The 144,179-nt window shown below is 41.8% G+C and overlaps 3 protein-coding genes and 1 long non-coding RNA gene across 7 annotated transcripts; 2 read left to right on the top strand and 2 right to left on the bottom strand.

Moving 5' to 3' along the window:
* Positions 1-3,678: 3,678 nt before the first annotated feature.
* On the bottom strand, positions 3,679-15,535 carry LOC127024119 (uncharacterized). The gene is made up of 3 exons (XR_007767522.1): positions 15,243-15,535; positions 6,131-6,260; positions 3,679-3,882 (listed from the first exon to the last, which is right to left on the bottom strand). It is a non-coding gene; the product is annotated as an uncharacterized LOC127024119 (long non-coding RNA).
* Positions 15,536-22,727: 7,192 nt separating this feature from the next.
* Positions 22,728-58,196, bottom strand: HSF2BP (heat shock transcription factor 2 binding protein). 2 transcript variants are annotated; one of them, XM_050908544.1, is made up of 8 exons: positions 58,161-58,196; positions 55,517-55,667; positions 50,638-50,741; positions 46,354-46,503; positions 41,992-42,130; positions 39,735-39,852; positions 32,053-32,156; positions 22,728-23,443 (listed from the first exon to the last, which is right to left on the bottom strand). In XM_050908544.1, exons 1-8 carry the CDS (start codon positions 58,194-58,196, stop codon positions 23,235-23,237), a joined length of 1,011 nt encoding a protein of 336 aa, XP_050764501.1. In that variant the 3' UTR covers positions 22,728-23,234. The 2 variants fall into 2 exon arrangements, with proteins under 2 accessions (XP_050764501.1, XP_050764511.1); XM_050908554.1 differs by lacking the exon at positions 58,161-58,196 and adding an exon at positions 57,449-57,508.
* Positions 58,197-58,830: 634 nt separating this feature from the next.
* On the top strand, positions 58,831-84,020 carry RRP1B (ribosomal RNA processing 1B). 3 transcript variants are annotated; one of them, XM_050902930.1, is made up of 16 exons: positions 58,831-58,963; positions 64,105-64,187; positions 65,128-65,185; positions 65,902-65,987; positions 66,720-66,781; positions 69,028-69,157; positions 70,625-70,689; positions 71,248-71,411; positions 71,992-72,086; positions 72,930-73,027; positions 73,536-73,555; positions 73,972-74,097; positions 74,902-75,644; positions 78,598-78,744; positions 79,502-79,568; positions 80,682-84,020. In XM_050902930.1, the coding sequence occupies exons 1-16, from the start codon at positions 58,831-58,833 to the stop codon at positions 80,870-80,872; spliced, it is 2,268 nt and encodes a 755-aa protein (XP_050758887.1). In that variant the 3' UTR covers positions 80,873-84,020. The 3 variants fall into 3 exon arrangements, with proteins under 3 accessions (XP_050758887.1, XP_050758897.1, XP_050758906.1); XM_050902940.1 differs by lacking the exon at positions 79,502-79,568 and having other exon boundaries at positions 80,682-80,779; XM_050902949.1 differs by lacking the exons at positions 78,598-78,744; positions 79,502-79,568 and having other exon boundaries at positions 80,682-80,779.
* A 13,062-nt stretch (positions 84,021-97,082) lies between these two features.
* Positions 97,083-143,187, top strand: PDXK (pyridoxal kinase). Its single transcript, XM_050907927.1, has 11 exons — positions 97,083-97,199; positions 119,366-119,420; positions 127,910-128,014; positions 130,969-131,052; positions 132,993-133,039; positions 135,297-135,382; positions 136,201-136,246; positions 138,941-139,052; positions 141,043-141,179; positions 141,744-141,810; positions 142,559-143,187. The coding sequence occupies exons 1-11, from the start codon at positions 97,107-97,109 to the stop codon at positions 142,669-142,671; spliced, it is 945 nt and encodes a 314-aa protein (XP_050763884.1). The 5' UTR covers positions 97,083-97,106; the 3' UTR covers positions 142,672-143,187.
* The last annotated feature ends 992 nt before the right edge of the window (positions 143,188-144,179 follow it).

The following is a 144,179-nucleotide window of genomic DNA, read 5'->3' as shown; positions in this document are numbered from 1 at the left end:
GAAAATGAGAGGGAAATGTGGTATTTCCAGTACTGCCAGAGATTTCGTGTGACCTTGGAACAGTGGTTTAACCCCCACTTTGAACAATAACTTCTCCCTTCCTCCAAAGGCAGAGAGATGACAGGAACGCCTGCAGTTCCTCCCACTCTATAAGGGCATCACTAAGCCTAACATACCGGACAGGTAGGGATTTTAAGCAGATGAATTATTTGCTATAAACATTCTTTTCCACTTTGCTAATTATTTGCATACCTACTCGGACGGCTATAAATTTGTTTGTGATTATTAAACAAGAGAGGGATGCAGCTGTACTTCATCCTGTATGCAAACTCTTTGCACAACAAGGATGGAGTCAGCCCTTGTCCCACTGCAAGAGCTGTGTAGCTGCACAGCCACAGCCAGCTGCTGCTAGGGGAGCAAAAAGGGTCAGGATCTCTTAGCCAGCCTCACACAGGAGTAAAACAGGAGTGCAAACCACTCGGTTTTTTGCTGCCGTGGAGTTATTCAGTTGCACTTCCCAGTCCCATGGTACCTGATGGCCAAAGCCACAAAGAAATGCCAAACTAACCCTATGAACCCTTCCCAATATTGATATATTTGCATTTTACCTTCTTGAGAACAGTCTCAAAAAAACTTATGAACTCCTCAGGTAAGTGGAGTCTTCAATAGCTAGTAACTCACGGTTTCTAATGAAATTAAGGTTTCTGGGTCCTTTTGGGAAGAATTTAAACCGCTCTGCTCTTACAGTGATGCAGCTTATCTAGAGGGAAAGATACCGTATAAAACCACAGATGAGCTGGTTTCAAATCCCACGGCACCCTGGCTCTCCTCTGTGATTTCAGACAAACCGGGTAAGCGTTAACTACAGTTTCCATTTTCCACCAGAGGACATTCAAAGGACTGTTACACCAATGACTGAGAAGAGCTTGTAAACTACACAGATGAGATCTATAACCATTTGCAAAGGTGAGGCAGGAGACTTCAACATAACATGCTTATTTAACAGAGCGCCGTGTTTCCTCTCTTATAACAGGCAATAGTTGATACCTGAAGAACAGATTCTTGCATGAAGAATTTTGCTAAGTATATTCCATTTTCAGTGGCTGAGATTCTCCTTCGGAGTATAATTAAGTATGCAATATATGGTCTAAAACAGCCAGGAAAGAGATTGAAAATATAGAAAATTGAAAGGAAATTATTTCAAACTGGAGTGCTCTGACTCTGGAAACTAAGTTATAAATGCTTTTGAGAACCTGCATTTATTACTTGCAATAAATAACTTTTCTTCCAAACACGCCTTTGTGTGAGAGACAGATTAGCAGTGCAAGTGGAGCATATTTCTGCTGTGCAGAAGTTACTTATTTTAGAATAATGGACGTCACAAATTGGCCCTGCATAGCAACACTCATTGGAAAAAGATCACAGTTCCACTTCACACAAAAGTGCAATCTTGAAGCCCATTGAAACTGAAGTCTCTTCACAGGGCAAACACTGAAGTAGCTCCTCATTTGCGTAAAGCCGGACAATCGCTCCACTTCCATATACAAAAAATTGCTTAGATATCTGCTATGCATGGGGAAAGGCTCATTAATCACATTACAGCAAGTGAACATCCCAAGGTTAAATCCTGCTGCTGTGGAGTACTTCAGTGTTTTATAAAAAGTCATCTAAATGGGATTTATATCTGCAAATCTTCACGGTGCGGTGAAGATTTGGAGCTTACCTTTAAACTCCAGGCACTTCTTTTTCCCTGTAAGAAAAGCACAGCTCTTAAAAACAAATTTAGATACATAAGGTCTGATTCTCCACTACATTAAGCATGTTTTACAGCTGTGTCACTGCAGTGAAAATCAGTGGAGTGGCACTGGTGAAAAAAACCCAACATAATGATGAGAACTAGCCCAGGTTCTTTAAAAGGCTGTTCATGCAGCCATTCCCTCAGGTTTTCTTCAAGTCCATTTTGCTAGCTGCTACATGGCAGCAGGATGTAGGAAGAAAAGGCCATGAGATGGCAAACCTTTCCACCTTTGTTTGCTTGTTTTATGGCATTCCTGTCTTTCTGCCTTTGCATCATAACTCTGCTTTCCTTCAAGGAAAAGAAAACAATGAGACCTAGATTTATCCTCACTAAGCAAGCTGCCTTTCCTTACAGTTTTTTCTGTGAGAAGCAATTACACCTGAATTTGTTCCAGTGCTTCTTACTGCCTGGGAGGACGGCTGGGAGCACAGGCTGTAAGCCAGCATAGCTCTAAATGGGACCGAGGGAACGGTGCTGATTTACACCCACAGAGGATCTGTCTCATGAGGTTTGCTATCATCAGGCATGTTATTTCACTTCTGGAGTCTCCACTGGCAGACACCAAGTTTCCCCTCAGAAGCTGGCCAAAACTGCTCAAAACCTTGCAGACCGCTTCAAAGTGAACTTGAAATTGCTTGTGAGCAAAAAGGGGGCAGCTCCTCTGCTTGTCACCAGTCACATGCACCCTTCCCAGTGCCTGCTGCCTCCCACCCAGCCCACACCAGCTCTCATCCGCACTCCTCCAGGATGCTCCGCACAGGTACGGAACCAGCCTCACCACCGTGTCCCAGACAGAGCCAGCTGATAAGGCACATGTGCTGGGGTTTCTCCTCATTCATCATACCAAAAGCTGCTCTTAGGTGGCTGGGGCCCAGACAAAGGAAGTCTGAGTTGGTGTTTAAATTTGCTATGGACTCCCTGCATGAGATTAGGGAAGACAGTTGAGCCCTCTGCGTCTCAGTTGCCCGTCTCCGATGCCGACACCACAGCTTGTCCTCTCATCCACCCTCTGTCCGGTGCATCAGCTTTTGGGGACAGAGGTTTTTTTATGTATGTGGCCCACCCGGTAGGACCTGCCCCATCCCACTTCACTGCGTGAAACTCCATTCAGAGCTTAAAAAGCAAAGGTGGGTTGCACACCTGTGCCTGCATTCGCTTCCTCAGAGCAGACACTTTTCCAGAGTTTGGGTATAACGAGGCCAAGCGGCAGGAGAGCAGGCTGGGTGCTGGAACTCTGCTCAGTGTCAACAAGCCGAGTTGCTGGCTGCAGAGGAGGTTGGCACAAGACAGCTGGGAGCAAGGAATTATCCGAGTCAGGGGAGCATCTGAGCGAAAGAAGGTGTGTATGAGCACAAAGTTGCTTAAAAGAGGGGGCCACACCTGGGGCCATGGCTCTGGAGAACTGAGAAGGGAAAGGAGATAGGATGACGGAGCAAAATCGTGGGGAAGAGTCAAGAGCCATGTAGGCACAGAGCAGTGCAACACACCAGCTTGAATTTTTCACACGTCTCTGATTTAGCCAAGAAACGTTATTCCTCTTAAGCACTTTGTGTCACATGGCTGCAGTGTTCTTTTGCCCAGGACAAAGTGCTCTAAACCCAGATTTGCCACCTCCCGGACACATGGCCCCGCAGCTGAGGCTGTGCCCATGCTGGAGACAGCCCTAGGGAAGGGGGAGCAGGGATCCCTGCACAGCAGGGTGGCTCTCTGATCACATCTCCAATAGGTGCTGCTGCAGCTGCGATGTATACATGTGACTGGCAGAGCTAAATCACCCTTCGTTAGATTAACAACCGATTCAAAGGCCACGCAGCTGTCATATCATCCGTCCCATTCCTGGGGTCAGACTGTTTTAATTTTAGCAGCCCCACATACCTTCGCGGCTACTTAGAAGGTTAGAAATGGGGGGTTTCCAAGTGAAAGCCGTGGGTAGCCAGACCCACCCAGAGCTTCTTCATTCTGGAGATGATGCAGCTAACTGGACATCTATCATCTGCTCCACGAGCGTGGCTGTGAGTCATCTGCCTGGGGTTTCTGATTCGGTTTCCCTTTGTCTGGAGGTAAAAGTGAAGCGCCATGACTCCCTGTAAAATGACAAAGCACCAAGATGAACTGCAGGGATTCAGCCAGTGACAAAGTAATGAACAAGGTAGGGAGGAAACTCTGCCTGGAGGACTCTTCTGTTAATCTGCAGCTGGATGAATTACCCCTCATAATATGCACACATTGTCCACTGACAACAGGGTGGGCTTGAGATTTTCTGCAATGTCCAACAAAGTACAAGATTCAGCACTAGTTTGTGGGGACTTGGGGCCATATAAAGGAATGAGATGAGTAAGTAACATATCAGGAAAAAAACAAGGTAAAAAGTTAGCTTTGTCAGTGGTGTAGCCAGAAGGAAACACAGGTAAACACAGCTTACCCATTTCTAATTCAGACACTTCCTTCCTTCATCTATGAGGAAGAAGCCATACGAGTTTACCCACCTCCTTCCTTACCAGCTCCCACCAAGCTACACTGTATTATATTCAGTTGAACAGCCAGCTCCAGCACTGACTTTTAAAGCACTGTGCAATCCTTTGTAACCTCCCTGTAAATAAAAGAGCCTTCTATCGTAAGGACAGGCAGCTGGAGACACCCAGGCTATGTCCGTAGCAGTGTGTCAGACATGCCCAGGTCTGTCCTCTGGCACTAAGGCCAGCCAGCATGAGATACTCCACTTCCAGACTATTGAAGTTTCTTATCTGCCAAAACAAGGCAGTTTCATCTCAAATGTCTACCGAGAATAGTCTCCAAGCTGCACTGGCTTCCAAGCCATGCCTGGGAAACATCTGAAGGACCACAGACGTGCTTCGGACATCCTAACAATTTAACAGTATAGATGACTCAGTCTTAATGTCTGGGAATGTGCCCTGGCACCATTTAATTAAGTAGCAGAGAAGTAGCTTGAGGTGCTGAAGTACTGCAACTCCAGCTAAAACCGGAGGACAGTTTCAGGCAGCCACTGGCAGCTAGCTCTTCAGTGGTTTGAGCTGAGCACCAGCATCCAAGGCAACAAGAACAAAGCAGCTTTCTAAAGCCTCTTTGTTGTGATTGACTCACTCGAGTAACAGAAGATGTGCCAACATCACTGCCCCAGAGCATGTCTTGGATGTCTCTTATCTCCTACTAGAGAATGATGTGGGAGTGAAACATCCTTTCTCTCATCCCCATTGCACCCTAGTTCCCACAGAAAGGCAACCTGAGTGCACAAGCTGAGCGAGACCCATACCACAGCTTGTGGAAAATGTAGATACAGCTGCAGTGATCCAGAAGAACTGGGAAACATGCTCTTTAGAGCTCTACCTCTCCTCTGCCTTTTGCCCCAACTTTCTGGACAGTCGTCTTCTGTGGCTAGGTCATGGAATCAACCCTGAGCTTAACTGCACAAATGACAGCATGCAACTTGCTAATTAACGACAGACATGTCAGTCTGCTTGCATGGAGCTGCACACATGCCATGCATTTTTAACATCGCTTAGTAAACAGTGGTGATGAAATGTGATAAAGAATGCCAAATGTTTAGCACTGATACGATGCCCAGACAGGTTTGAGTGCCTTTGGCAGACAAGGGAGAGGGTGAGCTCCTTTTCTTTGCCATCACAATAACCCAGCAGTCTCACTAGAATCGTATCTGCAAGATCTCAGAACTAAGCAGGATGTCCTGTTCATAAATCAAATCCCAGCAGACCTCTCCCTCGATAGGCTTTTCCCTTCCTGGACTGGACTTTCTGGAAACTTAACATTTAAGATTCTAATCCTGCAAACATTTGTACACATGTTTTCCTACCTAGAGGCCCCATTATTGAAGTTAAATGTATGCACGAATGCTGACAGGACGGGCCCATACTTAGGAAGAGATTTTGTAATGTTTCTTTTCAGCAAGTTACCTGTTTCTAAACAAGCATCTGTATTTTTCCACATGACCTCATAACTCTGGGGCAAAAAGAGAACCGTATACGCCCACCGAATGACATTATAATCAGTTGTCCTAGCAGCCTTGCCCAACACCAGATTTGGGATGTGCCCTATGGAGTACCTCAGATATTGCTCAAGTAGGTTGCACTTCCCTCCCTATTATTTAGGCAATAATAGCTGATGGGGAGGGTATTTCCTGAGAGTCATCTGGAGAAAATGAGGTCTCTGCCTTAGGCCCATAATTCAGCGAGGAATGTACCGCCAGGAAGTAAGTCCCACCCTGTCCCCCTCCACTGTGCCCGTCGCTGTTACAGCAAGCCAGCAAGCGGCTGCTTGGTTTGGGGTTTTCAGGTGTAAAAAATACATCAGACCTACATTTGTGTTTTCTTCAGTGAGCTATTTCTCAGGTTTCCAGAGTGACTGGTGATTTTGGAGACACAGAAGGCTGCTTCACTTCCAAAGGGAGATTTTGCCCCAAAGGGTCAATGAATCATGGGATGTCAGGCTGCAGAAGGGGAGATATACAATAGAGAATATATGCAATATACAATAGACAAGATACACAATAAATATATGATTGCTGTCAGGTATTGATTGCTGCAGCCTTCACAGGACAGATAGAAAGGCTTCACAAGCAGCAGGGGGCTCCACTCTGCATTTGAAAAATCTCTGCTTTATATAGGGACAAATTTACTGATCCAACTACACACTCGGAGCCACTGCTCTGAGCCATAAGCTGCCATCCATAAGCTGGGTTTATGGCTATATTGAATTCCCGGAAAGCTGCACAGCAATCAGAGCACACAGAGGAATCTGCCGCAATTATTTTATACCAGCGTTTCTTTGACTGATGTGTTCTTTGCTTTTCATAGAACCTTTTCTTGCTTAAAATTGTTACAATTGCAGGAATTATTCTTCTCAGCAGTTATATACATATACATACATACATATGCATATACATATATAGGTATATATTTTGTCTTCCTAACAGAGAAATAAAAAAAATCCCAGGCATTTTAAAAACCTTGAATTCAAACCTGGGAAAATGCCAGTGGATATGCTGGGTTTTGTTAGCTTTATTAATGTGAACTGTGAGAAAGAGAAAATATTTTTTCAGATCTGTGCCTGTATGACTACAAAGACTGTAGCACAGGTCCGGCAGCCTGCAGAACTCATTGCCACGGGACAGCAACGCGTTCACAGGCGGGGTAGGATTGATGTGGAGTATTTGGAGCCATGGGATATTCTCTAAAATTACTTGTTGCTGATACAAATTAGCACACTTCTCCTAACTTTACCAGAGAGCTGTTGCCATCAGCTGAGGTTTTAGCTGCAAAGGTTCCTGTGGGCATAGTAACACCAGGACTAACAGGCTATGGTTTCACAATATAAAGCCATCAGTAGCAACACTGGCTCAGGCAATTAACATTGCCCTCTCTTCTTGTCCCCTCTGTCATTCCCTCACACTACCTAGCACCGCTGTCTGTGGGGCCAGGTTTTGAACTGGCTGAGGGAATGGATCCAGCAGAAAAGTAATTAAAAAAAAAACACAACAAAGATTCCTTGGGTTTTGACCCAGCTCAGGTGTCCCACCTGCTTGACAGCACTGGCCAAAAGCAGGTGGGCAGCACAACAGAAGGCAGGCGAGCCTCAGTGTGAGGCAGAGGTGAAGAGACGAGGGCGTCCACCACTGAAGTCAGCAGTGCTGCCAAAGACACTGCTCTCCATGAACAGGGCAACTGTATATGATGCCTCTCCTGAATGCCCTACAACCACTTGTGTTTCAGGGATTTCCTGAGCCAGCTGCAGTGTCTACAACCCTTCTGGTGGCGCTCAGTGGATTTTCCTTCACGAGCTTGTCCAACCTCCTCCTGGATCCACACAAGCTTCCTTAGCATCTACAATACCCCTGTAAGGGAGAGAGCTGGTCCACCACCAGGTCATGGGACGGAGCCACCCTGCCGTGTGATGGAGGAGGGCCCAGGCAGGGACCGTGTGCCTCCCAGCAGGACTCAGCAAGGCCCTGCTGAGGGCAATGCAGCACAAACCATGGGTCAGGCTGACCCCTCGCATCGGGCATGATGGTAGGGGGTGTTACAGGGCAGGAGAGATGCTGCAGTGCCTTCTGCTGCCAGAGCACAAGGCAGTGGCCAAGAACGCCCAAGGGGCCAGCTCATGCTTCAGAGTACAGATCAGAGCAAACAATGGGGTCAGGAAGAAGTGTCCCATCCCCCTCATCTTCCTAAGAAACATACCTATTCCCCAGATTTTCAGCATTTTCCTTGAGAGCATCTGGTGGTGTTTCCTGCTAGAGACGGGATTCTGGCTTATGGGTTGTGATTTTGCCTGATACAGCTGCCGCTCTCTTTGCACAGTCCCCACCACAGTGGAAACAACCTGCCTGCGGAAGACACAGTTTTTGCTGTTTCTTTAGTGCTGATCGACTGCACATTTTGGGCGGGAATGTCTGGATTACTGCTGATGTGAGTTATGGCAGAGTGTCAGGTCATTAAACATCCAGAAGGTTTCGACATCTTGCACCTGCCACTTGGACAGCAAATCCTGGCATTTCACATTTCCACCGGACAAAACTTTAAGCCCTTTAGAGAAGCTGAGTTTTCAAAGACACCAAATCCTCTAGCATGACAAAACATCTGACAGCATTTCTATATTCACTTCAGTTTGTCTCTCTTTATTTGAAAATGCATCTATACCCTAGCGTGGCTGAAACTCTGGATGTACAAATCAATTGAAACTGAGTCACTGGGCTTGATAAAAGCAAACAGACGTCATCATAACGGGAGTAAAGCCCCACTTCAAGCCTCTACTGCCCTGCTGAGTTACAAGATTAATTAAAGGAATGTATAAAAGTGTAACAAATGAAGCAACCATTAAACATGTGTTAATATTTAAAGAAACCTGGCCGAAAAGAAAAACTAGCTAGCGGACTAACGTTTACATTGTAGAATGTAAATTTACAGTGTTAACTTTCTCCAGAATGAACAAACAAATATTTTAAGCAAGCAAAAAAACCCGCACATACTTTCAGCAACATTGACATCTTCTTACATTGGGGAAATTCTTGTCATGCTTAACCGAAGTGTGACACAATGCCTTGTAATAATTATTCATTACTGAAGCTTATCTGGGCTTGCTGATAGCCTGGTGTTCCTGTAGCACATAAAGAAATGTGTATTTCACCCCATTTATCTTGGACACCAAGCTTATTTAATCCACCCGCTGCCTTAGGAGGTCCAACTGCCTGTATACTCAGCATAAACCAAGAAACACTTGCGTGCTTTCAATGACTCACTTGAGGCTACAGTCAGTCTTTGGAGAGCTGACAAACCTATCAACTCAGATGCCTAAAGTAGGGCAGTGTGAGTATTTACTAAATATCCACCTCAGGAGCTGAGGGTTTGGTCCCCCACTTTTAGTTTCACCAATGGGAAAGCCATTGTAAGTGACTTCCCTCAAATTTCAAAAAAATTACCCAGAAAGAAGTCAGGGTTTCTTTTAAATCTGTGAATCTGTGCTGCCCCATAAGCAGATGCTCTGGTACTGCTGGAGAGTGTATCCTGTGCTGAGAATGGAGGAGAGTAAGGGTAGATGGAGGACAGAGGAGGACGAAGCCTCTTATTCAGGGAATCGTAACACAATACCATGCCCTGCTTTCATGCACCCAGGGAAAAGCAGAAGAGGTCTTGACTAAGACCACCTTCACGGGCCATTAAGAGTGTGCCAGTGCTCCCAGCTGCTTTCACGGTGGTGACACACTGCCTTGTTGGAAGGGACCAATATGGGCCACAGGAGAAGGTTTTACTGGCAAAACCATGCTGTGCCCTGAAGCTGTGGTGACACCACTATTCTGATCTTCAGAGATCCTCTTCAGGGCAGCTGGAAGACCACCTGAAGGGAAGCTTTTTTCTAGACCAAATTAAAATGTATCAGTGACCACCAAATACTTGTGGCAAAGAGCCAGACAGATGCTGATGTTCCAGCAGCGATTGGGCTGGGTGGCCTCTCCCCATCACACTGCATAGTAAATGCACCCCACAAGGCAGAGCTGATGGGGACACAGGAGGGCAGGGGGCTTACAGTCCCCTTGCCCACATTCCTCTTGTTCCCCCCATCTAACCCCTAGCAAAGGGAATATCTATGTGCCTTTCTACTGATTTTCCTGCCCTAATGCCCATTTGTGGCCATGGGTTCAGGCTTGCCTCCACAAGCAAAACACTGCTAAACTTGGAAGTCAGTTTTAAGTGTAGTTATTGACAGAACAGACCTGATTCAAGTGATAAAGGTTTCACCTGTTTCTGCCTTTTTTGGCTGGGAAAGCATTTACATCAGGTTACATTAGTGGGCCTGTGTCTTTTCTACTGATGTGGAGAAGGGATAACTCTTCCCACTTACCCCAATTCCTTTTATTGGGAATAGCAGCTAAAAAGTATTACTTATCCTCAGAGCAAAAAACACTGTTATCAAAGCTCAGCAGCAGAACCTGAAGTTCTTTGGTTAGGCCTTTAGTGCTGGTCTGCAGTCCAAGAATTTAAAGATATTGGTGAGTAAAAAGTCAAACAAACAGATGTGTGCATGGGGAACAATGAGGAGATAGAGAACAGAGTAGAGAAGATAAACAACCATGTTGTACTCTTCTCACTTCCAACAGCCCCACATTTTCAAGCCACAGAATGTAATTTTCATGCTGTCTCTAGACATAAGGATAACTGCTCTTCAGGAGCTACTTTGTGTGTTAAACAAATATGACATTTACAGATTGTTTTCTCTCACTATTTATTTGCTATGTCCTGAGCTAATGACCTTAAAAATTGCTCTCTCTGATGGCATTAGTGTGAGACGATTTCCAAAAAGCATGAAATTGCAATAAACTGTCAAGTTTGCACAGGTGCATTAGAGATTAAGAGATCAGCCACAGAGCCATTAAGATCTATGGCAAAATGCCCAATGGGACCAAGATCAAACCTTCAGAGTGTTTTTAAAAATGTCATCATTAGTAGAGAGACGCCTTGCCTGGCAATCCCAAGAGTTCAACATAATGCTGGATTTTAACCATACCCTTCTGCAGTACTCCTCTGAGATGGCAGCTGCTGGAATTTCTTATTCATCTCAAAATAGATGAAGCAAATATTAATTCTGCTGGAGCAAAGATCAGTGGAACATCGCCACTGAGATATTGCTAGATACTACAGAAGCCTTCAAATCCTTCCTAACCTGCAGGAAGAGGGCATCTTACAGGTGCAAGAAGCCCATTTGCACTCATTGGACAGGGACATATTTTTACCTACGATGAAAAACACTAAGGAGCCAGCTCTTGTGAAAAATCACACTGGCCATCAAAAGGTGGTTTTATGATCAGTAACTGTCTTCTCTGCAGTCAGACAAGTTTCATTCTTACCCCACTACATTTCCACATGGAAAGACCCTGGCCCGGGAAACTTCTGCTAGCTGGTGTGGCCAAGGGCAAAGGTTATGTCCTGAGCTGCCTGTCTGCACAGAGGTGTGGAAAGAAAGCAATCAGTGTTCAAAATCTCCCACTGCTTTCCCTGATCTCTTCCTGGAAGGACAGACAAGTTTCCTTTTAACTGCCTGGGAAAGAGCTCTAGAGCATCTCAGCCCAAAGAGCCACGAGATGATACACTCCAGGCACACACGGGCAAATGCAGAAACATTGGTACTGCAGGAACGCAGGCAGAGACTTGCTTAGCAGTGCTCACACATGGGGTTGACTCTGCATACATGATAGGTAAGGAGCAGACCATTTGTAATGGCTTGGGAATGCCTTTCAGCGCTTCTCATCTGAAAAATGACATCATCAATGCTGAAGTTACATTTTGCTTCAGTTCCCTATTGGCAAATTCCCATTTCTGTCCTTTTGTACTGTTGCTTTTGCTCCGTATTGTCAGTCTTACCCCGCAAACGAAAACAAAGAGAGAAAGAATAAAAACTAATCCAACTTTTTTTTCAAACTTTCCATATTGCTTTTCTCAAGAGAAAACCCAGGATGTTCACAGAAACCCATACCCTGTATCACACTGTTGAGCACATACTTTCAGTTAGTTCTTCAAATATTTTTCTAAGATAGAAAAGTCAAGCAGGAGGCGGGAAATGACTAGATCTGAGGGAACACATGCTTAGCAAGCTGAGTCACCCCTGAATCCAGCCAGCTGCCTGCAGACAGCTCCTCTGCTGCTCAACTGCAAATTAGTTCTGGCCTTGTGCAGAAAATCTGTTAAACAATACATAATAGGTGCTACTTCTGTAACACTACATTGTTGCTGATGTTGTCCTCATTCCCTCCCACTGTGGCACAGGCACCTGAAGCCCTGCAGTTGATAGCATTATCTGCATGGTACTGAAGGTACTTTCTGCATGCTCGTTCACACAAGTCCAAATCAGACAAGCATCAGGTCTAATACTGCTGACAAGAGACAGCTATATCCCACTTGCTACAGCAGTTATCAGCCTTTTCCAATACAAAGGCCCATACGTGTTTTCTAGTGCTTAATGCCCAGGAGAGGAAAGAGGGCAGAACAGAGGAAGGTGCCTATCTTTGTGGCAAGGAGTGGAAAGGGCAAGAAATGGAAAAAAATTCCCATCGTCAGTCACAGACACCTAGGAGACCTTCTGCTCTGTCCCTGGTGTTGCATCCTTGGCCTTGGCTGCTATTCTGAATTCAAGGACAGTGAGATTTTCAAAGTAAAAAAACCAAAGCATCCCCTGCAGGGCAGAGGAAGGAAGGGAACCACAGCGAGCCCTTGGGAGAGGGTCAGGATAAACAGAAAGTCATGGCACCTACCTGTCTGCCTCCCTTCCTCTCTCTGCAGGTTGCGGCCATGGAGCAGACAGAAGGCGGCACCCTGCCGCAGCTGGGCAGCTCCTGGTGTCCTGGCTCAGTTGCTCAAGACAGGCCAGGTAACTTTACGCAGCACTCCGGTCACTGCTGCTGCTGTTTTCCCTTCTCAGTTCTGCTCTATCCCCTGCAGCAATCCCACGCTTATTGCTGATGCAGAGAAGGTGAAATATCAGCCTGCTTGGTTAAGACAGGATTTGCAGCCTCTCGTGGATAGCATCAGTGCAGCTACCCTGCTGTCAGCTTATTAGATACACTGTCCAAAGCTACCAGCAGGCTCAGCGGTATGGGGAGGTTGCTCTAAGACCTTATGAAATGAAGGAAGGAATTTTTTGAGACCTGACAGGGAGATGAGGGCTGCAGGGGCAGCACTAACACATGCTGCGCTTGGCGGAAGGTCTGGGAGATGTGCTGATCCACAGCCAGAACGGTGCCATAGACCCAACCAGCTTCTCCAGGCTCCCGCTAGCAGAAGGAACAAAACACGGGACATTTTCCAGTTTCCAAGACACACTCCAAGTCTTAGGTTGCTTGCTTCCCGACCATATCTTTTACTTTCCAAGGAAGTTGAGCTCTTCAAGAACGAACAGATTCAAGGGAAGCAAGCCAGGTCTGGCTGTACTGCGGCATGAATGCGTGCACACATGGGCCTCCTCAAAGCCTGACCCACGAACAGCAGCACACCAGTGCCACAGGCAATGCAGCCACAGATGGTGGTTTCTGCTTCTGGGAGACAAGCTCCCCAGGGAACAGACCTACCTTTTTGCCCTGCCCCAAAGGACAAGCTTTTGTTGGCGAGCTGCTTCTTCCTCCCCCACTCTAATTTCCTTTCTCACTTCCTCCGTAAACAGAATCTCCTTCTTTCTACGTCACTGTGCTTAAGGGTTGAATCCTTAGAAGCAAGTTTCTTTTTTCTCTTCCTCTTAGTGCCAGAATGCCCTTTGTCCTTTCGTCTTCCCTCAAAGTATCCAGAAAGGATTGCTTCATTCTCATTTAGGATCTTAGCATCTCATTTAGGATCTTAGCAGTCTCCCATCTAGAACGGCAGAGGAGCACAGGGCTGGAGTACTTCTCCCTCCCATAACCTATGGTGGTGAGAGCAGGAACACCAGTTTTAGCCCTCCTTGCAATACAGGAGCTGCTCCTCTTGGCACCCACATTCTGCTTTCACCGCATGAGCCCAAGAGAGCTCACACTGCCCAAGTTCAGACTGCTGTGTGCAAGCTGGGCTGCAGATAAGCAGAAGCAGCATGCCCAGGGCCTTCTTTTCCACTGAGTTCTCTGTAACCTGGCAGAAGCAACATCTCCTGAGCTGCAAAGGACTCATAGGACTTTGCAAAGATGGGTCCTCTTAGCAGCTTGCATGGGTCTCACTCATTACCCATGGGTAGACTATCAGATCAGCAGAGAAGCCATGCCACGGGTACGCAACCAACTGAGCCAGGAGCCAGCTGGAGGCTGGGAGCACTAGCCTGGGTATCCTCAACACCTCAAGCTCTCTCTTCTCCTTCCCTCTGCCACTCGTTACTTCGACTGCAGTACTAGCCAAGCAAGATGACAGCCCCCTTGTGTCTGCCAGACACTTCAGATACTTATCCCAAAGACTTTTGCAACCCAAATAAAAGTGGTCAGACTAAAGCAGAAAGGAGGGGAGTTACATGAAAAGAGAACCAAAGCAGAAATCTAATATGGAGGACCGGAACCCTCCACCATAGTCCCTCTGAAATCAGGAATGCTCCAACAGAAGCTCAGCCCCTCAGCAAATGCGGTCCACGTGGCTTACCTGGGCACACAGGAGGCCTGTGACTGCACGGGGAACCAAATCCATATCCCCCGAGTCCCAGATAAGCCCAGCAGCTACACCCTACCTCCTCCTGGAGGGCTGCATCTCAGGCCCCAGCAGGAACCACAGAGACAATATGTCCTGGCCACCAGTGGAGCACAAGCTGTAGGATTTTCTTGTGCCCAAAGAAACTGAAATGCAGGTCTAAGAAACTATAATTTTGTAGCAGCAGAGCACTTCAATGGAAATGCGCAGTTTGTGTAGTAACGTTTCATTCTTTGTAGCATTATAGCAGTGCCTTAGAAACATTTTCGAGTCCTTTCCTCTGTGCTCCTGTTGTGACAGCCCTATCAGTGAGAAGGCTGCCAGTGGGCCACTCCATGCTGTAGACAGCCTATACAGTAGAAACTACCTATTGCTACAGAATACTCCATTATATTTAAAAATTAATGGCAAATGCACTTTCTCCCTTTCTCTAGCCTGAAAAACGTGTATCGTTCTGGGGCCAAAGGCTTGTGGTATACCAAGCACTTTCCGTTACAGGCTCAGTACATCGCTCAAAAGCTGCCTCCTCTGTGGCAGCTTCCACATCAGTTTCACTATGCTCTCATGCTTGTAATCTGCCCTTGAAGCCTCCCCTCTCCCCAGGCCACTTACAGCAGCACTATTGTTTTTAGCAGCTCAGCTTTTCAGCGGACTTTAAGATCCCCAGACGCAGTCTCTTATTTTCTGTGTTCCAGGTTGCCATTGGTGCTCACGAAACGTCTCCCGCACCTTTTGGTCCCTTGCCATTTACAGCCAAGAGGGTACCTCCTTTCCCTTGGCTTACTTACCCGAGATCTGTCTGCTGCTAGATTAGCTGCCTGGGCACTGGAGACACTGGCTATGTCTGACAAGCAATCTCTGAAGGTTTCCGGGGCAGTATTACACACTGTCAGCATTGTTAAAGCTGAATAGGTCGGTGGCGGATCAGGGCTGCACAGGACATCATTGCTAGAGAGGCTTCCTGAAGGGGCTTCCTTACTGGAACGAGGGTGACTCACTCCTACTCAGCTGCTCTTGTTTCAGAGAGATTAAGCTTCTGCTGCAACAGGGTAGTAATGATGTTCATGAAAATCACTCTGCAGGAATAAACAGTTACTGGAATAAAAAGAAGACAAAGGATATGTTTGGGAAGAACAGCAATCACTATCGGTAGCTTCTTGCCGCTCAACAATTTCCGAGTGCGTGGAGAGCTCTGCACTTCTTTGTGTCAGGCACAGGAGGAAGAATTCACTGCATTTTCTAAAATGCAGCTGCACCCAGCCAAGCTGCGAAATGCAAAGAACAGTCACAAGAGCACGCCTATTTCTGTACGTGCATGCTGGGGATCTTGCAAGCACTACGGCAAGCCTACACATGCAAAGCAGAGGTAACTACCTGCCCATCCGCCGCACGGCTGTTGTGACTATGGGCCTATTATGCATTACAGATCCCCCAGAAGTCCCCCGTTTTCCCTGTGAGCAGCTCTGCCCGCATACCTCCAGTGCCAGCAAGGTCTGCCGGGGCGGGCCGGGGAGCTGCCAGGGGCTGGCTGGAGAGTCTTTGCTTGCCAGTGCTCGGGTTTACAGAGTCTGTCTGCCCTTCAGGACGGCCACCCCGTCCTTCGCCCCAGGTTCGTTACTCGGAAAAGGCATCCCGCATAATGCTAGCGCCACTTTCTGGCACGGGCAAGGCCCTGGTGCTTTCAGCCACCCCACCCCCCCCACCCCCCCAAGTAAGGCAGCTCAGGAAACTCACTCAGGATCGCGTGCGTCAGTGCCCCCCACCTGGGCAGAAACACGCCTGCCCCACTGCTGGGAGAAGAGCCCAGAGCATTGCTCAAATCCCAGGCATGTCTGCCTCCACCCTGCTCGGCCGCTCTGCCCTCCCCTGCCGGTCGCCTCCTCAGAGACTTCACTCCCTCTTATCGCGGGTGCCTGGCCCGCTTTCAAGCAGCAGGGTCCAGCCACAGCCTGGTATGGTGTCAGGAGCGTCTGGCTGCTGACTGTGGGCTTCCCGGGGCTCTGCTGGGCTGATTAAGGCTCATTTTAACCCTCTTTCACGGCCATTCATGCTGTGGAGGCAGGAGACGCTTGGCTTGAAAAGCTTCAGACAGCTCACCCGCACACGAGGTCGTCCTTTCGCCAGAAAACCTCCCTGATGTTTCCTCTCAGTGCCATCAACAGCAGCGTGGAGGAGCTGCCCTCGGTGCACCAAAGCCAGCTGACACCCGCTCAGCGCGGCCCCGGGGTGCCATCAGCCATGTTTAAAAGCGGCTGAGGAGGCAGACAGAGACGGAGCGAGGCCCAGTGGGTCCGCAGAGCCACGCGTGCCAGCTCCTCATCGACACGCCACAGCTCCCTCCCGGCCTGCTGCGGGGCTTCGGCAGCAGCTCAGCTCTGCTCCCCACCAGCAGGTCGGCTCTGTGGAAACCTCCCTTTCAGCAGAAGCTGCCTTCCACTCACCCACCCCCACAAAATCAGTCTCTTCCCCATTTACTGCACCCCTCGTGCCAGGCCACTGAAGCCCCACTGGGAGCTTTGCAGCCCCGTTGGCAGGAATGGCACTGCCTCGGGGGGGCTCCAGGCCACCCTGCCCTCAGCACCCCAGTGCTCTGCTCCTCGCTTAGACCAGCCTGAAGACCCGTCCCCCACGTCTCTCTTTCCTTGCCATCACCACGGCATCACCTCATAGATCTTCCACCTCTAATTAAATGTTCTGGCACATGCCTAGGAGTACTGACACAGATCCAGACTCCCATCACAGTGACTCGGAGGACTTCTTACCCTAGCAGAAGGCCCTGCCTCTCCTTGAGCTTTGAATGCCCACCACCCTCTTCCCCATGCCAGCAGCTCCCAGAAACCCACAGGCTGAGAAAATGGCAGAAGCCCTCCTGAAGACCTATCTTTGTGCTGCACCAAAGGCCCCAACGAGCCCCGCGACAGCGGTAAAAACATCAGGAACCATAGTACCAAGTCCTCTGGTAAAGCTGCAGTACGCTGGCAAGCAGCAAGGGGCTGGTTGCATTGATCAGCTTTCGCACATGCCATGGCTAAGCCAAAGTGCCCTTGAAATTGGTTCTGGACACCACAGATCCTGCTCAGGAGGAAGGGGTGCAGACCCAAGAACTGGGCCTTTTTTCCTACATTCTCCATTTTCTGTTTTGTGCTAGTAACAGGGTGACTGCTGCACTTTATTTGACCCTGGCAACGATACAGCTACAGAAGAAAGGAGGCATTTATCTCTCTGCAGAGAGCTTCAAATAGCTCACTTGCTTTCCTAACACCCAACCCATTCCGCTCCCTCAGTTCAAAGCAAGAGCCAGGTGGCACGAAAGCCACTTACGCAGCTCAGTCGGACCTGACCTTCCCCATCCACCTGGCCAGAACCACCTAGGTCACACAACATCTTGCCCTTCCCCAGCCCTTTCCGAGGCCCACACCAGCCTTGCCCTCAGTGATTACTGCCTCTCATGACTGCAGCCCAACAGCACAGAAAATGAAAAACATGTGCATTCAAAAACACTGAGCACCTGGCATCAGAAGTGCTTTAACTGCAGTCGCACCCACAGTAAAAATTATAGTCCTATAAATTACATGAGGAACTATAATTTGGTCAAAGTCTTTTTAAGGTTTCCGACCGAGCAAGTTATAGGTTGTAAAGGTCATGATAAAGCATGGGAGAAGTTAAAATCTGTATGACCTCAAGAGTTTTCTAATGACTTTTTATCCACTGTAACCTGTAACTCACATATAGAAGAAGCAACTAGCAGTTGCAAAAGTTCCTGCACACAAATCAGGAAAATTACCTACAGAACAACACAGCCACGGCCGGATGCAGCTGCAAATTAGATGCTATGAAGGGAAGAAAGGGGGCAACTGTGCTTTGCATATCCCTTAACTCGTAGCGCATGCATTGGGCAGCGATAACAGAGGAAACAGAGGTTCCTTATTCCCCAGTAAAACTCCTTTTTCCTCACCTCCAGCATCCTTGCAGGACTGGAAACAGTAGAGGAGATGAATCATACATTTGCAAGACTTGTAAAATCTTATCATCAATTGTGAAGTCCAATTTGTGCTAATCAGCACGTATCGCAAGTGCAAATGTTAACCCAAAGGAGCAGCTAAATGACTGGTGCAGCCAGCTGAAATTGAATCATCTGAAAGTTCACTCGTGGTCATATGACCAAATCGCCACCCTCTCCCATTCTTCCTCCTACTTACTTCCCTCTCTTAAACAAGCATAACGGGATGATGTGTCTTGAACTCTAGTTCACCGCGTTTGTCATGAGCTCCTGGGAGCGGGTCAGCGTCGGCATGCAACCAAACACTAGCTTCCCTCAGGAACTGGGCAGCTGGTTGCCATTCTCATCCAAGATCTCACAGTCTTCTTCAGAGATGTCAGGCCACTCATGCTGCCATGCCTGCCAGTCAGCACGGGGCACAGAGCCGCCGGAGAAGGTCTGCCTTCAGACTGGGCCTCACTTTCTTCTACTGAGGTTTTCCAGTTTCTTTTCAGCCAGCTCATAGTCTAGGCCAAACATCAACCTAAGATACCACACGAAGAACTGGTGGGGCAGTACATTACGTAGCTAAACTTCTTAAGTTACAGGAAATATGTTTAGGGGATCCTTATTTATTTTTCCTTTGCATCTAATTGATCATCAGCATCAAATATGAAAAGCCAGTATTTCCCAGGAGCGTCAGCAAACTGACATCATTTCAGCAGCTCTGTACGCTGTATGTAAAACTGAAAGGAGTAAAGTTCAATTTTAATTGTGCAGCTGATACTGTGAAGTAAACAGGTGCCGCCTTCTAAGGATTTTTAAAAAAGATTTTTCATCTTTTGAGACGGCTTAGCATGAGTCAAATTTTGCTTTCAGTTATATGGGTGTAAATCTGGAGTAACTCTGATAATCTCAAAGCAACACCAAACTCACGTTTTCTTCTTCACTGAAACTCTGAGATTGTCCAACAGAGGAAACGGCAATGACAGAGTAACTCCGGACTTTGAACAGGGCTAGTGAAACTAGTGCTTTGACTGTGTGAACTGCCTTTTCACCTGCAAGCTAGTAATGCAATTAATCAATTACTACACAGAAGAATCCTAAACTTTTCAAGAGGAACCAGAAAAAGCAACATTCTAAAGCCGGTGTTTTCCAAAGCATACACTGAACTCTTGATTTTAAACCAGTAAAACTTCCTAATGGCCCACAGTTTCAGACTGAAGCAAAACTTCACAGCAAAGTAAAACCAAAGATTGATAATGCATACGTTAACCAGTCTTTAACTGCAGCAGCACCTTACAGTGTCATATTGTGTTCTGTATATCACCCATTGTTCAACTTTGTAAATAAAGCTTTGACACACTCTAAGTTTTTGGAGCACAACCTGTTACTTAGAGACTTTCTTTTATTCATAAACTGTCAAAAAAGATATGTTTCAGGGGAGAGGGAGACTCAAAGGAGATCCACAGTTACTTAATAGCCTAATTTCTGGCACTAGCCACATAAAGACAAATTAAGACTTTAAATGCTCTTCTCCTCCAAAGAGGGATTTCTCAAGCTTATCAACAAACAAGATTCTAAAACACTGTCTGCAAACAGTAGGGTAACCTGAAAACTTGCTCTGTATCTATTATTGCAAAATAGACACGAAAGGGTAGGATCCATCTCACCTAATTTTAGCCATCTAAACTAAACAGTCAGCACCTCGTCTCAGCAAGTCACTGGAGCTTCCTCTACAGCCAATGGCATGAGACTCCCACCAATTTTAGCACGGAGAAAGAAACAATAAAGAAGGCATCGATGCCGCTGATTGGAGAGTACGGATTATTAGTTTATGATAGATGCCAAGGTCTGGGAGAATCCCACCATGACATCTCCAACAGTATGCATGGGGTATAGCAGACGCCTGTATGGAAAGCTGCAGGCTTCACTCCCACAGCAAAAAGCTGTGACAAATTGCAACACAGCCCTAGACCTGTAGAGGAGCAGGAGGAGGGGGCTGGTCCCTGGCTCCGTCAAATGGGGGACTGGGGAATAAAGGAACCTGAAAAACAGCAAAAAGATACAACAGCTCATAATGCAATCTGCAGCTAGTCATGTCCAACTGATTTTACTGAAATATTTAAGTATGAGAAACCTTAATTAAATTTCAAACACTCAGAAATGTTGAGGGGTCAGGCTTATCCCTGCCTTCTATCCGCTTGCCTTACTTCAGCACAATTTGACTCCAGCAACCCTTCTTTTTTTTTCCAGACCAAAAAGTATTACGATTTGCTTCCCTGTGATAACAAGTTCCCCTCAAATGTTGTCTTTTTCTTTTCCATAAGCCCAAATAAAGAATTAAAACTATAGCATTAATTGTAAACACCTAGACAAAGTAAATTTTGGGAAAACATGAAGACTTTCCTAGAGGCCTGTTTGTCACAGGTTCTCTCTGATGCTTCTGATATTTTTGCTTTCTGATATTTTTTAAGATACCCTGTGTTTCACAGATGGGGTGACTTTTTCTTATTTATCAATCTCGCATAATGAAACACTTAGTACAGAAGAGAGACTTTCTCAAGGTCAGTGGATCATTGATGGCTTGATTCGGAAGAAACAGTCCTGGTGAGCTACACCTGAAAATAAAGTCATCTGGGAGACATTCAAAGACTTGTCATCAGATCTGAGCGGCTTGCTGGGGAAAAACTGTAGTGTCTCGAATCACCTATTTTAGCATGGCTTTTAATTGCTTACCATGCCAGTGGACACACAATTAAAATGAACAGTCCTGAGTGTTTTGTTTGCTGATTTCATATGGAAATGAGGTGCAATTGCATTGCCAGTCCCTCTCGTAACATTGAATGTGTCAGTCAGCTCCCAGCAAACTTGACAGAGGGAGAAGACTTCTCAAAGATAATTAAGCTCCCTCAAGCTCCATGACCAGCTAGGGTAACAGCAGAAAAGACCTAAATTAAAACCTTCATGAGGGCAAAGCTGGCAGAGTGGCGTACACTTGGTGGCAGCTAACCAGCCCATCGCCACAGCTTACTAACCTGGCCATGAGCATCCGTGTCACCCTCGGCTCGTGCACCCCATGCTGCCCCTTGGGTGGACTTGGTTTCAGGGGGAAGGGCTGGGAAGGACAGGGAAATTTTCAAGAAATATCTCAAATCCACAGGACATGAGGCTTCACCGGCTCTTCTGCTCACAGAACTACTTTCTTCTTTTTCTGTTATTTACTGGCTTCCAAAAGTTTGATGAAAGACTTTCATGAGCAGATACCCATTAAATGGAAAGTGGATGCCCTTTAGTGTTTCTTAAAATCAAACACTTCCATGAGTTGATATTCCAGGAAATTACTGATTATCATTTTGAACCCTTTAGGATTAAACTCTAGGAGGTTTAACTAGGATAGCAAGATAAGAAAACAAATCCAAAGAAAGCATGCTTTAAAGAAGATTTAAAGCCTTCCAAAAATCTGCACTTGGTAAGTTCAATGTAGTGTTGAATCAGACACAGCAGAACCCCATGCAATCCTTTCATGTGTGTGAGATCTGTATCTTAATCTTCATTTTAGACAGTCCCAAATCAGACTGCTACCGTTTGTAGCATTTGAGCCAATTATTTCAAGTAATTTTAAGCTGATTTATTACATTTCTAACTCTGAACATTCATCATTCTGCAAACAGCCTAATGGGAGATGACCTATAACTTAACTTAGCCATTTTACAATGGTCTTCCTCTAAAACTGTCTGCCAATCACAATATTTGAATCCTATGAAATTTACTTCATGTTTTCTATACATTTGGATTAGAAGTCCACATTGTATTTTGTTAATACAATGGGTTCACAGCTGAGGCACCATAACTTTAGTATGGAAAAAGTTGCTACCACAGCATTGCATTTCTCATTTGCTATTCCCTTGAATAGCATCACCTAACTGGCTGTGTTTCTGTCATCACAGAAACAGATGCTGGGTTTTTTTCTAAAAAATGTGTAAATTCTACCAATACAAAGCACACAAATGTTTGTATTTACCACTGAGGTAAGCAAGCTGTACACAGAAGCTCTAACAAACGCCACAGTTGTGAGGGAATGCAATGCTGCTCATGACAGAAGCAGTTCATTTTAGCCTCTTCAGCACGCAACTAGGTACCACGGACAACAGTAATTAATTTCCTTTTTTCAGGGCTTTTGCAAAAACAATGGCTCAGTTTCTAGTATGCCTGGCAGCCACAGACTGGGTCAACTTGCAGTTCAAGTGAATCTGAATGCGAGTTTTGAAAGCAGAATCCATTACATGCTACAGAAGTTAAGCTTTCTTTTATTGGAATAGAAAAAGAGAGGTGAGAAATAACAACAGTAAAACTGGAACTTGGGATGCATTCTGACACAGAAGTTATGAAAAGCAACAAAGTTTTCCTCACAGTACAATAATTCTTAAAGATGGACCAAAAGGATTATTTACTACTGCAATAAACTATATATTATCAATGAATGAGATGACTACTTTACTCCCTATATATGGCAAATAGACAACATAACCTGGATCATTTTGGAAACCCATTATCAACAAAACCCTACTCAAAGAAATTAAGTCTGCCCCATCTCTGCCAGATCACTTAAGATTATATTTGGGCAGCTAAAACCCAACACGTTTTCCCAAGTATTATTTTAGTTGGGTTACCTAATTTCCGAAAAGGATTTTGTCAGAGGAACTTAGGCAGAGGTTTTTTTCAGGCAAGCCCATCTCCAACAACTCTTGCAGCATAAAAATATAGGAAAGACGTAAGCAGTTGGTGTCATAGAGCTCTTCTATGCTTCATACTCAAGTATTTTAAGATCTTCAAGTAGTTCTTTTGCAAGTGCTTGCAGATCTGCATTGCGGCTCTTTGACAGTGCAATGATACGCTGAAATGGCAAAGTATCACGCATCTCAGAGGCTGACTTGGCTAACACTTCTGGCTCCAGAATCACAGACTGGAGGAGCCGCAGAGCATGAAGACAAACTTCTGTATCCGGGTCTAAAAGTGGGGGAGGAAAAAATCCAGTACTTATTAGAAGCGAGCCCAAAAAAGTAGCATTAAAGCTCTACAGTGCCATTCCTTATGACCCACCAGGCAGACAGGGAATAACTGAAGTTTCATAATTCACAGCTGCCATTTGGTGCTGGCTGGCTGGCTCTAGAAGGAACCTCAGAACAACATCTTTGCCCTCCTCAGCAGCTTGTGCTCAGCAGTGTTTGGGAGGGAGAGATAAGCAGGAATCTTTCTTTTGTTTTGCAAATGTTGAAAACACTGTAAATCAGGGAATTTAGCAACTTGAATTTATCCAGTCAGTAGCCAAGATGTACTTTTGGATGCAATCTGATTTAAGAGCAGAACAAGCTATATCCCATGACTATTCAGACTTAAAAAACAAACAGACCAACTAAACAAATCTGCAGTAAATCACCAGGCTTTTCTTTAATTTCTTTTTATACAAGCCTTCAGATTTCTTCAAAGCTCAATAAAATATTAATCTTTATAAAACTTTCTGGTAACCATGTATCAACCTTCCAAGTGTTTAATTCAATCTACACAAAATTGAAATGGGTACTGAAGCTAAGCACTGCTGCTTAGGAATGCGTCAGAGAAATGTAGCAAAGACCTTTGACTGACTTAAGCTAGGAAGACATATAACTCCTCTACTGTTAAGAACACAGGATGCATTTTTAATTACTGAAACATTAGGAGCATTACATTTTAATCGTTCACAACAGTCCATTTGCATTTAGTTGTTTATAGCTTTATCAAAAGCATCTGGTAGAAAGCCTCATTTTTGCACTTCTCTATTCTGCATATTCCAAATGAAAATGTATAATATATTTTTATGGCTGAAGTAGTTATTTGTTCCACGTGCCATGCATTTTTTATGTGTTTGTCATTAGCATACCTAGTCTTCAGCAAGCTTTTGATAAAGCGTTGTGCAGAAATGTTGAGAAAAATTAATTCAGATCACTTTGCACACAAAATCACCACAGAGACCAAAATCTCACTGAAGGAGCATAAATGCAGTGCAGCGATAAATCACACTGTACTGAGTTTGAAGGAGGCATTTGGTGGGCTGAGGCAAGTTCTTTCCTTTCCTGGCTTATTTAATACCTAACACTGGTGACCTGAAAAAGGACTAAGGAGAATTATTCATTAAAGCATAAGGGGAAACGTTGAAAGCACACAGGGGACAAAACGGAATGTGATGGACAGTGAAGAAGACTACGGCTTTAAGCATGAAATGGACTGTTGAGATGGGAATTTTTAAGTAATTCCCACTAGCACATGGCTGAAGTACAATATTAAAGATTGTGACATCTGATCTACACCCACAAGCCAGGCACTATCTCTCTCTTCCTCCATTTTCCATCATAAATGAGATATGTAGGTCTTTTCTGCCATAGCTTCTTCCCTATTTGAAGTGTAAACCTCTTAAGAAAGGAATTCTACTTTCTCCTGGGAAACTAGCAGAGTGGGTTATAATCTGAGGACACAGGAATTGTCCAAAACCAAACAACAACATGCATTTTCTGATCTTCTGCGCAACAAGAATCTTAGCTATTGAGCATACTGGACAACTTTAGACATTCAAATCAGCATTTTAGAAAACCAATGATTAGTGCTGCACACCCCACAGAAGTGGCCATACCCATAGCACAGCCACTCCTATTGCTGCCACCTGGGCTGAAGGCTCTAAGGAGTCTCTTTCCATCATCGTCTCCAGCAGTACCTGCAGGCGCAGTTTTCTGAGTGATGAGCAGTCATAACTCATGGAGAAATGCTGCAACTCAGCCTCACAGACGGCAAGACTTTATGTCCAGTTTCTTGGGCAGCAACACTTCAGTGAATCCTTTTGAAAAAACCTGGGTGCAAGTTATGGTTTTCAGATTTATTCTGACCTAATCAAAATATGACTAAAAGCCTTGAATTCATCCTCCCATTCCTTCCATTTTTGTCTTCATGCCTGCCAGAGGTTTTTTTTAATTCCCATTTTTTTTGCCAGGTATAATGTTCAAACTCTGCACATATCACCTGCCCCCTTTCTCTGTACTTAGTATTATTCTACGCTTATTCACCGGAAATAGCAGCAACAAACCATAGCCCAAATAGGTAAGAAGAAAGAAGCTTTTGGGAGTGAAATCTATGTAGTTCATTACAATCTTCCTCCGTGTGACATTATTCCTCCATGAAATAAAGCCATTAATACTTTTAATGGCTTGCAGTACTGCTGGGAAGCTTCATATATGTAAGATATTTTAAATCCCTGGATGAAAAGTGCTTTGTTATTAATACTGTTACAGGCATCTATGTTACTATTATCTGCAAGTGTTTAAAGGCTGCAGAAAGTAAAGAATTGATCAGGGAAGAAGCGTTAGCAGGGGAACTAACACAATTAGGATCTGTAGGAGATCAGGAAATGATTTCCAGCTTGACAAGCAAGAAGATTTTCCAGTAAGAGCAAAGAGGTTCTAGGAAGAATCTTCAGCAGCAGCCAGGGAAGCTCAACGGCTTGAGTCACTCAAATGAAGAACAGATTAGGCACTCGGGCATACAGCAAAGAAGGAAATGATCCTGCACCAGAAGATGACTTAATACGCATTTAACCTCTGATTGCCATTGTTTTGCATGTATTCTGAGACGCTTCGAGTTAAATAAATACATATGCCTTAAAATATACTCCCTTAGGATTACATGAGGTTTTGAGAATACTACTTATTATGGATAATCATGTTTTCTAAGAGGATTAAAAAAAAAATACCCTAGAAGTCTTTTTCTTGTCTCTCCAATGTCATTACAGATTTTTTCTAAAAACCCTGTCTAAAGAATACTCAGAAGAAATGTAAGGAATCTTCATTATTCAGCATTGTATTTATTTTAATACCTTCCAGATTTAGTAATTTCTACACTAGCTGAGTAACATTTTGTTTGTACAAGATCAAAAAAATCCTTCAGCTGTAATCAAATCACTGCATCATATCCTCCCAACAACTAGCACACACATCTCTTCAACTAAAATTTCAAAACTACAATCACTATTTCTGAGGAATAGGGGAAGAAATCGAGCTGCTTGCCTCAGTCGGGGATGACAAGCATAGCGTAAGCCTACCACCATCATAAAATGCTGATGCAATTTTAACAAGGTGTTGAAACTGCTGGAGTTTGCTGACGTTCTGCTAGCTGCCAGCACTACCGTTTGATGTCACTGGCTTTCAGTCACTGACAAAAGCAACTGATAACATGGACAGATTTTAGTCACATCTGTCATTATCACCATGCTCTCAGATGAACCGTTCCCTACAGCAGGGTTTAAGTAATTGCATTACATCAATGCTAAACAGCTTATCTACAATTGGCTCCCAGTTGTGTGAACTCAATTTACACGTGCCCATACCATTCCCTGGCCACCTGAATGCAAGATTTATTACCAGCAAGCTGTTTACAGCTATGTCTATGTACAAGAGCAGTATTTTTAAAGCTTCCCACCACTGTCGTAAATGTCATTCAATTACTGTCTGATTCCAGCATGAAGGGGTGACCTGCCACTCCCCCTTTCCTTTTTACGAACCTGTCAGACTACCTACATTCACAGCATGTCTAACAGAGAGAGCCAGGGCCACAGCTTGCCCCACGTAAGATCTCTTTGCATTGCCAATGCTGGCGGAGCTGAGCCAGTATCTGCAGCAGCAGAGAGTTTTCCGGACATTTTTGTAATGCTGATAGGTCTGAGGAGACAAGAAGTGTTGCAATAGAGACACTATGTGGGGAAGGAGCAGGGAGAACACCATGGCAGAAGAAGACTGAGCTTTGCTGCTGCAATTCCTACGGACACAAATGCACTTTCTCTCTGCAACATATTTGCCCCAGCTCCTGTATAAGAGCTGGGTTTGCTTCAGTCTCCTCCCTCGCCAGGTGGCTGCTCTCGCATGGAGTTCAGCTAACCAGAATTCCCCACTCTGCTACAGACACACGCTTGTCATGCTTTTATCAGGGAAATCCTTGAGAAAGACTCCCAGGGTCCAGATTGAAGCAGCAATTCGGTCCCAATTTGCCTGACTGCTACTTAGGGCTGCGAGCGTAAAGGAGCTTGCACAGACGTCGCTCTGCAGCTGGCAGACTGGTGAGCTGTTAGATAAGTTGTCCAGCTCCCATCAATCCTAGCTTGGGCTTCCGAGGATTCCCACAGTAGCTACTGAACGAGAGTAACAATGTAAGAACAAACCAATGGTTTACAGTGACAGATGCATTTACCAGAGTTAAGGTTTCTTACATATATTCACAAAAGGAGAAACACTGTGCTCCTCAGGGGAACGTCAGTTTGCGTGAGTCTGCTGCTGGGCAGGGCGAGGACCTAGTCAAGAAACTCCTGCTCAGATGGCAAGGACAGCCACACCGCGCCCAGCCAGAGCTCCATCCGGGCAAGTATCGTTTGCAGCAGCTGCTTAGAGAAGAGTATGGAAAAGGGCAAGCGTTCAGTGAGACTTCCCCCCGGCCACTCTTCCAGCCTCTCAGCTAACTGTGGTTCAAGGACTTTCTGCGTCAGAGCTGACATCTTTGCATTTAAGAAAATGGATGTGGTCTTACAGGGCAAGAAGGGCAATCCTCTTTTTGAGACTAGTTTCATAGTCTGAAGAGTATGAAACTGTTGTGCACTTGAAAGTCTGCTAACTGAGGTTTGGATTCATGAACCAAAATTTCTTTTAATACAGACATCAGTTTATAAATAGGGGGGTTCTGTTTGTCCAGATGTCTTTTAAATAACAAGCTGCCATGCAAATAACCTGAATTTTCAAAAACTCTCACAGCCATAACCAATTCAAACAGAAAAGCAAGGCATTAAAAACCTTCAGGGTTAGTCATGAAAAGCAAATAGTGAAGGTTGCAGGCTGCATTAGCAAAATGAGAATGTGCTTCATATAGGCATTTATAATAGAGACCGTCATTTGCAAAGAATTTGGATAAACAAGGTTAGATTTCCATGTGGAACTGTGGCGGAGGAAACTGAAGGAAAAGATCTAAAATTAGTCATACTTCTCTTGTTGTCTTTTGTTTAAAGAAGTACCTGGAGCAATTTCCCAGCTATAGATGAAAAATGTCACTGACATAGTCTCTCTGAATTCCACGCTTTCTCATGTATCCAAGGACAGCAATTTTTTTAACTGCATTTAAAGAAAACAAAAGTGGGGAAAACCAAAATAAAGATACAGGATAGTGGAAAAAAAAAAAAAACAGAGAAGAGCCTAGACCCATTTTCTCCAGCACCCATTTGTTGGTAGATGTTCTGCATGATCAAAAATGAAAAACATAAATCTAGTCTTTATTATTAATACCTGAGCTGACTGCGTCTTCTTATTCTTCAAAAGATCCTTGGCAGAGAAAAGTCCCAGTCTACCTCTATAGGAATTACAGAATGAAAGCCTTATTGCGTCTATAGATGTAAAGCACCAGGAAAAATATTGACAAATCTCAGGTGCATATCTACCCAAAATTATGTAACTTCTTTTTCTATTGCTGAGGACAGGGTTTCTTTAAATCTGAAAGTTATGCGAAACCCTTAGCCAAGACATCAAAGGGACAGCAGCTGATGGAGAAAACTAAAGCTGCTGCCTATTTTCTGCAAGATGGGAACAGCTGCTCTGCAAACAAATGGTGCTCCACAAGAAGAGAACTCTACTGATCCCACAAGCTACTCCATAGCCAGAAATCTGAGTCATCATTCACGTGTTTTATGCTGGCACCAGGCTGGGAAGGTATACGTAGGCATAGCTGATGCCTACGCAAGAATACAACAGCTATGTAAGCTATCAGAGTATCTTCTTCAGTGTTCAGCATTGCTTATTAAAGGGTGCCCATCTTCTAGACAGTGTTTAAAAAGGTGGGAAAAAAAGAAAACAATAGCCCGCCTTATAAAGTGCTAAAACTACAGAGATCTGCATTACCTTCAAAAAGTGTGTCAAACATCTGTTTTTCTCCTATTATCAGTATAGCCCCAGCAGAAAGAGCTATTAAGAATTCTTGTTAGTGAGTGTGAAGTCATACTGGCTCATCCAAATTTTCTAAAGATAGTAGGACAGACGAACCCAGTTTACTGTTAACATTCTTACTCCACTAGAAATCTATTAGATTTTTCCTCCTTTCTCTTACCATCCATGTATTCAATGTCAAGGCAGATTTCTGTCTCGTCAAAAAGCCTGCTAGACAACCTGAACCAAATCCCTCTTTGCTTCAGATACGACAAAGGGGAGTAAAGAAAATCAAGATAATGATTTGCTCTCCTCACTTAATGGGAAGGACGTACTTCAGGGGATAAGACGACTGGGCAGAGACTGAGAATTCAGAGAAGGAATTTGAGGGATTTATCATCTGCGTACAAGCCAGTGGGAGAAAAATGGCCTTGATGTATACGCTGAGGTCACAGACACTTGTAGATTGACAACGGAAAAGCAAACAGGATGATTCTCTGAAAGTATAAAAAAAAAAAGTCAGAGGATGATTTTTGGGGCCTCTCTTAGTGGGAATGCTGATAAAAACTTACAGAACTGTGGAAAGCTGAATCATCTCATAAGCCTTAATCAAAACACGCTTTGAAAAAGCTTCCTGGAGGAAGGCAGCATATACAGGATACCCTGCCAGCAGAGTGTAGTGCTCTACTCTCCTGCATGGAAAAAACTGTAAGACCTTATGCTGTAGCAGCTCCAGGTGTTTATAAGCTGAATCACGGCTAGCAGAAGCTGAAGATGCTGGCCACAGAAACAGGAGAGGAGCAAAAGTGGGAGGAAGCTACTGAGTTTTGCAAGTTGAAACATTTAGAAATAGATTAAATATAGACAAAACTACAGCGATCTCATACAAAATGATGGGAACAAGATCGGGTCTTGGATCTGACCTCGCATCTGATATACAAACTAGTCAGCCATCCCCCCTGACAGTAAGCAGACTTCCTCTGAAGTCAGAAATCTGAACCAGCAGATGGGGTTTATCTGAGAATCTTCCTCCTTTGCTGTAACTGGAGAACTTTATTATCAAAAAGTGAAGGAATTAGCCATGCCCGTCCTTCCTTCTACAACCCAGCCATACACAATTAACACTTTCAAAATGCAGAGTAGCCTTTCCATTTCTTATTTCCATTAGCAGCTGCAAATTAATTATAACTGTGCCACATTTCATCCTCTTATGTGACCTAGGAGCCTTCTTCAAACAATAGACTGCATCAAACGATTAGCTGCTTTGTTTTATCACAACATTTAGAGGGGCACATTTGGGAACTCAGACAGGGTTTTTGAGGGTGTTTTGGGTTTGGTTTTTTTTTTTGCTAGAAAAACAGCTTATGTATGTATTAGCCAAACAAAGTAAAAGGAAAATCTGGACTAACATATGTTAAATTTCTAAGCACAGCAGAACAAAGGACCATGTATTCAGAGTTCTCTGAGAATACAATTTTTCTCAAACTGTACTAAAAAACCCCCATAAAACAGGTGTTTTCCAACAGTCTTACAAGGAGATCTCAGAAGAGCAAGCCTATGGCATTGCAAAGCAGTAAATTATTTGGTGAAAAGCACGAGTACCTACATTTTCTGTAAAATAGTTGAAGGAACTGTAAGCAATACAAATAGCTTCCAGTTTACCAGCCCAAATCAAAGCTTCAATATGAAATTAATTCCTTGAAAAAGCAGATGGAACCTCTCTCACTTCAGCTGCTGTTAGTATTCACTAGTTGTATTTTAGCAGGGTTTTGCATAGCAGCACAGAGTGCAGGGATGACTAACCTCCCCAGTCCTATGAACTGCAGACCAAAATCTTCTCACGGACAAGGCACAAAAACCTGAGAAAGCCAAGACAGAGCAACTCTAGGAGCAGTTCATAGGCAGGACAGCGTCATGGCTCTGTCCTTACTGCTGTCCTCACTGTCCCTTACAAGCTGTGCACACAGCTGCCAGCCAAGTCCAACCACACTGGCAACGTCAATCTCTGCTGGCTCCTACACGGGGACTTGAAGCCTCCGAAAGAGCAGAGCCTTGATGTCACTCATGTACCTGACAGTGGCAACAGAAGTCCTTGACATCCTTGAAGTCCTGCACTGGCCAAAGGCAAAGCTGGGAATAGTACTCAAGCCCTGCAAGCCCAAATCCTATTAGAGCACAAGGCCTCTCTTCAGCTGTAGAAGGGGTCACTTCCGTCATGGGTGAGCATAGTTACAGAGGTTGGCTTCTTCCCCCAAAATGTGTCAGAAGAGAGTTACATTTTCTTTTGTTAAATGGTAGCGAGCTGATACATAGTTTCCCCTCAGGGTTTATTTTAAAGTTGCTATGTGAAAATACAGGTGGCTTTTTTTAATCCACTTCATCAAATTTCTCCATTCCCTATTTTTAATTCTACCATCCATAAATTTTATGTTAATGGAATATTACATACAGTGCCAAAAATGTTGTGGGAAATGCGTATCTTCTCCCTCTAGCTATTTGCCCTTTTTGTTTACTTTTAATCTGACAAAAGCTACACATAATCAGGTTACAGATATAAATTTCTGTTTTGTTATTTGCAACACCTATTGCCAATCTACAATCCCCCAAGTCATAATTTACAAGGTTCTTAGAGCAACTTACCATTCAATAGCCACCAAAGCAAAGGAATAAAACCTGGACTTTCACTGATGTACTTCAAGCCTTTCAAGTTGATACTCACATTGTAAAGTGACATTAGCATTAGCCTAGAATTGAAAGAAAAAAAGATATTATGTCCTTTGATTTCTTTGCATGTTTTGGCATCTTTTCCTATTTATGCCAAGCATGTACTGATGCAGAAGCCTGTAATAACAATTTATATTTTGATAAAAGAGACAAGTCTCAAATTATATATAAGCAATGTTGTGCAAAACCTCGTCTCTAATGTTACGTCATCTATTTCAAACACATGGACAAACATCCCATGCAAGAATAAGAGTCTCGTCAAACTCCATGAGATTCATTAAATGAAATGTGCAAAACCAGGACTTGGCTTTATGTGACCACACAACCTATACAACAGAGCTTTCGTAGTGACAATCCCCACCAGGCAGACGATCATCTCGAGTAAGCTGTCTGCCCTGACAAATAAAAGGGCCACTAGGAAACACAGAAAGCGAGACTGTATACTGACTACTAGAAACAACGTCAAAGGAAGTCTCTGCTCCATCGGTTGTGCAACACCAGCCTTTCTGTACACTGACCCTCCAGTCAGCTGAAACACAGACACATTGCTTATGCCATCCTCTTTCAAGCATCCTCCTGTTCCTCGGGCCAACGGGAACAGATGCAATATATAGCCAGTGTACAGAAAACACCAGTGTAGGCTCTCTCTGCTGGCAGGGGAAGTTACTATGCCTACAGAAGCATTTGGAAGAAGGGGTCAGGCCTGAAGGAGGGAAAAGGAAGGTATTAGTAGTGCCAGCTCAGCTTAGCACACTCCCTCCTAAGCTAGACTCGTCCCTTCTGCTGTGGGTGCAAGGCAGAGAACTGGCTTGCTCTGCCTGCTCTCCAGCCCCTCGCAATCAGGCAGGGCCATATAATCTGGGCCATCAAGTGAGACCCTGCTGTGAGAAAAACAACTGCTTGTCTCTTAAAATGTCACCATGGACTTTCCTATTTACTCTGCCTTCAGGAATCCAGATTGATTATGTTCAGTGTACAAGTGGAATTTTTTTTTTTTTTTAAGTCAATAACACTGGAATTCAATTTGGCTGTGAACTGTGCTCTTGTCTTAGCATAGATCAACACCAGGATAACACAGGCCAAATGGTACTCTCACCCACACCTCTTCAAAACTGTTTCCAAATAACATTTGGGCCCACTCAAAGCCATAATTTCCCCCACCCCCCGAAGGTGATCTCTTTTGGTCTTTCATTATGGTCATTGATGTTGAAGGAGGACAGAACCCATAACCTGTCTTCCAGGTAACAGAGAAGGTCTATGGCCTGGCAGCTAGAAAACATTTCCTTAATTGAGGATTGAAAAAAACCTAAGATGGTATCTCTGACAAACCGAAACCAAGACTGTCCCTTGCATGTCCACGTGTAAACAACAAAATAAAAATACACGTAGTAAGTTGTCGTGCTTTAACCCCAGCTGGCAACTAAGCATCACGCAGCCGCTCACTCACTCCCCCCCACCCAGTGGGATGGAGGAGAGAATGGGGGGGGGGGGACAACAAAACCTACACCCCAACCAAAACTCGTGGGTTGAGATAAAGACAGTTTAATAGGACAGAAAGGAAGGAAAAATAATGATAATAATAATACTACTACTAAAAGAATTAGAATATACAAAACAAGTGATGCACAACACAATTGCTCACCACTCGCCGACGGATGCCCAGTTAGTTCCTGAGCAGCAATCTGCCCCTCCCAGCCAACTCCCCCCAGTTTATATACTGGGCATGATGTCATATGGTATGGAATATTGTTTATATACTGGGCATGACATCATATGGTATGGAATATTCCTTTGGCCAGTTTGGGTCAGCTGTCCTGGCTGTGTCCCCTCCCAACTTCTTGTGCCCCTCCAGCCTTCTTGCTGGCTGGGCATGAGAAGCTGAAAACTCCTTGACTTAGTATAAACACTACTTAGCAACAACTAAAAATACCAGTGTGTTATCAACATTATTCTCATACTAAATCCAAAACATAACACTGTACCAGCTACTAGAAAGAAAATTAACTCTATCCCAGCTGAAACCAGGACATGAGTATATGTTCATTTCAGCCACATTTTCAGAAGCTTCCAAAACCAGGATTTCCTAATTTATCAGCCTCCTAAAATAGGAATTTCATGAGCCATTTTGGGGCTGCATACATAACAGGTTATAAATTAAACCAAAGTCTCAACTTTTCTACAGAGAGAAAACCAGGTAGGCTGGAGAAGGCTCTGCATTTTAAAGGACTGCTCCAGCTTCCCGATCCCACCAGCTTCTCCCACGGCGGCTCACACTGAAGTTACTGTAAACATGAAAAGCTTCAGTATGATCAGTAACTTGCAAAATCTGATACCCATCAAGGAAAGTGGGTTTGACTGCAGGTACCCCCTCAGCCTTAGCCATGACAGGGCTGAGATAATGCTGTAAAGTACAGGAAGCTGCATGCAGAAATGGCAGCTCTGCCTCTTTATGCAGATAAAGCACCTGGGTCAAAATTTACTTTTAGCTGCTTTCGACTGCCAGACAAGTGTGGTAACTTGGGGCTCACAATGAGTCTCCCTTTCCAAAGCTATCCAGAACAATCGCTAATACGCAATGCAGAGCATTTTCTTGGGATTAAATCTTCTCCTGCAGCTTCCACTGAACTAAGTTCTGCTTCCAAACATTTGATGTTGATGTTGTTACGCCATCTTCCACATAGCTGATACAAGTTTTTTATGGTTTTGGTGGATAAAACGTTCTTTTTCAGCTAAGCAGAGTCTCACTGGGCTTAATGCAAATTATTTCAATTTCCCTCTAACTTCCAGTAGGAATGGGACCTGATACTCAAAAGCAGAAAGCATCCAGAAAAAATCCCACTGACATTAACAAGACAAACTAATGCTCAGCCTCTTTCAGAATCAGATCACTGCTGTACTATGAACTTCGAGCCAAGAGGGCCCTGACATTCCTGAAAAAAAGAGCCATACGCTGGAGTCAGAAGTTGTCTTACAAATTCTTTCACCCTTCCAGCGATGTTCTCCTGTCCTGCCTTTTACGCAGATCATCTTTACAGCTGTGGAGTAGCTGGGGGGACAGGGCATTAGTGCACTTTATCATGTGCTATGATGGATAGTATTACTTTTTATTTTATTTTTTTCCAAAGATGGTAACACGCAAGTCAATCTTCTGGACAACGAAAAGGGAAGATGAATGAGCAGGGCTCCTATAACATTTCTGGAACATGTCATCATACCCACTCACAGCTGGGTGCCGGCTCGCATACAAAACAATTACAGAGAAACAGGAACGGGCTGGAATGTTCTCCTCCGTTCTGGGCCAGCGTGGCGGCTGCTATCTCGCATGACTGTGATAAACCTGCACATCCCTGCACTGCCACCATTTCCAAACAAAAGGGAAATAATGCTATTCCAAATGGACTTCACACCTCACATCCTATTCTCAAATGAGTTCTCACGGCTTAAGCTACTATGCCGCCAGCAGACTTTCGGACACTCTCCGTGCTTACCTTCAGAAAGCAGGAAAGAAAGTAACCCATTGCAGGCTAAACTGAGTTGTAAGAGGCATAACTTACATTATGTGCTGCACCACTGTGAGTTTGATCAGCTAGGCTCTTAAGCAGTAGGAAGAAGAAACAGTAGATTATTAAATCTAGTGCATCAGTGGCCACTAACAAGCAGTGAGGGGTGCTGTGGAACCAAAATTGCAGCTTGTAAAGCCCATATGCTTCTTTTCATACAGCCTCTGCAGCTCTTACTTGGCTTCCAGAACCCAAGCCCTGACAAAGGAGCACAGCCGTAATTACCTATAATGAGCCAGAATGAAAATGATCAATAAAACAGTGTCTTATAATGGAAAGTGTTAACATTTCTTGACAAAGTCTTTCATCCTTAATCTGTTTGACATTTGCAGTTAGAAATAAAGTGACGTAAAAAGATACTGCTATGTTTGTATTTTTATTTCACTTGTTTGCTTTGTGCAGACAAAAGGGACTGGTGGTGGTGATCCAGGAAAGTGTTGTGATTTTGGAGTGTCAGAAGACGACATAACCCACCCCACAAGCCAATGTAGTAGTATATTATTAAACACACTCACCTGAGCACAACATAGAAGCATTTCCAGGCCCTTTATACCACCTTCACCTCTAGTACTTGCACATTCTAGTAAGTATTTTTTGTGATAATTATTGCAAAAGTGCTTATTGAAGCAAACCTGACACACATAATTACTGGATAAACAATACTTTCTGGGTTTTTTTTCATGTGGAGGGCTTTTTAATTATGCACTTCATAGTCTTCCTATTTAGGCAAGCCAAATTTAATTAACATCTTGTACTACTGTATCTGTCAATGCTTTCTTTAAAATCTAGAACTAAAGGCACAGCTAAAGTCCCTTCTTGTCTGCTTAATACATGGGATTAGTACATAAAATGTACTAATATGTACTAAAGTACGTATTTTTAGTGGCTACTTTCAACTGCTACATAAGCAAAGTTGAATATTCCTAACAATTTAATTATAGCTATGAAAAATTGTGTAAATGTTTATTGACTGCCTAACAATTACAAATGTTGAACAAACCCTATACCAATGAGAAGAAAACCTGAAGTCTTTCACACCAGTGCTATTTCAGAAAGGCAGACACCCATGAGATTTCAGTCCCAGCTCTCATGTAGATGCCTTGGATATATTTATTACATACTTATGGACTACAACAGATACTGTAGCAGTGCTGGAATAAATGACAGCTTTTTCCTGTAAATTTTTTATTTATATACCAGTACAAGTAAAACACAGGATTGCTAGAACTAGAAGAGGAAAGAGAACTCCTCTCTTTATCAGCTTACTTCGTTTGATACTGCTGTGTGTAGAATTAGACTCACAGTTTCCCCTGATTTGTCACACAGTAAAGAAAAATATTTTTGAAAATAAAAGCTAGAATTGTAAAACCTCAAAACTGAGCAAAGGACAAACATATCCTTGAAAATAATAAGCCAATTTTTTTCTTTAACTGATTAAATTTTGAGTTGATTATGTACTTCCATGTAATACCATGGTGATGTTTTGAGAAAAACACATTGCGTTTCCAAAATAATGTACATTTTCATCCATGAGGTATAGTTTTAAAAATGTGTCTGTCTGTATATGTACATAAGAGAGTGTGTGTGGGGGTAAACGTGATTTATGATGACTCCAGAGTCCGTATATACATAACTTTGAAATTTCACTACAATTTATGTTAACTATTGTATCCTTATCTCGCAAGTGTCTTTCATTTTGTACCGCCTTATGTTCCTTATGGTAGGGAGAAAAGGGAGTTCTTCTGACGCATCTGCTTATGAAAATGTTGATTATTTAAGATTAACAAGCAGCTAAAAACCTTACACGCAGAGAACAATTTAAAAAAAACCCAAACAACCAACCCCTAAACCCCTTCTTTGCTGGGCTGGGAGAGTGTAAAATCCCCCAAAAGGACAGGAAAGAGATCTAATGTTAGTAATGGGTTTTAAGAACTGAACAGTGACAAGACACATAGGGAGCTCGTAGACAAAAAGGAACCTGACCACAGACATGAAAGACAAACACAGGGGAAACGTTCTGCACTAAAACATTTGAGCAAATTAGGATCCGTTGTTCCATGACAACGTCATGAAGAAATCTCCTTTCTGGCATTTGCTCTAATGTCATAATACAGCAATTTTTTAATCAAATGGCAAGTTCAGAGTAAGAAAAAAAATTGTTGGTTCTGTGGAACATCAGAAAACATTATCACTGCACTGAATTCAAGCTATTGTAACATATGCTTAACGTTTCTCACTTATCAAATACCTTGTGCAACCTCTTTTTTAAGCTTCACTCCATTTGTTAGCCTAAGAGGCTGGCCCCTGTTGAATCCCTAGCCACTTCATGGGATTGTTTTATGTGTATTTTAACAGTATTGCTGTATGGCAGCCAAGTTTATATCACCATGTGTAATTCTCCTGCAAAGCACGCAGATTTTGAAATATAATTGAAAAACCACCCAAAACATCAATTCAAAAGGAAGGCCCTCAAATCCAATTACATTGTCCAACTACATTAATACAATCTGAAATGATCAAAAATAATTCATCTGGACCCATAGACACACAGTTGCTTGAAATTCAGAGTGTGTGTTTAGGAACAATTTCCTCTCCCTCCTCCTCTCAAAATAAAGTCGTCTCTTGTTATTTTTTTTTCTGTACAGATTTTGAAACAGTATAGGTCCTCTTTTCATGTTTTTTTTGTTATATATGTGAAGGCAGAAATTACCCTTTCTTTCTTAAGTTGAGATTCTCATACAAATCTTTTAGTTGGGGCTTTACAAAAAAAACCCCACTGTTGCAAGAGTTAACTACCCTGTTTTGAGTGCTGACCTTCAAGCCCAACACTTGGGAAACACAGTAAATGACTGACATCAAAGTATCTAACCACTACCTACAGCACAGGCTGTTCAGCTTCCCCCTCACTACCCAATGGAGAAAGGCAAGCACCTTCAGAGGGCAACTCGTTCCCCCTAACACGGGCTGAGCGAGCGATCATCTGACAGCACCATCTCCTTCCACTGACCGTGGGAAGGAGCCCAGACAGTTAGCAGATACCTGACATCTAGCTTTCTGAGAGCTGAGGCTAGGCAAGATAAAACCTATCCAAAGTTAAGACCGAGCCTGATTTCATGCCTATCGCATACAACCTGCCTAAATGTGTGCATGGAGGCAGTCAAGTTACTGTGGCTGACAGAGCTGCTGTTTGTCAGCTGAGCTGTGACAGCTGGCTTGGGTATGAATTCTTAGTGTGTGGTGTGTGTGTCTGTGTCCCATTTATGAAAAAACCCACCACACTGGCTTAAGCCACCTTCATGAACAAATTAACCAGGTGTACAGGGAAAGTGCCCACAGCTTAGCAGATGAGCAAGCAGTCATTAAGCCACGGTAATTTGCTCTGTCAAGGACATATATCCTCAGCTTGTAACAGCTCTGAGAAAAAGGCAAGACAATAGTTTATTTAATCCCTCAATCAGCTGGAAAGTACAACTTTTCCAGCATCTGAACTGAGTAACATGGCCTCTTCTTTACAATGCTGTATCACAAGGTCCCTTTACAGGCATTACCTTTTACAAACGTAAGTGCATGGTGCTTCCGCTACTAAGTAGCCTAAACTTAATTTTTGCTCTTAGCAGATACATAACTCACTTTTCTTCACTAAGCAGATGTAGCATTTTACAGTATTCATATTGGAAGGGCATAAATATGAGGCCACATTTCCCACATCCTCTCTGTTTTAAAACTTGACCTCACACGTTCCTTATCTGACCCTCAACTCACAAGCCCCTCCTAAGGTAGAGTGCATCCCTGCTCATCTCTACAATTTTATGGTGCTTAAGAGACTTCCGAAGAGACACAAAACCTGGATAAAGCTAGCCTTGTAGCCAAGCCTGGTATACCTGCAAGGAATGCTACTGTGAAAAGAGTTTCCAAAAATTATGTTTCCTCTCCTGGAAAGGAAATAATGGAAGAGTGGGAAAACTACTGTCATCACTGTGACCTACACTGCAAGATAATGCATTTCATTTTAAAGGAAAAAAAAAAAAGTCATCATACACTTTAAATTTGGTACAGAGTCCCGGCTTCATGTCTCCCAGGAGGTGCATCATTGTGTCTAGTAATTCACGACTTGAACTAACCAAGAACTCACGGCCACATGCCAGCGCAGCCACATCTGTGAGAGAACACAAAACATTACCATAAAAATCACGTTTCAAACAAAAGTTTATGCTAATTATCAGGACCACTAAAAAGATATGTCAGCTGTGAAGAATGAACTATGGCATCTATATAAACTTCCAACTATATTCATCTACATAGCAAATACTAAAGCAGCAAATTATACTGGTCAAACTCCTTCATAATTCTACTTTGGTAATTAAAATATTCATTCAGAGTGGCCAGTATCCTAATAGTAACACAGTGAATTATGAAACAAAAGGTTGGATTCATCCACAAATAATGTGGGACTGAAGCAAAGCTGACCATTATAGTCCCACTTTAAAGAAATAAGATTGCAGATTGTTCTACAATCACTCAATCCAATATACGTGGCACATTACACAACCAAAACTCTAGTGGTCATTTATTCAAAAGCTCTTTTCCTACCCCTCTGCAAGCACTGCATTATTCATGCACAAACCAAAAGGCAAAAATATTTCCGAAGACTACTGCTCCAAAACAGACCTTCCTTTAGTATTTTCCCTTACGCTTGCCCCATACTTTAAGGTGTCCTTATGTGCAAGAGGTATCTTCCAGCAACCTGACCTTCTTTGTACTGCGCAACTGGCCAAGCCTCCACCAAACGCGTGAAGCGCTGTGTATGTAACTAGTGACAGAACCTGGTTCCCTGGCCTCCCATTCAGGGCAAGTTTGGGGATCTGCTGCATGATACAGTTCCTCAACCTTCATGCAGCCTCAGGTTCTCTCTCCTCTGCACGTACATCACGATGTCTTTTTTAACCTCAGAATAAGCAGAGGTACTATGGGCACAGCATATAATTAAAGACTGTTACCGCAATGTTTGTGCACACTGGGCTGTGTTAAGACTGCACTGGGAACTTCTGTTCTGGTGTTTTCTAACTTCTGAATACTTGGCACTTCATGACCACCTCCTCAGTGTTCTTTTAATACCGCTTTCTAGTGTAATACTACTTTACAGCATAACTAGGAGGATTAAACTGGTACCTTCTACATCATTCATCTGACTGTATCCTTTATCACATTTGAGTTTCAGCAACCTCCTTTCCCAAATTACAGAGACACAAATCTTGGTAATATCAAATTCACTGGTAAAATTTATATCAGCTTCAGTGAAGCAAGATTTCGTTCCACCATCCTGATTCCTCCACAGGCAGAACTCCAACACCCCCCACCCCACCCCCCAGCCTTTAAACATTTTCTTTGTTCAGACTTCACTTTTGCTATGCTTTTTTTGGTTTTTTTTTTTCAATGAAGCAATTGAAGAGAACTGGATTCCGCCTTGGTACACTGGCATAATGCATCACATTGTTTTTTATTACAATTTTAATGGCACCACAACACCTAAAATCACATATTCAAAAAAGCTGTTAACGCAAGATTCACTTATTTATACAAATACCCACTGTTTCATCTATCTTGCGTGATGTCATTAGCATCATTTTGACAGTTGCACAGTTTCACAAAAATGCAGATGACTTATCAACCCCATTTCTCACAGCCTTCCAAGCCAAGGGCAGCCATATTAAGACAGATCTGTGGCTTTCTACTTATTTTCTGACCCTAAAAAAAACCCTTTAGTATGGAAGTCAGGTTTATTACCTTTCACTTCTCTTAGCACTATGGACTCAGGACAGCAAAGGTGGGGTCCATCTGGCAGCAACAAAATTCATAAGCAGTTTCAAAATGCTGAGCACATACCTTAAGATGGGGCTGATCTACTTGCATCATCTGCAATTCATACATCTTGAAGATGTTAGCATTACTGGCAATTCAGAAAGTAAATTGCTTGACATTTACAAACTAAGGTGAGCATACAGAACTAGTAGAATGGTCCTTGTTTTACTCCAGATTGAATGGACATGTTAGGGAATTTCAGAACTCAATGGCTCTTACCTGTCTAATCCTTAACTGTGTCACAGACAGTACAATGCCTCACAGAATTGTCAATGACAAAATCTGCTAGAACTTTAAAAGACTAGGAAGTCACCCAAGATATCAACATTGACTAAATACCTGACTTTGAAAAGCTGTATTTACTGCAGCACATATAAGGCAATAATAGAAATTCCCAGTACACGTGGAATGCTATTCTGAGGTAACATTAACTTACTTGTTACAATCCCTGCCAAAGCTAATACAAACTGATTTTCATTAGAATCCAAATCCTGCTGTTTCATGTCTTCACTTAATGACTTCACAAAGCTCTCCATGGTCTGTGCAGTGATTGTGAAAAACTTTACTGCTTTACTCTGCAAGCGCGGAGGAGAAAAAAAGATTATACACACTACAGCAACTATGATTATTAGATGCTAAAGTAAAACTGGACAATCTTCAAAATTACTAAAACATCCAGTTACTTCAAAAAAACAACAAAAAATAGCAGGTATGCACTAAGTGACATGTTTGATCCCCTAATATTTGAAACCATTACCTCAGAAGAAAATGGGAAACTACTCAATGCTACATTTACTTATAAAACTAAACCATTGCATATTTACCTCCTAAATCCACAATAATATATATCAAACAGCAGAACTAAAGCTTATTTTCAAAAGCGAGTATATTATCTCTTTGCTTTGCAATAGCTGCACCAGGTGTTTCACATTTACCTGGGCTACTACAGCAGCTTTTGTCAAAACCCTATGCAGTTGAAGACTGGACAGCAGCCTGACATAGTGACTTGATGTGAATTTCCTAAGAAAACCAATGAAATACCCAGGAAAAAAAACAGAATTCAATGGATCCTAACAGGATTAATTAATTGCTCAATACAGGATGGAGAACAATGGGCTAGGTAGAAGTTCTTTAGAAAAGGAAACAGAGTTCTCTCCTGGGTCACAGGTTGAATTTAAGTCAGCAATGTCACGTGAGAAAGATGATCATCAAGCCAGAGTGTACAAACAGGAGTACAGTCCGTAATTATGTTACACAGTCTTCTCCCCTCAGCTGGAATACTGCTCCATTTTGGGGCATCTCAGTTGAGGAACAGCCACCTGGTACAAAGCTCAGGGTAGGTCAAAGAGCCTGGTCAGAGGTGCAGACAGAGTGCACAAAGAAGATCGGAGAGAACTGTTTCTGTTTATTAATAATTCTGACTTGTAAAACATTGCTGGAACACTATTTCACACAGATGATGCTGCTTTTCATAACAAAAATAGCATAGCAGAGAGCCCATAATGCCAGGTTTCCCGGTGTCTTTAATGCTTTTGCCACTTGTTTCATGAAGCAGCTGAAACTTTTAGTCATTCCCGGCAGTGACCCAATGGGACAGCCCAAAAAATGCCTGAACTTTTATTCATTCTGCAAAGTGACTGAAAATGTTAGTATTTTGTCAAAACTACTGCTTTCACAATACGTGTAAAGCTACTGGTAACATTTATTCCTCCACTGCTGCACATTCACCACATCAAAGATGTACAGTTCCTGTGGGGTGACTCCAGCAACAGGGCATAAAAAGCAGGGTCAGCCAATACTCAGTATCTTCACAAATGATACTGTGGTCCCAGAATAACAGGAATGAAGGGATGGTGGGGAAAAGTGCACTTCTGCATGTGCTGGATGTACTTTTTATACTTATGTGGACACCACACCTCAAAGATGGCAATTTTAACATAAGCAGTGACTATAGTTCAAGAAGCAGAGGGCGTGAGAGAAAATGAAGAGAGCCTACTATAGCAGACTAGTATAAGCTACTATGAAAATATGTATAAGCTACTATGAAAATATGTATTCACACGGGAACATAACAGAGTACTAAGCAAACCAAGTAGTTGGTATGTTGCACAGAAAACAAGCAAAATCTTCTATTTGCCAGTCTCTTGAGGTGCCGCTGGTGTCCTCTCTGCTGAACCTTCCTTCCAAATAGCCATTAATTAACTAGTGGTGAAGTCTGAGGAGCTGCAGCAGAGACCAATCAGGTTTATAAATATCAAACATTACGTACTCTGGGCAGTCTCTTATTAGCTTGACAGTATTTTCATGGGACTGAAGAATGTCTCACTCACAGACATTGCGATAAGGACAGTTAAGAGAGCAGCCGTTAAGGTGCTTGAGCTCAGATGGTGCAATGAGCTTTGGACCTTTGCTGTCCAAGTAACTCCTGCGTGAAAACATCAGTTAATGTGCAAAATTGCTGCCATAAAATATAAAGCCATTTGTCACCATAGCAGATAACTGAAGTAGCAGACCACCTTGTGGGATCCAAAATTTCTCAAGTTGAAGAAAGCCTTGATGTAGTTCTGAAATCAAACCTTCCGTTTGCATTTCCATGTGAGAGCCCTGTCACGTGGATATCTGGTTGAAGCTTTTTGAAAGACATCTAAGACAATCTCATGGGAAGTAATTTACTTCTTTTTTGGCACATGCAGGTAGGCATCCTTGAAAACTCTCTCTCATGCTGCTTCTCTGGATGTTTCTTCAAGTTCTCTCTAGAAACGTTACACATGGGCAGAAACAGTAGGCATCTCTCCCTCACTGCCTTGAAAACCACTTGGGTTACATTTCAAATTTGCTGCTCGAGCTTTGACTTTCCCAGCCCGTCTGGACACAAACAGTATATTGGTCCCAAACATCATTTCAGTCAATCTGCATTATAGAACTGTATGAAAGACCTACTTCTGTATCTGTGCAAAGACTGAAAAAAGCTTGAGCATTGTTCCCTAAGGCACGAAATGATTTTGAATTGACGCCACCCTCCCCACATGCTTAAATATGAGCAACAGTTTCAAAGCACTCTTGATGTTCTCATACATTTCTGTAGTTCATAGCACCTTCTCAGTGGAGGGGGAAAATGCTACAAGCTGTACAACTTGTCCAAAAATAACCCAAACGAAAAACTTTGTATGACAAATCTCCATCATCTTTTAATAACCTGACTCACTGCCAGTTGTAGTCTGTGCCTATGTATGCAATGCCATACAATCCATTTATGTTTTTCCTAGTAGTCTTGTTGCAAACCCAGGCACATTTCTTACCATGTTATGTGCATCATCACAACAAAATGATGCCAAAAAATGTTGCTATGACCTTCACCAGAAGTATAGCAGTTCAACGGTCTCTAATGATTGCTGGCAATGACTATAGAAGAAGTATTTTGCATTTCAAACAAACCTAGAAACAAAAGTATTGCATCTTCACAGTTGGGCTTTTTACCCTTATACAAATTATCAGGTAACAGTTTTGTTTTTACCTAATTCTACCTAATTTTGATACTTAAGACTGCTTTCGACAAGGCTTCTACTAATTTTACTCTTACCTTGTAGAAATATTGTCATTTTCATCACTGCTAGCATTTTGTTTGTGGGAAACATACCATTCCAATACTGTTTCACAAGTCAAATAACAAGGGATAGTCACTATTGTCAACTCTTACAGTTATAAACTGTTCTGAAAATACCGAATGTAATTTTATACTGTTTTGTTGCTATGTGGGGGCTCTGTAGTACCCACCTGCCTTTTTTTTTTTTTTAACTGCTTTATACAGTGTTTTGACAGACTTTTTCCTTAGTAACTGCTGCTGCTTGGATCTTGAATCATCAGAAGTTATCACCAAAAGGTATCACTGTACAGCTTTCTAATATCCAATATAAAGTTATCATTGTATTTTGGTGCACCCAAACTGGAAAATCTCTTACAAACACACTAGTTTACCACTTACTATAAGGAACTAATCCTATTCACTCAGCTGTTCATCATGCTGCTGAAAAATCAAGCCAGAAGAAACTGTGGCGTCAGTTCACTGAGATTAAATACAACAATACCTTCTCATGTTGGCTGTGACAAGACTGAAAATCATATTTTTATCAGGCTTATTCCTCTGATCCCTCCTAATGCCATCAGCTGCACTTGGCAGTCAAACTGTGTTAGTTGTAATATTACTACTGTCATTAACTGTTGTTGGTTTTTTGGGGGGTTGTTGTTTTTTCTTTTTTCAAACAAGCTACCTGTCCACATTTAACATTGAAGATTTAATACGATTCACTAGCAGCTAGGCTTTCTAAATTTCCAGGAGTCATGCAAGTATTAAGGCAGCACAAAGATTTAAAGAAGTTGAGAATCGATGGATCTGTCTTTCTTCCATGGAAATAGCTCCTCCAAGCTCTCTACAGGCATGGGAATGGCTGCATGTGCCCAAGAATTATTTTCTTCTTCTGTTAGCTTGCAAAGATATTTACATTGTGCTAACTGTAGCCTTGCTTCCAGTTTAACTGTGTGTGGTGGAAAACAGATAATCCTTGTTTGCTAACATAAGAATTAATTACTGCATTTATTCCCAGCCTGCTTCATAACACTTTATGGTTCCAGCGCTTCTTAAATGAGAATGGATGGTTCCCAAAGAATATACAATCCAGAAAATATTTTTGCTGTCCAATTAGTTTCTGAAATATATCCTTAAAGTGTGTTACACAGCAAGGTCCTTATTTTAAAGGCCTAACAGCATTACCACCGATAAGTATTCACCTGCCATACTTACTCCTCCTAGAATGGTTTTAACAGCTTCCTCATTGCTAGATACACCCCACAACAACGTGCACACCGCTGCACCCATTTCTGTGCAATACTCTGCTTGCTGCAGGAGCTGCTGCTTGGCCTCATTCAGCTGCTGGCGGAGGTCTAGTTTCTCCTGAAATAGCGTAAGGAAGTTTTGGTTGCACTTCGTATTAGCCAAAACAAGTTTCTAGGCTAAGGGACAGAACAAGAAACAACATCATGGCCATATACGAAATGGAGGGGTGGGGGTGGGGTGGCAAACTCACAGCAGTTACAGATACATACTTTCTCTCCTGAGCTATGTCTAAGTAGTAAGTACATCGTGGAGGCTGACAGTAACCAGAAGCCTGTCCACAAGGTCAGACCAAGTGATCCTCTGAGACTGAGTGGCACCTAGAGAAGTCTGATAGGAGAGTCTACTCCTCCTAAGCAAACAGCTACATTTCTCTTCGAGAGAGAAGGGATTTCAGCATCAGAGGTCAGCCTTTCCAGACACCTTACAAAAGATACTGGAAACGTCTTATAGGAAGGGAGGGGTTTTTGTTTTTCAAAACAGACTTCTGCCTTAGCCAACATGATAGAGTTGCTGGATATCTAGGATAAATACTGTTGTCTCTTCCCACTTTTTTCTATTGGCATATTCCTGATCAGCAGTGGCAAAGTAAGACAGAGTCCCTGGAAAAACACACCTAAGGTTTGAAGTTTGGAGGGCCTTTCATACCAAGAAAGCCCAGGCACCGTTGTGCATCCGTCACCTAAGTCAGCTGCTCAGTGGTCCTTGCCACAAAGCATAAAGGGAGAACAGAGCAATCCAACACGACCAGGACACAATTTCAATTTGGCGGTACTTCTTTCGAATCACATGGGAAGTTGGCCAGAAGAATATCATGAGATTAGGTATGGTTCTAGGTCTCACTGGCTTCCTACCAACTGCCACAGGGGTAGCAAAGCTGCTACACTTCTCAGCTTAGAGCTAGTGCAGACAGTGAGATCAATGCAGGGATACCACAGTCTGTGGTCTCTCAGGGTGGGTGGGGGCTCGCTGCTAACTCTGAGTGGGGTGGTATTAGACAGTGCTGCAGGGAAAGATAAAGGCCATCAAGAAAAATGCTAACTCAAGTATTAAAAAAGAGAGAGAAAGAGAATCACAGATCACACGATGCCAAAAGAACAGAAGGATCTTGCTCTGCCCATTTTGTGGGCATGGGATTTCCAGATTCACTGCAGAAAGTACGCTCCTCAGCCCAGCCTCCTCTGTGTGTTTAAGCTATCAGGATGAAGGATGGGGAAATGAGAAGGAATCTTTTCTATGTCAATTTTGAAAGCAAGTAAACAGAACTAAACTTTCAACCATGTATTCCCATGAAGATTTTAAAATAAGTACCTCGTCATTTTTGGGGTTCACCTCAATGTTTTGTGTTGAGGGTTTGGAAAGAATAAAAACGTAAACTCATCTGAAAATTTACGTAACATGACATCAACCAGTACAAAGCTGCTTATACTCTGTTTGTCATCAATTACGTACCTAGCCTCCTGTATCACACCTGACAGCCTGATTTGCATTGCTTTATCATGCTGCTAATGGAACATACAGGCTAGGATTTGTAAAGTTCAAACTAAATTTATCAAGCAGATTTCTGTGCATATTTACTCTCTGGAGTCTCTCTCACCTTACAGTTTAATATATGCAAAAGACTGACACTTGCTGCTGATTCTCTAGGCATAGAAGTCCCAGGAAAAGTCTCTTATTTCTTAATAGTTTGATAATTTTCAAGCAAGTTAGCCAAATTTTATCTTTTACATAACTCACTGCCAGACCTATCAGCTTTTCTGCCACCACATGCATCAACAAAATGTCCACAGGCATCTTCCTGTCTACCTCCTATATTGTCCCTGTCTTTCTTTTCTGCACTGTCCTTGTCTTGGGAAAATGTATCTTTTAATACGTTTTATTTGCGTTTTGCATTTGGATGCTAATACTGAATAGTAAGACATAAAACTCTGTAATACCAAAGCTAGATCCCCCAACAAGGATGCAAAGCCCACACAAGGAATGCCAGAATTTTTAATAGATCAAAAGCAACATCAGAACAAAGATATGAAGCAAGGAAAACAAAATAGTACATTCAAGAGCCAGGAAAATAAACGGAGCCTGCAAAAGCAAATAACCTAGCTGGAAGCAACACTCCTGAGAGTTCACGTCACGAAGCAATCACTATGCTATGCAACACCACCATCTTCAGGAAAGGGTCAAGGCACAAGAATACAGCAGTGCTTAAGTACATAACTATGAAAAGACAGACAAAGAAGACATTAGCCAAGAATAACATGTGCACTTCAAGTTTTGCTCAGGTTCAGAAAGCACAGCAATTCTCTAATCAGTGATACAGCACTGCACAGAAATTTTGGAATGCAAAATGTTAATTTATGATCCCCTAAGAAAAGGACACTGCTGAACTAGACAATGCATTTATTTTATTTTTGTTTGAGTGAAATGTTTCCTTTTCCTTCAGAAGATAAATATGTAGAAAATAATTCAGAAACTATATGCAAGGATGCCTATAGCAGAACAGCAACCAAATTAAAAACACCATGCAAAGTAATTAACAGGAACAAAAATCACACATATACATACACCATCTTGTTTTATCCCAAAGAGCTAAAGGATTTTGCAACATACATAAGCACAATCCACTCAGACAAATACACCTTTGTGGCATATAACAGAAGCCATTTAGACAACCAGTATATACTGCACAACAGCAAAGATATGAAGAGAAGAGCTTTGATCAGGAACACCAAGACAACAACTACTCTTAGTAAACTATCCATGCTTTAAGTAAAACTTTCATCCAAAAGAAATCACAAACCTAAACCACCTGCCATTTATTTTGTAATATTAACAAGAATAGAGGGTGGGACCCACTTCACTAGTATCTAAAGCAGCAACATTAAATCTTACAGAGATTTTATCCTGGATGCTTATACAACTAAAGAACTGGGTACACAGCAAAACTAACCATGTACCTATTGCTGAACTGCAATAGCTATCCCAGAAGATACTTATTTTGAAGGAAGGAATATCCAGATAGACAGCTATTCCATCATACTTTACATTCATACCAAACTTCATTCCAGAATTACTCGTCCATGCAGATGTGCCCTAAAACTGCATGTCTGAACTCTTCATTTATTCCTTTTCAAAAATGAAATAATTTATGTAGATTCATCGCTCTGTGCAATCCCAAGCCTGGCAGATGCTAACTCTAGAACCCCAACAAAGTGAGCTTCTGCTGACTACTGAAGATAGCTATCAGCTCCAAGGAAATGAACTTTTGCAGCAAACAATCAGAACTGATTCTCACACCACTCAGAAATTAAGCCACTAGTCTGTGTGATCCTATTTGAACCCCAATGGCTTCACAGAAGACCCACAGTCTGGGAAGTCAGTGTCTTTGCTATTCCTTCGTTGTTAGGAATCTCCCCTCTCGTAATCACTAAATACAATATTGACAGAGCAAAACGAGCCCTGTAACTGTTCTTTGACTCACAGCTGTACATGGCAATTGGATCAATGGGTGCATTGAGAAAGACTATTAAAACTAAACAAAGGTATGCAGCTTACAGCAAGCCAAAAGAGAGGCCAGTTTCATTTTGTACATTGTGTTGGTTACATTATCTTCTATTGCCCTTTTTGAAAATACGTTACACTTACATTAAATTCAAAAGAACTGATTCTGCAAAGGACCTTTTGATGACAGCTGTACCACAATCTTCCCAAATACCCTATGTTTTACTTCAACATGTTAATATAAACAAAATGGTAGTGGTTGATTTTTAACTTTACATACACCAAAACAAACCCTGCCAAGAAGCCTGTAATGCAGGCCCATACAACCGCACCTCACACAGTATGGAAGTTAAAAGAGATCTATGCAGTTATGCAAGAGTTATGTACCTAAGCAGGAGACCGACTGTCAGTTGGTACCTCTATTTGTACACATTGAATACTTTTTGGTACTGCATCATATTATATTTTGTCTAGTTATAATATTGACCCTTTTGCTCTAGAAATATCAACGGGAAAAAAACATCAGTTATGAACTTATAGGTAAGTAACTTACCACCTGACTACATGAATAGAAATCCCAGATTGTTTTTCAGGCTGAGGATGTATTTTGTGACATGAACATGAAAAACTGATCATTACTGCTTTTGTTATTAAAACTCAAGTATACAGAGACTAATATTCTGACAGGAAGTCTACCTTCTTCTCTCTCATGCAATCTGCCTGGGCTGTTTCCAGACGGGATCTGAAGTGCTCACAATCCATTTTCAGCTGCTCTATTTCCTCCTCCTTTTTCTCCATGTCTGTGATAGGATAAATCAGATAAACGAAGTACTAAGTTACGACCAACGGGCTTGCACTAAAGAAAAAAGAATCCACCAAGCGCAACTTTAATGAGGTGCTTTAACTATTTGCTTGTGTTAGATCACCTCCTCGTGGCTACACTGGTATATCGCAATTTGCCATGTTTCAACAGTTCTTAGAAGAAACTAAACGAACATGATGTTTCTGATTTAAAACAGGGAAAGACTGAAAGAATCACATCTAGCTGTTAAATACTGTGTGCCGATAAGATACCATTCTGGAACTGAGCTCCAGCTCCACAGGGATTTTTAAAAATTTACTCAGTTTTCTACTTTTTTTGTTTGTTTGTTTTCATGATGGTTTTCATGTCTGGTATCTTTGAAATTCAGTGAGTACAGTGAAAATCTAAGAAAAAGAATACCAAGATCAGTCCAAAGTGAGTGCTTCAATATACAATGTACAAATTATATGAATAGTAAGAATTAAATGCAACCACTCCAAACGTTTTAAATTAATGTTTATAAAGTACTATAAGACATTATAAACTATTTAAACATTATGTCAGTGACAAGCAAATCTTAAAATTCCCTTAAAAAATTAATTTCTGATGTTATCAGAAATACATTCCAATTTAGATGCTTTATTTTAGTGAATGGAAATCAAGTTAAAAGTATGAACATGATGTCATGAACATGATGTCTGTTTTAACAAATTCACTTTGAAGGATATTTTTAATAATTGTTGTGTATTGTATTTTACTTTGAAAACCACGGTTCTGGATGCTTAGTGTTTACACTGAAAAAAAGGAAACACATTTAAGTAATTCCAAAAAGTAATGTGCAAACAGCATCTACTGTAATTTTGGTCAGCTTAAAAAACAAGTTACACCCCACTTTGAGCGCCATACCCTTGATCATGAGAGTATGGTCTATGGCTTAACACACTTCAAATACTCCCCCTTACATGTGGTCAGTATTTTTGAATGTATTTACCAAAGAGCATATCAAATTCAATCATAAAAAGATAACATCATTAAAAAAACAGTCCTTATTATCCAAAGAGCTTGGATTCTGGCATTTTATTTAGTAATTCTACATTATTTGGAAATAAATTCCTTTCTTTTTTGGTCCTAATTGACAAAATGTTATACTCTCAAATATATACATGTTGCTTTGAGTAGCAGGTATAAAAGAAGATAATCTAGCCACAAACAGCTTTTTTAAAGAGGTGGAACATATTTCCACTCAGCCCTTGTGTGATTCTAAGCCATCAGCACTAAAACTTTTTAACAGAAACCAAGGAGGCAAGGCAAGAGTCCACTCCTAGGAAACATGTATGTGCCAGGGCACGCTCCCCGAGCATTCAGTTCTTTTCAACCTGCAATCCAAAGGAACAGAATGAAAGGGGGAATGGATTAATTGAGTTTTTGAGGAATAACTCTGGTCAGTGGCAGGAAACTTACTTTCCTTCCGTCAAGTAAAGAAAATTCAGTCCCATGCACCTATTACTATGTGGGTGTGAGTCTTAAGTACTTGACAGAAAGACGTCTTGAGCATGAGTAGGGCATGCTCTGCTTATCAAGAGCAGACCAAGAACCTGTTTATCCTTGCCAGGTAAGTACATCCAGTGAAAATCTCTCTCACTGCAAGGAAACAAGCTCTCCTGAATGAGAAGAATCACTTCCAGCCTTTGAGAGGATGGATCCACCCTGAATCCAGCATCAGCGCAGCCAGCAGACACACAAAGACGCCACGTCCTTCACTGGCAGACTTCAAAGGTCCTGGAACCAAAACTGAGCCAGGAGAAGGGGAATAATATTAACTACTGAGTGTTAATACAATGCTACCTGTATTTTTTTCAAGTCCTCCAGATAAAAGAAGGATGTGTCAACCTCCTCTAAGGTATTACGATGTTTTATGTCAAGGCGGGGCGGGGGGGAAGGGTAATATTGGAAGCTGCTGAAGAGAGAGCTGTGCCTCATTTGTGGAAACTCCCCTTCTTATGCCCAGTCAGTTCTCCCAGCTGTGCACACCTTTGCTCTGAAGAGAATTCAAGGTTGGACGCATGCACCAGTCCAGACATTTGACGGCCTCTTGACACACAGCAGCAGAATGAGTAGCAGACATTTTGCTGACACCAAAGACTGCAGCTGTGCTGCTCGCTCCTGCACACAGGGAAGCCCGACAGCTTCTCGCACTGGCTGCAAGTCCCAGCCCCTGGTAAGAAAGTTCCTTCACTCTTGACACTAAAATCTTGAGGCTCAGACTGTCTACCTCCGCCAAGTGAAGAAGCAGCTTTCACTATCAACTTGGATGAGCAAAAAAATATGAAATGGCATCCTTATACAAACAGGAAATACACAACTTTACCACTGCAGTGGTAAATCAGACTCTAGGAAGAAGTGGCATTTGCTCCCGAGATAGAGAGCAGACTCAAAAGCAGAACAAGACATTGGGCATGAGAGGAGGCCCACATTTCAGGCATGAGGTGAACTCATTCTCATCCATGCTGTAGGTCACATCAGGAGACTTTCTGGACCAGAAACCTAATCTCAAAGCTCTGGGAGGTGGACAGCTGAGTACAATTACGATGAATGCCAACAAGTGATGAAATTCCAATTCTACCGATCCAAATGCTAGACCAATGTTAAATGCAATTTTTAACATTTCCCCAGTGGACCGAGTTCCACTAAACATACGCATAATAATACAGAAAATTTGTTGGAGCTATTTTTCTAATATTCCTGGAGCCAAACACTCTTCCTGAGGAGGGTAGGAAGAACAAAATGGACCTTTCTTTTTGAAATGAACAATTACCCTGGCAAAAGCCTTAATGAAGACCCTGACACCAGCCTGAAAAGTAGGTGTTGGTTGCATTGTTGCCAACTCAGATCTCAGATACCACCTATGGGATGCTCCATAGCAAATGGGTATCCTATTGACCTAGATATACAAGTGAAACATGCACAGATCTCAAGGTTTCTCAAAGCTATTCAAGACTCCATCAGTCTCACAACTGAATGGGCCAGAGGTGTTGAAAGTCTCTGACTACAATCTGCACTTCTTGAGGAGCGCGAGAACCTGCTAACCGCTTTACAATACTTAGAAAACTGAAATAGCTGATGAAAGTCTAGAGAGATGTACATATCACCCATGAGGCTTCTGTAAGAACAATGTGAAAAAACATCTCTAGTAGCTGCCAGGACTCCTGTAAGCTTCATATGCCAACACCAAGAGACTGTATTTCGTAAACAGCACCAGAGAGCTCACCATTCTGAGACTGAAGACTGCTTGTGTTCCTGTGATGTCCAACCTTTTGTGCACTGTATGCTCCAAAGCCTCCTTTCACTCTGCCTTATTGCATGCTGCAGAGGTAGGAGCAGACTGGAGTAGCAAAAATCACCACTTGACTTGTCCAGCTGTAGGGGCAAACAATGGCAAAAGCCTGAATAACTATTCAAATGACCTCATTAACTGCAAGAGAAATCTCCACTGCGGGGATGTACTCAAGAGAGTTCAAAGGCTGACTCAGCTTCAGGTACTCCTCCAAAGGACCCAGAGAATGCTGGCCAGCCAGCAGAATATTTGAAAGTCTTAAAATCCCCACGTTGATGCCAGAAACCTGCTGCTGGAAGGCTCTGACAGTGTCTCCTTGATGCCTGGCACAAGGAGCATAAGAAGGATCAGTGAGAGAAATCTTGAGACTGAGCACTGATAAAAGTAGGTAAAACAAGGATCTGACTAGTTGAGGATCTGGAACACTTAATGCAACTGGAAACAGTCCTTGATGCCTTGCAACAGCATAAATAGAACATTTCCAGATCTACGATACTGTTGTGACGGACGTCTCGACTGGCAGCACCTGAGGTGGTACAGTCTTCTCATCTGTTAGGATCTGACAGCATCGAAGAATCTTTCCAAAGAGTGGATCATTGAAGCAGCTGGAAGCTCTGCCCCAATATATTACTTGGTATCGGAGACAAGCCTTGAGGCTCTATCTTACTCTTTCTTAGCTAGCTGTTGCAAATTAATTTTCAGTTAATCTCTTGATATTCTAGAAGAGAGACACTCTCTATAATCTGTCTCAGTGCTTGCCCGTGTCTTTTCAGACAAAGCCAATTCCTAGGAGAACAGGTGAATTGTACTGCTGCATGTAAGCTACAGGCTAGGGATGGGGCTGACTCAGATTTGGCCTGATGGCACGTTGGAAGTGGCACAATTGTTGAAAAAATAATGCACAGAGAATCATAATACTGAAAAACTGGACTTTGGGGACAGCAGTAAAAAGACCTTTATAACAGAGAGTCTTCAACTTTTTTATTATGAATATTTATGGCAATAAAAGCATACAAGCTAAAAAACAAGACAGGCTAAATACAATGATATTATCTCTTCCTTTAACTTTTATCCACAGCTATTTACCATGTTTTTTTTGCTGTGCATCTAAAGTGACATTTTGACAAACAGAATGCTTTTGCCTTTTCTCAAAGAGGAATCGCTTTTTTTCCTGATACAGTTTCCCTTACTGCCTGAACTAAGTATGTTTTTATCCACAGTAAAATATTTTTAAAGATTAATTTGACATGTCTAATTATTCTAATGCAGTTTGTAATTTTCTTCATTACAAACACATTAATTTACTGAAGCAGTCATTGAACATCATAATTTAATCTGGAATACCTCCACAAACTCTACAACTATTCGTAGGGGCATGACAGCTTGTTCTAAGTAGTTTTGGCAGAAACCATAAGAGCTTGTAACATGGTACTACTCACTTGATTCAATAGCATCCAGTTTCTGGAATGCCCCCAGGATATCTCCATTTACTATTTTGGGTAAGAAATCCCGCAATTGCATAACCTCAGTTGTCAGCCTTTCCAAATCCCTCCTTCTAATTTTAACAAATTCCTCTTTGGTCTCAGCCTTCTGAAATAAAAACAAACAAACAAACAAAAAAACCAAAGAAACCAACAAGCAACCAAAGACTGTTACAGCCTTGCAGTGCTTTTCTGCTTGAATCCCTTCTCTCGGACAAAAATACTCCTCTGTATCACATCATTTCAGAAATTCATAACCTTTTAAGAGAGAACTATCCAGTAATAACTAAACCCAAAAGTCTCTGAGATGGACTCTTTGACTGTAATCTAATTTTTGCCACTCTGGCCTAAAGCAAATCATATTACCTCTCTGCATCCGTTTCTTCACCTAAAATGCGTGCAATGTACCTCAGAATGCTATAAAAATTAACATTCACATTTTAAAATGTGAGCAGCTATGCATATGCCAAGCTATTGTTTCAAGACTGTTGGAAAGGATTAAAAAACTGAGTTATTGTATTAACTCAAATATTTGCAAGATCCTCAGTCACCTTACTAAATTACAACAGCTCTTTTAGAGGAAGTTGTATTTTTTCAAAAGAATTCATCCTTTGTGAGGAGCAAAAAATATTTGCAACTATTTGCAACCCAATCCCACATAAAAGTAATTTAATCCCGAGTTAAGACAAAAAATGTTTACTAGTTTCCTCTTCTGCCAAGCTATTGCTATAACTTTAATTCCACAGTCCAAGAGAATGTGCATTAATTTTAAAATTATAGAGAAATTTCTGTACCAAAAAACTCCTAAACTCCAACTTCTGATGTATGTACATGTGCACACTGCTGTATCTTAAAAAGGCTACCATATACACACAGACATAAAAAACGTTTAACGTCCTTTGCCTAAAACATTAATCATCTAATATGCTCTCACAAAGCAAAATTATAACATATCTTAGTACTGTTTTGCCTGCATTGAAAATGGTGAAGAAAAAATGAGATCCTTTATGTATCACATCTTATTCCAGAGGGAAGAGGGTACTACAGAACAACACAAGAAACTATCTCCTACAGGTACAAAACATGCCATCCCCACAGTCTCCTCCAGTCCAGCTGCACAAGACAAATGAAGGTCGTTATCACTGGTACATACAATGCTACCCTGGCATTTCTATCCTTTCCAACCATTTCCTACAGCTCTCTCTTTCTGCTTCCCTACTTTCTCAGGTTAAACATTTCCTTTCAGTTTTGCTTCCTAATCTGTGTCTTTCCCAGCTGTCTTTCAAACCCAGTTGTAGGGACAGAACAGGCCAGTTCCAGCTTTCCCGGTTCAGAGGCATCAGAGCCACAATAAAGGTATGGAAGAAAAATTTTACTTTTAACTTGAATTGTATGCTCCAAGCTGCATTTAGGAAGTGCTTATGGCAAAGTTAGTACGGCCAAGCACCACCATATTACATGATTCAAGAAAAACACAACTCATTTAGGTCTCAAGAAAGTACGGAATAAACACATGGCAACAGGACTCTGTAGAATACCACCATCTGCGTGTCAGCAAACAGGACGGACAGAGAGACAATTCAGTACTGCGCAAAATTATGGAGCACAATTTGGTATAGGCATAAAAATAGCTCTATGCACTAGCAGAAACTAAATTCAAATAAAATACAGTACTGAAGTACTGGGATTAAGATATGAAATATACAATAAGGAGAAAATTCTCATTTACAGTTCCCACTGTAAACACAGATCTTTGCAATACTGCAGTTCCAACAGTCAAGTTTTATTTTCTCGGCTTAAGCAGCTACTCAACATCTCTCCCCACTACAACAGCATGTTAAAAGCAAATATAGACAATGAAGAACAGTAGTCTTCTGTCCAGCCCCTTACAGTAATGGCAGGTGACTGGAGGCAGGAAATTTGACTTCAGTCCTCACAGACCTCTTGCGCAACGGCCAAGTCATCAGTTATGTACCTTCGCTCACGACCTGCATGACCTGAATCCCCCTTCCCGGCCTGGCAGGGGGCTGAACCGGGCAGAGATCCCAGCCGAAGATGAACACCCACCACAGAATCACGACCAGCCCTTTCTCCGCTCTCCACCAGCCCAGGGTGCCTCCGGCACGCCTCTACACGGCCCCCAGCCACGCTCCCCCCTCACAAGGGGGAGGGTCCCTCACCCTGGCCCACAAGGTGCATTGCGAGCCAACGCTGCGGGCAGGAGCCCGCCCGAGCAGCCACCGCGGTGAGCCCCAGGGGCCGAGCTCCTGCGTGCCCCGCACAGCCAGCTCCCCAGCGCTAGCCCTGCCCGGCATTCCCCGTCCCCCCGCGCAGTTCGGCCGCGCCGACCCCGCCGTCGCCTCCTCAGGGCCCCGCGAGGCCCAGCGGGCAGCGCCGCCCGCCACGCAGGCCCGCCCCCCCTCCGCCTCTTCCTCTGAGGAGCCGACCCCCGCGGCGGGGTCCCCCCACACCCCGACCCCGACCCGACCCCGACCCCGGGGCGGGCAGGGCTGCGGGCAGGGGCGGTCCCGCGGCCAGGCCGGGCCGGGCCGGGCCCAGCCCTACGCCCTCGAGCCGGGCGGGCGGCGCGCGCGCGCGCTACCTGCGCGTCGCCAGCGAAGCCGGCGCGGCGCCGCATCACGCCGCCAGCCTCGTGGGAGGGAGTGAGGGCGGGAAGGGCGCGCCTCCGGCGTTCCCGCCGCGTCACTGACCCCGCCCCTCGCGGTAGCCCACTCCCTCCCCGCGGGCGGGTTGGGCGGGGCCTGGAGCCAGGGTCCGTCCCGCCCCCAGGCCGGAGCGGGCGGGGGCAGCCAGGCAGCTCCGTAGGGCCGGGCCGAGACGTGAGCCCGGCTCTGCGGCGCCCACGGCAGGGCGGGGCTGTGGGGAGCTGGGGAGCGGCCCTGCTGGGGTGTCGCTGGGGCAGGGGCTGACGACCCCGGCGGGTGACATGGGGTCCTGGGCCGCGGGCAGGGCGGGGGAGCCCCGGGGGACCCTCGGGGCCCGGGCAGACGCTGCCCTTGGTTGCGTCTGTCCCGCTTACACCGATAAGTTTTCAAACTCTAAGGGGTGGGTCCGAGATAACGCCTCCGCAGCGCCTCCATCAGCCACCCGCCGGGGCGGGGCCGCGCCCCTCCCTCCGCTCCCCCGCCTCCACGGCGCCCGCCTTGTGATGACGGCGAAGGCGGGCGACGGGGATGTCGGTGACGCCATCAGGCGGCGCCCGGCTCGGCGCGGCGCGGACGGGACGGACCCGGACGGGACGGGGACAGGCCATGGCTCCCGCCGCCGTGCAGCCGCCCGAGATCCAGTTCGCTCAGCGGCTGGCCGCCAACGAGAAGCGCATCCGGGACCGCGCCGTGAAGAAGCTGCGGGGGTACATCAGCGTCCGGACCCAGCGCCCGGCCGGTAGGGCCCGGCACGGCGGGGCGGCACGGCATGGCCGGCCCGGGGGCGGTGGGGCCGACGAGTACGGCAGTGGTGGGGGCCGGGGCCGGGCCCGGCACAGGGGCCGGAGCCGGGGCTGGTGCCAGTGCCGTCAGCGGTGCGGTGCGGCGCCGTGAAGCGGCGGCCCCGGCAGGCTGGCAGGGGGTGGGGAAGCACGTGTAGCGGGGAGCCGGGACCCGCCTCCTGTTCCCCGGCCTCGTCCGTCACCGCGGGGCCGCCACCGATGGGGTCTTTTGGTTGGTTTGGTTTTGTTGTTGTGGGAATTTTTTTCCTTTTTTTTTTTAAATTTTTTTTTTTTACTTTTACGCCTGTATTTCATCACAGAAGGTATTTGCCTCGGTGATCCCACAAGCGCCGAGTGCACTGCTAGCAGCCCTTAGAGGAGCAGAGGGCCTTTCGGATCCTCGCCATGAAGTGTCCCCGAGGTGGCCGCGGGCAGAGCCGGGGCACAGCGCCGGTTCAGGGGACTGGAGGGCTCGGGGTCTTGCTGGCAGCATTAACATTGCCAGGATCAGAGCAGTATAGCTCACACACTCTTGTTCCCCGGAACAGGATGTAAATGCACTGAGCTGATCTAGACTAAACCCAGCCCGGTATATGGAGCGTATCGTTTTATTTTCTGCTATGCTGCCTGGTGAGGTGGTGGCTGCCTGTTTCCGTGACTGATATTCAGGAACATTGGAGGGAATTGTGGAAAGCTCAGGAGTGTTTCAGCACTTGTATAATTGCAGTCGATTCTCTGTTACCTGTTCAGATTATCTGGGTTACCTGTTACCTCCACATTCATGGTATCAAAAGGTTTTTTCCAACAAGGTTTATTATCCTACTTTGAGCTGTGTACTGCCGCCTGAGAACCAAGAGTCCAGTGCATGGGCACTTCGGTGGTGTCCCTGGAGACAGCTTGTGTCTAGCCATGCCAGTCTGAAGCTGCTTGCACCTGAAGGTGCCTCCTGTGCACCCTCTCCTCATGGACGCAGGTTATAGGAGGCTTACGAGGTCGGTCATAGCATTGTGTGAATGCATGGATCCAGTTCAGTAAACCTTGCTGTTGGAGTGATAAGGAGCACGGTGCAGAGATGCCCAAGAGATTCTGTGATGTTTCTGGATTGCTTTTTCCAGTACGCTGTGTTGCAAGCTGGACACAACACGGGAGGGAAACTGGTCATGAGCATTTGAAGAGCAGTGTGTCTGACCTGGTAAACCTTCCCACAGTGGTTGGGAAACTGGTACAGAGGTTTGTACATACACACTCCTTTGGCTTTGAGGAAGCCAGCCTAGACCTGGCACCCCAAGAGCTAAACTGAAAGTGGAATGCTGATTGAACCTGAGTTAATTCCTTGAAAAGATACTGGGGAATAGATGTTGTTTCTTCCCTTTACCCTCTTCCCTTTCCAACCAGTATTTGACCCATTAGCCACATTTGACAGAGGGAAGAGCACATAAGAACAACCTTACAGGCTCAGACCAGAGAGCCAAATAGCCCATTATCCCATTTCTGACAGTTACCATAGATCTAGGGGTTGCCTGGGGACTAGTAAGAGCAAGCAAGTGTACATTGTATTCTTCCCAAGTACTTTCTAAGCCTCCAGCTGCTTTTAGCTCTGGAGACTTCCTAAGCTGAACATGGCTTCTCTGTGTTCAGTAGTGCTCTGTGCATCTCATTGCAAAGTGCAGATTCCTTTAAATTTGTGGAAGTAGCCTGCCAGATGGACAGGAGTGCCCTAACTGAGGGAAAAGGTCGCAGATTAAGCTAATGCCTTAAGATATTAGGAAACCACCACAGGGAAATTGTCAGTTGGGATGTGAACCTTTTGCATGTTAAAGTCAGCCCACCATGAAATGCAAATGAGTAGGAAACAAGGGTGACTCATTTCCAGAACTCTTAGATTTACGTATGGTTACGTACTATTCAAGCTAGTAATATTAAAACAAAGGTTAACTTCTTTGGACTTGGAGAGAAAGCATGATGTTCAGGGGAGAGATTTTTTTAAAGTTATTTATTAATTAGCAGGCTTATATCCATCCAGTGTTCTGAGAGAGATGAGGCTTACACGTTAGGTAACCCAGCTCCATACCCTAACTCGAACATTTGAGAACATGCTAACTTTTGAAAGAGGTGGTGGAGTTCACCTGACGTTCACCTCAGTCACATGTTTCATAGGTAGACAGGACTGCTCAGTATGGTCTGTGCTAAGGCTGAATTACAGGTTATGCTGGGGAAGCTTCTTCGAAGAGCTAGAGCTCTGAATTTTCAAGAAGTTGTTAAACTCTACAGAAGGCATAGAACTACTGAAGTCATTGTGTGTGCAGATGAGCTTGGATGAGCACATTATTCCTTGGAAGTCATCCTTTTTTTTTCTTGTTAGCTACCTTGAAAGAAAAGACCACGATGCTGTACTGGGCTGATAATAGGAGGATATCTTTATAGCGACATTGGTAAATGAATTGGTGAAAGAACAGTAAATAAAAGTAACTTTTAGTAGAAGAGGAAAGATTGCTGGGTGGTTTCCTGTCTGACAGAGCTGCACTTACTTGGGCCCAGATCTATAATGGATTTATGTCATTTCCACTGAAATGTGCCCATGTGGATCTGGTCCTTAGACATTATCTAGAATAGGACAAATTGCAACAATTTTAATGATAGTAACATTTAACAGCATAACTTCCAAACAGAAATGCTAACAAGGTGTCATGGTTTAACCCCAGCCGGCAACTAAGCACCACGCAGCTGCTTGCTCACTCCTCCCAGCCAGTGGGATGGGGGAGAGAATTGAAAAAACCCTACCTTGTGGGTTGACATAAAGACAGTTTAATAGGACAGAAAGGAAAGAAAAATAATTATAATGATAATAATATGACAATAGTAATACTAAAAGAATTAGACTATACAAAACAAGTGATGCTGACCGATGCCCAGTTAGTTCCCGAGCAGTGATTGGCCCCTTCCAGCCAACTCCCCCCAGTTTATATACTGGGCATGACGTCATATGGTATGGAATATCCCTTTGGCCAGTTTGGGTCAGCTGTCCTGGCTGTGTCCCCTCCCAACTTCTTGTGCCCCTCCAGCCTTCTTGCTGGCTGGGCATGAGAAGCTGAAAAATCCTTTGACTTAGCAGAAACACTACTTAGCAACAACTAAAAACATCAGTGTGTTATCAACATTATTTTCCTACTAAATCCAAAACACAGCACTATATCAGCTACTAGGAAGAAAATTAACTCTGTCCTAGCCGAAACCAGGACACAAGGCTTGCATTAAAGTAACATGTCTTCAGTGAGTGGTTGTAACATTACTAACACAAGCTCCCACACTGTACGTAGGGACAGAGTTACAATTCAAGCCCTAAAACCAAAATCTCTCTCAAGGTAGCTTTAAGGTAAAGAAGGCCTTCAGTTTTGCGCACTGTGGTTGCTAATACAGTAGGTTCAGGTTTTAAAATAACCTTGCTTGAATGATTATTATTTGCCAGCTGTGGATGGTGACAGCACGGCACGTAAAGTTGAGAAATGGAAAACACAGTCTTGAAACTACTTTTGAGTGACTAGGATAAGAAACTTGCTCTAAAACCTTTTGATCAGGGTCCTTTGTCAAATGGACAAAGGACTGCCTATGACACTTTAAAAAGCCCTCTATGTATGAAAAGCAACCCCATGGAAGTCTGTTCCCTAGATGGGGTAGAACTCCTGAGCCATCTTTATAGGTAGCAGCTGACATCCCCTAGACATAAGCCTAAATGTCTGATGCCTCTGTAGAGTTAATGCTGCATGTGAGGTTAAGCCTGCTTCTTACTGCTACGTATGTAGTGTATAATACTGTTAAGAAATGTTATCAATTTTAATATTTCAATGAATATTAAATCAGTGAATCAAATTGTTTCATATTTAATCTTAACATTATTGCCAAATCTAAGTTAAATTTATAATTAATTTTGCATATTTCCTTCACTCAGCTCTACTTCCTTTCATTTTAACCAGGCATGACTGTAGACGATTTAACTAACGAGTTTACAATTTTTTGTCTGAGTGGAGAATGATGCAGTAGTGATAATTGCTTTGAAATTTCTTGGTCCAAGGAGGAGGTACTCAATTTAGATCTAGCACTGGGTCTCAGGCTTTTTGATTGGCAGACCCCTGAAAATTTTTCAAAAGTGACAGTAACCTTTTTGGAGCAAATTTGAGCTTACTGAGGATTATTACCTTTTCAACATGATTTTTCTTGAAATTACTTGGGAGTACTTAATAGGCCATAGTTTGAAAATAGCTGTAGTAGGTATTTTAGCTACCTTGTAACAGTATACTGTTATAATTTTACTTCCCAGAAATGTATTTGATGTCATGAATAATCTAGTTTTTAAAACATTCTTGAGCAACTATTACTGAAAGTAAAATTTTATTTTCCATGTACTTTCCTTCTGTAATGTGTGATTCAACTAGAATGTGAATTTTTATGCTGTTAATAGTGAAAATATTCTTTGCTGTTAAAATTCAGGTGATACTGTATCTCAAGACTAACTGTAATGAAAGTGTTTTCATTATAGTTGCTCAGGCTCTTTGATTATACATTTTAATATAGAGATAAATGTGTTGACTGCTAGAAGTTTATTCTATCAAAACAAGCCCCTAGTAAGGAACAAACAAAAGTATTGGTAAAGTGAGACTTTATTAAAACAAACAAACAAACAAACAAACCCCAAACCAAACAAAAACTCCCAAACAAACCAAAAAGCCGTGTCGGTTTTGTTTAAGGATTTGTATATCACCTCTCTTGCAAAATTAGATATGATGCCCTCATTAAAAATATCTTTCAGACTTGGTGCTAAAAATATGCCAGAGAGATTTATCAGAATTATCTTAGTATTCATCTCATCTCATCTCATCTCATCTGTGACTTCTTTGAAATCTTTGTTACTTCGATACAAGGTAGAAGCTTACAGTCATGGAATCACTGAACTACACCAAGTGCTTACAGTAGGAACCAACATTTACCCACGAGAATATAACAAAAACAAAGAGGAAAGCAGGGAACAGAGGGAACTGCATGAAAATATTTTGGTGGAAATGTGAGTTTTTTCGTTTTCATTCAGACTTCTTCTGTACTGTAGGTGGCTTCAGCCAGGAAGAACTGCTAAAAATATGGAAGGGCCTGTTCTATTGTATGTGGATGCAGGATAAACCTCTGCTACAGGTATAGTAACTGGTTTCATATTTGCTTGAGTGGGTCTCTTCTAAAATACACCATAGGGACATACTAATTTAGAATAGTGAAAATTACCTTAGTGAGGTTTGCTCACCTTTTGGTTTTTTCTTCCCCTGCTGCCCATATGTGGCATGTGCAGGAGAGGTGACTGTAACTCGGTGATCCTCACCACATGAACAGAAGCCTAAATGGCATCATGTTTGGAGTCACCCTCTGAATGGCAGGTGTAGCTGTTTACCTTCCAAAACCAGAACTGAAGTATATACCATTATGAAGTGCATTGATTTGGTGGAACTAAAGCAGTAACAGCAAGTTGCCCTTAACTGCAACTAAAACGTACATGCAACCTTTAGTTAGCCTAGTTTGAAAGTTTCACAATTCCTTTTCTTTTGTTAGGTCGGTAGTGCTTCCTCTACTACCAACTTTGTCTCTGCTACTGACTTTTGTCAACTACTACCAGTTTGTCTCCCTACTTTCAAAAGATACCAGTTTTGGAGTACCAGGTCTTAGACACCTCACTTAATCAGTTTTCAAATTACTTGTCTGTTTGCATAAACAAGGTTTATCTCACACATAGCACAGAGAGCTCCACCTACAATTAAGCTATATGAAAACAGTACCCCTAAAGCTTTGCATCATTTGTTAATGCAAATACGTAGGATTTTTAATTTTGTCTGCTGTCAAAAAGATGATTTGTGCAGCGATCTGGTGAAATGAACAGGGATTGGTACCCTTGAATCTTCTCTTACAACTGACCTAATCCCAGTGGAAGGATAAGTGCAGTACTAAAGCAGCTGTGAAGAGAATATTTTTCATTTTGAGGGACATTTCATGATATTCGTACTTCTTGTTGTTTTCTGGTTGTGTGTTTAGTGAGGAGACCAAGCTCTGAAATGTGCTATGCTAACTATATTTATTTACTTTTTAGGAGGAACTTGCAGGCAATATCTCACAGCTTATCCATGTGATTCAGAATACAGAGGCTCGTAAGTACTATTTCATTATCTAATGCTTTGTATGGTACTTTCATCTTTGGTGATTTTGTGGACACTATCCCAGTGCCAGAATAGAGACAGCTAGATAGGGGTACTGCTTTGGGTTTTTTCTTTGCTTTTTGTCCAGCTGGTGTGTGTGATTGCATTAAGGGAAGCATGAGATGCAGTTTGTTTCTGGTTGTTGCAGGGGAAGGGTTGTATCTCCAATGTGATAAAGGTGAGACTTTGCAGGGTGGGTAGCAAAGCAAACTTGTCCCCTTACTTTGCCATTCTGCATAGACTTACTTGTTCTGTGTATTTCCTACTCAAAACCAACCTTGTTTCATGAGCTGTTAAGGACCTAGATTCAAAGTTCACTTGAAATAGAGTGCTCAGTCAATGCCAAAACTTGCATGGGTAGAAATGAGTGCAGAATGGATATTTTGCTCTAACTTGTGTGTATGTAACACAAAATAGATACAAAGCTGTCCCTGTAATTACACTTGTCTTTAAAAGTACTGTGTGCCTTTTCTTGTGCTGTTCTGAAGTTTGACTTGTCCTTGTCCCCATCTCAAGTATGTCTTCCCATAGCTCTATCCCTGTCATTAGGCAAATCCCTAGGGAAATGCATCCCTTTCTCACATGAAGTGATTTCTTGAGATTCTTTTAGGTTAGCAAAATAAACTGTTGTTCCAGGCATGCAGATATTTTTTCTTACTCTCTTACAGGACACCTGTTCATTCAGACATTTTGGCAAACTATGAACCGTGAATGGAATGGGATAGACAATCTGCGTCTTGATAAGTACTATATGGTAATGCTAACTCTCTCGTAGATCTGTTCTGCAAGAAAAGATGTGGAGGTGGTATGCTGGAAGGCAGCTTTGTCTGCACATGCATTTATGTGTATTGTAAGAGAAGACAAGTGACTACGTTCTTCACACGTTGCAACAGATACTTGTTTTAAAGGCTTTCACTCACCCCTGCAAATCTAAAAGCCATTGTGGTTTATGCCATGCTGCAAGTGCTTTCTTGTTTGTCGTCCTTTATAACATAGTGATGTTTCTCATTGATTTCTATACGGAATATAAATACTGTCTCAGAGGGCACTGCATCAACATCAGTTATTTAGATCAGACTGTTTAAAGACTTTTTTATGACTCTGTGTAAGTAGTTGTCACTAGAACCCCAGCTTTCCACCACTGAAGTATCCACTGTAGTACATTCAGCTATCAGAATTCTTTCTGTAGGAAACACTATATTAAAATAAATAGTAAAATCAGTGAGAGAAGAATCTTAAAAGACCTACCTTTGTAAAGAACAAAATCACATTAATCTTCTTTGAAAATAGTTTATTGTCTTTTGAGCTTCACAGCATCCTTCTGTTGCTTGACATGATAGACAAGTCTGTCAAAATGTTCATATAAGGAAGGTTTCCACCTTGTGCTACGAAGAGGTTTACTAAGAAGTCTATTCATATTACAGTCACAGTAACTCCTTTATCCGTTTTCATGAACAACATGTATAACAAATTTTGTATTTTGCAGCTAATGCGTATGATTTTGAGGCAATCCTTTGAAGTGCTGAAAAGAAATGAATGGGATGAAAGGTAAGCAGATTTCTGAATGTAGTTGCATCATAAAGAAGTTGCTCAATTTACCTTTATGAAATATATTTTCATTTAATAGATCCTTTTTCTCCATTGATGGCGTTGTCATGAAGTCTTAACCCTAAGGCTTATTTGTTCTCCAGATCACTTATGATATGTAGTTTAGAAACAAAGTTAGGTGTTATGCTTCATTAATTTAAATACACACTGCAATCAGTAACTCTTATGTTCACCTAAGCCATTTAGTGTGTGTTTCACAGAAAGATTTGAGAAAGTAATTCATGTATGCTTATGCAAAACCTGAACGTAGGAGTTTGTCGTGTGGTATTCCAAGCAGTCGTGAAATCTGAGGCCTCCAAATTTTTCATGCAGTTTGCTAGATCTGACTGATTTAGCCAGGAGAGCTATCAATGGAATATCACCTGTGGAGAGATTAGACAGGGAACCTGCATCCCAGAAAATACAGAAAAGGAATTTTTTTTTTGGTTGTGTTGTTTTTCTGATTGGCTGTGACTTTTTTTAAATTTTTATTTTACTGTGTTTAATCATGGTGACTTGTCTTTTGATAAGACAAAACTCCTTAATTGTAAACTGGCTTCCTGTTTGTTGTCTACATCAGTGGTTTTGTTTGTCTTTCTTCCATATTCTATCAAATGGCAAGTAATTGCAGTCATCTTGCTCTGTCTAGAGCTCTTGTCCCACTTCTAAGCTTGCTCTGTGTTTAAACTGATGAAGAGCTTTAAGTCTTTCAATTAAAAGGGCTTGATAACCTAGTGTTAAGGTTATCCTTTCTCTCTCTTGCCTTCTGAAATGTGGAATGCATATAGGCATGTTTTTGTGGAAACAGAAAGGAATGCAAAGCTAAAATACACCTCATCCCCTCTGTTCTACCTTAATTTTGCATTGGGTAAATGCCCACAGGTTGAAGAGATGAAAATGCTCCTTGACAGGAACAGTAAGCATGGGAGGAGGTGTGATAAAGCCGAAGCCCTTCTTCCCGCACACATTCCCGTGGCAGAGACATGGTCACCCAAACTGATCTCTGACAAGGTTTCTTATGGCTTTGGCCTCCCTTTTTCCAGCTTCACTGGAAGGATGGCCTGAAGGCCCTTCACCGCCAGAGAAGGCAATGTGAGAAGAGAAGATCATGATTCCTTTCTTCGCAGAGCGAGGGAGCTCAAGAGCTGCCTTTCCCTCCTAGGTGGAGCCTAGAAGCTGCCTAGCATGTCTTCCATTTCTCTCTTCTTTTAAAATGCTTTTGAAGAAAGGAGTATTAAAGTAAAGCTGAAATAATCGTTATGGTTTTGGAATGCTTTAAATTCTCTTTGGAACTGGAAGTGTTTGTTCTGGGCAAAATTGCAGGAGGTCCTACAGAACGCCAGGGGAGAAAGTGTGGAATATACAAAGCTTTGCTTTCCTGAAGGATAGCAAGGGTAGGCCTCAGGGAAAAAAGTCCCAAGTGCTGCTTAGATGCAGCAAGGACAGCATGTCTCTTTGAGCCATGTCACTCCAGCAGTATTTGTTAGTACTCCAGAAGTCAGTAACTGAACAGAGCCACAGGCCTACTTGTACACAGCTCAGTCACTTCTAGCCTGAGCTATTGGGATGATGATTTTTTTATGCCTGGCTTAGCCCTCGATCTGTTCTTCAGTGTAATTGTTTTGCTCTAAGGGACAGTGGATAACATGCTTTAACGAAGGCAAAGTCTGCACAGTTGAAATGAGTTTGAGAAGGATCAGTATTAAATTTAATCCTTGGGTGTGCACCAAATGAAAATTGTCTCATAAAATGGAAGGGTACAAGGTGTTGCCCATCAAGGATGGGTGAATGTGACAGCTGTGTCTTCGGAATGCCCTGCTCAAATGGCAGAATCCCTCCTCCTACCCATCAGTCATATGGCATAATAAACTTCAGTCCAAATTAAGGTGTGAATTTTAAAACAATGATTTTTCACTGTAGCAAACTGCATTGAGTGGATTGTCTGATGCTACAAAATCATCTAGACTGTAAGGAGTTCTGATTATGGATGGATTTTTTTTAAAGTTTGCTTTAAGATGTGAAAATTGGTCACTGGATTTATTTCTTAAGAGTGTTGGATAGCTGTCTTAAAGAACAGGTAAAACTGTGAATGACTAGAGTTTGTTTTCAAAGCAAATAGAACATGAGCAATTGAATATAAATATCTTGTTCTTTTTTCTCTCTCTCTTCTCCCCCCCCCCCCCCCCCCCCCCCCCCCCCCCCCCCAGTCTAATTGAACTATTCCTGCAGCTACTAATGAAAGAAGTTATGGACCCAGACAGCAACGCTCCCATTGGGATAAAGTTACATTTCATTGATATCTATCTGGATGAATTGGCTAAAGTTGGTGCAAAGGAGGTTAGAAAACATGTTGTAATTTTCTTCCTGATTAATGTTAACTGTGGCATGCAGCATTTTAGAAGAAATATAATTTTTAGGTTATGTATGTTTTAACAGTTTTAAATGTAACATCGCAATGTTGAATAAGCATGAAGAAAGTGACTTATTACAATTTATGCTTTTACTTTTATTCATGTCTTAGTGTACACAGTGAGAATATAGTAGTTTCTCTCAAGTTCCTGAGTACTGATATACTGCTCCAAAATGAGGTTGGAAATAGCGATAGAAAAGTTAGACCATTCTCATTTGTTTGTTTCAACAGAAGGGACTTAACATCTTTTCCCTTGTGTGAACACGTTTGTCAGTCTTTGCTTTTGCAAAAACTGACATAAAGCCTGCTCTTGGCTGATTGTGTAATACCTAAATAGAGGAAGAAAGTGAGCTGTCAAAGTTGTCTAATATTTGCTTATTGTCAGCTTCAAACCTTGTTGGCTGTGCGTTGAGCAATTTACTCTCTACATCCAGTTGTTCATTTTGCTGATGACGTCTGTCTTTCTGTGCTGTATATTGCTGTTTCAGTTGCCCTTAGCTTTGGTTGATGTTACAGTGATGTGGAGTTTTGCAGCAACTGAAAGCCTGTTACTGCAGCGATCACTGCTGAACTTCTTCCAAAGGGTCTGCCTCCTGTTACTCCACTAGGGCGAGCTGCCTGCTGCCCCACACTTCGTTCCAGGCTTCTGCTCATTTACCTCCTCTTGTTTCTGGGATCTGATACATCTCCTTGCAGTGGACGAAGCTGTTAGCAGTTTTCCACTTGTGTTCTTTGCAGTCAGTATTGAAAGCAATCCTGCCTGCAGTTTTTGTGGTTCTGGATTGTGGACTGTGAGAGAGATGTTGTCTACACAAGAGAAGTGCCTGCACTTGGAGCCTAAATAATTTCTGCAGCTCCACAGTCACAAAACCCTCATTCCATGGCTAAGCCACTCACAGGAAGCATAGGGAATTAGTCCCCTAGGCTATCTGAAATCACAGCTGATGGTCATAAATTGAATTTAGGGAAGGATTTTTATCTTTAGTACTACTGACAGTGTTTTGGTCCAAGCGGTCCAGTTAAGAGAAACCCAGATCTTACTCATGTCTGCTACAGACCTTCTTTGTGAAAGAGCACGAAATTATTTAAGTTTTCTCTGCCTCATGTTTCCATATCTAAAATAAGAAGCTTTGCTGTATTTCTGTACTCAGTAGATTAAAGTCTGCAAAGCAGTCAACATTTTTATAATGATTCCAGGGAATATCTGGAAGTTGGTGGTAGCAGTGGTAACAAAAAGTCACTGGATACTCCTGTCAGTTGGAATTAGACACTATGCTGAAAGACTTTGACTTAACTTCTTAAAGAAGATCCCCCTACACCAAATATTCAAGGAATTTGAGTGTACACATACAATATTTACTGTACTCATTCTTTTTCTCTTTCTAATCATACAGCTTACAGCAGACCAGAATCTCAAGTTCATTGAACCTTTCTGCAAAATTGCTGCCAAATCAAAGGAGTAAGTTTAATGAAAGGATAAATATTTTTTTAAGAATTAAGAAATTCTGCATATACCACTCCATATGGTAATAAATGGATTGAAGAAGAGTCACAGTATTACTTCAGAATGTAGAGAAAGAAGGATATTTTACTAATGATGTGCACAGTCATTTGAAGATAACTTGTGTTTCTCAAAGCTATAGATATTCTTCATGGATTTATAAGAACTACATCAACCTCTGTTGGTTGGTTTTGTCTGGTTATTCTTTTTTTTAAACATGCATAGAACAGCTGAGCTGGTTAGATTCTTTGTTGTTGCAGTGTAATATAGAGCAGCATATAAACAGTGACATTTAAGAGGGGAACAGTGGCAGGACACTATTTGGATTAAAGGACTTCTCTTTAGGAAGTAACAGGTTCACTTTCCTCATCTGGAGAGCTAAATGCTCTTCCACTTTCTTCTTTCTTACCCATTTTCCCTGTATTCCTCAAATTTCCATTTTTTTAATGTGAGAGGGGAGGGTGTGTATGCTTCTGCCTTTCTTTTGACTCTCATCCCTGCTTTCTTGTAATGCAGTCGCTGTGTGATGCATGCTGTAGCCACTGGTATCTTTGAGATCATTGTGGATCAGTCCCCCTACGCCATCGAGGACCTAATGAAAGAACTGGGTAGCAACAGTGATGAGGAGGATGTGTCTGAAGAAGACAAACAGGAAAATGAAGAGGTGCTGAAAACCAAAGGTGAGGAGGAGGTTCTAAATGGCCTTGGTAACACTTGCTAGGATTTAAAAATCTGTTTCTTAAAAATACATTTCTGCTTTGAACCAGTCAAACACATTTTCAAGGTGTTGTAAGGATAATTGTGTTTTCCTGTCTTCCCTTCAGATGTGCTTAAACAAAGTGACTCCAAAAGAACATGTCACAAAAATCAGTGGTCTCTATAAAACCAGGCAGTATCAGCTTTCTGCAACAGTGCTAGATGATAACCCAGTCTGGCTTTTGGCTCTTGGATGTCCATAACATTTTTTAAGAAGATGAGGTTTTGGCATTCTGTGGGAGTTTTAAATTAAAAAAATTTTAAAAAGCTGAGCAGGAAGATTTTCAATCCAGATATACTCTGGTACAGAGGCAATTTTTTAAAAGGTGCTCAGATAATGCTACAGTTGTGTATTGCATAATGGTGCCATAAAGTAGTTAAATCAGTCCAGGCTCACAAGATCGCATGAAGAAAAATGCACCTTATCTTCTGTCTATCAGAGTAGTGTGTGCTATCTCAGTTTTTACAAACTAAACGTTAAAATTCAGTCTTTTTTTATAATAGCAGACAGATGTTTGTCAAGCAAATCAGTGCAGAGCTCTGAAAAAACAGAGGATGTTTATGAAAATGCTGATGACAGTATCGGGACTGTTCTTCAGGTTTGTGGCTTGCTTGCTCTGTTACTGATACTCCCCCTCTGTTTTCTTTTTTCCCATCCCTTTCAAGAGGTAGAGAAGTAAAGGGTGTTAATCAGATAAACATGTTACAAAATTTTAATCTCCTTCTTCTTTAATGTAAGGTGGTATTTATGTAATGTGTACTCTGTGAGTAGTTTATAAGAAAATAAATCCATGTCTAAATTCTGAATTCTTCTTTCCTCTCTCCCATACCTTCTTTTTTCTGCTCCTCCCTTCCTGTTTCAAGAGTTCAAAAATGTATGGTAAAAGCCAAGTCACTGTGGGTGGTGAAGCAATCAGCATAAATTTCATTGACCGTAAGAGCAAAAGTAATGGATGACGGGATACCTAGGAGAGAGGGTAACATGTTGCAACTTGGGTTTTTTTAGACCCACTTCCAGTGCAGTGTAGTTTTTTTGACAGATCCACCCATCAAACACGTTTGCGGGTAGATACACTTCATGCATCTGTGGCTTTTAAGCAAGAATTAGGACATGACACACTTTAAATCTGATATTTAGCTAAATATTTGCAGGAGTTTTGAAGTTGGTTGGCTTCTCTCTTGAGGAAGAATTAAGGTTAGGAATGTTTGAGAAAGTGATACTGAGTTAACTATCCTGTTAAGGAAGCAACCATCTGTAAAAGTCAGTATACATGTGTGAAGGGGGTGTAAATTTCAACAGAGAAAAAATACTTTGGATTTAAAGGAAGTGGCTGTTTAAAGGATGTGTATGCTACTTGAAGTGTTGATAACATGAGTTGCATTGGGTTATCTTGCATGAATAAGCTAACTAAGAAAAGCTGTATCATACTTTCCTCCAACAGTTTGATTATAAGGCTGTTGCTGACAAACTCTTTGAATTGGCGAGCAAGAAAAATACGCCTTCCCTTAACAGAAAGCGTCTGTACAAGCTGGTCAAAAAGTGAGTTCTGTTGAAATACACCTTGCATGTGCCACCTTGTCCTACACAACTTTTACTTTGCTTTCTCTCCACCCTCGCTTGTCCTGGTGGCAATGTCACGAGAGCAGGCTTGTCTCACAGCCCTGGATAACATGCATAAGGCGCCTGAAGCCTGTGCTACTGTTGCTCGTTGCTACTAGACAATGGCAGCTAGCTGAGGTGTATCTACACTGGGTGGATTTGTACTGCAGGATGTGACATTAGATTGTGTGTAATGCAAATTACAGGTATGGGAGAAGTGTTAAATTGCTCTTTTCTCAATACGTCAGTGATTTGGTTTGAGTTTTTGGATTTCTGGGGCAGATCTCTTCTGGAATGAGCTCTTTCTAACTTCCTGTGTAAAATATGTTGTTCCTATTTTGACAAAACCATAATAAGTACAGTGACGCTATGCTGTTAGTGTTATTATTGGTACTAAACCAGTAATACTGTTTTATTTTTCCTTCTCTCCCTTCCTCCCCACCTCCAGGTTCCAGGACTTAGCAGAAGGTAAGGATTGAGCAGCATACAGAGACAGTAGTGTCTTTCTGTTAAAGGATATATAATGTTCCCGTACAATGTGTATTGCAAATCTTCTTTTCTTTTTTTTAATGTGTATTTCAAGAATCCTGTTTTGGGGGTTGGGGAGGGGTGGGGTTAAAATCTCATTAAGACACATTACACGTTTTTGGTGAGGTGGCCAAATCCCCTTCACAATTTGAGCAACCCTGTACTTTGTCCTTAAATGAAAGATGATTATTTTTACTTAAACAAATAAGAATCACTCGTATGATTTTCTTTCGGGTTGAGTGGGGAACAAGGAGTTGATTTTCTTTCTGTGGAAGTTATTCTGTATATGAACAGCATAACTGCTCATAGAAATAGAACTGTTAGTTTTCAGATACCTTATCCTTCTTCATCAACAGGAATCTTCCCCCAAGATTTTCCCGAAGACGTTTCTACAGATGAAGATGATGATGAATTCAGCAGGGGAAGGCGAAAGAAAAAAGCTATCAAGTCTTGGGAGAAAAACAAGTTGGAAAAAGTAAAAGGTAAGGCAAGATCAGCCTTTGGAAGAGACACAGTCTGCAGTCTTTTGTGTAATTTGGCAAAGTATCAGATACAAGCTGTTCAGAAGGCGGCAAACCTGTTGTTCAGGATATGCTGATTTGTATCATGTTGCGATGAAGGTTAAATGTGAAATTAAGGTCTCTTTGAAAGTGGTGGGAATTTTGTTATCAATTTTGAGGCAAGCATCACCTCAAAAATTTCAATCAAAAGCAGAACTGGAAGCAGTTGTTTGCATTGGTCCATTGACCAGTTCCATTTACTGTAGGAAAACAGAAACACGTTGGTCTTCTTAAAATAGGATGACTGTTAGAATATAGGAATTTGGGGGTGTTTCTGGAAAGGTGGAGAGAGTTACTGAGAACCATGTGCAAGTATCTCTAGCATCGCAGCTTATATTGACATGGCACAAGCCCAATCATACCCAAAAATATCTCACCAAACTACTGAACCCCTGAGTTGCCCTTCTGATGGGCTGAACAGGTGGGTAATAACAACTTTTTCTAGCAATATTGCTATACAAAATTGGGTTACCGCAGGGAATGGCTTAGATGTTAGCTGTGATAAGGCAAGATCAGCAAAATATTAATTAGGCCAGGCGTCAGAGGAATGCAATGTCCTGACCAGCTGTAATAGTAAAACTGTTGTGCTGGCTGATAGCAGGAAAATGGTACATCTATTTTAAAAGAAAAGGAAAAAGAAAAAAAAATAGGATAAAATTCAGTTGTTGTAAGTACCTTTGTGTTTCACATCTGTGTTATATGGCATTCTTTTTGGGGTGGATTTAGAGGATGAACAAGAGATGTCAAGTGCAAAGGAGGCATCAGTTCCCCAGAAGAAGAGGAAAAAAAGGAAGAAGAGGGAGAGCCCAAGTGCTGATTCTGGAACAGCTGATGGAAAATGTGAGGAGGGAATAGCTGAAACATCTGGATCTAATGTTTTTAGCCAGGGAAAGGTGCCAGAAAATAACAAGGAAAGGAAGAAAAAGAAATTGCTAGTAAATGAGGCAAATGAGACCACAAATGTAGCAACTGACACTAGAGAAAATCAGAGTATGTCTGCGCAGAACAGTCCGACTGATGCAGAACAGAGTAAAAAGAGTCAGTTGAAGAAAATGAATCCAAAAGTGCAAAATGTTTCTGTAAAACCAGCGTGTCAGAATGGACCAGCTAATGCCAGTGAGGCAGAGGATGTCAGCCCATCTGTCACACCATTAACTCCTAAGGTTGTGAAAAAGAAACAGAAAGCAGGGGCTGTCTTGGTGAATGGGGATACCCTTTTGCAGCAAACTGACATGAAATCCAACAAGGAGGGCTTGCTGGGGACCCTGTCAGGAGATGCAGACTCTGAATTTGTGCCCTCCAGAAAGGTCAAATTGAAGACAAAGACAAAGCTAGTTGGTTTGGAAGGGATGAAAGTCCCCAGCCAGAAAGCAGCAACCTTGAAAAAGAAGAGAAAAGTAAAAGAGGTGCTAAACTCTGCTGAAGCCAATGGAGTTCTGGAGACTGCATGCAAGAAAAGCAGGAAGGGGGTACGTATATCTCGTTCTTTTCTCTGCCTTCTTCATGAACTGCCAGGCTCATTTTCAAATTTGGCTTTAGCTTTCTGAGTGTGGGGCTTCATGGGCAGGCTGCGTGCTGATGTCGTCATGCGTTGTCACCAAAAACAACTCAATTCCCAGAAATCCACACCCAGTGCCACGGTCTTACACCCTCCTGTGCAATTACACTAAAGCCTGTGCCAGCTACTCAGCTGAAAGAACTCATCTAGCAAAAACTTGGCTTATTAGGTTATGGGGTTGTCTTTTTTCCTTCTTTTTTTTCTTTTTTTTTGGTCCCTGGGTTAATTATTCTTTTGCATTGGGTCTCTGGCTGAGCTTATAGCGTGTTCACAAAGGGCATATTTTGGCAAAAGCATGAGAATGGGAAGATGGAACATCCGTTTTGCAGCAGCAGCAGCACAAACTTAGATCAGTGTAAGCTCCTTGTGAAATTGCCCACAGCAATTCCAATAGTGGCTTCTTTTGCTAGCTCACTTCTCCATCTTAAACAAATTGTTAGTGCTGTATGGGGAAAGTATTTGGGGAAAGAACGAACAGAGAATATGACACTGTGACCTTCAGTGTCATCAGTGGCTGTGTGATCACATGGATGAATGGTCCAGTTTCTTATAAAGACAATACTGTGTTTTTTCGCTAGGAAGGTCTGATTGTAGTCTTCTTCAAAAATTTATGTCTTGCAGTTTGGGAACAAGCTAGGTTTTTCCCCCTCTACCTCCCACCCCCATTTTCTTCTTGGCAATAAGTAGAATAGGGTTGATTTTGCTCAGCGATTTGAGAGTCAGGAAGCATTTTGCACTGTATATTTTTGGTAGCGTGGCTAAGGGAGAGAGTGCAGGGGTTCTTGCCTCTCCTGCCACTGACATTCTTATAACTGCTCATTTCCTGTGTGTATATTCACCCTAACACATTTAGGGGTTGTTATATTCTTGGAAATCTTGCTGACAATCTCACTTTGGTGGAAAGAAAATTCATAAAGCATAAATGAGATTCAGAATACAAAACAACTCCATCTTCCTCTGACTAAAAAGTGCACGTTACTAGCCTATCAGCCCACCTCTGTTTGACTTAAGTTTAAAACTGTATGATTAGTTAAGTAGTGCAGCCTTGTATATGAACTTGATACAACCACTCAGTCCTTCAAGGGAGAAAAAATGCATTTTGAAACATTGCTTAAATAGTATTAAAATAGCTTTGACATTTTATATTTTTTGATGATAAAGTACTGAGAGGGAAGAACCAAAACATTGCTCTCTCCCCAGTATGCAAATTGCATTTTTCTCACTGCAGGGCTTCCGAAGTAGGAACCGTTGGCTTTGTCTCCTGTTGCCTAAATATTCCATGTTGCATACCTCGTCTTTCTTTCTCTATAAAAGCTTGGTTTCTAAGAAAATATGATTATGCTACCCTCATGTCCGTTTGTAAAACTTTGCTGCAACTGACCAACAGGTTCAAAGACCCACAATAGATTCAAAATGAAGTTCCTGCGAGCTTCATGGAAATTAGTTGTTGGCATAAATTAGCGTAGCCACTGAGGGAAAGGTAGCGGCATGACCCCAGCACTTGTCTGTTGGCTGGCTGGCCAGTCAGTGCACGGGCTAGCGGGCCACTCTTCCCATGTGTCATTCCAAAGAAACTACAGCATTTGCTGTTTCTTGCCCAGTCCAGGTAGCTGTGTGTATATGTGCGTGTTGAGCGGGAGCAGGGGGACAGAGACGAGGAGAGAAACTTGGGAGTTGAGTCAGGAGGAGAATGAGAGTATTGGTATAAGAAAGAAGAGGGCAGGGTAAAGCTAAAACGCACAAATGTGGAGGAAATTAGGCTTTGCTAATTTTGTTTTCATTGCTTGAGAAATAACGTTGTTTTATTTCCTGGTTTTACATATGTAATACTGGTCTTGTGCCCAGAAATCATGGGGGCATGTTTTGATTCTTGATTTCAAAGACAGCACACACCTCCAAAGAATTAGCTTCAAATATCAAGAGGGAGGAGGAGGGGGAGAAGGGGAAAAACCAGACGAGTTCAGCATTATTTCACAGTTGTCTCCAGAATTCAGAAAGCTAAAAGACTTAATGCTTTTTCACTTTATTTAGAGCAGAAGTGATTTTCAAATCAAAAGAGGACATGTCCCCTGGACATTTTCCACAGCACGGCTGCAGACTGCTTTTGGAACTTCACATCTGTTGGTTGATGTGAAGCATAGCTGAACTTCCCCTCACAGTAGTCCACAGATATCTGGGGCCCACAGACAACAGGTTGGAAAGCTCTGGAGCGGTGCGCTTCATTAGTGGCACTGCCAGTACAGGTCCTAAGAATTGCCTTGTGCTGGAGAAAAGGATTGTTTTAAATGCTCAGTATGAATTTGAGGCAGCAAACTAGTAGCAATACACAATAGCTGGATTTCTGAGAGTATAGACAGACTTCATACTCCACTTTTTTTTCCTCCAAAGTCTCCATCTTAGTCTAAAGCTGGGTTTGTTCATTAGTTGCGTATCTTATGCATCCAGAGGTACCACAGAAGAGATTTTTCTTAAGGGTAAGGAAAAAAAAAATCAGCACTTGTGTGCAGGGAAGCTGGATCAATTGTAAGGCAGCCTCATGCACATGAAGAAAACATGTTTGTTTGCACTCTGACGGGCCAGGCAAATGTATTACAGGTTCTTCCTTCTTTCCTTTGCAATGACCTCCCTGTTTCTGCACAGAGCTTGCCTTAAACTTCTGTTTTCAGTCATGCTAACTGCAAAATTAACTCCTGAGAGTTAACCATGATGATTAGCTTATGTGAGTACGAACCAGCTCTCTCTCAGCTGTGGCAATATTTACAGAAGCCACGTGTGGTAAGCTCTGAGCACTGATCACTGTACTAGGTATAGTTAACTACAGTACTTTTGTACTGAGAGCGTTTTTTCCTTTCCCTCCTTTATAGGAAAGCAATGCTGCTCTATCATCATTAAAGAAAAAGAAAGCAAAACCAGGAAGTGATTTTGTAAAATTTGAAAAATCAACCTTACCAAAGCCAGTATTCTTCAGGAAAGCCAGAAGCACCATCTCTTCCACCAGGGCATCCATGCAGGTAATGTGATCTCACAGACGGCAGCTGAGTCTGGGCACAGGTCTCTTCCCAAGCTACCTGCCCCAGCAAAGGGCGTGACCTCACTCATGCTGTCTTTTCCACTCTGCGTTAGTCTCCTAACACGGGCAGATAAAACTGGAAATGCTGTTGCATTTCCTTGTAGACAGAGTCACATATGGCTCTGGAGTTTCAGAAAATTAGTTGTAGGCATCTTTAAAATCTCTTCTTCCTTTGCCCCTGCTTTCAGAAATACCTTCTTGTTGAAAGGACACCATTCTGAACCTGCTCATTTCGCAAGAAAGCAAAAGCATAAAGTGACTTTCAGTCTTGCTAAGGGACTTTGAGCCTCCATTTCTTCCCATTTGTGGAGGCTGGCAACAGTATAGGGCTTCAAAACACTGCCCTCTCTTCTAAACCTTTTTAACACACAATATCTTTTCAAGTCCTTTTTGTGCTTTGAGGCCTGAGTGCAGTGGGGCCAGTGTATTTAATACACAAATATCTTCTTGTTTGTTGTTGAGTTACGTAATGATGTTGAGGAGAGTATGTGATTTCTCTACAAATGGAATATGTTTGCTTTTGGCCAGAAAAACAGTGCTGTCTTAGCAGCGGTCAGTGCTAGAGGACTGAGGGAGTTCTAAATCAAATGAAGGGAAGTAAGCTGCTTTGCATCAGTTTTGATGGGATGCAGGTAAAAGAACTCGTAGCATTGCCTCAGAAATCTTATTTTATTTCATGTCTTTATTTTGCTTTATAGCTGAACAAGCTGCAGTCATCCAGCTCCAAAAAAGTCACGTTTGGCTTGAATAAAAACATGACTGCTGGTGAGTCTAATACATCTGTGTGTCTCCACACTCTCTTGTAGCCGAGGAAGGGGGAAGCTGTACACACTCATACACACCTGTACTCTTCACCTCTCTAGAACAGGATGATTCTGATCCTTTTTTGTCTCAATATTTGTATATAGTTTTTAAACCATCCTCAAGTTCCTGTCCAGAGGAGATGGTAAAGTTTAGGACATTCGGCCCAACAGCTAGACTTGCACAATTCCAGGGTGCTGCATTACTGACTTGCAGATGGAGCCTTACAGATAGAAAATGGTGCAGCAGAGCGACAAACTCCCCTTGCTGAGCCGCCTGTTCTGCAGGGCACCTCTTAGGGAAACACATGCACTTCACAGTCTTCATTGCTCACTTCTGTTTCCCAGGACAAAGGTGCTGATATGCTGATGAGCTCAGGCTGTATAATAGCAAAGTTTCTTTTTTTTTTTTTCTTCCTTAGCTGCCTCTGATTTATTATTGGTAATGAGTAGATAAATGTCAGTTCACTTCTGGATCCCACGTGTAAGCAGACAGTGTTTTCCCTGTTAAATAAATGTCTTGCTACATAGCATAAAAGTTTGTTCCATGTATTCATTTAGCCCCCCCCGAGATGTGCTATAGGCCAAGTTCAAACGGAGAATAGTGGGTTTTGATATATGTGTTTATGTTAATGTAACACAGCTGCACAAAGAGAACAAAAATGCTTACCTGCTGGCAGAAGGGATAACCAGGAGTCTCTAGAACAGTGCTATTTAACAGTCAGAATAGAGCCACTTCTTATTCATCACCAGCTTTTAAACAAAAGTGTGGTGGTGTTCAGGATAGCTAGAACACTTGTTTTTGAGAGTCTCTGGTGGTCTGTGAAACCATGGGGAATGGTTCACAGCCTCTCTGTGGATTGCAACAGACCCCATTCTTGAAGGGTCTCTTCTAAGAGATGTGCTTCACCACCATCTCTCCATTTTTTTCCCCGAAGTCTTAGGCTTCTGATCTTTAGTGATGGACTTAAGGATCTAAGACAGACTTCCAGGGTTGGACAATTCTACAATTGATTGACATGCCCAATTATTCCACGGGGTGGTATTTCTTTTAACTTGTTTGCTTGCTTTTCAACAGAATTTAAAAAGACTGACAAAAGTATATTAGTGAGCCCAGAAGGACCCTCCCGTGTGGCTTTCAATCCTGAACAGAAACCCCGTCATGGAGTGCTTAAGTCACCCACAGGTACCCCAGCAGGAGAGCCTCACATGAAGAAACCATTTGCTATATCAGCTAAGAAGAGACCAACTGCTGTGGACTTCTTGTAAACCAACAGATGTGGCCTACTTTTGTACAGGACATTTTGCTAACCTAGAATGTTCTCTGGAGGTATTTTGAACTTCCTTATTTTTTTAAGTTAATACGAATTGTATATACAAAATTCTGATTATGACCTGGGACATCGCTATTTTGACACCACTTCAGCTGTATCTTGAAATACTTGTTTTGTCTATTTACAGAAAAGAAACAAAATCCAGTCTCTGCTCAGGTTTGGTCTACAAAAAGTATGGTCTTTGCCCATGTCATTCCCGAGAGACTTGTTCATTTAGTTAAGGAGTGTTCAGGGTTTGATTGTTCCGGTAACTTTTTTGAGTCAGTTTAAGAAAACTTGCACTTCATGCTATTAAACTGTCTTTCACTGGATAGGGCTTAAAATGGAAAAAGACAGTGTAGATTTTAAACCTACTAGTTGCTCATGTATTTTAAAATTTTATTACATCCTTTTTCCTGTGTCACCCTTGGCATCCTGTTAATTCTTCTGGAAATAATGATTACCTCATGTCTCTGTTCAATAACAGCCGGACCTGGGTAGCTTTATAGATAGTAAGCAAGCTTTCCCTGGGATAAGAAATGCCTAGCTGCTCAAGTGGTCACTGTTGCAAATAAACCTTCACAGCTGGCTGCCTGCTGAGTTGGAACAGTCACCACATTATTTTCAGTAACACAAGTGCCAAAGCTGGCTTATGCTTGTCATATTGTAAGCTGGCTGCTTCTCTTTACTGTAACTGAAATAATGCTCTTGCACAGGAGAAATCTTTGATATTTCCAGGTCTCCCCGTTCACCCCCCACTGCTGTCTTTCCTGAAGGTCTGACAAGACTCCTAGTTTTCTTCTTTAGCAGCTGGTGTCACCACATTTTACCAGAACTCGGATCTCATTAAGTGAATGAACCTCTGATTGTCCTAAAGTGAGCTAGATCGGTGTAGTGCATCTTTGGTTAGGACACACATCTCTCTGTAGAAGCTTTGGTGCCTCTCAATACAGGGTAAAACTTTACAGCTCAGAAAGCTTGGTTTTGATTTTGATGTAGAACCAGAAGAATTCTTTCTGCAGCATTTCCTTGCGTTGGTTTTATTTGGATATTTTATTACTACTGTGCATGTTTTGTTTTTTCTTTGCTTCTTTGGTAAAGAATGAGGTGTACTTCTGTGAGAGACCATTAATGTATTCTGAGGGGGAACTATGAGGAAGGGGAGAGCAAATGAAAATAAAAACTTTTTTGATACGGTTGAAGGATTTGAAATCTTTCTTTCGAAGTTTTGCTTATACGAATGAGGCAAAGGCTTTGCAGTGGATCTCTATGTTAGAGCTCAGCTTCAAAGCACAACCTGATGCCAAAGCAAAGCTATTCCTGAAGCTTCCCACCAGTTACTTCTGTGATCCTGTAAGAGAGAGGGTAGGCCTGCTTCATTACCTTGTCTTGTGGTAACTGGTAAACATTTGGCTACTTCAGCCAGCAAAGTTAAATTTTGTGACATAATATATTTGCATACTTCAATACTACTTTTTACCAGTCTTTGATGCTGACTGTCCTCTGCCACATCACTCCCTGTAAGCAACTGGATTGAAACTGCTCCTTCATAGCTCATCTAGAATTTCTTCAATATACTTGTGCACTTGTAGATTGCTGGTTGGTCTCAGTTGCTCAGTTCTAATCTGTGCCAGTTCTTGCACTAAGTTTGTGACAGCACATGGTTTGTGGTACTGCCAGAAAGTCATTTTGCTCTTGTCTTTTCTCATTTAATTTGGTTTTGGTTTAGTTTGTATTGGTTTGACTGATCAGTAAAGAAATCTGGAGAATACATCTGATAGAATTAATAATACTTGCTGTTTCAGCAATTGTTGTTCATTTTTTTTTTTTAAAATCTCATTGTATATTAGCATAATGCATTTTTTTGACAAGACGATGGTAAGTAGGATTTAACAAAGACTGTTCAATATGTTGTACTGTTTATCTTGTACTGTGGGTGAGAAGTCTTTTGTGGAATATGCATAAAAGCATTTGTATGTGCATGGTTGTTAATGCATTATGTTGAAGATGCCATATTCCTCCAAGGATATAGATGCAAACAATCAGTAGGTGGATCTGGTGCACACAGAAAAATCCAGGATCAGGACACATTGGGGTTTGGTTTTGTTTGGTTTTGTTTTTAATACATACAGCCTGTATGGAAATGTATTTAAATGGTTGTCTGGATCTTTTTCTGTTGGTTGTGGATCCATTGAACCTGTTGCTTGTCCAAATACTTTGTTGCCCACAGTGCTAAATGGAGAGGGCAGAAATGGCAGTCAGCTTTTTATCTAAAATTTTAGTGATGTGATTGCTTGTTGAGATTCATGCATAAACCATCTGTGCCATGAAACTGGTGGAATGTTTTGTAAATATACGTTTGTGGTGTGTATTGTCTTCAGTGGTGTCTGGAATTTCATTCAGGAGAACTTCACAAACAAAAACCAAGCACTGTCAATGCAGTTTAATTGACATTGCTGGGTCAAATTGAATACGTTACCCAAAATATTTGGATAGTGAAAATTCCAATAAACATTGAAGACAAAAAAAAAAAGGAGAAATAAATGTAACATCTGGTATATCCACTGCACAGACATGATAGTACTGTAAGGAGAGATGTATCTATAGGAAAAGAGAAAATTGATCTGACCTGTTTGATGTCGCTTCATAGGTTTTTCCATAGTGTTATTTTGACTCTGCAGCTGCCAATCATGCTCTGAGTCAAAGTAAGTTAATGTGGCATACCTTTTAAAGGACAGTATTTTGTAATGATTGTCTCTACATTTTTGTTACGAATCTCATCAACTTTGTACTTCTCAAGCTCTAATAGTTTATAATTCTTTATAGCTTCAAGAGAACCTAAAAGCACAAAATTAATTCAGCAAGGCAAAAAGTTGAAATTAAATTATTGGGTATGCAAGATCTTTTATAGTCTGTCAAAGCTGTGTGACTTCAAAAGCATCAAACACCCTTTTTGTCATTTATTTCCTGTGCTTAGACTTAATTACAGGCAGAAAAAAAAAAATCCATGTGTCATTTTATGTACCTCTGCAACAGCATTGTTAATATAAATACAGTGTCTAAGCATTACATCATTTACTCTAGTCCAATAAACCATCTGTATTTTGTGGACATTGTATTTTGGGTAAATTTGTAAATTTGGGGGTGGGAGATGGGAGCATAGTATCCAAGGGGCCACTTGAAAGTACAAAGGAAGTTGTTCTTGCATGCGTGCATGCACTCTCTCTATTTTATTCTTACTGTATAAATAACCAAAACTGATGAAGACTCACACACATGTCAGAAGTGAGTAGGGTTGTGATAGGATACACCTGTTCATACACCTTGAGCTTCTGACCTTTCTACTTGGGCCATACAATAGATACCAGCAGCTGAAAGATTGCTCAGGAGATACAAAACACATCACACACAGTCATTCCTTGACAATTAAAATTGGCAATTGAAGTGATAATGTGGCGGGAAGTGTACTTGAAAGGTCTAATTGTGCAGGTGCCAAAGTAGGTCAGAGATGGGCACTCTGAAAGATGTTTGCATGTTTGTTAGCAGCAGCATGCCATATGGAGTTACGTACATAGAGGACTCCCGCACAGAGCACTGCATCTCCATCTCGGGTGCTGACAGGCCCAGCAACTGCGTGGGATCAATAAAAAAATGAGTCATGTTTTCTTGACAGGCACAGAACTTTCAGAAATGCAAAAAACTTTATTCAGACAAAGAAAAGTGACCTATCCACAGCAGTGGCACTAGTACAATTAAAACATAAATTCTGAGGTAAAATGAAAACAGATTTCCTTCAGAACAAAGTCCTGTAAAACTGACATTCTTATTACATGTTGAAAAAAATTCACACATCGAAGTTTCTAGATGGTAGTATGTTTTGACAGTGTTGAAGACCATAGTTAGTGATAGCATACAACCATAAATTAAGTGCTGCATGTGCTTTTATTATACACAGTGTCAGGTGGAAATCCTCCTTTGTAGTTTAGCCATGGGGCCAAGATATGACTGACTTATTGCAGTACCTTATGCCACCTTCAGGCCCTGTAGGATCTTAGTCACTCTGGTGGAGTGCTGTACAGCAAAACTTGTGCCTGCCCTTGGCCGCACTCCAAGGGGTCGTTGTAAGATTCGGTGCCCGTCATGGTTCTTCATGGGATCCGTGCAAGCAGGTTGGACCTGGATTGGCATTCAGTGATCCATACTGGCTGGCGTTTCCAAGAAGGCAGAAAATGTCTGTCTGCACAACAGTCTGCAAGGTAACACAAGCATATTTTACGTTTTATTCCCACCATGCAAATCAAGGAGAAACGTAGTGCTTCTTTCAAGATTAATATAATCTGTTGCAGAACTAAAAGTTGAACCATAGAAACAACACTCCCTGCGAAAAAACTACTTTTAAAAAGAAAAAAAAAGTGCATGGATTTTGTTACTTCAACATAACACTGCAACAGTTGTCATAGATATTTTGGACAGACAGAATTATTAACATGATAATTCTGTGATCTCTAAAATAACTTCAGCATATTTGACCAGTCTGCTGCAGTCAGGCATCTGTAATGGCTGCATCCCAGATTATATAAATTCTCACTCAGGTAAGAGAAGTTGAAAGAATTTTTTTTTTTCCTCTTGTCCCTGAAATTACAATGAGTGTATATTCTCTATTGTAGGACTCAACCTCAAGCATTTTCTATGTGTAAAAGCACAGACCAGTTTGAGGAGGAAAAAAAATCAGTTCATCTGCAAAAACACTGCAACATGTTGCAAATAATAGAGTTAATTACTGAAATAAAATCCAAGAGGCAGTCAAAATACTTTTAACACCATTTTGCGCAGTGGTTTCCTTAATATAGCCATTTTATTAGCATGTCTTTTTATTAGACACAGAAGAGGAAAAATCTTCGGTTCTTTAGGAAGCCTTTTTAAAAGAGGGTTTCAGAAACCTCCAAAACCTGTTTTTAGAACCCTGTTTACATTAATTTCATCTTGGAAGATGAATTTTTTTACAGAAAATTACTTTCAAAAAAGGTAGGGCTGACTGTGTTCTGTAGAGCTGCTTATGTTCCTTACTTCTGAGAGGTAGGCACCTCCATATGGCCTTTCTGATATTGGCTCCATACCAGAAAAAAAACAGAAATATTAAAGGAGGCATTTGTGAGATGCTTTCCTACGTAAGAAGTCTTTTGAATGTTTCTTCTTGAAGAAGAGCGTTAAGGCATAGGCTTAAAATCCCTCCTACAATCAGTTGTGTGTTGACTCCTTTTGGGGAGTTAAACAGAGAAGAGCACTTACAAGTAACATCATTCCTTTAGGATTTGTACGCCATTCTTTTGAAATACCACAATGTTTTGGGTTCGATGCCAGCAGATAGTAGCTAATTTTAGAGTTGTTTTTAAAAAAAAGTAAAAATCTCCAATGTCTTCAGCACAAGCATTTTACAATGTTCCACATAGAGCATGTAACCCGGTGCAATTACACAGTTCCTAGGCTAAACTGTTCCTTATTTACATTTCTCTTTCAGATGTTTGTCTTGCATAATCAAAGTAAAGCCCTGGGACGTTCGAATTCTGCTCGCTGTGTGGTTTTGACTGTGGGTACAAGTTCTGCAGTCTTGGAAACTGTCTCCTGTTTGCATTCCTGCAATGTTTGTTGCTGAAAAGCTGCTGTCAGTGTTTCTACGGTCCACCCTCCCTGAAGCCTAACAGGGCTAACGTGATGGTGAATGTAATACACAGCACAAAAATATGCATACAAGGTCAGAAAGACAAAGAATTAAAACAGAAGGGAAAAGGACTGAAACTGGAGTTCAAGATCTTCTTCATAACAAAAAAGCCAGACTTCTCCCGAAGTCCAGTAAGATTTCTGAGTGCGCGATTTCTTAGAATTTTTCTGCTGTTGAAAGCTTTAGTTTAATCAAGGCTTGGTCGGGCTCCAGCCTGTACCCTTCTCTGTGATCCTGCTCAGAGGAGGATACAATACTAAAATAGCTCTCAGTGAGGAAATTTTGCTCTTTACAATGTAGTAGGGATGTGGAGAGAATCCCTGATTAAATCCTACCTCTTTCACACAGATTTGTAAAAAAAGAAGTGAAAGTGCCAAGAGTTAGGCTCTTTAGGGAAGTGAATTCCACACTCTCTTAATTTTGGTAGCAGATCTCATTCAGTCTCAAGCCACGTTTTCACAGGCTTTGCCACTACGGTAAACATCTGGGAAACATCTGCCATATTATCAAGGCTGAAACTGTAAACACTTGTATAATCCAATAATGTGTACTTGTCTCTGCAGAGTATTGCCACGGAGTAATTTTGTTTCTGAAAAGAAAGCCCTCAAGTCTTTCCCTGTCATTAATCCCTTTGAAAGGAAGAACGGTAATCGTTTATGAGGTCTGCACTGCCTTCAAGTAGACTGACAGAGAGCAGAGAGTGCCCACTGTTTCTTCCTTAGAAATCCACTTGGGAGCCCTTTACAGCAGAGGGGAAGAAATTGCTGTTTGATATTCGCAAGCTGCAAAATTGGCCATTGAGGGCCTGAACTCCAACACGGTCGTTTTCCAACAGTAGGAGTTATTGTATTGCATTGTAATGCCAGGCACAGAAAGTTGCCATTGACCATTGGCATGTTTAGGGCTTGCATATGACAGAGACATTTTTGCTGATTATTTCTAAGCAGCCATGGTCAATGATGTTAATTTGCCAAGGAGCCTACCATTGCTGCTGATAATGATAGGCAGCTCAGAGATCTGCCAGGACCAGATGGCAACTTGCAGTCTTTGCCCATTTATCTCATGCAATCTTCGTAACTTTTCTGTATCAGTTTAGCTTATTTAATTATAGACGTTGTTAGTTCTCCTGGAGAGAAACCTTTGTTATCAAACCTACTGGTATCGTGCTGGATGTTTTTTACTACGTGGTGTTGGTAATTTTTACGTAAAAAGTTTTCTCCTCTCTCCTTCAATCCCTGGAAACCAAATTAGGGAAGATGAAAGGTCCTCATAAGAAATAATCTTGTATGAAGCATCTTGCTTTCACTTAAGTGAGAGACTGAAATGAGTCCAAAACAACATTCTAAGTCTCCCGTTCCATAATTGCACTGCTCATGTTATGCTAATGGTCTGTAGTCTTAGACTCTCATTTTATTCATTTTACTTTTGCTAGAGTTTTGGGGGACTGCCTTGGAATTGCTGTTGTTTGCTGAGAGGATCTTAAGCTGGGTTTATCTTCAGTTCCAGAAAAGAATTGTTCATTATTCATGTTCCATAAATGGAAGCTAATTTCCTCTGAATTTTTGTAACTTGGGCTATTTGTGTGAATTGCAGTGCTGGACAAGTGTATGCGGGGTTTAGGCTTTTTTTTTTTTTTAGATACCTATGTGTGCTAAACCAACAATGTACTAGTAAATGCTAAATCTAGCAAACTTAGGATCATTCTGAAATTCCTGATGAAAGTTTGGTATGAAATCCTGGTCCAACTAATGTCTGCTAATTTCATCCTACCATTATATTTTTGTACTAAGAAGGAAAAACCAGACCTTCAGAACTACATAGGTTAGCCATTGCTGCTATTCACAATAGTCAAAGGTACAATAGTGGGGAGAATTGTTCTCTAATAGCACAGGCAAAAGCAAGAGCAAATTAGGAAGGAATTGCCAGCCTGGAACAGAACTAACATCTCTCAGACTCCTGAAATCTGTCCTCTATTATTGCCATTTTACTAATTAGTGAAATGACACTAATTGCAAAAATTACATAGTTTGTTTGTGAACTTACTGAATTTCATTCAGATTTTTAAAGGTTAATTTCAAGTAGAAAATCTTTTTGTAACCACTGAAGGAAAAGAACAAAACGAAATTACCATTACCCAGGTAACAGTACTAGAAATAGATGCAGTATTAGTCAACTTAGCATGTATTCCCTGCAGCTTGAACTCAAATGTAAATCTGTTCTGTTTTGAGCACAGCAGTGGCCTGACTTCCCACTGCTTTCTGTGCACATTTCCCCAGGGAATAAGCTGTGTAGCTGAAGCAAGTGACTCATGACTGCAAGACGACAGCATGTGATGCAAGACACGCACAGGACAAACTGCTGAGAGATGCAGTTCATGACTGAGAGGTTTATTCCCACTGCCAGGAAAGGCCTTGTTCTTTTCCAGCTGTTACCATGTTTTATAAAACATATATACAGTGTGGCATTTCTGATCCAAAATCTATACCAAACAATTTTCAAGGTTAAAAATTAAAAACTAGGTATAGAAGTGTCTGCGAAATCAAAATATTAAAAGCAATGAAATAACACCGATTTCTTCCCTGTTTCCCCCAAAGTGCCTTCAAAATGAAGCAAAAGCAAAATGAAAACATTTGTATGCATTTCACTAAAGCTGTTGTCATGACCACATGCCACGTTGTACTGTATTGCACCGTAACCGCTTGCATCTCCTAGCTCTTTGCTTGCCAGAGCAGGGTTTTGGTCTGCTGCATTGGTTGGCAAAGAGGTATGTGCACTTACTCTGCTACCTCTTTAATGCTGGTGAATGGTTATTCAAGGACAAAAAGGGCTAACTGGGATTAAACTCCTGATAATAATGAATTACTTTTCCCCAATATTAGGTAGTAGATACCAAGCACAATAGGACTGCAACCTGAGGGCGTAAGCATGAGCATTCAGGACAAAACTGCAAGCTGATCTAGTCACTGTAGCTCCCTTAGCCAACCAAAGGAGGCCTTCTGCTTCCTTTTCATTAACTTCAACCATTTTGTTAAATGGACACTGGAACCATCAGCACCAACCGAAATATTTGTCTACAGTTACTGGGAATTGCACCAATCTAAGAGGTGTTTTAGCTTAGAATTTCACAGCAGAGGGGTCTTGCATAGTTTTAAAAAGAGGAGTATTGTTAGGTTTCTGAAGGAGATGAGGATCAAGAATGCCATGCTATGCAGTGCTGTTCAACTGTGACTATTTGTGACAGTGATACAGCATTTTAAAAACAACTTTGTTATTGCTGGCCTGTCTTTCAGCTTGACACCCGGCCTCTTCCGTGTTTTTCAAAGGAGCAGTTCAATTTACTTCAATAAAACAATTCATGTGGGGATTGCAAGACTGGGCCTGACATTTGGAGGCTGATACGTTGCATGATCTCCTCCCTGAGGCCCCATTTTGCAAAAAGGCTCAGAATATATGGAGCTTCGGCAAGTCAGTGATAGAGAACAGGTTTGAGTCAGAGGTGTAAGAGAATGGATAGCCCAGTGTTATGCTTCTGATCATGTAATCTCTCAATATATAAAATGACTTTTTTTTCTAAATGGCTACAACGCCAGGCTACTCTGGGGTGTGGGAAAGATTGTGTAAGTCCTTGTTCTGCAAGTTTCAAAGGCCATAAGAGAAGGGAGCACCCAGCAGTTTGCATGATTGGATCTGGAGTACAGAATTAGACATACCACTTTCATTATTTACTGCCTGTTACAAGGACTGTTTCTCTCAATTCTGTTTAAAGAAGTTGGGGCATCTATAAGTACCGTTCTCTGCATTATAATCGCTAGTGGAGTCAATACGGATTTAAGTCCAACAATTTTTCTGCAGGCTCTTTTTTCACCAAAGCTGAGAGCATGTCAACCTTGCTAGTTTGCAGTTCTATTTCATGCTAGGTTTTGGAGAAACAGCACTGACGGGTGCTCTTTTTGTACTAGAGACAGCAGCCCCACCTGCCTGTCAAAGGGTTTAGAATGGCCTTTCTAATTCCCCCATGCAGAACAGCTTTGATGGCAAGATCAGTTTTCAATAATCTGCTTTCTTTTGCTGAGAAAATGGCTCCTTCTCTGACATTATTGACAATTCCTGACAAAGTTAATCATTTTAATACAGGCCAAGTGAAAATTTGGTCTGAAACAAGAATAATGCCCCCTTCCTACATCAAATGCTGCTAGTACTTTATTATTACTATTACAATCATAAATTGGTAGTTTATGATCTGTCTTAGCAAACATTCAACTGACCAGCAAAAATCAGTATCTTAAATACAGATGGTCTTCTGACTGGGGAGTGCACAATTATTACTCTCTGCTGGTCCAGTTCTGCCCACTTGAAGACTTGTTGAGAAAAGCAAATGCTATTGATATGACTTTTACATAACCTTGACCTTTTATTTCTGTCAATGTCTATGATGATTTAGAGAATCCATATACAATTTACAAAATCTGATTTAAGACCCTTTCTCTATGCATCTTTTATCAAGCTGACTGTGTTGTATTCTTGGCAGCCCCATAACTTTTCTGTTGTGCTTATGTAGAAAATCTGGACTTCAGGAGACCTTGGCAGGTAACGTAGTCTGTCCCTCCGTTCCAATACAAACTTAAATATAGCTATCAATATTTATAAAAATATTTCTTCCACTAGTTATGAAAAACAAACAAACTGAAGATAAAAACTCATCAGTCTTCCAAAGCAATCTCTTCCTGTGCTTTTCATAATCCTTTGCATAATGGAGGTAAGCCCTCCATTATGGACATCAGTTTATTCCCTTCTGCTCCTTCATAGCTCTGTGTTATAAGTATTTGTAGGCTGTTATTAGAGTTGAGCTTTCATTAAGCTAAAGAAACCATTTCCTCCTAGGTGGTGTGTCCTGAGCCTTGGATCCTTCTTACGGCCTCTCGCACCGTTCTTTCATGAAATGTCATTCCAAAAACTTGGCAGTACTCCACCAGTGCTGAATATGCTGCAAGGATTACTTCATATGTCTTGCAGACTATATTGCTGTTTATGCAGTCCAAAAGGTGATTACCTTTACTGCAATAGTGTGACATTGTTGACCCATGTTAAGCTTGTTATTCACTGTAATCTCACAATTTCTTCATGCATAGTGAGCTGGAATTCCAAAGGGTAACAACACAGATCTAGGAAGGCAGCAGCCTGTGCAACAAATGGCCCATAAAGATGTTTGTCCTGTCCACCCAGGAGCAAAGAGAAGGTAGGTAAAGATGTGTATCTTCCTGGATTGCTGGCTGGCCAACTGTCATGTGTATTATTGCCTCAGGTCTGCCATGGGGTGTATTGCTTTTCGGTGTGCTGACAGGCTGAGCAGAGGAGTGGGGGAGATGTGAGAAGGACTTAGGGGAGTTGTAGAAGGAGAGCATAGGAGAAACAAGGAACATTAGTGGAAAAAATATTGCCCATTGCTGATAAACTGTGGTCTTTCTGACTGTCCTCTCTCTTGATCAAATTACGATAATCTTTTACTCAAACTTCATGATTTCCAGAAAATATTCTGCTCTGACCAAGGTGAACTGGTTTACGTGGTCAGGTTACCTTAAAAAATAAACCATAAAACTCCATGCACAGTCCAGTGACAAGGTCAGGAGCTTGAGAAGGTATCGTCCCAGTCATACTACAGCAGCAGCGGTAGTAGGAAGCCTAGGACAGCTTCTCTATTGCCTACATTTGATCTAACCTGGACTGCCTTTTTCGTTTTTCCTAATGAAGCCCTTTGTCACACATTGAATGGTTATTTGCTCTTTGAATAGTCCTAGTAACCCCCAGATTTGGAGGAGTACCTGGGAGTTAATTTTTTTCCAACAGAATAGGCTTGAGAAGGAGAGCATAGCAGAATGTATAATGACTATGAAGTCTAGCTTCACTTTTTTTCTCTGACACACACACTTTTTCTATGAGGAAGGGGCCTGACTTCTTAAAGAATAAATAGGGCAAAGTCTGTAAAAAAACACTGCTCAGAAACTGGATGCTCACATTTGGATGAACTGCTTTCTGGAAGGGAAGGAGAATTGTTTTCTGGTCTTTGTTTTGCTTGTGGCAACTTTTTTAGTCTATAGACATATAGGTTCCCCCATATTTTGAAAAATGTTTGGGCTCAATACTGTTGAGTCACCCCCTTGCTTACTTTTGGTTGTGTATGCAGGTTCTACTCCTTAATCCATGAAAATGACTTCAATTTTTACAGCTTAGAGTATAAAGGGAGGCTTCAGATATTCCTCTCGGGTAAGCATAAAGATTGCTAGGAGTACTTGCCTTTGTTGGACCTTTCAGTATATAAGGAAGAAGGTAGCAATCCTGCATAGAATGGGTTTTTCCACTCGCTTGGAGAAACAGCATGTGTTCCCCTGCGAGCTCTTTCACTGCGAGCAGCTGCAGAGGAAGGCAGAGCTCTGCATTTGCACCCTCCCTGCCTTTCTACAAAGGGCTTCAGCGTTGCTACCCATGCTGTGGTTTCCTCGCTCAGGTGTCCAAGCAGTCTGGTACCAGCTGTGCCTTGAGCCTGTTCTGCTTTGCCTATGTGGTCTAGTAGGTGCAGGAGTAGCTGCTGTACAAAAACCTAAGGACAGGCATTAACAAACATATGAGGTGTGCTTTCCTGCTTGCGGGCGGAACTTGCTCCAGTGAGAACGTCAGATGTGCCTGGGCAGTTTTTAGAAAGAACAGCTGTAAATGCCAGAACACTTCCTGGCATCTTCTTTGGACAGTATATCATTATCAGGAAGGGAAAGATACAGTTGGCGTCGGCACTATAGAGACAAACCATTAATGTCACTGCACAACTGTCTTAATAGAGGCCCAGTCTCACCTGACAATGCTGTGGAACCCACAAGATAGATCTTCTTGAGTCATTCCCAAAAGAAACATATGCCAGTATGTATGTATCATATGCTTACAAGGTCAAAGTGGAGCATTAAGCCCTATTGCTGGGGAAGGGAGGAAAAGCAGGAAAAAGGACAACACCTGTATTCCAACAATTGCTGTCCAAGCTAGAGAAACGCCAAAGAAACTTTATTTTTCAGTGTATCATGAGATATGGAAAAACACAGGATAATAGCACTTCAGAATTCAATGCATCGTGTTTGTGGAGGCTTTAAGAGCAGCAAAATGGGGGCACAGATGCCTTCTGTTCCAAATAATATGCAGTAGCCACTCCCTTGAAAGGCATAGGACACATGCAGCAATTGCTATTAAATGAAAAACAGCAGTTGGACTTCAGGCTGAATGAACAAGTTGTAAGCAGGTTTCATGTTAACTGCTTGCAGTGTGTATCTTCTACAGGTACGTGTTACAGAACAGGCTGTGTCCTTCAGACGTGCATCCAGAGAGCGGCATGTGTATGTGGCATACGGCTTACTGCATGTATATGTTTATAGTGTGTGTGTTCTGTATGCATTTATTATGACAAGTGTCAAATATAAACAGGGCTGGAAACTTCTCTACAGTTGCCTAGCCTTTTCCATGTGAGACCTTACTTTTAGTTGTTCATAAATTTGCTAACTCTTGAGTGTTTTCAGAGAAAATTTCTGTCTCAGGTTCATTTTGTGGTAAGAGAAGGAGAGAGGACAGAGGGCAAGAATATTAGCTAGAACAATTGAGTCATGTCTGGAAATCAGTCTTGCAGAAGATCCTCCCCTATATTTTTGGCAACCTTTCTTTTAAAAGATAACATCTTAAGCTTTGGAACCCTGGATTTCTTATTTGGGGGAAGATGACGCTTTCATGTCAAGAATGTGCATTTTGCTCAACTTACGAAAAGCAGCCCCAAATGTAACCCGGTTCTGTTAGCCTTTGTGAGGGGGGGGAAAAAAAGCCATTGTCTATGCTCTGTTAAGATTTGCTAGTGCTTTAAATTCTCCAGAGTTTTGTCTTCTTTAAAGTAGATTTGACCTGCAGCTGCCAGTCTGGGCTGTATCCCATCTGGTCTCAGCACCGCAAATGGAAGCAGGGAGCCTTGCCTTTTCCTCCCTTGTGAGTTCAGAAAACGTTGACCTCAATCAGGTTGCCTGATTTGGACCAGAGCAAGACGTGTTGGTGGGGAGAGTGCAAGTGGGAATGGGTCAAGAGTTTGAAGCAGGAGAGGAAGGTGGGACAAAATGACACTAGGTTAAGAGTGATCACTGGAAACTGAGACTAGGTAGTCAAGGACATGGACTTGAGAAATATGGAAAGGAAGGAAGGAGGGAGGGAGGGAGGGAAGGAAGGAAGGAAAGGAAAGAAGGAAGGATGGTGGAGTTGCTGGGGATAGGTGGTGGAGTTATTGGGAATGGAAACAGAATAGCTCAAGTCAGGGGGAAAATAAGAGGGAAGACTGGCACAAAAGCTTAGAGATGCGAGGAATATGAAACAGGTAACAGATGTGGCAAGGCGCTTTGGCTGTAAGAATACTAAGATGGTGAGAAGAGGACAATTAGGACTTGGGACCCTGCAGGCTGAGGGATGTGGCGAGTGACTCAGTGGAGGAAAGCAGGCAAGGAACCTGGAGGTGGAGAACGGAGATGGGTGACCAGAAGCTGAGGAAGATCACATCCCAATATATGCCTCTGCTCTAATTCTTCTGGCTTACCCTGCCATCCAGACCTGTCTCCCCTTGAGATAACCTCCTCACGTGAAATGCTGTTTTGTAGTGTTTTCCCAGACTGCTGGATCTGGAGCATACATGGTGCAGATCATTCCCAACATACATGGTGCAGATCATTCATTGTTCTGACCCTATCTATACTCCAAGGAGATGCACCAATTTCTACAATTCAAGAAAATACCTACATTTATGGGTGAGGGAGAAACTGTTAGTAGTAAGGCCAGCCTAGAAGAAGCCCTAAGTTTTGCGACTGGAGTGACAACAGAAAAGAGAACAGTATGTTCCCTCATTTTCCAACAGATTACTTATGATGAGGAAAACATGCTTTCATGTTGCTGAGAAATAATCGTGCTATTTCAAGAGTCAGTTTAAAGCTATCCACTAAGAAGAACAAGAGGCACTGGGCATGATTTCTTGTTGTGAAGGGATCTTTGACTGGACCTGTGACAGTCAATAATGAGTAATGACCAGAGGAAGATGAAATTTCCAAACACGTTATGAAGTCCTATCTCAGCAGAGTCTTGATGTATTGTAGCACTTGCCAGCCAACACATCTTCATTTACTCTTTGGCAGCCCTCCAAAGGGGTTTTTTTTGGTGTCAATAACATACAATTGCACTCACTTCAAAACCTGACTGCGAGGGTGGTGCTCTGTCAGGGCACCCGCAGCTCGGGCCGGCGTGCCACCGCAGGGCATTGCGTGGGGCTGCCTGTGGCTCCACAGGGCTTTGCGGACACTTGAGGAGAGGAAGCTGTAGCACCGTTGGGATGTGTGCGCTGCTGTTGGCTTTCCAGTACACAGAGGGGCCGGTGTGGCTAGCACCGTGGCGCAGGGGAGCGTGGCTAGCAAATGGTGGTTAGTGCACAGGGTGGGTGACGCGGGAGGGTTGGGTGGCCGATGCTGTGTGTACTGGCCAACGTTTGGGCATACCTATGGGCACTGGAAGCACACATGAAGCATCAAGCGCTGTCACGTTGTGTGGACGAGGGCAGGAGAGGCGACAATGGCGGCCAATGTTACGTGCGGGACCGGGCGAAGGCGGGGTCCGTGTGCGTGGGCTGCGGGTACCCCATGCGGTGTTTGGGAAGGGACATGGCGCCCGGCGCATGGGAGCACCAGCATGTACAAGGAGGCTGGGGTACCCGCGGTCCCGGGGGCCCGCTGCTGGGGAGGGGTGAGCGACACTGGGGTAGTACCTCTGTAGGTGTCAGCGAGCGCCGCAGCGAAGGGCTGGGCGGGCGCACCAGTACCGGGCTCAGGGGCACAGCCTTCCCGCTGGGAAGGGTGGGCGACGGGACGCGGCACCCCGCTCGCCAGAGGGCTGAGGCGGCGGCCCGGCCGGCCGGGGGCAGGCGGGGTTAGCCATGCAGGCGCGGGGGCCGGGGCCGCTCTCCCTGCGCCGGTGAGAGCAACGGCGCCCGCCGCGCCGCCGAAGTGTGGGAGGGCCGGCCGTTGAGGCGCGCGACGGCGCGTGCCGCGTGACGCCGGGGCGGAAGCCGCGGCGAGACCTGCAGTGAGAGCGCCGCGGGGGGGGGGGGTGTGTGTGGAGAGCCGTTAAGGTGCCGCCGGTGGGCGCCGCGCCCCCCCCCCCCCGCGCCGCCGCGGCGGCTGCCTCCCCCCGGCCAGCGAGGGTGCAGGCGGCCATTAGGTGTCCGCGCCGATCGCCTGACAGCCTCGGCGCGGCGGGGGGCCCGCGCGCTCCCCGCCTCCCGCGCGCTGGGGGGCGGGGGGTGTGTGTGGGTGTTTGTGTGTGACAGGCGGGGAGGGCGAGCGCGTGACGCCCGCCGCGCTCCGCCCCCCGCTCCTGCTGCCGGCGCCGCCACCTCGGCCCGGCGCGGGCGGGCGGCGCAGCCATGGAGCCGGAGCGCGAGTGCCGGGTGCTCTCCATCCAGAGCCACGTCGTCCGCGGCTACGTGGGCAACAAGGCGGCCACCTTCCCCCTGCAGGTGAGCGGCCGCGGACGGGCCCTCCGCCGCCGTCGTCCGCCCCGCCGCTCCTCCTCTGCGGGGCGGCGAGGGGAGCCCGGCAGGTGGTGTGACGGCAGGGCTGCCCGGCGGGCTCCGGCGCCCGGGCAGGCGGGCGGAGGGGTGAGCGCCTCCTGCCGAGTGGGGGTAAGGTCGGGTGGACGGCCGAGAGCAGCCGGCCCGGGCGCTCTCCCCGCCGTCTGGAGGGCCAGAGCGCGGGGCTGGGGCGGGGGGAGCCGGCGGCGGTGACCGTCCCGGGTCTCCGCGCACCCCGGCGAGCCAGGGCCGGTGCGGCTGCGCCTCCCGCCGGCTCCGCGCCGCACGGCACGGCCCGCGGCTCCCGCTAGCGTAATGTCTTCTCCCTGCTGGCTTGAGGCTGTGGTACGGCGAGCGGGCTTACAAGGGCGGGGGGTGAGGGGAGTGCTTGTGGTGGGTTTGCTCGGCTTCATACTGCGGTGCTCTGCGGGCGCCTGTGCCTGTCGCCGGGGCATGTGCTCCGGAGTCGGCCGGGCGCTCCTGCTTGAGGCTGTCTGCGCTGCTGTGAACAGGCGTACGCAGCTTGGGTTTGGGTGTCCTGCACTGGGGACGGGAAGCTGGTCTTGGTGGCCCTGTGCTGAGCCCCTCTAGTCCTTGTGGGCGGTGGAGCTGGGTAAACTCGCACCCCTCGGTTACTGAGGATCTAGGGAAGCTGTAGTAGAATATGAGGACCACTTAATGACTGTACAAGGCTGGGCCAGAGAAACTTGCTTACGTGGCCCGGGGCTTGAGGGTATAATTGGATCTTGGCCTTTATGGCTGTCATGTGCTGACTTCAGAGTTGCTTGCTAAGGTCTAGCTGACGGTGGGAAAACATCGGTGTGCTTTGGGACGAGCCTTTGTATGTCTCGCTCTTCTCTCTTGTGAAGTGTCTGTATCGTAAGGGGCTAATTTGGGGCCTTACCATCAAGAGGCCTTTGTTCCTTGAAATGTGTGGCTGTACGAAGCTTGCTGTCTAAGAATCTCATTGCCAGAACACAGTGTGTTGTGATATTGGTTATCTTGGTACATGCTTAACAAACGATGGTGTAATCTCACTTGACTAGACAGGAGAGATGGTATACTCTGATAAATGATGCACTTGAGACCAGGCCTGCAGCAAGCTAACATCACACCCTCTTACCACCGTCCAATTATAATGTAACCAGGTCTCTTGAAAATTAGTATATGGTGAATGGTGATGTACATATGAAATCCCATGTATTGTGGACAAATCTGTGTATGTGGAGACCCATGCCTGAAAGGGTGTCATGATCTGCAGGCCAGCTGTCCCTCCTTTCCTAACAGAACGATCTCTAAATTGTGCTCCCCCCTCTCACCTCCCCCAGCTGTTTTTGTGGTAGCAGAAGGGCACAGAGTAGTACTTATTCCAGAAATCCCCAGTCTCTTAAACTGTTGTGTTCATTTTAATTCTGTGTCGAAGGTTCTCTTTACTCTTTTGTAACTCAACCTTTCTGTGGAATATGAGCCTTTGTATGGCTGTCTCGTATGACTTGGCAAATCGGTTCCTGTAAAGTGTCTTTAGTTCCTTGACTGTGACACTATAAAATACTACTGTAGTTAAAAAGTCCTGTTGATGTTGTAGCTGGGTTCTGCTTAGGAGGCTATCCCACTCGCACTGTGTAATGTTCCACAGTGTATAGCATAACAAGAAGTTGCTGGGGTGGAGGGAAAAAAGATAGTTGGGGAACAACTGAACTCCTATCACTACAGGCTGCACTTGAAAATCCTATGTAGGCAACCCTTAATGAAGCTGTGCTTGCTAGAAAGTTATTTAAACCCTGGTTTTGCTAGAACATCAGATGTAGCAAGTTGCCACCAAGTGAAACTTTCCTTTTTTATGTTTTCTTGAAACAAGGAACGGAATTACAAACCTGAGTCTCTTTATTTTTTTTATGCGTATATAAAAATGAAACCTGATGGTAGTCTTGAGGATGGGTGCAAATCTGGCATGGTTATGTTATGTCCCATTCTCTTTTTTTACTTTGGTCTTCTGAACCAATAATGGTTAAATGAGGCTTCCTTCTGGGCTCATCAGTATTGAGTTTGCAAGGCAAGATGTATGTAGGGCTGTGTGTGTGCGTGTGTGTGCATGTGAGGTCTGATGGGCTGAAATCCTGACAGAACAGTTCAGGAATCTGCATTTGGACAGCAGCATCCAAATGGAAAACCAGACTTGGTTTCACCTGCTGTTTGCAGACTTCTGCAAAAACATCAGTCATGTTTGAATGACTTGATCTTTGGTGGAAGTCTGTGACATTATTATTTATTGGAAATAGCCAGCATAGCAATCTGCACAGCAAAGAACTCTTTAATGTCTTTTTTTAACCAGTTGGTTTTCTTTGTCAGGCTTCCTTTAAAAGCTAAAGTATTTAAAAAGTAGCTGTGTAGAAAGACTTTCTCTGTGAAGTACGTAGTAAATGCTTTCTATATAGCAAACATAGCAAAAGAGAGTTAGTCCATATATTAGAGCAGTTATAATAATGGAAGTAATATAGCTGAGTGAGAAATGTTAGAACCCTTTACACCATTTCAGGTTAAAATACATTTGTTTAAGTAGTTTGAGATTCTAGATTAACTAATAGGTCTTAGAGGAAACATGCACCTGGATTTTCCAGGTAGTAGAATGCCAGGAAGTGAACTGTCCTCAGCTGTGCTTTGAATTCTGCCTTGTCAAGAGCTTAAATAGTTTTTTAGTTGCATGGTTTTACTATCTCTTTAAAAGTTCTGAAGGTGGTTCTGAATTATTTTTAAAATAGTCATAGGTTATTTCATAATCATGTAACCTGAGCAGTTTTTGGTATCAGGAAATGGTTTAGGATTGTCCAGTGTTTAAGAGAGGAAGAGCGATAGGGTGTACATTAACTTAAGGAGTTGCCACTGCCAGACAGATAAATTGTTTTAAAACACCAAAGAATGTTTCTCCTACTCACCTGAGAGTTGTCATAGTTTTTATGATATAAAATAAAAATGTATGTTTTCATCATGCATTTCAACATTACTTTTATCATATGTGTTTTCTTCCTTAGAGGGATCTCTTATTTGTTAATTTTAAATACCGTTTTAACTTCCCTTTCCTACCTGACCTTCTAGGTAAGTAGGAGTGTGGGTAGAATGTGGCAATAAGTGAAGGGTGCAGTACTGGCAAGCAGAGAGTTACAGTCCTCCTCAAACCACAGAGCGCATACACAAGGGCAAGCTCATTTCTCTTCTGCAGACATACTTAATTCTGACCATCAGGAAAATTTTGGTAGGCAGATGAATTTAAGATTCATATACTACACCCATCATAATATCAGCTCTTGTGAATGAGTATTTCAGTCTGTATGTTCAGTCCTTTGGGCCTCTCTGAATTTCCAAGAGAGAGGTTTGAAATTACAAGGAAGGGACAGGAGAAGGTCCCAGTTGACTTCACCTGGGTACTGGACATTAGCATTTGGTTGCTATTGGACTAGGTTATACTCCTCTCTGCAAGCCAAAGACTGTTGATCTTTGCTTATGTATGGGTAAGAATGAGATCCAGAGAGTTTTGTACTTTCTGTTCTTACCTTGTGTTTGATAATAGTAATGGAACGTGATTATTGGGTTTTTTTGTCTGCCCTAACACTCACAGAATTTGAGAAAATCTTGTCTCTGTTTTGAGTATTTAGTTCTTGATTTCCTTTTATATCTGCTTACCTTGAAGATGGAGCTAAAAGCATGGACAAACACCATTAATTATTTGGGTCTGGAGAATGAAATTGCTCTGAATTGTAAGACACCGCTGTAACAGCTTCTACAATACTGGCTAAGGTGGCGTTTTGCAATATGTTCAGTGATTTTCTCCCCCCCCCTTTGCTGGATGGAAATAGTTGTCTATTCAGGTATTAATAAGGGCAGGTGATTCTCTTCTTAAACTACTCCTCAGTGATTCTCTTCTGCAAAAGAAACAGTAAGCCTGCATTTTTAGCTCCTTAATTGTGAAAAAGATGGGAAAACAACTTTAGCCAGCACAGACGGTAATTTCTGTGATATTTAAGGATAGTCTTGAACTGCATTGTTTGGCCAAGGGTATAATTTGCTTTCATATGCAGAGACCAAAACCATTATCAACCTATCTTTAATGATTATCTGCTGCCCTGGCAAAAAAGTTTAAGGCTTTTTTTTTTCTTTTTTTGTTTGTTGAACAATGTAGTGAAACAGATTAAGTATTGTACAGAAAGAGAGATAAAGAGCATCTCTTATTTAAGGTGACTGCTTGTTCTGTTTTTCAAAAACTACTTCTATTGTGTTAATTATATGAGTCAGAAGAAGGATGAATCAATCAAAAGTCTTTACAGAATAACGGTAAGAGATGTTGCTACTGGCTAGCCCTTATTTTTGTTGTAGATCAAAGGCTGAAAAAAGCCCAGCCCTTAAACAAAAAATAAATACAAAGATAAAAGGATGTATTTTCTTTTTGTAATATCCAAAGATTGTTCTAAATTACATATATGAAAGAAGAATTGTGGCTCTAGAGTTATACTTCAAATGAAGCTTGCGGAAGCATGGTTTTCTTCCTTGCCTCTGTTTTTGTTCTTTTAAGCAAGGTAAACAAGGGACAGATGAGTTAAAAAAACAAAAAACTGCAACCCCTCTGGGAAGGCTTACTCATAGCTATGTAAACAGCATTTTCTTGTTATGTGGATGTCAGTATATGTAGTTGCGGACGTCTGGTGAATACCGTGTGCAAGGTGAGGCCCTGAAAAAGACTTGTAATCCAAAAGGTCCTAACAAGGTGGTTCCTAGCAGTCTGGATTTCTAGGAAAAGGCTTTACCAGAACTGTCTAGAAGTGCTTGTCCAGATTAACCCACCTGTGAAGAAAGGATGGCTCTGGCCCTCTAGGAGCTCTGATGTACTGTGAGAACTTTGAACTTCTGAGAAGATTGTAGGAGATGGACTTTTGACCTGTATGGTAAGCTGGAAGGGGAATAGGACAGGTCTGAGAGAGGACAAGAAAGTGGAAAACTCCTTGAAACAAACAAACAAAAATAAAATAGGGGTGGTGGTGGTTGTCACTTTTTCAGCTCTTAACATTGCTTGAAGACAGACTAGACTGAGGCAAAGAACTGGGAAAAATATTGGGATCTCACTTAACAGTAGTAGTTTATGTTTGTGTAGCACTGTTAACTAAGAGATGCCAAATTTCTTTACAAACTTTTTACAGAAATCTTTTCAACTACTAGTGTAAAATAATCAATTTGAAAAATGAGAGTAATTTCAACCTGCCTAAAAGAAGTGCAGCTGAGACTGCTGCTGTGCTGTGGGCTCTAAATGACAGGACTGAGCAGAGTCTCTAATAAACAGAGAGCGAGCCTGACTGAACGTTCATCATCTGAGGTCAAGTCTAAGTGTGTGACAGTAGTATCTATAACTTTTCCTACAAATCACTTAATTGTGGCAACTTGTTCAATAAGCTTTTGTCATAAAAATAGTCATGAAAATACAGAAATGCTGAGGGATGTTCCCACAGCTTGATTGTGTATTACAGTTGAAAAGCTGAAAAAAGCATTTTAAGATGCATTAAAATTTATTTTGCAGTATGTGTATGGGGCCAGTTGACCAGTTGCCATTTTAAACTTTTTAAAAAGGAGATGGTAAATATCAGTGATTGATTATTGTTATAATTTACTAACTTTTTCATGGTACATTGTGAAAATTGGAACTATGCAGATGCGTAGGCTGATATTTGACATAATATTTACACTGGAGTGTGTGCTGTAGTGAAGAAATAGTAGCTTTTTTTTGGACATAAATGTAATCTTTTGATCTAACACAACACAGCAAAGTAGAAAGATTAAGGAGGATCCCATTTGGTGTCTACAAGTACATGCAAATATTTGACTTCAGAGCAAGCAAAAATGCCTTACCCTGATTCACCCGCGTTCTTTGGGGAAAAAAAATTGAGTCGTCAAGAAATTGCAAATCTTATTAAAGGACTGGAAAACCTTGCCTAAAGGTGGATTTGCACTGTTTGTGTGGAGAATATTGTGTACTCGGAGACTCAGTAGCAAGTGTTTACTTGCTTAAGGCATTTTTTAAATTAGGAAATGGCCTTATGTTCTGTCTTGTAAGCCTTAGATTTTTTTGATTGTTTGGATTCTTGCAGTTGTGTCTTATTTCTGCTCCAGATGAAACAGTTGAGAGAATATTTTTTTTTCCTGTATAAACAAACAAGGACAGACAACAGAGGCAATATTGATCAGATTTCTGAAAAAAAGTTAAAGTTAATTTATATATTAAAATGTACTGAAGTAATTTTAAAAAAGAAAAGTATAATTTGAAATAATAAAATGGATCTTTAATTGTATGTATGAGGCTGGTACAAAGATACACCTCAGAAAAATAGGTGACATACAAAGCTACTGATATTTCTCTAAAATCTCCCTTTTAGTAAAGTGTTGTCTCTTACTTTTCATTTTTTCTATTTATATCCAAAATGATGGTCACCTTTCCTTGAAGAGGATATTTAGTCATTTTAGATAAGGGATACAGCATTATCCATGGCTGACTGAACACACACCAGGGAGGTATTTTTAGCCTCTTTAGGCTGAAAAGATGCAAGTGGAAGTTCTACTTCAGTTGCTTGCATTGTGTGGAAAACAGGCTTGAGTTGGTGAAGCAAGGTTAATGTGAGGAGTTGGACATTAGTCCTGGTACATAAAATGTCCATTCTTCTGAAATTACTATGTGTGATAGAGTATGCAGCTGTATAGTAATCTATAGAGGAAAAAAAAAAAAAGATGAGTATAAAGTTTGAAACATGCCAAGCAGATCCATGTTGATAGATAATATGTGCCCCAACAGAAGCCAGACCAGTTCATCATCTTGTGGCTTGGCAGCAGTGAGGTAACTTGTCATAGCAAAAAACATTACTGGACTGAAATTCAGCATACTGAACTACCTGAATTTTTTCAAGCCTTTGTTCAAGACTCTTATTTGTTGATGCTAATTCATCCGTGACACCTCTGAGCTCCAGTTCCCTTAACATCTGGAGCAATTATCCATAGAGCAGCAGAGAGAACTGCGATACCAAAACCTCTTACGTGGTTCATTTAAAGAAAACAAAACACCTCACTTCACCTTCTGTCATCCTATGTAAGTTTTGAGCATATGGACTAGTTTGGGCTGAGTAGAAATCCTTCCATGGTGATTTAACTTCACTGTCTTCAGAATGCAAAGCACGTCTTGCCAGAGGGATGTATGGGATTGAGGCGGTGCTAAAGCACATACTGAAAAATGGTAAGTCTCCCCTGTGGCAAAGCAAAAGCTGGAGAGCCACTTTCTGATCTGTAGATGCAGTTGTTTCCAAAAACAGAAGTAAATGGTTTTCCTGACCAGCAAAACCTTTCCAGTTTGATCACAACTGTTCCCCTTCTCCCCACTGCAGGGTCCAGTTGTGTTTTACCTCTCAGAAGAGGATCTGTGTGGAAATCTCAACTAAGGATGATGCAGCTATCAATGACATTAATAAGTTGAAGGGAGGAATCCATGGCAATCTTCAATAATAGCGTTTGTTAGGTCATCATACTTGAAACTGCCAAAGAAGTGAAGTTCTGGTCTGTCCCACAGTATCTGAAAAAGGCAACATTTTTTCCTTTAGTTAACTTGGCAGATTGCTAGCCAATAAAGCCAAGTATCTTTTCTTTCATACTCCCCTTAGTAGTTCTCTACTTTATTTATTTATTGTTAACACTAAATTATTTGTTTTCTTCCTGAATTTACTGTGTCTGTTCATAGCTCCTGTACGTGGTAATTCTGTCCCCATCTTCTGGAAAAGGAAAGAAAAAGAAAATAAGTTATAACAGAAAAAAATGTTGGCTAAATTCTCAAAATTTGATACTGTTTTTGCAGAATTATATGCTGGAGTTTATGGTGATGTGTTTAGTAAAGTTTGGCCTAAATCTAATCAATTAAAATATATGCATTTTTTATAAATCTGTGTATCTTCATGTATTTTACAGCATTTGTTTTGGGTGATGAGTACTACTGAACAAGTTTAGGCTGAAGGAAAACTCTTTCCATCCGTCCAGCTCTTCACTGTGGTTACTCTCACTTTTCTGGCAGAATACAGTCCCTGTCTCATAGGGGTGGGCACCACATTACCTGTGGAAACCATGAGACACTCTGAGCAGCTAACAGAAATGGAAAAAAAATGTTTATAAAATGGTTAAAAGTGAGGCCAGCAGGGATAGGATTCCCTGCAGCACATTAATTATTTTTTTTTGCTGTTTGTGGACCAGCACAAGCTACCACCTGTGTCACAGCTCATTCCTTTTGTAGTCAAATATTGCCAGTAGCTTTATATTGGGGATGGTTGTTTCTGTTCTCACTGTACTTAGTGGAAGCAACATTGTGCCTCTGCTCATTCATACAACAACCAAACAAATATGTGGCAACTTAGTGTTTAAATTTGAGAGGTTTTATATTGTCACCTATCCTCTAGGGTATAGTTTCACGATCTGCTGGTTTCAGTAGCAAAGTCAGCTTGAGAAATGCTTGCTCTTTCGTTACCACCACCAGCTGGTTCTTCCACCTGCACTATTTTGCTGTCCACTGCAGCTCTTCAGGGAAAGTAATTTTGTGAGGCCATGTGGTAAAGTGCTCTGAGAAGCCATCCAGGTTATAAATAACTTGACAAAGAGGAAAAGAAGAAAATGTTTATTTATCTTGTGAGTCAGTTTCCTGATCCAGTTCCCTGCACAGCCCCACAGACAGTTCTTTCCACATAACTGCAGTGCCAGAGCAGGAGCAAGCCCCTGGCTCCTGCACCTCGTGTCCACTGAAGGAAACATTCCTCAAAGTACGCTCTTATCTAAGACATCTGCTTGCTGTGAAGGAACTGGTGAGACATTTAACTGTTCTCTAGAAGCTTCATTCTTTCCCTGCGGTGGCTTCGTGTGATCTTTACGTAACGTGGCGCCTCTTTCAAGGAGTTTTCCTGTTCCGTTGTTACAAGCATCTGTTATCTTGCAGTTTAACATCTAAAACTGGGGTAGGAGAGTGGGATCCATTCATAGCCTACCTGAGAAGGCCAAATAAAGCATATGTGCTGGATAAACCAAATCTCTTTCTTGTAGGATAACTCCACCTTAAATGTACATAATATGCTTGCCACGCCTTGCTAATGGAGTGGTGGTTAGAGAGCTAGCTATCCAAAATATGACCAGCAGGACTAAAAATAAAATAAAAATCAGAGGAGAAGAATGTGTTGTGGGATTCCACCCGCCCTGCATTTCATTCAGTAAAATAAATGAGATTAAGTCTATGCCCGTTGGAGCTATTACTGCTGTGTGTGTCTGCCTCTCCTAATCAGTGTTTGTAAACTTCCTTGTGTAGCACTGTGCGTGATCCAGTTGGCAGGAGTTTGCAGTGACAAGTATGGTGTTTTTGTCAAATTACATCCAAGTGTAGAAGGAAGCAGCATGAAGACGATGAATCTGAAATTTGCAGTGAACCTGCAGATTTTATAACTCTTCAAAAGAATAAGTGAACTGCAACTTCTCCATCTGAAATCAGTATCTAAAGTCACTGTTACCTAACAGTAAACAGAGTCTCGGGGCAGGGGGGAGAGGAATGTGTTTCTTGGGTGGAAGGCAGTCAGACATCCAGAGCACCACCTCATTCTCCTTTTTTTCTGTTTGTCCTTTAGTGGGAAGAATGAAGGGGGAAACAAAAGCTGTTACTTCCTTGTCTTTCATTTACCTTAGCCCTTATAAATCAGTGTGTTGCAGATCCATCACTTGATTCCCCCCCCAGATGGAAGGAATGACCTCCTGCCCATAGGAAGGTTAATAGAGCAGCTATACCACAAATCTTTGACTCTGCAGTCAGGTCGATCCTGAACTGAACTGGTGTAATGCGTGGAGTAATGGTGATGAGCACATGCATCTTGCAGGCACAAGAGGCTGTTTGAGTAGCCTATGGAAAAATGCTGATGATGTAGAACAAGGAATTTCTTAGTGCTGAACAAAACAGCTTAGAGGGAATTTTGATAAAGGCATGTATTTTACCTTGTCTTAGTATCTTGCATTGAACAGTTAGCAATGCATACCAGTCAGTCTGTCAAGGTGGAAAGTAAAACTGAGTGACCTGGTGGTATTTGCTCTGAAGTATTCCTGTGTCTCCAAGGCTTATTTGGGGGAGCATCTTTAAGGCACTATTAGCCTTATCTTGAATTTGGCCTGATTATGTTTCAGATACGTACTTATATTGCGAGCCTTTCAGAAAAATCAAGAAAAACACTATTTGAGAACAAATTCACTGCAGTCTTAGGCTCTTCTAGTCTTTTCTGTTCAGATGGTCACGATGTTACAGCCAGAACAGCCCATTTGCAAATTCTCAGTAAGTACCAATTTTGCCGGAGCACTTTGACAAAAACTGCAGTCTGCTCTGGCAGAACAGAGAGGCATTTGTTTTCTGCTCCAGTCTTTAGTATGTCCTCTGTGGTATCCAGTGCTGAAGTCAGCTTGTAAATCCTGAAAATTGGTATGCAGTAGATCAGAGGTGAAAAGGGAGTGTCACTCAAAAAACAGGGATTAGGCTACCTGAGGTGATCATCTTGTCTTGTTTTTGCTGATGTGGGGCTAGTTGTTGTTGGGCCTGAGAACTTGTGGCCATAGAGCAACAATGAAGTATCAAATAAATGTGGCTGCAGCGTATATAAAATAACCCAGGCTCCTGCACACCTGGCTTCCTCTCATATATGTTCTTTTGTAACTGGAAAGCTAAGTTGGGAAGGAAAGAAACCAGTTTAAGAGATGCGTGGTGTTTGACTTGAGAGTACAAGAAGTTGAGGTGAAAGGTAGGTTCAGGTAAGGAAGGGCATGGCGGTTTGTGGTTTTTCAGGGTTTGGGGTTTTTGGGGGGTTGGTTTTTTTTTTTTTAGTGTGAGGGTGAGCAGTTCTAGCAAGGTAGTTTTTTCATATATTCATATTGATTTTGTGTGTGTGTGTGCATGTATTGTTTGTATAGTCTTTGTATAGTGTACTTTGTAGTTTTTTTAAAAGAGTATAAAGTTCTCCCGTTTTTAACAAGTATCAGATACTATCCAAATACCATTCTTTTTTATAGCCTTTCGTGTGTTTCCTGTGTCTGTCACTGGTGAAATAACTTTTTTTTCCTCAAGGTCATCTGCTGTATTTTTTTTTTTATTGTCTGTTTTGTAATTGTTTATTTCTAACCTCAAGATTTGAAGTGGCCTATTTGGTACCTGACTCCAGATTAATGAATCACCAACAATATCTCCAGCATCCCTGTTCCTAAGCTAGTTTATTTGCTCTTGTATTTTTATCCTCGCACAATATCTCCACTATCTTAATGATTTTTCTTTGCAGTGCCTTGTCAAATGCTGCACTAAAATACAGCTGTATTATATGTACAGAGTTCTCATTATCTACTTGGTATGGTTTATTAAAAGCTCAGAAAGAGAAAAAAAGAGATTGGGTTAGTCAGTAGCAGTTTCAGTTCGGTTTATCAACCCACGCCAGCAATTATGCCTGCTTCACTAATTGCCAGGACATGCTTTTTCTTTTTCCCAAGTTCCTTTTCTCAAACTGAATTAGTGTTCTAATTTTCTACACCCGGTACAATGTATGTTTTTTGATTCAGTCTCAAATGGAAGGAGATGCAATTAAGTGAAAGAGCTGGCACACAGTGAGAGGTGCAAGCTGCAACTGGGAAATCCTTTCTCTTTCTCCTCCTCCAAAATAATTTGATTACAGAAATTAAGCCTTTTTAAATATGTTTCTGTTCCATGTCCAGAGGAATACAGTGGAGCAGTGATGTTCACTGGAACTACAGTGATGGCTGTGTAAGATGAAGTTCCAAACTGTAGCACATAAACATCAGCACATATATGCAAATGACTTGTAACACAATGGGTACATAGAGTGTTTCATAGCCTGATACAGAGGCTTTCTTGTTAGAAAGTATTGCTGCCATTACTTAGCAAAAAAACCGCCCAAAACTCAATTAGCTTGTTTGACAGGGTAATTTTAACTGTGGCATTAAAGTTAATTCTGTTAATGACTTTTAATTAAGCTCAGTTTTAATATATATAAAAAAATTGGAAGGGATGGAATGGTTTTGTTTTATGTGATACAGTGATTTTGTAGACAAATACAGGTATTACTGGCTAAATCAGTTTGTGCATTAGACACATGCTCTGCTAAAAGTCAGCAGTTTGGGTAGTTACCACAAGATTTCTTGAAAATTCCTCATAAATTGTGTCTGTTTAAGTCTCTGTAACCCCCTTTGGTTACGTATGTCTTTATGCTATAAAACTTTGTCCTTTGACTGACACATCTGTCAGTGTTACATTGCTACAAGAGTAATTTTTCTGTTAATGTGGGGCCTACCATATGTGTGTCCTGTTAATAGCAATAAAGCCAGCTGTGATCTAAATGTGATGAGGAGGGAGGTCCTCTGGAAGAAAATATGATCATACAGTGGGGCTCTTCAAGCCTGTCATTGGTTTTGTGTTGCTGTCACATACTCTCAGAGGAAGGCCCTCTGAGGTTAACCAGTGTGCCTTGTGCAGTCCTGAGTAGACCAACTCTTTTGCTTTCAGTACATACATCATGGTTCTGGTGGACTACTGGCTGATATTTTTGAGTTGCTTTCCCCTTGCATGGGGCACCGGACACGCTCTGTTAGTATACCTGTCTGCTGTTACCTTCTTTTTTTGGCCCAGATCCATTTATTCAAGCACCTTATGCCAACTCACCTTGTTGTTGAATTTCCTTACGTTAACTGTATTTGTGGAGGCAGAGGAGTAAGACTGTAATTAGGCAATTATTAAATATTTGTTAATTAAAATTCATAGTCACAGTTAAGATGTTTGTTGGGATAAACTTCACATACTCTTAAGCTTAATAAAAAAAATTTGTGTGTGTGTATTTTGTGTGTATATATTTGAGATGTAGGATTTGCTCTTAACTATTCATTTGGTTTTTAAAATGCTGCTGTGTGCTTTAAATGATATAAATCAAAGCGCTTCCCCATTACTTGGAAAGCTTGACTGGCTCTTGAAACTGAGGACTTTTTTTTCCTTTCTGTAGAGCCCCCAGGCTTGTCATGTGCTTCCGTTTATTTTTGAAAATTAAATGCTATGTTTTGAGTATACTGGAAGGCTTCCATAAAAAAAACATTAATTTGTGGAGAAAGATAGATGGGTTTTGCATCTGTTGCAGTCGTTGCTGCAGGTGGCATAGTCTGTGTTCTGAAAAACAAAGTACAAGACCACACATATTATACAGTACTGTAGAGAGAGATCATGGCAGCACACGGATAGAGTACATATAATGCAGTATAATGGATTCTGTGCAGCATAAATTCCCTAAGCTCTTCTTTGGTGGCGGAGAGGGACCTGTGTCTTGTTCCTAGCTGTGTTCTTACTGTGTGTATGAGGAACAGGACATTGGCTTTTTACATCTGAGTTCAAGTGATACTAGTTTAAGCACAATGCTTTACGCAGTGATGGTCTCCTTTCTTTGTCACTGTTTACTGATAATATGGTTCTGCATGAGCATAACACTTGTCAAGTTCACAGGGCTCTATGAAGGCTTATATTTGTAATGCTTTAAGGAGGTGCATATGCAGTATTTGAAACAGCATTTATTTTTTACAACTTCTGTCACTGAAGTCTGTAGTAGTGCTGTGTTTAAGATAGCAGGATGATAGACCATGTTCTCTAGATGCTTTACTTCTACTTCTTTAAATGTGAGGCACAATCATTAGAAAGGGTTTGGAAATACAAAATGATCTGGGGGTCAGACTGTGATGATGTTCTTGTGCTTTAGAACTTCCATATCTTGATCAAGAGTGCAGCTAGCTGAGAAATCCTTCAGTAGCACTCTGCTTGTTTTTACCAGGAGGGTGAGTGCATACACTAAAAGGTTTGAGGGTAATACACTCTTTTAGACCTGATTTAAAACAATATTCTAATACCTGTCATGGTTCCTTGCTTCTCAGGCTGTTCACAAGGATTTGTTTTTTCTGCAGAGACAATTGCTCTAAACTCAGGCAAGAGATTTTGGTGGAGCGTAGGTCAGAGTCTGAGCCAGCTTGCAATGAAGACAAGCCTGACCGTCACTTCTAAGTGAAAGCAGTGAGATCTGCCTAGGTTTCATGACTTCATGAATCATACCTAGGCATCACAATTAGTCATCGAGTAGGAAAGCAGCTGAAATTAGTGATTGTTTCTGAAAATATACCTGCACATTGATCTTGCCCAGTAAAGGAAAACAAATCAGTAGCACAGTTGAGTTTACATACCTGAATCCTTGATTTGGAATTCTGCGCATGATTTACCATGCTGCCTTTTAGGCTCTATCTGGATGGTTTTGATTCACTTGTCTACTATGTGTTAACCTCTTCTCACTATTCTTAATATTTACTGCTGCTTTGCTCTAACTCATCAGTCTGTTACCATCCATTGGCACAAAGGACAGGACATACCTGGCTTGGATGGTTCATCATTTGAATATTAATTGAAACAGAGTCATCCTTTTTCCATGAACTTTACTTACAAAGTGAGCATCTTGCTACAAAGCAGAAGAGTTGAAGTGCAAGGAAGTTAAGTGTTATAATACAGTGCTGCATTTATTTTGGGGAGAACTAGATGCGTGAAAGTCAAATCCTCCTCTCAAAAGCGGAGTCTCAAAGGTTCTCTTCTCCTGGTTAGCAGAATCTTGTTCCTTCTTTCTTCTTAGCTAGTGCCCTTTTCTTGTCAAACTGTGTTTCCCTTGGAGAGAAACTCACCTTTTAGAGATGTGAACAAACAAATTATATAGTGAGATTTTCACCTGTGGCACATTTGTAGCTCAGATCTGGATGTGAAGCTCTAATTATGCATACAAGAAATGAGGTACCTTGTGTTCACAATGAAAGAATTTGTATGAATGATTGGCTGAGCTTGATTTGCAACTTCAACCTCTGATATTTCCCTGGATTTGTGGTTTACAAACTGTTTGGTTTGTGGGCTCACTTGGGAAAATTGATTTTGATGTGTTCTGGTATGGTAAAGCTAACATTTTCCAAAATTAAGAACTTTGAAGGAACTGGAGAGTTTGGATGGAGATCTTGGCTTTGTTTCATGAAATATAGATAGTAACCTGTGAACATGTATCAGGGGACATAAATACTATGGAAGAAACATGTATGCAGTTTACAAAGTCTGTTTTTATACAATCTCTTTTTTTTTTTCTTACTCACACTGCCCTTTTTTTTTTTTTCCTCCTGCCTTTCACTTGTTCCACATATTTCCTCTAACTTGAGCTGCAGTACTGCTTTGTGGTTTTAGTTTCAAACCTTAAAATGAAATGCCACTGGAGGCAAAAACCCAGTGCCCAAAGAGGGAAATATGTACCAACAATGTTGCAGAATAGACAGGTGTTTTTAATTGAATGTCATTCTTGCAGAACTAGGTCATTGTTCTCTAAGGTTGTCTAAATTAAGTACAAACTAAAACATTCTAGTTAAATTGGTCCACTGATCGTTTAACATCAAAGGACATATTATCTTTACTGACAAACCTGGCATAGTTAATAGTGTAAACATACCATACCACTGTTTTTTATCCTTATAACCAGAACTTTAGGATGCGTAGCATCACACATCAATGTGTGATTTTACACATGGAGTTCTACAACAGGTAAAGCTGAGCTTTTTGTATGTAGCGGTATCATTGAATGATGGAGTGACCCAGGCTGGAAGGGACTTTGGGAGGTCCCCAGTCCAGCCTCCTGCTCAAAGCTGGGTCAGCACTAAGTTCAGACCAGGTTGCTCAGGGCTTTGACCTCTTGGGTCTTGAAAACCTCCAAGGACAGCGATTCCACAGCATCGCTCTCAGCCTCCTCTAAACCTCTCTTTCTTGAAATACGTACATATAATGCATTGGAAATTCGTTTTGTTTGTTTGTTTCTAATGTTTAGTACTCAGGAAAGCAATAAAAAGTAGTTCAGTTCAGTAGTTCATGTAATTCAAGTGACAGTATTTCTTGCACACTGAGGAGATTTAAGATATTTATCTCTTTTAAAAAAACAAACAAACAACTTCTTGTTTTCCCAAACTGAATACAAGCAAGGAAAAAGGAGAACTTCTTGAGTATTATAAAGTGTGTGATACTTTTGAAAATTTACTTTTTTCTCTGCAGAAGCATAGTAAAGCTGCAATACAAATTTTAAACAGAAGCAGTTCCGTAACAGCTTTTCACATTTCTCTAGCATTTCTCAGAGTAAATAAAATTATTAAATGAGAATTTATATTAATATTTACTTTGAGGCAGAGCTAATCTTTGAAGTTAACAGTTTTCTGTCTCAAGTGGTGTTAATGAAATACCAAATAGGATTAGGAGGTAAAAATGAGGACTTTTTTTTGTCTCCAGACCATTAGTACATAATGTAGATTACACAAATATAAACATAAAGCTTAGCAATCATTAAAACTGAATTTGAGATGTTGCATTTGCTTCAAAATCTTCCTGTTAATTTCTCTGTTGCTATACTTACAGTTTTTGCATAATGTGGAATAGTTTTCTTTCTCTTGTTGTTTTACAATCCACCCCTCTTCCCCTTACATAAGAGGCACAACTTAGGCTGTGCTCTTGAACCAAATGTATGTTTGTAATCCTTCATTTCTAACAATCTTAGGTACTAGTTCTTTGCGGTGAAGAAATAGCATGTTTCGGTGTATGTATGATTGAAATATTTTGTGGAAGGGAGAGGAAGAGAGATTGTAAATTTTAAAGCTCTAATTCATGTGTTAACACAGTGGCAAAGTCCAAAAGGTTGCATTTTTAGAGGTGAACCGGAAGTGAGATCTAGCTGTATATATAACCTTTATAACTCAAGACATTTTCTGTCTGTCTAGGTCTTTAGGTTGTTCTACTAGTAAAACAATTGGTATCACTTGTAAAATATGAATCCTGAAGGAGATCCATTTTTTGTTTTTTATTTGTGGCTTAGTGGCTGGATATAACTTTAAATTACTGTTGTGCTTTTGGGAAAACTAGGCTGTTGGTCCAGTTTTCCGAAAAGAGCCAACACCTTTAGAGGTTGTCCATGTATTTTGAAGTCTCTTCCTGTCTTGTGTGTTGATTTTTCCCTTGAGCACTTGCTAGTTTGCAGATGTGCATTCTGATAGTTCTGTAGACTAGGTGCCTGCATGGGTAATGCACCTTCTCTTTGCAAGGCTGGGATAGCACCTTCTGCACTGCAGGAAGAACTGGGCGACGTTCGTCCCTTTCCTTCAGTTATTTGTGAGGAAGAACTAAGCCCAATTTGATCTCATGCATAATGTTGGAAGTATGTGTTTCATGCTAGCTGTTTCTTCAAATGCATTCTGCTCCAGTGTGTGTATTTTGATTTAATCTTCCAAATGTATTTCTGAAATGTGTCATTCAGATCTGCCAGCCATGCCTTCCAAATACACAACTCCTCCGGTTTTGATGTTTTGTGATTTATTTTTAGAAAGGTAACAGTTCTGCCTCCTTTGCTTGAAGATACTTAAAAAATATGTTGGAATGGTCCATTTTCCTCTGAGACTTCAATCACAGTAAATGTCACTGTGATGTCATATAGGCAACCTTAGTTTGGGTCTTAAGAAGAACGTTGTTTGGCATGTGCTTAGACTGGAGACTGAGAGATTTAGGGTGAACTCAGTTATCTTTTTCCTTTGAAGAGCGCTTATCATCCTTACCCAAGCTGGCTATGGGTTTAGATTTGCCCAGAATTTGCAGTTCTGTGGGCAAATGATACTTATACAGAATGACAGCAGAGGGAGAGCGTGGAAACTAGGAATTGTTCTCTGCTGGAGGGCCTGTAAGAGGCCAGATCATCCAAAACAGGGATAACGGTAACATAGATGATGTGTGTCCCTGGCAGCTGGAGCCCTGGACACTTGCAGAGTATCTGCCGTAACCTACATTTCCAAAGCCAGAGGCAGGAGTATCACCACAGGACTCTTTCTATAGGGAGCAGGGGAAATAACACAGGTGTAGACTATTTACAAGCTGGTATAGAGAAGCAGTAAATTAAGCATTATTGTACATTTCTTAGTAAGCTCAGTCCTCACACCAGTCAAATACAATGTGAAGGTATTAGTTCTGACATAAGCAAAATCCAGGTGGAGTGAGTTCCTTCAGTTTATTTACACAGAGGTGCAAGGAGCACGTAAGTGCGTACACACACAGAAAAATGACAGTTTTAACACCCAAAGTTGGATCATTTTGCAAACATAGCAGACTGATATGCAAAGAAATTCAGGAAGGAAAGGGAAAATGGTGCATCGGGGAGTATAAGGTGAAACTGTCAGTATCTCAACAAAGGCATTTGTCACACAGGTGGGCCTGGCAAAGTGCTACTTGTGGCTTCTGCTGTATTTTTTGTGCAAAGTGTAGAGACAGCTGCGCAGTTCAGTGAACTATGATAAACCATTGCCAGCTTGAATTTGTTCTCTGTTGACTAATGCCACAAAACTACTGTATAGATCTCACTTTATTTACCATTTCACGTGCAGTCTTTGCTGAATTACAACATTTTGATTGCTCATGAGATAAAGAAAGGTGTTGAGGTGACAATTGAACTGGCACATATATATATTTACTTCAGAAACGTGAAGAGGTTTGTTCCTGTATGTAGAAAAAACATAAGTAACTGGAGTGGATTGATTTTAAATCCATGAATTAAAATAAATAATTTAAATGTTTCATATTAACAAGCAAGAAACTTGACATAAATAATTGAGTTTAGTCCTGTGTTGAATTTGTACTTTCTAGTCATTTTCCAAAGGAAAGAGTGATTCTTACTGGTTTATAACATTGAAAAAATTGTTGATATCCAGCTAAATGAATAATTTTGGGTGATAGTTGGTACTTCTGTGTACAAATATGAGAGATAGAATTTCTTTATTTTGTATGATTTATCTGATTCAATATGTTTGCTCTGATCTCAGTTTTCTAGGTCCATACATAAAATTGTGTATTTCTAATTAGGTAGTTAACTTTCACTTAAGATATATTGAACCTCTGGTTTGGGTAGAACTTTTTAATTAAATAAAAAACCCCTCATAATTAGTGCTTTTAGTTAGCTGTGTCCAAGAAATTAAAAATATGGGTATATATTAAAAAGATTTAAGAAGACATCTTTTGAATACATCTCCCTTTGTAAGCAAGGAAAGTATTCATCATTCAGTGAATCAGGAAACTGTTTCTGATACGTATGATCCTTTAGATATGCACGGATGATAGTTACTAGTACTGTTTTTTAATCGTTGGTTGAAGGAGGAAGATAACATTTCCTTATCCACTTTAAATGATCAAGTTGTTAATTTTGGTTTGTGTAGTTCATTTTAAGACACAGTTTTCCCTGTAGCTATAGAAGAGATGATTGCTGTCAAAAGCTGCTTTTAGCACTTCAATATACACTGTTTTCAGGTCATCTTCTGATGACTAAATTCCATGAGGCTTTTCAATTCTGTTTGCCTTGGTAGCAAACATGTACTGGCTGAACTTGACTTCATCATTCTTTTTGATTATTTTAATACTTTATACTAGGCGTAGACCTCAACATCTGTGGCGCTCATTTCAAAGGTAGTACCAATTATGTTTTCTAATTATACTTTGTTTTTTAAATGACATTTTATGTCTTTTAATTACTCTGTTTTGATAAGAATCTTTGTAAAGGGAAATTCCTTGAAGTAGAGTAACTGTGTCTTATTTTGAGGGTTGAATCAGAACTAGAGAATTGCATAATTAGGTGTGTTAGATTACAGTCATGTACGTTTATTCAAAACAAAACTTTAGGGCAAATTAGTAACTGTGACAGAGTAGACTAACACCAGTAAGTGATTGTTATGGAGACCTTTAAAGGCTTTTTAGCCTGTTTTGCACCAATGAGAAAAGTGAGAATATCAAGCTCCCTTACTGAATTTGAGCTGTCTGTGACTTTTCCTCAACTGTTCAAAAGCACTTTGTTTAACTCTCTTTTACCAAGTGTCCAGTTAAGCTCACCTGACACCTAGCTGTCTACAAGAGAGGTGGCCTCCCTTGTGTTTTCCCTTCTGCTGGTTGAGGCAGATTAACTGGCCAAAACAAACCAAAAATCCCTAATCCTACAGAAAAGCTTGTTGAGAAATCAAATGATAGCTAGTGCTGGTGGAGACAGTAAAGAAGGATTGCTCTTTCTGGTGACCATCAGCTGGTACAGTGCTTATCTGTGTTGTAGAACAGCCCTTCCCACAAGCAGTTGTGCGTGCTCTTCTCCCTAAAGCACTAAGCGTAAACCTGATTAGCTAGCAGATCATCATAAGTGTGTTCTGTAGCATCAGGTGTTAAACAGTTGGAGAGACGTGATCTAAATATTGTACAGAAATGGATTAATTCACGATTGTTGCCAAGATGTTTGAAGGCAATAAGAACTTCTTAGGTCTGTTCATTGCAGGGAGGGGAATTGGATATGGGATGACAGTCTGATTAGAGGCAGTATTTTCACTTACTTCTTTGAAGAGCATGTGCAAACATCAAGGTTAAGGTCATAACAGTATTGCCATGTTCTCACCTCTTTAATTCCTGGGTCTTTAAAATAAAATCCACCAAGGTGAAATGAAACTGGGGTGAGAGTAGAAGCTGAGGTTAATTTTAACTTGATCAGTCTGAGAAAACCCACCATTCTGTCTATCATTAATGTAAGATTACTTTGCTTTCTGGTTAGGGATGAACAGAAACCTTTATTATATATTGAAAGAAGAGACTTATTCTGTGAAGACCTGTGTGGACTCTGAGCTGTGATATGACAGAAATGCAGCGCCTGCAGGCAGAAGGAATTACCTGTTGCAGCACCTACCTCCATCTTGTAACGGCCCAGAGTTTGCAATAAGGGGCTTATCACTTAATGGCTTTCACGTGCAAGAGCAAGTATGTGCACAGGGAAAACCTAATGTCTGGCACCATACACCCAGAGATTTTTAATGTATGCGAAGGGGTTGCCTTCGTGATAAAAAGGGAGAGGCGTGCGTCTTGGTGAAAAAATGTGACTGGCAAAAGCTTCGTTTGTTCACTCCCCCCTCCCCAGCAAATTGCCTGAAGGTGGATCGTGAACAGCAATGCATCATTCCTATTATCTCCCATGTGAGTCACTGAGCCATATATAGCAGCTCATCTTTTGAGGAGAATTCTTACTCAGAACAAGTAGGATGTGGAAACAAATATTAAAAGTCAGACTGTTATGTCACTGTTGCATTAGAATTTCTTTCATGGCAGATAAAAACGTCTAAAAATGGCTTGAACAGCAGTGCCTCTCTGTATTAAGCAGGTATTGTCAGGTTAAAAATCCTCATTAATTTTCTCCTGATTCGATGCTCTTATTTTCATGGTATGTATCTCTTTTTGGGCAACAAGAATCTGGTTGATTGCACTATCAAATTCTTGGATATTTCAGTATTTGGATTGCTCGTAATGCAAGGTAGCAGGTGGATTTTGGAGCATGCTTTAGGCTTTTTTTAGTTAGTGTTTTTAAGAGCTCTCTCCCTTTGATTGCCTAATTATGCCCCAAATTTAATTCTCTGTGATTTCTTTCGATTCTCTTTCAGTTGTAAAAAAACTGCTTGTGACATCCAAGTATGGCTCATAAAATTGATCCCTTTTAAGATTCTTCTGTCCTCCTTTTAGAAAGATTGGCTTTCTGGAATACTAACAGCATCATCCCTCTGTATTTTGCATTAATTTAGTAACTTGAAATTCACACTGCTTTTCTTGCCAAGAAAGTCTAGCCAAGGCTTTCTTCAGGGCTTCAGTGATTGCTGCTGGACCAGCCTCTCCGTCCTTATCCCCAGATGAACTCTAGCCTAAGGATCCAAAGCTCTGTTTTTCTGGTGCTGTTGCCAGTGTCACTTTTGTTCCATGTGTGCTGCTGTACTAAAGTACTGCGTTGTTTGTTTATGTTGCATGTATGTTGACTCAGCTTTCACTTTAAAACAGTGCTCAAGATTTTAAAATATGCACTGGGAAATAATAATCCTTTCTTGTGGTTTGTGATATTGATAATGTATTAACAAAGCTGTGTTAGTAAAAGAAATATTCCTGTATTCTGTTACAGGTTTTGGGATTTGAAGTTGATACGGTGAACTCTGTCCAGTTTTCAAACCACACAGGTAAAATTTTACATCTGTCTTCAGATACCACTCCATGGTCACTCAGCTCTACTCAACATGTGGCTCACCTCATCACATGACAGTGGAAACGAGAGTGGTCTTATGTTTTTGCTCACATTTTCAGGATATAGGACAGAAATGTAATTTTCATGTTTTGATTCAAGTCTCTCAGAAGTCTGGATTTGGGATTAGGGCATAATATGACATGGTAATGTCCTGTTCTACTACTTCAGAGTGTGAGTTTCTTCTGTTAGGCAGTAATCTAATTAACTCAGACAGTGAAATAACACAAATCGGCCATCTACACAGACAGGCCTGTGAGCGGGGGAGTCTTCAGTACTGTTTTCTGTGCATTATGGCCATATGACACTCATCATATTACCAACCCAAACATCAGAAGAATACTGAGCTAGACGCAATGTTTCTCTCTTTATGTGCCCACCCAGATGGCTAGCAAGTATCCTAAAATTACATTCTCGAGGGAGGAAGGGGGTGGGGTGTTAATACATTTGGGTGTATTTTTACTTGGGTTCTAAGCCTGAACATAATGCACTCACATACTACTTTCAAGACTTCCTAACACTCGTAGTGTTAGAGGACTTTATTTTTCAAAAGAAAGCTGAAATTTATGTTTATTTTAGCAACACCTTTCACCCATAAAGGAGCTCCAAGTGACTTGCTATTTTTGGATCAATAGAGACACATCTGCTGTCATGGTGGTGGCAGGTTGTTTGAGGGGAGATCTACTCTAGATAAAGAAATTCTAAGGGTGTCTTAAAAAAATAATCCAGGAACAAATTCTGACTTCAGCATCTTGGAAGAGAGCAAAAATTGTTTCTGACAAATTAAAAAAAAAAAAAGACGAAAGTTGAGATACTTTTCTACTATCTCACAGGTACAGTTCTATCAATAAACTGCTAATTTTCAGAACAGAGAGCAGACCAGGAAGCCTCTGTCCTCTCTTACTATGTTGAGCTCCGTACAGCTTTCAAAAGATTATAAGATGTTTCTATCATGGAAGGAATTTAGTGTCACCCTGAGAAGAAGAAATGAATGTTTCAAAGGTAGCTAGAAAGCCATTTCTGCTTGTTGAGGAAAGGCACGAAAGAGGTAATAATTAAACAAGGGGTGGGGGTCTTTCCTGGCTCAGGCAAAAAGCTGCTTATTCTGCTTGTGCCCTTTGGCACAGTACAAAGGTTCTCTCATGTTTTTAAGAGATACTTAGATGTGACTTACGTTTCTTTAATGTATTTAGTTTTGGAGTTTGGTTTTTTTATTGTTTCGTTTTTGATAGCTGGGTAAAACTGTTGTAATCTTCCAGAAATTAGGCATTTTTTTCCCATGAAATAACTCAGTGCTCAAAAGGGATGAGCACCTGTTGTTTGTTGGCTTTCAGTTTCAAGATTAAATCAGCTTTATAGGGCGTTAAAAGAGCTTAATAGAGATTTTATTGGACCATAAACTGAATGTGTCTGAAGATAGGAAAATTGCATTACCAATAGGATGACCATGTTCTTAAAACAGAAAGGAAGGAAGATTTATTTTTTTTTTTTTTAAATAGTATCTGTGGTGAGTTGACCCTGGCTGGATGCCAGGTGCCCACCAAAGCCTCTCTATCACTCCCCTCCTCAGCTGGCAGGGGAGAGAAAATATAACAAAAGACTCGTGGGTTGAGATAAGGACAGGGAGATCACTTGCCAGTTACCGTCACGGGCAAAACAGGCTCAACTTGGGGAAATTAGTTTAATTTATTACCAGTCAAATCAGAGAAGGGTAATAAGAAATAAACCAAATCTTAAAACACCTTCCCCCCACCCCTCCCTTCTTCCTGGGCTTAACTTTACTCCAGAATTCTCTACCTCCTCCCCCCCGCGGCACAGGGGGATGGGGAATGGGGGTTTCAGTCAGGTCATCACACGTTGTTTCTGCCGCTCCTTCCTCCTCTGGGGAGGACTCCTCACACTCTTCCCCGGCTCCAATGTGAGTCCTTCCCATGGGCTGCAGTTCTTAACAAACTGCTCCAGGCGTGGGTCCCTTCCATGGGGCGCAGTCCTGAGGAACAGACTGCTCCAGCGTGGGTCCCCTGCAGGGTCACAAGTCCTGCCAGCAAACCTGCTCTGGCGTGGGCTCCTCTCTCCACGGGTCCACAGGTCCTGCCAGGAGCCTGCTCCAGTGCAGGCTTCCCATGGGGTCACAGCCTCCTTCGGGCATCCACCTGCTCTGGTGTGGGGTCCTCCATGGGCTGCAGGTGGATATCTGCTCCACCATGGACCTCCATGGGCTGCAGGGGGACAGCCTGCCTCACCATGGTCTTCACCATGGACTGCAGGGGAATCTCTGCTCTGGTGCCTGGAGCACCTCCTCCCCCTCCTTCTTCACTGACCTTGGTGTCTGCAGAGTTGTTTCTCTCACATCTTCTCACTCCTCTCTCCGGCTGCAACTGTTGCCGCGCAGTAACTTTTTCCCCTTCTTAAATATGCTATCCCAGAGGCGCTACCACCATCACGGATGGGCTCAGCCTTGGCCAGCAGTGGGTCTGTCTTGGAGCCGGCTGGCATTGGCTCTGTTGGACATAGGGGAAGCTTCTAGCAGCTTCTCACAGAAGCCACCCGTGTAGCCCCCTCGCTACCAAAACCTTGCCATGCAAACCCAATACAGTATCATAGCTGGAGGAGGTCACCAGTGCTTCATTCAAGGTTTGGCAGTCAGTGAAGATAGTAGAAGGAACAAAAAATGAGTGATTTTTATTTTTCCCCCCTGAAGGACTACTAAATGAACATCCCAAAACCAAAAATGTCTCAAAGATCACAAGTCTCTAAAATATTTGGAACTTTTATTTTGTCTCCTGGTGTTTAGGAGTCACCTTTTTCTACTCCCCTGTAATCTTGATTGTCTTAATAAATGTGTTAAAAAATCCCAAAGATTGCTGCACAACCTCATGACTTTGGGAAGCAGAGCTTTCAGAAAAAAATCACAATACAGTAAGTGTTTGGCATTTGCCAAGCGTGAGTAAAAGGAGATTGTATTTAGAAGTATTGGTTATTTGGCTGAAAGAGGAAGGAATGGAGAAGAAAGGAAGGGCACATATTCCCTTTTATGGCAGCTCTAGTTTTCTACCAGTGCAGTTTTTCCATTACATCCTTTCTACCCTTTCTTAAATTGAAGGATCGATTCTAAGCCCAGTGGCTTTGCACCTCCTCTTTGAGAGAGGCATGTAGGAACATGTGTGTCCTCATACGAAGACTTTTCCAATCTTGAACGCCTGCACACCAACTTGCACTAGTACCTGGAAATCAATGTACCACTGCGGGGATTAATGAACAGAAACTGCCATGCTGAGCTGTGGCTTGTGTCTGGACCAGTGCCACTATACACAGGAATCGTGTGCTGGATGAATGGGTGAAGACAACTTGATTTTCCTACCAGAACAAGATCTTATGAGAACCCTTTCTGTGGTGATCGTTAAAGCTGAAGGGCAAATTTCTGCTTCAAAATCTAGCTGTGAACTTTAGTTTCTAAAAGAATGCCACATACTAGAGGGGCACAGATAGCAAAGTATGTGAGGTTTTGGACATGGCATTCTTTCTTTCCCCATCCCTATCTTTAAACCTGGTCTTGTCAGCAAAAGATAAAATGCAGAGAGAATTTATGACTAACAGGCTTTCTTTGGTGAATCATTATTGCTTTTTTTTGCCCTGTCTTTAAATTAGTAAGATACCACAGGCCTATTTCTGCTGACTCCTGCTCAGAAAATTCAGCTTTCTTTAGTCTCTGATAATCCTGAAATTCGGAAAATGTGCTTTAAATCAGTCCCCCTGGGAGAACAGTTTGTCATGTTGCTTGGTGAGGAACTTTTATGATTAGAGTGACTCACCCTTGAATGGCATCATGCTTCATGTACAAATAAAAGAAGCTGTCATGCAACCTACAAAGATTCTGTGCTTTTTATTCTATTTTATGGTAGTATTTGCAGACGCATCTCATCGTCTAATGTGCAAAAATAAAAATCTAGATTGTTTTTATTGTATTGTTGATTTTTTGGGGTGCATTTTTAATTCTTCAGTGATTTGCATTTTTGTTTTTAATTGGTAGGTTAATGGTAAGCATATAATATGCTTACTTTGCCATCCAAATCCTACCTTTGAAACTGCTCCAGAACAAATAGCCTGTTTTTTTTCTGTTCCTTTTCTTTTTATTTTTAAGCAAAGCACTTGACTTCCACTTAGTGGGTGTGTAGTGGGTGGTTGGGTTGGCTGGTAGGTCTCATACATGAGAAATTATAATTATGCCTTGTCAATGTGATTCTTCACAGTCTGCCGCCCATATGCAGTCATTCACACCTGTGCAGTGTGGGACAAAAAGAAGAGATCTCCACTTGTGCCTAATACTGGTAGTATTTTACTCCCACACTGACCAGCTGTAAAAAATCCAGTGGAGAATTTGGTACTGTATTTCTGGTTTTGTTGAAGGCCTCCCGGTAGCTGAAGATTAAGTCATGTGTTAGACCAGGTTGTCTGCCAGAGTTTGCATGTGAATTTTGTGACACAGCTGGGACCAGATTGCCTTCCCATCATGTGCCTTTAACACTCGATCTTTCTTCCTTTTTCCCATGTAAAATACTTGGTTACTGAAGCCATTGGAATAGTTTTGCAGGGAGCACCACAGGAGGAATTCAAACCTCAGGACAGAAATTCCCTCCCCCCCCCCCTTCTGGTATGCCTGGGATTTTTATTCTTTTCTTTTTTCCTTGTTTTTGAAAGTAATTAAAAGGCTTATAAATACATTCCAAAGGAGAAAAAAAAATGTACCAGTGGAGGAAGTCAAGAAGGAAAAGTATGTAAATTCATTTTGGCTGCAGTATTAGCTGCCTCTCTTGGTTGTGGTTTTGGGTTTTTTTCTTTTTCATACAGATGAACCAAGACATTTCCTTGGAGACTAATGAATACATTTATCATTTTAGAGGGATAAGTGACAAGAAGCATCATATCTTACCTGTTTTTCATTCCTTTATCTGCTAAAAGCAAATATATAACATTTAATTGCAATAAAAGGCCATAACACAGATAAGCAGAAGGGGTATAAAGATGTTTAAATATTTATGTTCATCTGTGTGTTTAAAATTATTACTAATCTGGGAGACTAACGGAGTCAGTCTGAGCCAAGTGCAGTTCTGGAGAGCTGTATCATGATTTGCAGTGTTCTCTCTGCTCTCTTAGTCCAGCACTGAGGGGAACTATTTGGTGGTTTTGTAACCAAAACAAGGAAGACTCAGTTTCTTCCTCTGTGGAAGATAAAAGCCAAGATCTCACCTTAATATCCAAGATAAAAGAGTAATTATTTGATCCAGCTGCTATGCCTAACCAGCTCTGTAGTCTCCAAATGGGACGCGGTTGTTTTGCCAAGTACAAACTTGAAACTCATTCTTTAGTTTTCTTGGCTGTGGTTCTTGTATAATGTGTGCAAATAGCCAGGTACTGTGAGGCTTTGAACTTCTGTATTGTTGAGTGCCACAGTGGAAATATTACTGCAGAGTAGGAGTTATAGTAAGTGGACAGTTAAACAGAAGATTTTAAGTTTTCTCTTGCTGTTTTTCAGATACTCATATTTAGTGCTGTAGGCATAGGGATAACATTTCTAGGAAGCTGACTTTCTTTTAGGTCTTGCAAGGCAGCTCTGGGCCTTCAAATGTGCTCATTGCCAGCCAAGTTCTTATGTCTAGCTGAGGAAGACAGTGATTTGTCATTATCATCCTTAATTCCAACCTCTCATGCTTTTCCCTAAAGCCAATTGGACCTCACATGTTTAAGCTTGCTGTTGGCATTCCCTGCTAACTAGCTTTGGGTTCAGGGCTATGCAGTGGTTTTTTGACCACACAGTATCTATCTGGATTTTTTGCCTTTCCCCTTTCAAGATAGTCCCTCTCCCTCTTCCTGAGCCCCCAAGGTATCCATCCTTCAGTTAGTGGAACCCTTTTTGAACATGAGTAACTGGCTTTTTCTTCTGTCCCTCTACAGAAGCTGCTTTTCGGTTGTATATTCCACCAGGAGAGTAGGATGAATGCAGGATCATGGGATTTGCCCCTTGTTCATCAAGTTACATGGAGTTACCCCGGGGAAAGGGCTTAGGGTGGTTTCCATCTTGCTGCCAGTTTTGATTTTGTTTGTTTCTTCTTACTCAAACATAATTCAGCTCCTTGTGAAATCACAGTTCTCTGCGGATCCAGTGAAGGCATTGCCCTTTTTCTTCTATTTGAATAGCTGGGGCTTCCCTAGGGCTTTTTTTTTCTCCAGCTACAGTGTGATTAGACTTTAGGTTGTATTACATGTGTTACCAGGTGGCAAAAAGGATCTTCTAGATACCCTTGGAAGTCATTGCTACAGAGTTTGGACAATGTCCCTGCCCCATGTGGGTAACTTACCAATTCGTGAGCTAAGCTGAGCTGCTACCTGACATTTTGTTTCCGTATTTATTTCCCTCCCTCAGTGGAGGATCAGTGTGACACTGACTCTGTGCATTGACTAAGACAGCTTGACATAGGAAGGTGAACTTTTAGTTAAATAGCGAATGTGCAATGTCCCTCTGTAGGAATGGTTCCCAAGAGTATCTAGATTGTCTGGACAATCTGTCATAGTTATTTTTATGGCCATGTGCAAGATGAATGACTGCTCTTTTGCCAGCTGACCCTGATTCTGGGTGAAAACTGCACTGCGTTTCATTGATGGGCACAATGGAATAAAAAGGACTCTGTTGTGTCCCTGTATGGACTGGCTTTGCAGTCCTAACAGAAGTAGAGATTTGGGGAAGAGGAGAGGGCAGATTATTTCTCTCTGAAGTTGCAGATGTGACAGAACAAACATCTGCATAAGTGTTAAATAAGCCGAATACTTGAGTTAATTGTAGTCAAGGGTTCCTCGTATACTTGGGGCTAGACATGTGCCTAGGTGTTAGGTGTTGCCGTTCTGAATAACACTGTGTTCTGCAATGGAACTACAGCCCTAACATGCGGGAATCCCTGACTTAGTCCGTTTCTTCACAGAGGCTTTTTAAAAAGCATTTGCTAGGGAGAGAATTGTAGTGGCTGATGTGAGTCAGTCCTCTGGCCAGTTGGCAGCGAGTCATGTTTTAGAGGCTAGGCCTTTGTGAGCTGAGGAGAACAAAATGATCCATCTGCTCACCCTACTGTGGGTGTATTTGCATTCATGAGAAGGAAAACTGAAAAATGTGCTTATCCTAGGCTGTATGCACCTTTTGGCAGTTACTCTAATAACACAGTTTAGAGTGATAATCAAAGCCAACAGTTTTTATCACAGAATTTTCTAACTCCCAAGAGCAGAAGTTAAAACAAACAGAATACCATTGTCTTCACATGACGGTGGTGTGGAAGAAGATACCTCATTTAACATTTCACTTTTCCTAATTCCAGTTAATAAAAAGATTAGCTTTTTAACAAACTCTGAATTTATGGAGGTTGGAATAGTTAAATTGTGGGTGCTTCATCTAATATCCTGGAGGAAGCCCCATTCTTACATACAAGGGAGTGATGGCTGCCATCTAGATGGGCTGACTTTGATGACAAGGTGCAAGGTGCATTTACATTTTTCAACAAATGTTTAGAGCCTGTCAAGGAAGATTTTTTTTTTTTTTTTTTTTTTAAAACCTTAAAATTGGCTACCATGGAGCTTGGTCCATTGTTTGGTGAAATCAGTTCAGCTTCTCCGAAGTAAGTTCACCTTCCATCAGCTTCTGAGCCAAGAATATTGGCTTATAATTCTTAGAGATCATTCAAGGATAAGAGTGTATGGATATTATTTGTCTGTTTGTAGTGTCTTTTTGATACTCATTTGCCTCCTCCAGGATCCTCAGCATTAAAACTGTGCTATTTTTGGAAGAAAATCTGTCAGATGCCATTGTGTGTTTAAAGAGCATCCATGACAACGTTCTACTGTAGTCACTCTATTTGTTACATGCAGGTCCCTGTGAACGCTGTATCTGATGGGTGTAGCAGTGCTGCATGCCCGTGTCCAGACAGATCCACAAGCCTGTTTAAGCTTGTCATCTAGCTCTCAATCTTTTCTTTTCTTTTTTGATAGTATAAAGTAACAAAAATAGATTATACTGACACCCTCCTCCAGTGAAGTCTAAAACATACGTTTGTGCCCCCTCCACACAGGAAAAGAATAGTTGTATAGGCTCCATGGGAAAACTGGCAGGAGCTTGTGTGTGCTCTGCTCGATTTGCTGATAAATGAACAGTCTCAAACTCCAGTGTAGTCACTCTAGTTCCTTTGGGAAACAGAGGTGCTGAGAAGAAGTTGAGCACGTTAACTATTCTGCTGACAGCAGCTTTCATTCGGCAATGGTGTTTTACAGAAGAGGAGGCGGAAATGCTTTCTGGTGCTAGTATCTGATATGGTCCCTCCAAGTGTATAATCTGTGTGATCCTAAATAAAATTCTAGCTCTTGAAAAATTATCTGGCGTTTACTTTGCAGGTTATGCCCACTGGAAAGGTCAGGTGTTAAATTCAGATGAACTTCATGAACTGTATGAAGGACTTAAGCTGAACAAGGTCAACCGGTATGATTATGTACTCACAGGTAAGAAGAGCTTGTTCCTTGGAATTCCCATGAGATGTAGACAAAAGTAAAGAAATATAAACCATATCCATCCTTATTGCAAACCAAACAATTACATTTTCCCTCCTTTGATTCCTCCTGCGATTTCATCTGTATATTATAGTCTCAACTGCTCATGCTGTTTGGTTTGAAACAGCCAGTGTTCTCCAGCCTGAAGGTTGTAATTGTGTGGGTAAATTGATCCCCTTGTATAGTTTACAGACTTGTACAGGCCAGTCATGTACAAGCTTAATTAACGTTTTGGGAGTGCCTTTACTGAAAAAAGGATGAGGAATGTCAGAGGAGTATTTTTAAATTTATTATGAAGACATGAGTTTAACCCTTTCTCCTAAATTTGAGGTACTGGCACTCTGTGGTACTAGAGCATGATTTTATACAGAGTTGTTTGTCCTTGTTTTTTTCTACTTGATCTTTAAGGGGTGGGGCTTTGGATACAGAGCAAAGTATAAGCAGGGTTGGATTTTGGTTTTGACTCTGTCATATCTCTTGATTTTTTGCTCTTGTTACTATGTAGGTCCTCTGAGTGGATACAGTTCTGCAGGACATACTGACTGTGCAGTGTTTTCCTTTGCTTGCCACTAGGTGCAAAGTGTTTATAAATATAGGCGAAGAGAACTTCTTCCGCAATGCTTTATAGAAAAGCGAGATTCTATGTGCAGTTTTTATTAAAAACTGCTTCTCATCCGATTCCTGCTTCTCAAATGTAGATTACTGATCGGGTTTCACCTCAGTAAGAGCTATGCATCTGGTTTAGATCACAGTATCAATTTTTTATAGCAGTGAACAGTCACTTTTTAAAGGTGAACAGAAATATATCACCAGATTTGATTGATTTAATGGCTTCCACATGTAGGAAGGTGCTTTATACACAGGGAAAACTGGAGACTTTAAATGTATGGATTGTAACCCCAAAGAAGTCATTCTGGCTTGAAGGATGTGGCATGTCTGAAGAGTTATTGTCAGTTCTTTTTCAGGGAATGTCTCCAAAGTAAAGGAGACTAAATAGAAAATAGACTGAACTAAGGTTAAGAAATTAATTTCAGCATAAATGGGTTCTTTGTGACTGAGAAATAGACAAACACCCTTTCTTTCCTTGAAAGAACTCACACAGAGGACATTTCCAGGAAAAGCATACTGTATTGTAGGGGTTTTCGGGAGATATTAGTGAGCAAAACTTGTAAATAATGTTTCAGTATTCTTTTAGCTGAAATGTTCCTTTTTTATTTTACTTTCAACTCTTGGAAGAGACCCCAACTCCTGTCCTATCACTGTCCTGTACTGGCAAAACAGATGTAAGAGATTAAAAATTGTAGAAGGAAAAATAGAAATCTTCAGCAAAAAGAAATTTTGGAGAAAAAAAGGAATGTTTATTAATATGCCTTTTAAAATAGGACTTGTGGGTAGATGGGTCAGTTTGTTTAAAAAATCTCGTTTGGTGTAGCCATTTTCAGTATGGACAAAAAGAAGGCATGGGTAGAAATGGCACTAATTTCTTAAGATCTAATAACACTATCAGTGTGTTCAGTTGCGCTGTGGCTGAACTTAAAATTCAGGTTTTTTTCATTCAGGGCCAAAAGACAGATTTTTCTCTTCAAACAGGAACAGCCATTCACTATAGTGCACAACTGTACTTTGTACCTCCCATAACCTGGATATGATTATTCAAACACTGAAAACAAATTAATTTGTCAGCATATGAGATTTGACTGTAATTGTACGTCTGGTGACTGTAGATATCTTGTCTGAGATGATTATCTTTAGGCTGATTATACAAAATAACCGTTAACTTTTGTAACTGTTAGTTACTTGTAGATCTTCATATATTTGTTTCATTTATAGTAAAACACTCAAGGTAAGAGATAAACTCCAATTCAGTGTAATTTTTTTTGAAACACCTCTGTCAATAATGTTAATCATACTCTGTATTTTTTTCCACCAGTCTGCTATCACAGGTCATTTTCAACAAAAATCTTTACTTGGCTTTTTTGACTGATTATCAGTATTTCATAGACATAAGACAAAGCATTTTGGCCAAAAATCATGGAAGCTTTTTCCATTTCTCTGCAACATCTACAAATTGATCAATTTTGCAAGTAAAAAAAAAAAAATCTCCAAAATGTATTTTTAAATATTTCACTAGAGGGGACATTTCCAAGCTGAAGGTTTGAAGAAGATACCTTGCTAAAAATAATACTATTAAATGAACTAAAATCAATGAAAATCAAATTATTAATTAATAAATGTTGTAAATGAAGTTAATACATAAAATAAATATATAAATAAACATCTATAAAATAAAGACATTAATGATTAAATAAGAATATTGTGGTGCTAGCATTGTGATTAGGGCCTTGAGATATAATAAAACTTATTTCCAGCTTATTTCACTGCTAAGCCTAAAAATAGGAATTTTATTGTTATATTGGCCATTGCTCTAAAATATTCAAGATTAATTCTCTATTGCATTAATGTGTTGGACTTCATCAGCATCAACATTAATAATAATAAAAACCTGCTTCAAACCAGAATATGAGAAAAGTATATGGAATTTAAAATATTTCTTATTTACTACATGATAAATAGTACTGATTCGGACTGCTGTTTTGAAGAAAAGGAATGTTTTTTCCTTTCAGCCTGACCTTTTTGTATATATGTTCAAGTATTTTGAAGTTGTATGAGCCCTTCATATATAACATACTCAGTAAATGGATTTTTAAGGTTATATTTGTAGTTGTGCAAGCACTGTCTGAATTTGTCTATCACCAATTATTCCTGAATGAAATACTAAAACGCCTTTGTTCTAAAAATGCATTGTTCCAAAGAATGAGAAGTATGCAACGTTCCTATTAAAAAAAAAAAAAAAAAAAAAAAGTATTCATGAAAATAGACTTCCAAAGTGGCTTTTTTTCCCAAAGGGTATACAAGAGACACGTCGTTTCTGGCAATGGTGGTGGATATTGTCCAGGAGTTGAAGCAACAGAATTCTAACCTAGTATATGGTAAGGATGTGTATTATAATCCTTTCTGCTTCATCATTGTCTATGCCCATCATTTTCACGTTTTAGGATGAAAACGCTGTTCTGATGTTACCCAGCATTTCACAACCATCTTGTGCTCTGATCTGGCTGGGACCAGCTGAGGCTTCAGTGAAATTTTGTTTCAGCGTTGCTTAAGTGTTGAGAAAGTTGGGTTTTTATCTTTCTGATTTTATGCCTTTCAGTATGTTTCTTGTATTATGCTGTCCAAAGGAGAATGTACCTTGAGGACTGATTGTCTGTATCAAAGAAAGGCTTGTAAAATCCCAGCTGGCTGCTGCTGTTTGTAGTTCAGGGGCATAGGCTGTAAGTGCTGATAGCTGAAGCCTCTCCTTGATTTCCAGGTCAGTCAAAAGCAGGATAGACTCTCCGGTGTTGCCCTGCCATGGTTTCATGTTACATCCCAGAGAAGTGTCTTACTGTGCCTTATAAGCTTCATAATTTAGCTTAAACTCCAAGGCTTTTTTAACTCTGGTGCCCTCTGCTAAGATTACTTAGGAGCTGCAGACTCTAGCAACTGCTGTCATTAACGTGTCATGTCAGGCTTAAACCTGTGAGAAAAGATTCTTCTGATTCCTTCCTGACTCTCTGAGTGTTTCAGTACTTTTGAACATAACCAGCGTAGGCTTGAATTGAGCAAAACGCTTAGAGTGACAGGGCAAAGTCAGTGGGGATTTAGTGGGATAAAAAGCTGTGAATGATGGTTTGAGCCTGTCATCTTCAGGTTCAGTAAACTGTGTGGTCAGGAAACATCTAGAATGGTTTGCAGGATTTGCAAGGTGTAATACTGCGGAGTGTGATATCTGACTTAAAATTAACAAAGCACAGTTCTCATTTAGAAAAATGTAGCAGAGATATCTTCATGAGCTTCGGTTTTGTTGCTTTTTAGCCCTTATTAACACTGTTGCATTGTCAGGTTCTCGGGAGCCTTGTACTAGTAAGTGAAAGCTAAAAACTCTGTTGGAGTATGAGCAGAAAGAAACGTCTAGCTGTATAGAACAGGAAGGAAGCGGTCAGATGGTAGAACACAGCTAGGCTTCTAAGATCCTTTATATTTAATAAATAGATTATAATGTAAGGAAAATGCTTTTAAAATGTAAAACAAATTACCCTCTTTTTACTCACAGAAACTTCCTTAAATACTGATTGGACATTGATTTGATACCTTTGGATTTGTATTTCTTTTTTGTCTTGCTAAAAGCTCTTTTAATACAATGAACAATGTTCCTTTTTGAAGTACAAGGCTAGGCTGTTTCCATCCTCACTTTGAAACTGAGGGCACTTGGAATATGTTGTTAATACTGCTCATGATTCAGAACCTGTGCCAAATGTGTGTTTATATTATTACACCAAGTATGAGTTTATGTACTTTGGCATGGATTTTCTTCTTGTTTCATTATAATACACATCATTTTTTGTGTGTACACACAGCATTTTGGTGTGTATGTTTGGCATGTATCTTTTTATGCTAAAGTAAAAATAGGACTCTCTTCACAGCTATTAGCTTCTCCCACGTTTCTTTCCCACCATACTACTGTTCTGGAGTTTTGGGTTGGGGAGTGAAGGGGAGGGCTCTTTGCTTTTTCCATAACAAAAGCCCCTTTACTCCCAGCAGTCAGACCCTCTCATCCTCATCACCTTCAGACATAACAACATGGAAGCAGGTAGGAGAGGGTGACTAGAACCCTCTGACAGTTGTTTAAGACACATGGCCTACTCTTTCAGAATTGGCAGCCACCAGTTATAAATTTCAGGTTGAGTGTGCTGCAAGAGCTGTGAGAGTATATAAGCTATCAGGTGCTCAGTGCTGTTACGTAGTCACTACTGTTACCTAAAACTTTTCCCTCCCACCAGGGTCTCTATAACTGTACCCCATTTCTAAAGCTAGATTTATTCTGTTACAGTATGCGATCCAGTGATGGGTGACAAATGGAATGGAGAAGGCTCTATGGTTAGTGCTTATCTGTTTGGATTCTCTGTATAGTGAATATTTGCTATATAAAGATATATAAAGATTTATTAGTTTTTTAACACCAAACTAAGCTACTTTACCTAAGTGTGGCTTTGGATCCCAGCATCAAGTAAGTTTGTACTTGAATTTCCTGTATTTGAATGAGTTTGGTATCTGGGAAGAATGGTGGCTGCGTAGCCCTGGGATTATTTCTAACTCTCTGCTGAGACAACAGTTGGAATACAGACCCTGTCCGCAGGAAAATATCCCCCTGCTCCCCCTCCTTGTCTCACTGGAGTTCCCTCATCTTCTGTCAAGAGCTTTGTTTTGGCTGGTAGCCTGGCTGGCATTGTCAGTGATCATGTGAATTGACATACCACTTGAACCTAAATGAAGATGACTTATTTCGTGTGAGATCCAACAGCTGTTAGGCACTGGGCTGTGACCAATGACAGGAAGGTTCTGTGTGCCAATACCAGACTGCATACTGACAAAGAAACATTCCTTTTTGATCAAAACTAGCAAATAATTTCAGTAAAAATGCGATGTGGGAAGACATCAGCAATAATGATATTTTATGTTTTCTTCTGCCTTAGCTAGTCATGCACTATGAATTCCTCTGTGTCCTTGTACCTTTTTACAGTTTACCTGCTCATAAAACATCACATGAAGTAGCACTTAGTAATAAATTTGCCATTGCTTTTGTGTTCTATTCGTTCTTTTTATGTCTATTGCAGTATTTATTGTCCTTGGCTTTTTCTAACAAGGCAGAGATCTAGCAGCTGTAGAGTCACCTTGCAAAGCTTTAGCTCTTGGGAGAAGTCATAACCATGGGCCTACCTGTGTCTTCTGGGTGGAAGATAAGGTAGATGGCAGAAGAGGAGAATATTTAACATGCAACCCACCAACTCATTCCTGCTATAAAAAATAATAAAATCAATATTTAAAATGCCTTGGTTTAGACGTGACCTAGTCTTGCATTTCTGTCTAAAGGCAGAGTCCCTGTGACATCATCCCTTCACCATGGCTGCCTGAGTGAGCTCAGTATCAGTATGATGGGTGTTCTGGTAGCACCTAGTGGTCAGCACTGGTGGGTTTGTACCTGTTGCTGATACAATTGGAATGGGAGACAGTAACACATGGGCACATATATATGTGCACCCTGCCCTGTGTAGCTTATGAGACTAACAGAGAAAATAAAACATGGACAAAAGGGACTATTAATCCTGGTTTAGTAAATGGGATTCTGCCAAAGAATATCAGCTACTAGTAAACAATGAACTTTTAATAAAGGTTTTATTAAATTGCGTTACAGCAGGACTAAGGAAGGTAAGGTGACCCGTCTACCCATTTAACCCAAACTCCTAGCTGAGCTCCAGTGTGTGCCCAAACAGCTGATGCTTTTTAGCTTTGCGACTGAAGAGCATACAGGCTGGTGGGCTCCTGTTACGTCTTAGTGTATGTCACCTGCTTAGACAACCAATCTCCCTTTGCTGATGGGCCGTATTTAGCTAATGAAGATGGGATAGAGATGGAACAGACAGGCAGAAAGGGGCCATTGGCCCTCATTACTTGAAGAGCTGATTCTGCAGGCAGCAAAGTATGCTAGCGCTTTGTTAGACTTGGGTGCAACACAAGCAAAAATTTTTAATGTCCTTATTGGAACTGCTTTATAGATTAAGTTGTACCAAACAAATTACAAATCTGATTCCCATTCACATGTATTGATGTACAGCACACCCTAGAAATACTGCACTGAAAGAAGGAGGCAAAGTAACACATAGCATGGATGTTACTTGTTCATGAGCCCCACAATGCAACACAATCAACGTGGGCACATGCTGCTGCAGTGAAGGGCCTCTGTACTGTCAGTACAATAACAAAGTAGTTTCTTTTGGAGGCAAGGACATGAGAAGGGTTCCCCATGTTGGGACACTGTATTTCCTCATGCTGCTGTGTCACTTTGGTGAGAGGGAACCTGAAAATTCTTCATCCAGGCACCACTTACTTTTAATGCTGCCAGTTTAGGCCTGTCTGCTTAGCAGTGCTTCCCATCGCCTCCAGTGAAAGAAGGGCTGTTGGTTGTACTGTCACCAGCTGGAGGATGCACTGCCACTTTAGTTGCTGCTGCATAACAGTGCACCGGGAGCTGTCAGGTTACTCAGTGACAGCATGAATGGTAGTTGAGGGAAGGAGAGTTGCAGTCCCACGTCTCAGATGCTGCTGACAACATTTGATACTGTTTCTTCTCCCCTAGTATGTGCCCAAGGATCTCCTCCCAGTCTACAGGGACAAAGTTGTACCTGTTGCTGATATAATTACTCCTAACCAGTTTGAAGCTGAGTAAGTACTTATCTCCTTTTATAGCCAAATAAACTCGGGGATAAAAGCAGGGTAGATTGATACCCATTCTTTTATTTGTCTCAATACAGTGCCATATGTATGTATGTGTTGGGTTTTGGTTTTTAGCTGTTACTTTCAAGTGGTGCTTTCCAGCAAACTTCCAACTGTTCCATATTGAAACCAATAAAAAATCTGGGAGTTATGTGAGGGAAAGATTTCTCTTGTTTTCTCCGGTCTCTCATTTTCACGATTACTTCTTGTTGTCTCCAGAGGTCTGTATCTAGGGCAGGTTGAAAAAATACCTCTCTTCCGTTCCCCATCCTTACACATTCCTAGGAAAATTTTTCTTATATGTCAGAATATCAAAACTGAAATAGTTTGACTCAAACCTGCAAAATTAGATTCAGAAATACCACCATGGCAACATCTCATAGGAGTTAAGAATTTAAATGCCTCCTGCCTATCCTGTCTGCATAGCTGTGACTCTTTGGTCAGGAGATAATCTGTTGTGATACATCACAGGCTGTCCCCGTAAGGGGAGGGAACAGCTACATGGGAGATGGAGAGAAGACACTTGTGAGGGAATTTTATGATACAGGGTTCTCTATAGGAGCCAGGTTAGGACTGGTGTGAGTCTGCTTCAGAAGCACTGTGTGCACATAACTTTTAAAGACAGCGGTCTGGTACAGCAGACCATGTAGCTACAAACCATTTAGGCCTGTATGGTGCAGTCCAATCTTTCCTCCTTTCAAAGAGTAAACAAAGCAGTCATTACCTGGAGAACTTGTGCTCTTTTAAGATTTCTGTTTCATTCTCAGGTTACTCACGGGCAGGAAGATTCACACAGAAGAAGAAGCTTTAGAGGTAAGTAGGCAAGGGGTAGGATGTGTAAGATCTCTTTCTGTGTTCCTGCCTTCAATGCTGCAGTTTGCCGTTTGTCTTTAACCTTGAAGTCACTTTGGCCTCTATCCTTTCTCTCCATTTATCATTAAAGCTCGTGCACTCCAGGCACAAAATACTTTCTGTTCTGATGTCAGACTTCTGAAGAAACTTCCCAAAAGAACTACAGATAAAGGCATTGCAGTGGTAATGAGTAGATCTCTGTGAGCTTGTTTTCCTGCAGTGTAAGACGGGTAGCAGCAGCACACGTGGCAAGTGACCACACGCTGTCAGTGCTGTGGAGGTGCACTGGTTAGGGTGAAAACCTCGGGTAACCATGGGCATTAGAAACCTGCATGGGTCGCTCCCTCTGCTGTCCACATGTGAGTCGTGCAACAGCAATGCTGAGTGTTAGGACAGCCGTTTCTCATTCTTCCATACAGACTGTTTGCAAGGAAGAGAGCTTACTAGCAAACTCTTACAAGGATTGATTGAATACACTCTGAATCTCTTCCTGACAATGTTTGCTGGTCCTCTGTTTCTCTTCCTTAAATTGACTCAAAGGGGATGAAACCTGGATTGCAAAAGGATAGGTTGCATAGATGAGAAACGAGACTGGGAGTGATGGCCTTCAGGTACGTCCTGGTGAAAGACAGACAAATCCACCGTGTTGATAGCTGCTGTCATCACCATACAGAGATGATAGATAGTCTGCAAATACACTGCATTGAGGTGTAAGGATTCACCCTTGTACACAAACTGAAGAAAATTAAAAGCTGCAGGGCTTGGTGATGAAGGACAAAATAGGAATATGGTTTTATTGGTATCTTGAGAAGGGCTGAGCTCTTTGTTTTGTTGACTAGTCAAGTGCTTTCATAATGGACTGATGTTATTTCTTCCAGTTTGGTTTTGAACTTCAAAGAACACAAAATCTTTAAACAAACAGCAGCTGCAGTGGCACCCTGGAGAGTAGCTGGGGTCTGTCAGCCCAAATGTTTGTTGTTTTTTTTCCTCCAGCAACGTCATGCAACATGGGTTGATTACCATCTCTTCACGGCAGGAAGCAGCTCCAAAGATCTCAGGTCTTTTAATTCCCTCCCCTCCCCTTTTTACATTACCCCACTGTGCTGGGCGAGGGTGAGAAACTGAGCTTCATGCCACTAGCTGCTAACTACAACTCAGTGCTTCTATTCTCGTCCTCACCAGTGGAACCACAGTCTTGAGAACAACACTGTTAGCTGAGCAGCCATTAGTTTTAGGTTTGCATATTTCAGCTGCAAACACGAGTTGCATGTGCTAAACAATTTTGCAAGTTAGTTTTATGACTGTCTGATTCATGTGATAGCTCTTATTTGTGATGGATTTTAAAAAAATCTCTTCTAAAGAGATGGAATTATACTTAGGAATGGAAACATTTTTAAAATAGTTGCTTGCAGGATATTATATTTTAATCTGTCTGTCTCTCCAGCTGCATGTCATATAGAGGTCTCTTCTTCTGAGTAATAATCTATGCTGGAATTTGTCCCCTTTGGAGGTGGTAGAAATTCTGCCATCGATTTCCATGGTGACATGCTTTCATTCATTTCTTTAGCAAGACTAGTGATGACAGTATATTCTTCTAACATAAAATTAAATATAATGTAATATCAATGTACAAGGGGCTACAACTAGAAATACTGGTGATTAGGTTCTTGGTGAATTGTGACTGAGAAATGAAATTGAGTTTAATGTTACTTCACAGGTTGATTATGTCAGCATATGCTGGTGAATTTACTGCTTGTTTAAAACCCAGTCAATGTCTGTGCAAAGTCTGACAGTTGAAGAAACTTGGAGGCTTAGACAAGAAAGAAAAGCAATAGAGAATTAAAAAATAGCCGAAATAAATCCTTATCATTCAGCTGCTCATGAGTCATAGCTAGCCTGAGAGGATTTTTAGTTAAACTCTTCTGGGAGAATTAATATTTTATCTGTGTTTTATGCTAAACTCATTATTGAAGTCATTCTTTCATCTGTGAAATCAAAATCACTTCTGTAGCAACCAATTGTGATGTCAGAAGTAGATTATTAATGAGCTTAAGCGAGGAGCACGCAGAGTGGAAATACACCTGCAAAGGTACATAATTTACAGGTGTAATTTCGGGTTTGAAACAGAATGAGAAAAGAAGACTGGGACAGACACACTTGTGCCTCTGATTTAGCTCTTTAACTCTTCATTTTTGCTAACTCTTAAAGTAGTAGCTAAATAAGACTTCTTGACCTGGAGTTACTGGCTTTCTAGTAAGTGTTTCAAGATGCCAGCTCATCTGCATGTGTCTGTATATTTGTTCTCTTATTCTTTTGATAATATGTTCTGAAAACATGATGCAGACAAAAATTCTGATCACAGAATGTTCTTTTCAGAGTGAAACAGAGTGTTCTTTTCAGAGGAGTATCCAAAGATAATACAGAGATGCTTGTATATTTTAACAAGTGTGTACGTTTAAATACGGATGTTTTGATTCCTCTGTTTCGAATTAATTCCCCTAATTCAAGTGAATTCTTTGAGTAGAAACTGTTTTTTCTCTTTACAAAAGATGCCAAAATAAGGTGCTTGTCAAAAATCCGCAGTACCATGCATGATGCAGGGTTTAATCAACACACATTGCAGTCACTGATTCCTGCCTTTTTGCACATGGAAAGGTAATGGATATGCTCCATGCCATGGGACCAGAGACTGTGGTGATCACAAGCTCAGATCTACAGGCGCCTCTAGGAAATGACTACCTAATTGCTCTGGGAAGCCACAGAAAAAGTAAGTCATGAACTCCTTTGTTACACTGTGCTTTCTTTTAACCTGTTCTGTGCTTTCAGTTACTTTTTTAAGAAGTAGTTTCATCAGACCCATTTGTGGTGCGTGGAAGGAGCTTAGATCCCTAAGTGAACTACTTCTCCTAGAGTAGTATCGGAGGGTGGTAAGAATGGGGCTGCTCCGTGATGGAGGACAAGCTGGGAGCTGAGCGTGATCATAGCACAGGCAGAGCACTGCCCTCACCAACAGGGCACAGGCCCACAGTATCTGAATAAGGTGAGCAGAACAGGGGTGGTGATGGCGGACAGGTCCCATTGACAGTCCAGTGATCATCGGAGAAAGGTGAGAGAAGCCAGGTCTGAGATTAATCTGGAAAATCCAATCAGTAAGTCAGGACAGCAGGGCTGTACACAGGTACACCTACAACATAGCTCAGGCAAGGATATTTGCGCCTGGGTCTGAACTTCTGTGCAGCTCCTGGGCAAGTGTACATGGGTGGAGGACATCCTAGGTGAGGTTGATCAGGGCTGTTAAAGCACCTAGTAGTGGCCCTGACAAGTAGTAGTGGTGTAAAACAGGAACTTTGAATGTGTTGAATGCTTTTATGAAAAGTTACAGTGTCCTGTTAGCAGATTGTTCCTCCCGTTAGGTTGTAAAATGTCCTTCTCCTTCTTTATATCCCCTTATATACTGTCACCAAGATTCACTGTGTGTTTGGACTGTTGCAGGATGTTTTTACCTGAGAACATGTCGTGGTTTAACTACAGTCAGCAACTAAGCACCACGCAGCCGCTCGCTCACTCCCCCCACGCAGTGGGGTGGGGGAGAGAATTGGAAAAAAAAAACCTCGTGAGTTGAGATAAAGACAGTTTAATAGGACAGAAAGGAATGAAAAACAATGATAATGATGTTAATAATAATAATAAAATTACAACAATACTACTAAAAGAATTAGAATATACAAAACAAGTGATGCACAATGCAGTTGCTCAACACTCACCAACTGATGCCCAGTTAGTTCCCGAGCAGCGATCACCCCTCCTGGCCAACTCCCCCCAGTTTATATACTGGGCATGACATCATATGGTGTGGAATATCCCTTTGGCCAGTTTGGGTGAGCTGGCCTGGCTGTGTCCCCTCCCAACTTCTGGTGCCCCTCCAGCCTTCTTGCTGGCAGGCCATGAGAAGCTGAAAACTCCTTGACTTAGTATAAACACTACTTAGCAACAACTAAAAACATCAGTGTGTTATTAACATTATTTTCCTACTAAATCCAAAACACTGCACTATACCAGCTACTAGGAAGAAAATTAAGTCTATGCCAGCCGAAACCAGGACAGAAGGGCATAGTTATGTGGGATGGTATATGATCTCGTTTTCTTGTTCATTTAAGGAATCTAAATGTGAGCATCCCATTCTGGACTGCTGAGAGGCTGAAAAAGTCTTGATATTTAAAACAGATTTCACTAAGAATCAGTTGGTGGGTCTTAGCACTCAGTACATTCCAGGTCTGGAGTAAGTCTGGTCATTCCTGTGGTGATTACAATATGGCACATGGATCAGATATTCTCTGCTGATGTCTACAGCTGCTCTTGTGCCTCCATACAACCCAGAGATACTCTAGATTATGGTTTGGGACCCCCCATCTAGGATTCAGCAGTCTCCATAAACAGGTGGTTTCCTGAGCAAGCTGCTGCTGCTGGCTAAATGAAAATAAGTGGCTCTCAATCCTTCATGAAAATGAAGGTGCTAGCTATCTGCTCCCTCTTAAGTGAAGTATGTACAGTATATAAGTTGTAAATGCTATCCCAACTTGGCAAAGTTTTGGAAGGCTGCGCCTTTTAAAAGAGCTGGTACAAAGTATACAATACTCCTTAGCATCTTTACGTTCCAAACACAAAGGAATTCAAATCTGGTGATCACTTTTAAATTATAGTAAATGCTGTTGTATTAATTGCTGGGTCTGTTACTTAACTGTCTATTTGTGTTGTAGCTAACGCAGATGGTACCAAGATGACACAAAGAATTCGAGTGGAGTCTCCTAAAGTGGATGCTGTCTTTGTTGGAACAGGAGACTTGTTCGCTGCTATGCTTTTGGCATGGACACATAAGCATCCAAACAATTTGAAGGTGTGGGAGAAGTTATTTGTCTCTCTGCAAGTTTAGACTATGTTTCTTTTTTTAAATTACTTTTAATCTATGACATTATTTAAAGACTTTTCTGTTTTGGCTTTTTCCCTCACCTCAGAGAGAAAAAAGTAGAATTTCCCTTTTGTGAAAACATTTTAGCTTGTACAACTTCGGACGGTCACATTTCAGTTACATGGATTTTGTAATTTTGCCAAATAAGATGTTCTGCTCTAGAGAGAGAGAAAGATTGCATGCATGTTTGTAATTATATTTTTTTTACCCTCACTTCATAATAAGCACTGAAAATCATTTATCAGATCTATTTTTCTGTTTATTTCCCTTAAGCACATAGAGTCCTTGATACGGGTGTATGGTTTCTAATACCTGTTTCAGGAGAATTAAGAGAGTCTAAATTTTTTTTCCCCAAACTCTACATTACAGAGTTGTCATCCTGTTGCATCTTGTCAGTCGTGTTTGCCTCTTAATAGCAGTGTTTTTGAAATAATAATATTAAACTAGGCAACTGAAATTTTACTAAAACCTGAAAATGTTATGTTAATGCAGGTGGCATGTGAAAAGACTGTGTCAGCCATGCAACATGTTCTGCAAAGGACCATTAAGAGTGCAAAAGGTAATTCATTCAAACCTTGTTCCCTTGTTCTGTCTGGATTTGCATCAGAAGAAATATTCAGAGAGCTTTCTGGGTTTCCTGACTAAAGGCAGCCCTCAGTACAGAAGCAGCCAGAGAATTTACAGAATGAGAGCTTGGTAGTCTCGTCAGTGCATGTTCCTTACTGTGTGCTCCGAGCCTATTTTTGACAACACCCGACTGAAGATGTCACTGTTCAGCTTGTAGTGGGACTACAGTCGTGCTGACTGCGCTTGACTGCTTTGCAAAACAGTGGCAGAAGAGCTTGAGGAACTGCTGAGTTTGTGCAAGAGAGCTTCTGTTTTAAGTGTAGCTCGCTCACTTTCCCTTTGAGTGCGTGTGTTTAGTATTGAGGGGGTTTATCAACGAATAATAAACTGTCTGTCTGCTGTGTTGGCCATGTGAGGAGCGATTTTTCAGCTTCTCTGCACTTGGAGTTCCCATGTCTTTCAGTTCCTAAGAGATCCAGATGGGATCTGTGAGTTCTTGGAGCGTGTCTGTGTCACTTTCTAATAACAGCAGAGCCCTGTTTCTTTCCTGGAGAGAGGTGCCGAACAGGGGTGATAAGAAATCACAGTGCTGAGCTGTATTTTCCACGTTTGAAGCCTTTGCAGGGGGTAGTAAGGGAGATTGGGGAGGAGGGTAGAAAAAATAATGGGGTAACAGAACAATGTAACTTGTTTCTTTTTATACTGCTGTTTTTAATGACATTCTGATGTCATCTTTTTAGCACAAGCTGGAGAAGGAAACAAACCAAACTCAGCCCAGCTGGAACTGAGAATGGTCCAAAGCAAAAAGGACATAGAAAACCCAGAGATCATAGTGAAAGCCACCGTGTTATAAAGGCTGTACATCTCCAGTAACGCACAATGTATTGATGTCCTCATTTCTTTCCTGTAAATTGTAATATTTGCCTTAGATCTGTGACAGAAACCTGACTTTCATGAAATAGTGCCCAGCATAGGCAGATATCCACTCTCAAACATATGTGCTGGCCTTGCTCAGTTTTAAAAACAAAACAGTTAGTGTGCATTGAAGCATATTACCAGGTATCAAAATGGCTGTCAAATTCACTTAGTCTGTGTAATTACCCAGGGCAAGAGAGTACAATGTTCCTGCCTTGCCAAAGACTTTAGATGTGAATTTGCTAATGGAATGCTTGACTGACTGGAAAATATATTTCAAGATGGCATCTAGTGCCAATGGAGCTGGCTCCATGCTCCCTTTTCCTGGAGATATCTGGTTACCTACTCTGGTATTCAGTATCTCAGCTGCTATGAAACTAAGCAGGGTTAAAACTACACACAAAGTTCTGGTTGTGTGTAGGAGTACTTTGAAGATGTTTGGCATTTAAGTTCTCTGAAGTGACCTTGAGGTGTCATTCATGTTACTGATAACTGCTCCTGTTTCTTGTCTATGAACAGCTGCACAGTTTCAGTTTTTGCAGGTACTGGCTGCTTATTTCTAATGTCTGTGGGTGCCCACATGATTTTCTTCCAAAAGCTGCTCCAGAAACATCTTCATTAATAAGATAATATCTTTATTCAGTAGCACTGATTAGAAGTTTGTAGTTCTACCTCCAAGGCCAGGTTTGATTCTTTGTTTAGTTTTTAACTAAGGACGAAGGAGAAAGCAGCTCTTACCCTGAAAGCTGGCTACCCTGGTTTGTTCTTCATGGATGGATGTATTTACAAACTACGTAGGGCACTTCCACTTAACAATAGTGAGCACTATTGGCAGGATTATCAATGAAGCAATGTGGTAAGAGTAATATTTTTAGTTTAGTAAGTTACATATGTTTACCAAATGCAGTGAAACATACAAAATTAATTTGTTCATAATGTAAGTCTCTGCAGCCTACACTGATTAGAGATGACAAAAATGCATTACTATTAATGCATCTTTATTTCAAAATTCTGCTTCATAAGGCTTCAAGATGGGATTCTTAATAATTTCAGCGTCCTATACATCCCAGCTATATATTATACCAGTAGGGCAGATACGCTGACAGGTATTGACCACTCATACTTCCATATGATTTCTGTATGGGACTGAGGTTCTGGCTTCTCCCAAGATGAGGTCTAGTGTGTTGTTAAATCCAGATTCAGTTGATGAGCTTTATTTGTCTCAGACAGCACAGGGAGGTTAAAATTGCATTTCTACTTGCAGTGACATGAAGCAAATTTGCATTAGAGGAAGGGGCTGAGTTTTTCTTGATTACCTGAGTATGCTCAGGAAACTCATTCTTGGGTATCTCCCAGATACCTTTCCCGCATCTTCCTCATCACACCTGCCTAACTGATAGTGTCACTTGCATAGCTTGGGAGTGCGCAGAAGAGCTGGTTTGGAGA

The sequence above is a fragment of the Gymnogyps californianus genome, chromosome 1 (genome assembly GCF_018139145.2).
Source record: "Gymnogyps californianus isolate 813 chromosome 1, ASM1813914v2, whole genome shotgun sequence".
NCBI lineage: Eukaryota > Metazoa > Chordata > Aves > Accipitriformes > Cathartidae > Gymnogyps > Gymnogyps californianus.
The sequence above is the reverse complement of the archived record's forward strand: the minus strand, read 5'-3'. Positions and strand labels throughout refer to the sequence as shown.

What these genes read in the sequence shown, in the direction of transcription:
- PDXK (XM_050907927.1), top strand. Translation starts at nt 97,107, where the DNA reads ATGGAGCCGGAGCGCGAGTGCCGGGTGCTCTCCATCCAGAGCCACGTC. An exon ending in GGAATGGAGAAGGCTCTATG is followed by an intron (nt 133,040 to 135,296) that starts GTTAGTGCTTAT and finishes CTTCTCCCCTAG; the next exon opens with TATGTGCCCAAGGATCTCCT. An exon ending in GACCATTAAGAGTGCAAAAG is followed by an intron (nt 141,811 to 142,558) that starts GTAATTCATTCA and finishes TCATCTTTTTAG; the next exon opens with CACAAGCTGGAGAAGGAAAC.
- HSF2BP (XM_050908544.1), bottom strand. Translation starts at nt 58,196, where the DNA reads ATGCGGCGCCGCGCCGGCTTCGCTGGCGACGCGCAG. An exon ending in ATTGCATGAGAGAGAAGAAG is followed by an intron (nt 46,504 to 50,637) that starts GTAGACTTCCTG and finishes ACGCTATTTCAG; the next exon opens with GAGAAACTAGACCTCCGCCA. An exon ending in TTAAAACCATTCTAGGAGGA is followed by an intron (nt 42,131 to 46,353) that starts GTAAGTATGGCA and finishes CCGCGCTTGCAG; the next exon opens with AGTAAAGCAGTAAAGTTTTT.
- RRP1B (XM_050902930.1), top strand. Translation starts at nt 58,831, where the DNA reads ATGGCTCCCGCCGCCGTGCAGCCGCCCGAGATCCAGTTCGCTCAGCGG. An exon ending in GATTCAGAATACAGAGGCTC is followed by an intron (nt 65,186 to 65,901) that starts GTAAGTACTATT and finishes ACTCTCTTACAG; the next exon opens with GACACCTGTTCATTCAGACA. An exon ending in CTGTACAAGCTGGTCAAAAA is followed by an intron (nt 73,028 to 73,535) that starts GTGAGTTCTGTT and finishes CCCCACCTCCAG; the next exon opens with GTTCCAGGACTTAGCAGAAG.